General features: G+C 38.7%; 1 protein-coding gene and 1 long non-coding RNA gene across 4 annotated transcripts; both read right to left on the bottom strand.

Annotated features, from left to right (window-relative positions):
* Positions 1-49,933: 49,933 nt before the first annotated feature.
* LOC129732660 (uncharacterized) lies at positions 49,934-50,893 on the bottom strand. The gene is made up of 5 exons (XR_008729311.1): positions 50,751-50,893; positions 50,630-50,695; positions 50,447-50,564; positions 50,270-50,387; positions 49,934-50,208 (listed from the first exon to the last, which is right to left on the bottom strand). It is a non-coding gene; the product is annotated as an uncharacterized LOC129732660 (long non-coding RNA).
* A 15,650-nt stretch (positions 50,894-66,543) lies between these two features.
* Positions 66,544-141,433, bottom strand: LOC129732659 (putative uncharacterized protein DDB_G0290989). 3 transcript variants are annotated; one of them, XM_055693726.1, is made up of 8 exons: positions 141,009-141,250; positions 105,869-106,035; positions 89,528-89,672; positions 78,062-78,249; positions 77,752-77,995; positions 77,589-77,686; positions 73,129-73,612; positions 66,544-69,758 (listed from the first exon to the last, which is right to left on the bottom strand). In XM_055693726.1, exons 1-8 carry the CDS (start codon positions 141,112-141,114, stop codon positions 68,518-68,520), a joined length of 2,673 nt encoding a protein of 890 aa, XP_055549701.1. In that variant the 5' UTR covers positions 141,115-141,250; the 3' UTR covers positions 66,544-68,517. The 3 variants fall into 3 exon arrangements, with proteins under 3 accessions (XP_055549701.1, XP_055549700.1, XP_055549699.1); XM_055693725.1 differs by lacking the exon at positions 66,544-69,758 and having other exon boundaries at positions 71,003-73,612; positions 141,009-141,433; XM_055693724.1 differs by lacking the exon at positions 66,544-69,758 and having other exon boundaries at positions 71,003-73,612; positions 77,589-77,683.
* Between the last annotated feature and the right edge of the window lie 2,746 nt (positions 141,434-144,179).

The following is a 144,179-nucleotide window of genomic DNA, read 5'->3' as shown; positions in this document are numbered from 1 at the left end:
ATAGTAGGCCATTTGATTCGACCCAGTGGTCTAAACGACGGAGTATCATTTTTTCCATCAATTTCCGGATACAGGATAGCATTGCAATCGGCCTATAAGAGTTGTGATCAGCGGCTGGTTTCCCCGGTTTTCGGACGGCGATCACCTTCAATTGCTTCTATTTCTGTGATACAATGATTCTTCAACAAGTTAAATTTGATTCTACCTAACCCAGGCGCGTTATTGTTACAGGACAGGAGGGCAACTAAAAATTCTGTCATCGTTAAAGGTGATTCTATCGCGTCGTGGCCCGAAGACGCATCGCGAACAAAGTGCGCAGGGACGGAGTCCGGACATACTTTTCTGGCAAAATCAAATATCCACCGACCTGAAGACTCCTCGCTTTCGTTGACCGTTATACGATTTCGCATTCTCCGGGCTGTGTTCCAAAGAGTGCTCATCGATGTCACCCTCGATGTTTCGTTTACAAACCGACACCAATAACTGCGTTTCTTTGCTTTAGCCAAGCATTTAAACTTGGTATCAAGCTGCGAATAACGTTTAAAGTCGTCGGCCTTGTCAGAAACGCGTCGGATCTTTGCGTGTAAACATCGGAACATTCTTTGTCCCACCACGGAGTAGGAGGCCTTTCTTCGATTGTTACGCAGGGATATTTTTTAGTTTGGGCTTGTAACGCGGCATCGAGAACCAAGCCCGCGAGGAGGTTGTATTCTTTAAGTGGTGGAAGATGTTGAATCGCCTCAACAGCTTCTGAAATCATTTCCTCGTATAACTTTCAATTGATATTCCGTGTGAGGTTATACGGAATATCAATTGGTCGCGTGCGAGTTGACCCGTTAGTAACTGAAATTAAATTGGCAAATGGTCGCTACCGTGAGGATCAAGGATTACCTTCCATGTGCAATCCAACCGTAACTACGTCGAACAGAGGGATAGATCCAAAGCACTTAGGCGTGCTGGAGGTTTCGGAACACGTGTCATTTCACCGTTGTTCAAAATTGTCATGTTGGAGTAATCGCAAAGGTTATAGATCAAAGAGGAGCGGTTATCATTATAAGGGGAACCCCAAGCCACGCCATGAGAGTTAAAGTCTCCCAAAATCAAACGTGGCGAGGGAAGAAGTTCTATCAAATCAAAGAGAAGCCGTTACCCAATCTGTGCTCTGGGGGAATATACAATATTGAGACAATACAAAGCTCTTTACCTTGTATTGTCATTTGACAGGCGACATCTTCGATGCCTGGAATCGAGGGGAGGTTACGATAGAAAGAATAGCACTTCTGAATCCATAGAAGTACTCCTTCGTAAGGGGTATCTCGATCAACGCAAAAAATATTCAAATCATGGAAGTTGAGATCGATACTCGAAGAGAGCCAAGTTTTACAAAGGGAAAATGCATCGCATTTGTTTTTATTTATCAAAACTTTAAATGAATCAATTTTTTGTAAGATTTTTCTACAATTCCACTGTAAGACAGAGATAGAATCCTTCAGATTAGCAGATGATTTAGCCATTGAAGGATACTACGATCGCTGCAAGGAGGGGCCATTGAGCAGTCAACTGCTTCAAAAATGATTTAACTGTTGGGAGGAATGCTGTAAGAGAAACTTTAATTGGATCGAGTACATTAAAAGTTTCAAAAATGCCAGTCCACAATGTCTGAGAATTTCATTAATCCACCCTTTGATTTATCAACTGGATGTGCAAAAGGAACAACTGAGGTTTTAGATGTTCCATGATTTGCTGGGAACTCCTTCTGGGACTTTATATATGCAAGCCCAGGTGGAGTTTGCTTCGGTTTTTCCGCAGTACGTTTTGCTTTGGTTGTACCATTCATTTCTCTTAGGGAAATCTTAGAATCTTATCTGGAAAGTTTAGGGAGGAAATATTTTTCCTCTTTCTAGACTCCCCAGGATTGGCGTAGGACGCTCCCGCTGGTAAATCGTCAGAACGGGTTTCATCAGAGGTCAAAAAATCAAAGAGGGTTCGCTGTTATGATAGAAGTGATCATGGTCTTCTTCAGCATCTCAGTGTAAGAACGCTCCTTAAGTGACCGCTTGATTTTATCTCTGCGCTGCATGTACGACGGGCATCAACTTCTGTATATAAAGTTGCACGGTTATAGGGAAGGAAGTTTTCACGTTCATAAACTAAAAATTCGCCCCTCCCCCCCTCACCTACACTAACGAGATAAAATGAAACTAATACATCAATGTTACTCCCCGTACTCGGTAACCCCTATGTACAAATTTTCACCATAACACTTGTCGGCAAAATGAAAAAAAACGCATTCCAAAAATTCAAACCGGAAAAAAATGAAAGATCATAGCTATTTTTACATCCCTTTGAATTTTGGTGCCCCTAGCCCCTAACCATTACCAAAACGCGTCAACTTACGTGAGAATTTGCATAGTAATTACTCGCCGTTATGTTTACGAGATAACTCATTTTAGTCTCTGGTAAAAAAGTTAGAGCTAGGGACATTTTTTAAATGACTTAGTAGTAGTATTCTATAGGAAACAGACAGACGGACATTCGCATTTATAGATATAGATAATTTGCAGTATTAATTGGACTGCATTTTCTCTGATATCGTATGAAGCACGTTGCATGCTCATGATTCTGCTATCGCTTAAGCAACGCTGCGAGTTCGCAATAGATCTTTGCACGGTGACGTCACGAAGAAAGTGGTTTGACATTGGTCGCGGGTTTGTTCACGTGGACTTGTAAAATTTTCGGCTCGAGTGAAAATGCGAAAGTGTGTTGTTAAAAATTGCTTTACTGCCTGGTAGTAACAAATTCGCATAGGCAGAGAGTTGTCCGATCTTTTTCGTACTCGTATCAATCATTTTCACTCCTACCACCGAACGGTGAATGGAAAAAAAATTCTAACACCTTGTAAACAAACCCGGCGGAAATGTCAAAAAAGTGAGGTTATTTTTTGTATGCAATGATCAATGCTATTCTTCGTGAATGACATTTTTCATAGCGTACACGCAAAAGTTGGATGGTGCGGAACCACATCAATATTGTGTCAATTTTAAACATCTCTTGTAGTGTTTTGAAACCAGCACAACGGATGTGTGTTGTTCATAACGAATTTGGTGCTCTAGCGAATGTTCAATGTTTTGGACGGCTTCAAATCATTACACTTTTGAACTATTTACAGTGTATATTTTTCCCGAATTTTCCAATTTTATTACCTACAATTTTGCTGAAGACGTCATTTCAATCAAACAAGCTGTTTTTCTGATATAGAAATTTTTATCTATCAGTCACCAATTTGAATAGGCCCTTCCAAAGCAGCAGTCGCGAGTCAAGATGAACAGCGAATATCATAAAATGACCTTATTATCAAAAAGGAAAAACTGTGAAAAGTTTCAGCGAAATCGGAAATGATATGCCAATTTTCTATGGAATGCCTGTGTATGTCAAATGACAATTTGACTAGGCGAGTCGAATCTATCGTGGCTACAACCACTTCCTATACTAAATATACACGAGACGAAAAGAGGATAAGCTCCGGCGAAACCCGAATGGTTTTTTAAGATTTTTTTAATTCGAAACGTAAAATGAATGGCCTTTCAACTTCCATGCACCGAGGAGATGTTCAGACCTTTTCTACTGAAACTAAATGTGATTTTTTTTCTCAGAAAGGCGCAGGCGTGTTTGAAAACCAGGTGCCCACTATGGAGGAAATGAACATTGCTGCCAGTTTGGTGCCGAGAGACGTGGTAGATCTCTTTTTGTTCAATATTCCTGCTACGATGAAAGTGTATCACAGAAATTAATACAGGCCCCGATGGTATTCCTTCTTGCGTGCAGCACCTCTTTGCTTGCACCTCTACAGGAGGTCATTTCAACACTTCAACACCAAATGTTTTCCTCTGCATGGAAGATCTCTCACATGCTGCCGCTGAAAAATATGACATCTATAACTATCGTGGAATAACTTCTTTGTCAGCTAGATCGAAATTCTTCGAAATCATCATCAAGGATATACTGTTTAGCTCGTGTAGAAATTGTATTAGCATCTCCCAACATGGATTCTATCCTAAGTGTTCTGTGGATACTAACCTGTGCGAATGCACATCATTTTAAATCGGCACAATGGACAGTGGAGCCTAGGTTTACGCCATATACACCATAAGGCTGCGACGCCGTTAATCATGACCTACTTCTTGCTAAGCTACACCGTCTAGGAATTTCCGATAGAATTTGCTATTTGCTTCGTTCTTACTTGAGCAACAGACAGCTGTGCGTAGAAGTCGCATCAACAGTATCTGACATTTTTATCCCATCCTCTGGCGTACCTCAAGGAAGCAAGTTGGGCCCACTACTGTTTGTGCGGATGGTGAAATACTGATTTATGCTGACGACTCCCATATTATACGAAATAAAGCCGATTGCAGGGAACACCAAAGGCTACTGGATAACCTCGTTCATTGATGCAAGTCGAACTTCCTGAAATTAAGCGTGTCGAAGTGTGGCTTGCTCTCATATCGGCGACTCAAAAGACCAATTCCCTACAACTACATCATAGATGATCAGGTGCGTGAACGATGTGATGAAGTCAGAGATCTTGGCGTGTTGCTGGACTACCAACCCTCATTCAAGTTACATTGTTCTGCTATCATCGACATAGCCAATCGTCAGCTAGGATTTGTTTTGATAATGGTAAACGACTTCAGTGATTCAACCTGCTTACGTGCTCTTTATGGCTCCCTAGTTTGGCAATACATTTGGATGGTCACCATATAAAACTGTGTGGAAATCCAGAATTGAATCCATCCAATTCATAGTTTTCTTTTAATATTATTTGTAATAAATAAAAACAAGTTCTCAGGAGAAAAATAGTAAAAGTGTTCACAGATTTCTCCATTATGAAAATCAACCTGTTCCTACACTAAGACTCGAACATAACTGACTTTCGGAATCTCGGTAAGAGCTTCTTTGTTCGACGAGATCTCAGTTTTATGATATCAGGAGACCGAAATTCGATATTTTAGTTTAATGAACTCGAAAATTCGCTGTTTTACCGATTTTAATCGACAAAGAAATTCACGGTATTCCAGTAAACATGTTCGGGCTCTGATTTCTCAGTAAACAACGGTAAATGAAAGTATTTCCAAGAGCAATTCTCGCTGAAACTAGGCCACTAGGTGCACAAGGTCTTTCAAATTTGATATAAATGCACATAGGTATTAGAAATAGAGAAAAAATGATGATGCCGTTTTTGTTTGATCGAATTTGTTGACCCCTTGGTCACCAAGGGGCGAAACAGTTTTCAGAAAAGTTGAAATTCAGCAATTCTTGATGTGTTATTTGAGCTATATCTCTAGAATTCGTAATGTAAAGTACTACAAGTAGCACTTTTTTGTAAAGAGGAATGATAGGGCTTTCATTTGAAGTGATCAGAATTTAGGTCGCCATCTTGGATTATATCAGAAAAATGCAATTTTGACCGTGTTCGCAACTACCGATTTTCAATCTGAGACATTGGAAAGCTGAGAAAAAATGCTATAAGATGCAAGAAAAAAATGTGGTGAGCATCAGTGTTAACCCATCAATTGAAGCTATTTTCCAAGTTGAGTTTCAAAATATTCATCGTACATCGCGCGATCAACGTAGTAACCTGTCTACTGAGACCAAGTGGATGCACATGTTATGTCCATATATGTCCATATATCATAATCGATTGATGCTACAACTAGTACGCCACTACTGTTTTTTTTTAAGTTTAGTGAGAATAATGAGTACAACACTAGCATGTGTGATACTAAGCGATAGGTTTTTGAATACTGAGCAGTTCCACACAAAATGTCCCAGTTTTAATATTTCATTTAAATTGTAATTTTTAATTTGGCTGAAACTTTGCATAGACGTTTCTATAGGCAAAAAATGTCATTTTATGCTATTGGTTTAATTTTTTGGAGCACGACTCATTTTTGAGAAGCTACTGAAAATGCCATTTTGGGAAGGTATTTATGATTACAAATATTTTTAGGGCCATAACGGTTTGTTTGATCAGCATGACGTCTTCAATGAAGTTGTAGATAATACTTTTGTCTTTCCAAAAAAAATATACACTATAACTTTTTTTTGGTTGCTTTGTTTCAGTAATTTTTTGTAGTTCTTATAAAAAAAAAACAGATTTAAAATACTACAAGGTATACAGCCCTAGGGTTGTATGAAATGGTGACGTGGGACTAAACACTGTAATTAGAGGATTTTTTGTTGCGAAATATACAGAATCTGCAGATAGAATCAATTTTTTTTCAGCCTCCCCTGGAAATCAATTTTTGAAACTTGAATTTTTATTCAACAACACTCGAAAGAATATCGTTTATATTTGGCGATATTATGCCTGTAGTATTTTTTTGTGCAAACAACATGTATTAGACAAGGCACAAGCATATCGTGCTTGTTAAAGAAGCACCAAGAATTTCTCGTAATGCGTCAAAGTCATAATTAACTCTATACCCTCAAAAACCAAATCCAATAATACTTACGTTATCATAATGAATGGTTTTGTCTTATTTAACTCTGATTAAATCAAATCTATAATATGGATCTTACTTTCAAAATAATATGGAAGCCCTTACAAAGGTTTATCAATTGGCAAACATAAGAAGATATGTTAAACAAAATTATTAACAAGTTCCAGCAAAAAATCGTAGCAATCCACAATTCCATTTGTGTTTTTTGTTTGACAATTTTTTTCATTTGACTACAACTACATTCGCTGCATTACGAAGACAGCTAATATACGTTTATTATGATAAAGCTTAGAATAATGAAATATTATCTAACAATTTTGAAATGTAAAAAGAGATTCTGAATTAATCTTAGTAAGTAAACAAAAAATTCACAAGCATTCGCAGGCTCTTGTTCTTCTATAAATGTACATATTTAGGAATTTACTCTTTCGATACTATCCGGTCACGACTATTTAGTGAATATCGAAGATTAAATAAAATGAATATCCGTTGCAAAAATTTACAATTCTTGTTGAGTAATTTATAGTAATCATATTTATGAGATAAACTTTCAATCACCATCAGCAGCAGCATTGCAGTTTTTCCTCGATGGCACACGAATAGAAATGCATGTACGAACAAAAGTGTACTACTGCAATACGAATAATACCGCTGCAGTACGAATAGAAGAATACCGTTGAAATGTACGAATAGAAGATTACCGCTGCAATCATGGACGACGAGAGACCTGCGGTTCTTTACTCCACTGGTACTGTTGCTTTTACCGGCATATTTATTTCAAGACATCAGTTTTTATTAGGTTCTGCGGGCAGGTTTAGCAATTGTTCAAGAATGGGGATTGTTTCAAACTTTTCGGCAAACTTTTACCTTCGAGACATCATTTTAGTCTAAGCTCATGGAAGCAAAAATAAATTGACCTATTGGGACGGGGAGACTCTGTCAATTTTTATTTCGATACTGATTCAGAGAATATCACAGGGAACGGATGGTATCCATTCACGTCGTCTGTGCTAGGAATGCTCGCATGTAATTGGTTCATTGTTCGCGTAAAATTGTCATTGAAACTTTTTATCAATTTTACCGCTTGGCAATCAAATTAGAGTGATAACTAGCATATTACAAAATTGTTATACATTTTATCTATCCAACAACATATTGGTTGTTGTTATCCACCATGTGGTTATGGTGTTATTAACGTTTGAAATTTGACGCAACATTTGCCAGTTTCATTTCCAATTTTACAAAATGCATCCCAGTATACTAAACAAAGACGTAGACCCACGTCAAAAAATGAGCTTTTTAGACAGATATCGGCTCTATTATCGTCAGATTTTACCTATGTTCGCCCGGAGAGTAAATGATGTCCGAGAGCGTTGAATTTTTGCATGATGGTTTTTCATAATGCAGATTATCTTCCTGCAAAAGATTAGTTCTCTATGTCTTCATTAGCCCCCCGGGCGATAATAGCTAAAACCTGACGATAAATTTACATTTTTCTCTTACTTTTTTTTCAATAAAAAAATCATTTAAAAGTGTATATTTTTTCGGAGAGACAAAAATATTAACTACAACTTAATCGAAGACGTCATACCGATCAAACAAACCGTTTTGGCCCTGAAAATATTTGTGATCATCAATACCTTCCCAAAATGGCATTTTTGATAGCTTCTCAAAAATAAGTCGTGTTGCAAAACATTGAACCATTAGCACAGAATGGCATCTTTTGCCTATAGAAACGTCTATACAGAGTTTCAGCCAAATTAAAAATGACAATTTAAATAACATATTAAAACTGGGACATTTTTCGTGGAACTGCTCAGTATTGAAAAACCTATCGCTTTGTTAGTATCACACATGCTAGTGTTGTACTCATTATTCTCACTAAACTTAAAAAAAACAGTAGTGGCGTACTAGTTGTAGCATCAATCGATTATGATATATGGACATATATGGACATAGCATGTGCATCCAATTGGCCTCAGTAGACAGGTTACTACGTTGATCGCGCGATGTACGAAGAATATTTTGAAACTCAACTTAAAAAATAGCTTCAATTGATGGGTTAACACTGATGCTCACCAAATTTTTTCTCAGCTTTCCAATGCTGGTCTCAGATCGAAAATCGGTAGTTGCAAACACGGTCAAAATTGCATTTTTCTGATATAATCCAAAATGGCGGCCAAATTCAAGATGGCGACCTAAATTCTAATCACTTCAAATGAAAGCCCTATCATTCCTCTTTACAAAAAAGTGCTATTTGTAGTACTTTACATTACGAATTCTAGAGATATAGCTCAAATAACACATCAAGAATTGCTAAAATTTCAACTTTTCTGAAAACTGTTTCGCCCCTTGGTGACCAAGGGGTCAACAAATTCGATCAAACAAAAATAGCATTATCATTTTTTCTCTATTTCTAATAAATATGTGCATTTATATCAAATTTGAAAGACCTTGTGCACCTAGTGGCCTAGTTTCAGCGAGAATTGCTCCAAGTATTTCTGTACTATACTTTATCGAGAAAACATTATGCATTTGTGTGATTTTCATTGCAAAATCATTGACATAAAAATGTTGCACAGTTGTAAAATCGACACCTTTGCACGGTATAAACGCAGAGTTGAAACCAGTACGTTTTAATTTGAAATATATAAAAAAATTTTCACAATTTTTACCTTGTTTCTCTAGAGACTAATATATATTATTAATTTATCACATTGAAACATTAGCATAAGCTAGTGATACTCTTTTTTTTTTCTTCGTTCTAGGGCCAGATGCAGTGACTAGGTATATGTCCTCTAGTAATGCTCGTGATTCCAATATACATATTTAATGTAGGATAACAATTTATGCGCGGGAAAACACTGTGATCTTTGCAATCAGGGATAAGAAACAGAATCACTTGAAGGCATTAGACAAATCTGCTTCAAATTTTAGGTTACGTTTGGAACCAATGAAATGATAGCAATCATTATGGCGCAGCATATTGCGCCATAAGATGTTCCTTTCTATTCGTTTATTGTATATGTATATGCAGGCACCGAAGCAAGTGTCGGAATAGTCGCGGTACATCCAAAGCGTAGCCGTTATACCTGTTACTGGTGCTGGGTTCTTGGTCAAATCGGCGCTGACATTTTAACAATTACGGCACGGTTTCGCCGTTTTGATAGATGCGCGCCCCTTGAGGGCGGGTTTGGCTCTATTTCACAACAGCGGGCACGTGCGTACGTACCGCTCCGAAGAAACCGGACTCGGGGCGCCGTTTGTAAACAACCAAGCGGCACGTAAACGGCCGTAACGATGAGCCCGATTGGCCACAGAGAACCCCGAGCTAGCAATCGAGTACCGGGCGGGCAGAGTTTCTCGCTTACGTGCTCCGAAACAGTGCACTTGGCGTGTTGTTTGTATGGCGGGAAGCAAATCTCGCTAGTGCTTCAACTGCTTACTGGCCGTCTCTGATGGTCTCTGGGTAGTTCGACTATTGCGGAGAAAAAAGAGGCGTTCGCTCGCTCGTCCGGTCGGTTTCAAGCGGGAATTCGAACTTTTCGAACCAACGGAACGCCATGCGTGCTTCCGAAACTGTCTGCAGTCCTATTTAAAATACAATCCAAATTATTCCGTTTCGGAATCTCATGAACGCGAATGCCGGTGCGAGTGCGCTGGAATTTCAAACAAAAAAATAGCTTAGGAGGAGTGCTCACTTAGTGGTTTGTTTATTGTTGGGTCTACAAAATTAGGAGAATAAGTTGTATTTAAACTGATAGCGCCTATTTGTCGGTCGGTCCATCACCTAAGGCAGTATTTGTGGAAGTTTCGTATAGAAATGTCTCACTTGATTTACTTATTGGGTGGATTTTTTTTCGTTTTTTGTGAATGCCCGTCTAAAATGGGTGGTTCGCTGGAGGAGTGGATTTTCTTTATCTGTTTGTCTAGAGCCACGAAACGAGCCGGCCTGTCTGTCGAGCAACTCGCGCGACATTGATGAACAGCGAAAATGTTTGGCGGTTGTGCCTGTTCCCGGTTCTCTGCCCCTGTTATCGATGGGGACAAATTTTCACTTTCCATTACAATGTATCATAATTATTCGTGATAGTAACGGAATGTTGTGTGTGGCCTATCAGACCGATAATGGGAACGACACTCTCTTTTTTCTATATCAAAACAGCAAACAGTTTACAATTTTGAATTCTGATAATCCTATCTGCTGTTTGTCCAAGATAATGGTTTTTGTTATTTTTGTGTTCTTATTTCAATTGTGTCCAATTGATTTCTTTGTTTAGTTTTTTCATCCAAACCATCATGAAATTCTAAGCAAATTTTTAGAAGAATTGATACAAAATCACACAGTGAAATTTATTTGCAGAAATTTACACTTCTGATTAAAGGAAGGAAGGAAACCAATTTTAAATCAAATTTTCCGAATCAGCACGAAAAGTGAATAATTTGTCTTTTGGTGATAGTAATTTTTTTAGTATTTGGTGTTATCATTTTTGACGCACATTATATATTACCAATTGAACAAGCTTCTGAATATCTTCTCCTTATCTGAATAAATGTAATATAATTACAATTGTGTGTAAGCAAATTATTCAAGAACAACACTTGAACTTATCTTTCATATATTATGTATTGGTTATATAGATTTCAGATTTAACAGATTGGACAGATTTTACCTGAAAACTTACATGAAAATTATGCGATTTATCACATATTTTATAATAAAATTGAATTCAATAATGGTCAACAATAATAGCGCCAATGATATAAACAGTTGTAAACTACAGATTAAATGGAACTCCACAAATAACTGTACCGGGGATACCTAACACATATTTAGGTCTTAAAATCTTGTTATAACTCAATAATAGATAAATGTATTACTATGCCATCTTCCACTTTTTGTTATAAAACCCAAACCTGGGTTTATACCAAACTGGTTTTTGCTCACCAAACTAGCCCCACTTCTATAATCGAAATCGAAACCTGCATCGGCATCCAAGAGCGTGAAGATTGTTTCGACCAGGCCTATGAAAAGACGCCATTTTTCTATGACCGAAAAATAACAAGCAAAATATTGGAACCACAGTGGGTTCGAAATGGAAATGGAGCCACAAAAAAAGTCACATACAACCCAGTGCAAAAGCATAGGCGCGTCTAAGGCCTGGTTTCGACTCCAACGATCGATCCGTTGTGTGGGGGCTATCAACCTTGTAGTATATTTACATACAAAGTCAACTTTTAACAGGGCCCCCAAGATGAATGCCAAATATAGAGCTGTGCTCCCAAAATTCATCAACGACAAGCTGCTCCCCTATTATAATATCACAGCCTGAACCTGACCCTCGTTTTATACGAAATCATTTCGGCTTTATTCCGTACGAAGCAGTGCCGAAATGACGTCGATTATGACGAGCATAATCAACCAGCTGAGTTTGTTTTTTTTTTTCACTTCGTTACGAACGAGATATATTGGAGCCGGAAATCTTCACGGAGTGTCGTTCTGCTGTGGTAAGGTTGCATCCATAAACCCTGCAACGGTTTTATAACGAGAGCAAACGTTCAATATGTCTACCATTTAATTTTTGATTTTGAATAGTATACTGAACGGGAAAAATCAGAGAGTCATCTGAGACCAACACTCCGGTGCCCAGCACTGCCGGGTTCTATGAACTCTCTCAGGGTGAACAAACTGTAAGTCGTTGATAATGACAAGTCCACAACCTTATTCATGTACATTCAACGGGGTACCATGAGAAGTGAGTAGGTAAAACAGTCTCGGCTTACTGCGTTCACGTCAATGAACTAGCGCAGGCAGCTCGTCATCATATCGAATCGAAATCCACCGACCAGGCAACAGCTCAGATGTAGGAGGCCTACAGCTACAAGATTTCATGCAGCATCGTCATCGTCATCAGCCTTTCCGTAACACTGTCAGTTCTGATGCGGTCGTATTGTTGTTTTATTAGCAAGTTCGAAAACTTCAAAACTTTGAAACTTTAAAACTTCAAAACTTTAAAACTTTAAAGCATGAGCATGAGCATGATTGACCGCCCGCGGTTGCTACTCCGTTATTGCCAGATCAGCTGTAATTACACAGAGAACCAAGGGGTGATGTTTGGGACTAACATTCATCCTCAATGTGTAAAAACTGGTGATCTTATCTTTATGTTAGGCAATACCAGCGCCGGCCGCATCCGAATGCAGGTCAAAGAAGGAGTGTGTATGGGAATATGTTGACGTGATACTCGCTTTATTGGAAGCCGAGAACACCTCTGCACTTCCACGAGAAATCACTGGGATGTTGGAGAAAAGGGTAGGGTTTGCAGCAGATTTCGTTTTGGTAAACGATGCGCTGAATTCGGGTACCGGGTTCATAGTAAATATCGCGCCTACAAGTTCATATTAACCTCCGCGAAAATTATTACGCGATTCGAACTCGTTCTGTTTGATATACCACCGAAAAAAGGGCACGCGAGAATACCGGAACTGCGATTAAATTAATACAGACTAAAATATTCGAACATTCCCTCAACAAATCATCATGCAACTACCGAAGAGAGTCTCCCATTGGTGTATCTCAGCCGACTACACAATGTTACGAGAGCTACGAAAGCTCTATCCACGTTAACGTCTCGACACTTCTATTGTTTCCTCCAAGAGGTTATACCGAAAACTACATCGCGTTGATAATCTATCTGTAGAAAACACGAACTCATGGAAGGTATCGACGTGACATTCGGACATCTGTTTATGAGGTCCTTATACAACTACCGAAACGTATCTCCCATTAATTTATCTCAGCTGACTACACGATTTTACGAAAACTACTGGAGTTGAGTCCACGTTAACGTCTCGCCACTTCTATCGTTTCTTCGTGAAGGACCCTCTTTATACCGAAAATTATAACGGTAGATATTCGGTCACCCGGAGATATGGCTTTCTGCTTAACAGGTCGACTAACGACATTCGTCTGTTCTTAAAAAGCGATTCACTACACTCTGTCAACCCTTAGATGTGCTTAACTAACCCGTGCCGAAGACGCGTTTACACCGGTGCGTTATGCACGGCAGCACTATTCCCTTCTACCGACGCAGACGCGCAGGGACACGGTGTTTCGCACCGGTTCTCTCTTATAATAAATAAACTAAGATACCTACTGGCAAAGTTTCATGCCTCCAAAGCCTAAAAACTAGGAAAAATGCAATTATGCATATCAAACCAAACAAAGTGCTAAGTTTATTAACAAAATGCCAAAACAATCGCAATCAAAATTTAGTTGTCGTGGACTATCGTCAGCCCGACCAAAACGGTTACAGTATAATTAAATAAAAATTGTTTATTTGTATTACAACTGTCCAAAAGCTAGAAAAGTCATAAAATAAAAGCATAGAACTAAGTGAAATGTCTGTAACCGACCAGTTAGGGCATGGTAGACGATGGGATCAAATACTTGTCGAGCGCGATATTGAATTTTCAAACTATTTTTAAACTATATTGTAAAACTGCCTATTTTGTTTTGTAAGAGTGTCATGCATTCACAGCTCATTTTTCAAAAGCCAAACTAATTATAAAACGAGCCCAACAAGAGTCATCAGATTGAATTTAAGTTCGTAGTCTTTTTATTATAGCTGGCAACCCCGGGTCACTGGTCTACACCAAATAAAAACAAAAAAAAAAGATTTTTGTTGCTATGTTTCTAGCCCCCGCGTGGCAAACGTCCATCGCGGATGAAACTTTAAACAGATTTTCAGTACTAAGGAAAAAATATACTTAGCTTATTAACAGAAATATGCATTAAGGAAATCCCATGATCCGGCAAAAGATTTATCCTGCTTTATCTGTGTCCAGTGAGCACTGTTCTCTTCTGATAGTTATTTTCCCGTTTCTTTTTACGCCGGTCAAAGTCCAACGAAGTCGTTTTTTTTTCTCCACAAAACGCACATTCGAGAATAATCAAGGCCAATTCACGTATTTAACACCAACTTTTCATGTTTTTTTCACTGTTTTCACACGCAATAATTAAGAAAACTTAGCGATTAGCAACGCGTTGCACGTACTCCCACGATATACTTTGCGTATCACTGACCAGAGAAACAAAAATGACCGCACCAAACTTTGTTTCTCTATTTCAAGATCTTGATTAACCACAACTCCGGGCAGGAATAAACTAAATAATCCACCAATGAAAATGGCATTTATACCACATTTTTCTAAAAAAATTTTAATATCCAAACTGACAGAAAAAAAACCCGTCCGTTCGCGTTCATGGTTTACTCCGATCTTCAAAACTTTAAAACTTTAAAACTTTAAAACTTAAAAACTTTAAAACTTTAAAACTTTAAAACTTTAAAACTTTAAAACTTTAAAACTTTGAAACTTTAAAACTTTAAAACTTTAAAACTTTAAAACTTTAAAACGTTAAAACTTTAAAACTTTAAAACTTTAAAACTTTAAAACTTTAAAACTTTAAAACTTTAAAACTTTAAAACTTCAAAACTTTAAAACTTTAAAACTTTAAAACTTTAAAACTTTAAAACTTTAAAACTTTAAAACTTTAAAACTTTAAAACTTTAAAACTTTAAAACTTTAAAACTTTAAAACTTTAAAACTTTAAAACGTTAAAACTTTAAAACTTTAAAACTTTAAAACTTTAAAACTTTAAAACTTAAAAAACTTCAAAACTTTAAAACTTTAAAACTTTAAAACTTTAAAACTTTAAAACTTTAAAACTTTAAAACTTTAAAACTTTAAAACTTTAAAACTTTAAAACTTTAAAACTTTAAAACTTTAAAACTTTAAAACTTTAAAACTTTAAAACTTTAAAACTTTAAAACTTTAAAACTTTAAAACTTTAAAACTTTAAAACTTTAAAACTTTAAAACTTTAAAACTTTAAAACTTTAAAACTTTAAAACTTTAAAACTTTAAAACTTTAAAACTTTAAAACTTTAAAACTTTAAAACTTTAAAACTTTAAAACTTTAAAACTTTAAAACTTTAAAACTTTAAAACTTTAAAACTTTAAAACTTTAAAACTTTAAAACTTTAAAACTTTAAAACTTTAAAACTTTAAAACTTTAAAACTTTAAAACTTTAAAACTTTAAAACTTTAAAACTTTAAAACTTTAAAACTTTAAAACTTTAAAACTTTAAAACTTTAAAACTTTAAAACTTTAAAACTTTAATACTTTAAAACTTTAAAACTTTAAAACTTTAAAACTTCAAAACTTTAAAACTTTAAAACTTTAAACTTTAAAACTTTAAAACTTTAAAACTTTAAAACTTTAAAACTTTAAAACTTTAAAACTTTAAAACTTTAAAACTTTAAAACTTTAAAACTTTAAAACTTTAAAACTTTAAAACTTTAAAACTTTAAAACTTTAAAACTTTAAAACTTTAAAACTTTAAAACTTTAAAACTTTAAAACTTTAAAACTTTAAAACTTTAAAACTTTAAAACTTTAAAACTTTAAAACTTTAAAACTTTAAAACTTTAAAACTTTAAAACTTTAAAACTTTAAAACTTTAAAACTTTAAAACTTTAAAACTTTAAAACTTTAAAACTTTAAAACTTTAAAACTTTAAAACTTTAAAACTTTAAAACTTTAAAACTTTAAAACTTTAAAACTTTAAAACTTTAAAACTTTAAAACTTTAAAACTTTAAAACTTTAAAACTTTAAAACTTTAAAACTTAAAAACTTAAAAACTTTAAAACTTTAAAACTTTAAAACTTTAAAACTTTAAAACTTTAAAACTTTAAAACTTTAAAACTTTAAAACTTTAAAACTTTAAAACTTTAAAACTTTAAAACTTTAAAACTTTAAAACTTTAAAACTTTAAAACTTTAAAACTTTAAAACTTTAAAACTTTAAAACTTTAAAACTTTAAAACTTTAAAACTTTAAAACTTTAAAACTTTAAAACTTTAGAACTTTTAAACTTTAAAGTTTTAAACTTTAAAACTTCAAAACTTTTAAATTTTTAAACTTCAAAACTTTAAAACCTTAAAACTTTAAAATTTTAAAATTTTGTACAATGTTTTTCTTGCTTTGCTATTACACTATAGCAAAAGTTTCCTCAAAACCATGTTTACTTGAACCGTGGCAAAGTCTCTTCGCTCATTCCAAGCAAGTATTCATGCAATGCTATTACACGATGCGAATTATTTTCAAAAAATGAATTTCTTTTGTGTTGTACTCGGTATTAGATTTTTTTTAAAGTGATGTGATGGCTTGAACTTTGAGTTTTATAATTTAAGGTCGCTTTGATCCACGGGTTACAACATTTTTTATCAATTTTTTCAACATCTTTTATAGATAATATTCGTCGTATTGAGTGAATAACCTGGTATGTATTCTAGTAAATTCCACCCTCAAAATAGATATCAAATAATAATAGACGGAGTATTTTTTGACGATTCAAGAAACTTTTACTAAGTAGAAATTACACTAAAGTCGCTTTTTACGCGGGGGATACGTGCCGCGTAAAAAGAAAAAAAACCTTAAAAAAACCGTAAAAAACGTAAAAAAACCGCGTAAAAAGCGACCTTAGTGTATATCAGTTTCACTTTAACTGAGACTACTAGTCTGCGTCGTGAAGAATCCAAATATTGGATTTGAAGTGACACACTAAAATCCATTTGCTGTAGTTTGAAGAAAGGGAACATTTTTAAATGACGTAGCATTTGAGGGGGAGGGAGGGGTTTGCAGTTTTGTGACGAAATGTGACGAGGGGGAGGGTGGCTTGCCAAATCATCAATTTGTGGGCGAATAAATCCTCGAAAAAGGATTATATACAAAAATACATTTGTTTTTAGCTGAATTATATTTCTTTTCGAAAGTTATAATAAAAGGACCAAAAAAATTAGCCTAAAATAAATTCTTTGGGTTTCTTGGGTGTGAATCGGAGAGCTTGTTGTAGCTAGTCTGACGACTGCCTTGCAGCGTCCGCGACGAACATGTCACCGGTTTTAACTTTGTTGAGACATCCCCGTGAATGTTCTTTTTTGAAGAAAGCCCTTCAATGTATGCCTGAACCTTATGTAGTATGTTATTGAAAATTATTGGTTTTTCGATATATTTGTACCATACAAACACAAACATACCTTGCAAAATGGCTGACAAAAATCCGTCGTATACGAAATTATTGCAAAAACAACAATTTTTACCTGAAATCTAATGGCCGATTTAACGCAAAACTAAAAACGAACGTGCGACTACTGGATTTGAACTAGGAAAATGATGATAGATTCAATTTTTAGTCAAAGCTAATATACACAGAAGACTGTTTTTCATGAGTAATTTGCGTAAAATGGATGTTCTTGACGTGAATAACAATGCAGCTGGTTAAAATTTTTGGCAGCATCTAGTAGACTGATTATTGTCAAGAAAATACACATGAAATAGAAAATATATGAGATCCGGTTTCGTTTTTGATTTAAGGTTATGTTTTTGCAGGAGTTGGTAGATACAGGGTGAGGAATAATTATCCGTGTTTTTTGTTTCAGTGTATAACTAAGATTTGACAGATGTTGAAATAAGCTTACCTATGCAATTTTTAACCCTGGATATGTGTAAATAAAACCACGATATCTACTTAGAAACAGTGTGCATTAAGTGTCATAATGAAGTCAAGTCCATTACGCAGTCAGTGATCGGAAGGAAAGCGTCCAGCAAGTATCGCTAGTATGTTGAAAATGCCTATACAAACCATTAGAAGCGCTATAAAACGATATAATGTGCTGGGAAATCTAGAGGAGCGTTCAGGAAGAGGCAGAAAAAACCGCTAGGAAACGGAAAATTATTCGTCACCGGATTAACGGTGATTCTAGAAGATCAATTCAAAAAATGGCAAAATCATTAAAAATTGACCCGAAATCTGTACGAACTATTTTTTACAAGGATTTAGGATTACGTTGTTACAATTTTTTAAAAAATCATTACCTAAATGACAGGATAAAAGAAAATCGAAGATTCTGTTGAAAGAGTTTATCGATGGACGCCATCGCACAATTTTATTCATCGATGAGAAAATTTTCACTGTGGAGTATTTTCATAACAACCAAAATGACCGTCAGCTTTTGCCTAAAGGCTCTTCTAAGCGTATGAACGTAGCTCGATCACATCATCCAGTTTCGGCAATGGTTTGGGTGGGAATTACGGCTACCGGTAAAACCCCCTTAATATTCATTGAAAAGGGTGTAAAAATCAATCAAAAAAATGTGATGAACTATCGTCCATCGTCGATAATTTCCCTAAACGATTGAAGGCGTGCATTGAAGTCAAGGGTGGACATTTCGAGTCCGTGATGTAAATATTGATGTAAACCATGCTAATGTATCTACATTTTGTATAAATATGTTGGTGTTTAATATTGAAAGAATAAAGTTATGACTAAAGCATTGAACACGGATAATTTTTTCTCATCCTGTACATAACATGTTGGAATAGCATTTTCTAAGTTTTTTTATCTACCGTCTAGTTAGTTTTTTTAATATTTAAAGTTTCCCGCTACGTAAACTCGTGATAACTCACTGCAAATAGAATCTTGATAGGTAAAATTCTACCTGCAAATCATCATCAACATTTTTACTGCAGCGCCAGCTGTCGGTCGCACAATCATTTTAATCGAGTTTAAAGCCTGTAGTACGCTCTTTGACCGAGCGTCAAAAATTTGTCACTTTTTGACAGATAAAAATTTGGTCAAAGATAATTATTTGTCACTCTCCAATTTTAACATGGGGCAAACACGGGCAAACAACAACCATGATGTCAAATAAATTTGACCATTATGTCAGAAGGTCAAATATTTGACCATTAGACAAAGAGTGTACTACAGGCTTAAAACTGATGGCTGCATATGAAAAAGAAATAGTCTTTTGATCAAATTATCGGCTTACCAACATTCATGGTCAGCAAACCATCGATTTTGAAATTAAAGTTTTTAGCAACTATAATTTACTTCCGCACGGCTTTTAGAGGTTAGTCTTGTTCTGATAAGCGCGGACGAGTGATTTTCGAGAACAGCTTATGTAGTTTGGTGCCAAATACATTGTTTTATCAACATGCATAAGTCTAAAATGCTCGACGGTCTCACAATTCGACCATGTAAATTGTTAAAAACTCCAGGGACGATCCGAGCTGCTTGGTTGATATAAAGTATATTCAAATTGGTCGGAATATCTAAACAGCTCAGTTGTCCTACGAAAAATATTGAGAATACCTCAACATTTTAAAGTAGATATTTGTCATGTTAAAAATATGTTTAATAGTTTTGTTGTCAAAACCCAACACTCAGACACACATTCGAGAGAAATAGGCAGTGAATTAAGAAAATGAATAAACATAATATTACAGAGTTATAATTCTAACCTCTGTGTTTTTATTGTTAACCAACAAGCGCTATTCCAAGTACGAAATAGGATTGTTTCCCGATTTTTACACTTAAAATCCGAACCTGCGACAATGACGAAGCCATCTGTTTCGGCCGGACACCAACCGAACATAACAGCACTGCATGTAATGCATTCCACCAGATTTAGCGCTACTGGCAGCGGTAAATTTTGCGCCGAGCGTAAGTGAACACGACGGCAGACATACAAACGGCAAGCAGCAAGCGTTATGACTCACAATATCGCGCCAGCATTGAAATCAACCAGCCTACAGTCATATTATGTTCTCCGGTTAACCGTTTCTTTTCTTTTACTAACAAATGTCAGCTGGAGCACTTGTGTAGTAGCAGTGAGTGCAGGGACTTCCAAGCTAGGTCCCGTTGGAATCGCTGAATGTAGGTCATCTAGTGTTTTATGTCCCCGAGATGTCCTTAAGCGAGCACTCGAAACCTACTTGCACCGTTACTGGGTTCGACTGCCAGCCGGTCACAAACACCCACAGCGATCGCTTTGATCAACAACCGAGCGCGACTGACATTGATATGCCCCGTGCCTTCCACAGTGACTTTGCGTCGGTTGCAAATCTAGGCCAGTGGCCTTGAGAAACGAATCGGTTGTGTGCGATGCCGTCACGTCAGGAATACATCAGCGGAACAGTGACTATAGCATACAGAGGCGACAAGCGACACCCTATCCGTTGATTTTGAACCAAACTGCCTGGTACATAACAATGGCAGTTAGCCGTTTTGGTTTGATTAACAATCTTGGCGGCGTCGAATTACATACAGTTCATAATCAGCTGCAGCACGACTCTTGTGTCGAGTTTTCCCGCTACTAATATTCTTTGTTAATTTAGTGTATTTGATTGTTTTTAATTTTAAAAGTAATTAATTTTTGAATAATTTTATTTTTGTTGTATACCTATTAAATATCTTATGAGATGAAGAAGAATCTCACTGGTAATATTCAAGAGATTTTTTTTTGTATTGTTCGTAATATTCCAGGGTAACTGAACATAATTTGGATTATGGTGACTTCAGCATTAATAAGCAAATTCTAAATAAAACTATTTCACAGTTTTTCAAAAATAAAACTTTTTAATTGATCGTCCGAAAAATCGTATTGTTTTTATTCATTATTTTGCAAAAGCTCTGACAGTTTCACTTATTAGGAAACAAACTTCTAGATGTTTAATGATTATACCTTGCCTGATCCTGGATTGCATCCAGATTACATTACCCACTCCATACGACATGAGGACATCCCACCAGAACAATAGCGTAACGACTCAACCCACTTTAACCCTTTCCCCGCGGGTGGCATCACCTGACATATAAATTTTGATAGCAGTTTAACAAGTACACTTGAAATTTTTAACAAAGAAAATATTCTAAGCAGTTAGAGAACAGATTGATCTTCAACATTCAATATAGTTTGTGCCAATTATGCATGCAGTTGCTGAGTAATGAGAGTTTGAATGTCATTTTTCGATGTAAAAACCGAATTCTCTCCTATAGGGATAACGTAACTTGTATATATTAAATTTTCAAGATTTTGTTGCGAGGATTATCTCTTTCGAACAATGGAGGTTAAATCTCAGGTATGACCGCAGGACTACACTAATTGTCATCGAACTCTTATGTCAGCGGTTCTCAACCTTTTTTTGTCCGCGTACCCCTTGGCAATATTTTTCATATCGATTGTACCCCCTAGCTTGGAATGCTCTCGCAAAGAGGAAAAGAGTAGTGGTAGATCATATTGTGGAAGTCTAGTTAAGGTTTCAAATTGAACTATGGTCAAACAATGATTCCTACAGTCTTGTTTTAAGAGCAAGATTGAACAACAAAGTATTATAAAGAAAAAATTCTTTGTCCGCCATTACTGATTTTTCGGAAACCGATTCAAAACGGATCAAAACAAAACGGACTTTGGAGGGCGTTGCACTTCTCGGCCGGAACGGACAGGTCCAGAAACTGGACCTCACCTTTCGTTTCAATGTCGACAATGTCTAATTATGACAATCAGAGAAATCTTGATTAAGAATTTGAAACTGTGCTCAAAGGCTTACAAGGCACATTTCATGCTTCAAGTTAAAATTTTAGGATTCATGAAAATCATAACACATACTTATGTCAATCATAAATCCATATTTTGAAAGATTATTATATCCCAAGTAACATACAAAACATGCTAGAAAAGAATTTACAATGACAGTTGTCATATAAGAGTACTATAAGCGCAATTGCAAACTTGTGTTGTTATATTCTTGTTCTCGAGATGTTCTTTCATAGCATAATTGTGTCTCATAGATTATTGAATATAAACTGCCGCTGCTAGTCCATAACTTGTGTTTATGATGTTATCAAAACTGCACAGAAAACAACTTGAAATACATCATTTGCGAGAAGTTGTTTTTCACCAGTGATTTAACCACATTTCGAAAACAAACTCTTTTTTTTCCTGGTTTTGGAGATGTTTTTCAATAGCATGCACGAACAATAACTATTACATGAATGGCACTTGTTTTCAAGTTGTCTTCCAGATGTTTGCACTATTAGAAAAACTGTGTATAAAATGCCGGGGCAGCCGCGCCTGTTCAATATTACACGCCTAATAATAATACTACGTACCTAAAAAGTGCTTTTTTATGATTGATCTTAGTATTCAGCAGCCAACGCGAAATTACTTGATCAAATTGTTATTAAAATATTTGAACGATTTCAATGAAACTATTCGAGGTGGGTAAAAATGTGCCATGAAAAGATAAACAAAACGCTTGCAGTGCAACCAATATATAGATTTGTTACCGTATATCTAACAATGTTTTGTAATTTTGTTATATTTTAAGTCTAGATAACGTTGAAACTATGCGAAAACAATTTTAATATTCAAGCTACATTTTAATATTCAAGCTACAGAAACAATCCGTTTAGAAAGGTTGTACATTGCTTTTTATAAGCAATTTAAAATTAATTGGAAATGCCATTGACGACACGATTGTCGATCTAGTCGCACTGCGCATAACACCACATTTGCGCATGCGCAGGGTAAATGTTGTCATAGCAACGCATTTGCGCATGCGCTTTGTTGTGGAGGACTCTGACCCACGAATTTCTTTATTCCACTGGGTCAGTGCAGATCTACCTGAGAAAAAAGAAACGACATTGCGATTTACTACGCTTGTAAGAAAGAGATGCCAGATAGTTGTTTACGAACTAAGCCCATGCGGTGGTGGGCTAAATTGACTCTTCGCAATTGAATAAATCAGCGAACATTCTGTAATGCATAAACTTTTTTTCACTGATTGACAAATAGAAAACGGTATCCAATGAATGGCGCATGATTTTTTCAGAAGTAAAACACGATGTTTCACCATGAAATTTGACGCGCACGTAGAACTTTGTATTATAAGCATCGAAACATTGATCTAGTAATGTTTCTTATTGTCCGGTGATTATTCGAAACGCCATAATCATGTTTTTATTGTTTTTAATATAAATCAGCGCCATTCTACAATATTTTTAGTTTGAAGTTTTATGCTTACGGCAACGATGTTTTGATTAGTTAGCAATTACAACTTGAAAATAACCTGTTTTGAACGTTTTCTTACCGTATTGGTACTCGAGATGTATTTTGCAGCTTCAGTCTAACAAGTTTGCTTGCTTTCATGAAGTTATATAATACTTCATGTAGCACCAGTACTTGTTATAGTAGCCTTCAATTTTTGCGCTTTTCTGGTGATAGAGATGTCATGGAAAAGGTAATGTCAACTGAAATCTATAACTGAAGGTTGTATTAGAGGAGTTCTCTCAACTGTTCTATGACAACGTGTGTTACTTGGGATGTTGCGTCCCTGCTTTTTCTTGTATAACTTGATGGAACCATTTTCCTATTATTCTAAGGCGACAGCAAAGTCTTTTTTTTTTCAACTTTTTTTAAGCGGTTTTACTTTACACGTTTCTTACGACGATTTCCAAATAACGCGGTTTTTACGTCGTTTTTTCTTCAAATAATGCGGTTTTTTGCCTTTCTCCTAGAAAGGTATAGCAATCACTTTCAAAACCGAAAGTACAAAAGTGCTCCAAAGGGCCGAATGGCATATATCACTCGACTCAGCTCGACGAGCTGAGCATTTTCTGTATGTGTGTGTGTATGTGTGTGTGTGTATGTGCAGATTTTTATTCTCACTCACTTTTCTCAGAGATGGCTGGACCGATTTACATGAAATTAATTGCAAATGAAAGGTCTCGCTGTTCCATAAGACCCTATTAACTTTCATTGTAATCGGATTTTTAGTTTGGAGGTTATGTATCAAAATGTAAAAATCAAGAAACATCATTATCTCGAAAACTACACAACCGATTTGAACAAATGAACAAACTACCTGAAATACTCTTAACTTTTGAATTTCATGAAGATTGAACTTGTGGTTCAAAAGTTATGACAAGAAACGTGTTTTGAAGACTACTTAATCTTACTCATGTTTCTCAGAGATGGCTGAACCGATTTTAATAAAATCAGTGTCAAATGGAAGGTCTAGTTGCCCCATAAGTCCCTATTGATTTGTTTTGCGATCAGACTATTACTTTGCCTGTTATGTTTAAAAATGTGAAATCCAGCTATGAAAAGGAACATATTCCGAAGACTACTTGAACTCACTCACTTTGCTCAAAAAGCCATCAGAGATGGCTGACCCGATTTCCACAAAATAAGTGTCAACTAATAAGTCTAGCTGCCTCGTAACACCCTATTGAATTCTGCTGTAATCGAACTGTAACTTCGTCTGTAAAGTACCAAAATGTGAAAATCACGAAACTTCATTATCTCAGTAGCTACACAACCGATTTGATCAATATTATTATGAGACGAGCGGGCTAGTTAAGGGTTCACTAATGAATTATGATTGAGCACGTGGTTTCAAAGTTTGGCTGCTTTATACGTTCCCATTTCATTTGATTGTAATCAAACTCAAGCAACCGTTATATATTAAATTGTTAATAAAACAACGAAAGTCTATTATCACAAAGATAACATGGCTTATTTATATATAACTAGTGTCATAAGAACGAGTCATCTCTCAAACTTACAAAAAACAAACTTCATAACAATTTGATATGTGGCTCAAAAGTTATGGAAAGAAAAAAAATTCGAAGGCTATTTAAAACTATACCTGCTTCGATTGATATATGTGGCCTCAACATAAATTAAATGTGGTATCGTACTATTTTAATGTTCCAAATTCATTGATTCCTTGCGATGTGTTTAAAGTCTGAAGATGCACGATAGGATATGATCAAAGTCTAATAACAAATCGTTTGAAATGATTGGTTTTATCGAAATGACAACATCCTCGACTTTTGGATTCTGTACATCACCTTAATTCTGAATATATTCATATTGGGTGGTATTCGGTCATTTTCAGCAGATTTTCTGGCATCAATCTGACACCGGAAATACTCATATTGGGAGGTATTTAGTTATTTTGGGTGTTTTCCAGAAACAAAAAGGGGTCGTCTTTAAATTCAAAATGGTGTCAAGGGTCAATGTTTGGCTTCTATGCATCATCTCGATTACGGAAATATCCATATTGAGTATTATTTGGTCATTTTCGACTGTTTCCTATAAGTTGCCATTCAAAATGGTGCCTGAGGTCAATTGTTAGCTCATTGCATCATTCTGGTTCCAGAGATACTCATATTGGATGGTATTTGTTTATTTTAAGTTGTTTTTCACAAACCGGTTGTCGCCATCTTGGATTTCAAAATGGTATTTAAGATAATTTCTGGCCTCTGTGCGTCATTCTGGTTGAAGAAACACCCATATTGGGTGTTATTCTATCATTTCCGGCTGTTTCCCAGGAACCGGAAGTCGTTAGCCTAGAATCCAAAATGGGGTTTTTGGTCGATTTCAGCTGCTGTGTATCATTCTAGATCCGGAGATACTCATGTTAAACGGGAATCGGCAATCTTTGGCTGTTTTCCAGAAACCAGAAGTTGCCATCCTACAATTCATAATGGTATTCATAATCATTACGATTCCAGAAATACCAATATTGGATGGTATTTGGTAGTTTGCCGCTGTTTTTCCGAAATCGGAAGTCGCCATCTTAGAATTCAAAATGGTATCTGTGGTCCGTTTTAGCTCCTGTATATCATTCTTTATCCGAATATTATTACATTGGGTGGAAATCGTACATTTTTGGCTTTTTTCCAGAAACCGGAAGTTGCCATCTTACAATCCAAAATGTTGGCTGAGGTCGATTATGGAACATATTTGTTAACACTAAAATCATTCACCTGCCAAATATGGTCCCATTTAGTTGACTAGTTCGCGAGATGTGCAGAAATTTGTGCAGAAACATGTGCTTCCAAAAGAGGAATGGGCGTCGAACCATTGTGGACATATTTGTTACCCTTTAAAACATCAACATGCCAAATTCGGTGTCATTTGCTTGGTTTGTCCTTGAGTTGTGCAGAAATTTATGTTTCATTTGTATTGGACCCCTCCTTTCCAGAAGAGGGGCCTCAAACTATTTACCTTAATCGGGACCAAAAATCCCTCCATACAAATTTTCACGTCGATCGGTTCGGTCGTTTTCGAGCCTATATGGATCAAACAGACAGACCGAACTACATTTTTTTATATGTATAGATTAAAACATCAATATTTTAGAACCTACACACTTGAAACTGGATCTCGAGCTCGGCAAAAAAACATCCGAGTTCACTCGGCAACTTTGGTTCGGCTGGATTTGCCGAGAGCACAGTCAACTGTGTACCGCGATTCTCGGCATAAAATGACATCTGTCAAATATTGGTTTTCCGAGATTCTCGGCAAAAGAGATTCAGCCGAGATGGTTGCCGAGCACTCGGCTGTCCAAATCTCGGCACAAACAATACCGAGATTCGGCGAAATTTTTTAAGTGTGTAAAGAGTGAATATACATTTATTGGATTGAAGCGTTCATGTAAATCTAGTTTTACAAATAAAAGTTTGAATGAGAAAGGCTGGGTCTGACCGCTAGGTGGATTAGTTTAGGTTTTTACATGATTTTTCGATAACGCGTAAAACAGTTACAGTAAGTAACCGTATCGGTCACAGACCATAGTAGGGGGTTTTTCACACAGTTTTTCCAAATCACGCGTTTTTTACACATTTTTTGCACGGTAAGTAGAATTCTGTAAAAAATACTTTACTGTGTATCATGCCGCAAGCTTGGGAAAACGTCAAAACGGTTTTAGTCACCAAGTCCTAGATTATAACTTATCGTAATGTATGAAAAATTTAATTTGCCTTTCTCGAAGATGAGACTATAATTCTGTTCAGCGATCCAGCAACCAGCGATCGATATTGGAAATATCGAAATGCTGATATTATATTATTGATACTATTGCGGCTCTTTTCCGTAAACAGAACTACGCATGAGGGAGCTTAACTCGGGTTTCAACAAGACACTTCTATCATGTAGGACTTCAAATGGCTCAATCTTCATCCAACAGTAGATCGATCTTCTCACGCAGAATGTTGCGGCTGCTGCTGACGTGCAGTTCATCTGAGGCTAGTTGTGCCTCCTACAAACATGAATTTCTGTTTACTTTCATCTGACATATTCACTGAACCGTGAAATGGATGCGCATCGCCTATGTTATGCGTTGGTTAATTACTTTTCTCACCCACCAGTTGGTATTATTCCGCCGTCCCAAAGGCAGAGCTAGAAAGATGAAAGCAAACAAATGCGGGTCTATGAAACAGTGCAACGCATCATTTTCAACTTTCTTTTTTGTCGGATGATTCGCATTTTGGAATCCATCTTCTGTTTCCTACCAGCCTGGCTGTATATTCGAAATCACTTTCATTCCGAGAGTTATTCTCGCACTTGCTTTAGACCTCGGTAGGCCCTTGTGGTGTCGATCGTGATGTTCGAGGAAACTGCGCGATCATGTCGACGATCGGCGGCTGTTGGTGTTTGTTGGTGTTTGTAGAAGACAGGATCCTTCGGGTAGAGCATATCATACCGAGCCGATAAACGGAAATGAGTGTGCTTCCTCTTCTGCGCATCTCAGCCTGCTACATTCGTTGACGAAAGTGTGATCGCTGGAGCATGTAAAACTCGTAGCCATTCTTCCTAATTGCTTGATCGCCAACCGAACGCTCGCGACTCGACTTCGAGATGCTGCGAAGCTCGATCGTATGAATGATGACGGACGGGGAAGATTCCATCGTGGATCGGATCAAGCGATCGTTTTATTTTCTTTCACCCGTTCAGAAAGCGGTGATCGTAGTAGGTAGGTACCCTGTGATCTTGCTTTTTCTTCGGCACTTTTCTTCATTTTGTGTGATATCAGCTTAAACATGACACCCTGCTACGGTGTTTGTCTTTTGCTCTGATCGATATTTTTTGTATATCTATCGAGACAGAATTTCGATCTTCTGTATTACTTTTATATAAACTTACAAGTAGCATATAATTTATTTTTCTAGTATTTTCTTAGTTGACTCATATTTTTCAAAAGGGTACTAAACTTCCTAATAGATTTTCATGTAACAATAATTATTTTTGTTGGAAATTCAATTTTTGTGGAGACATGCGCCTTCATCTATATTTATAGCTATAGTAAAACGCGCATAGGGGCTAGAGCGGCTGATCATTCCCGATGTATTAACTTGAAAGTGATAAAAACAAACAATCATCGCCACATCACAATTCTAAATAAATAAACCCTTCAGAACGACTTTTATCTGAAAAAGAATTCTTTACAATCGTCAGACAACCCAATGCAGAAATTAATTTGCAAGTTCTAATTGTCGGGAAAGTGTGGAAATCACAATTTTTCTCTACGCAAAATGGTTCAAGATTAGAATGTAATGGATCTATTTTCATTCTTATCAATTTAGTTTGTTGCTTAACTTCGAGATGGTGCACAACAAACTTCTCTGCACAAGCTGGAAAATTAAAAATGGAAAATTTCACATTAAACTTCACTAAATTTGTACGAAATGTAAAATTAATGTAAAGTTTAAATCATATTCTGTCTGACGAGCGAAAAGTTCGCAGAAAAAAAAGTTTTCACACTTGACAGCGATCTCTGAATTGCGATTATTTAGTGATCGCTGAGAATCATTTAATGAAAACCTCTTTCGAATTTTTGAAAGAGGTTTTTTATAAGATAATTGAATGACCGTCGACTGAAGAACACAAATTAGCAGAATAGTAGCAATAGTAGGTAGGATGTCGAGAAATGCCAAGCATCGCATATTGACCGATGAATGTCACAAACTAGTGTAATTTAGAAGTTCTTTTTCTAAATTTAAAGCGCAATCAGCAATTAATCAGCTAATTATCAAAGATTTGCTTAAGGTGACAATTTTGCATGCGTGCAAAATTGTCACCTTAGGCAAATCTTTGACAATTAGTCAGAAAATAATGTGACAACCAACGTTGTTCAGATTGATTTGGTAATATTCAATAATGTAAATACTTATTTTTTTGGCATATTGATATTTTTTCTGCTAAATTTAGAGTTGTTTCGAAAATCGATCATTTAAAACATGCGGATGGCACGGATAAGCAAACAGTATTTTAACAAATCCAATATCTGACGAAATTTTGTTTTTTATTGCTCTTAATAAACTCACAATTGTTAAAAAAAGGCACTAATAAACGAGCATTTTCTTCCACCGCTCACATCCACCGAATGCGAGGCCTTCCACGGAATGGACGGCCCCTTCCTGGTTCTCTGCAGAGCATAGTTTTGGCGACTCTCACGTCAGGTATTCTGGCCACATGACCAGCCCACTGAAGCCTGCCCCGCTGTATTCCCTTCACTATATCAGCATGTTTGTATACCTGGTACAACTTGTAATTCACGAGTCTGCGCCACACTCCATCTTCCAATTTACTACTACTACTACTGTCGACAACAATATTTGACACTAACTGCGTGGCTTGGTGGAGTCCGCATACAATTTCGTATTTAATCGCCACAAAGAAAGATGAATCAGAACATTTATACAACAGATACCCGGCATGTTTACTGAAACAACTTTAGCTAATCTGTACAGTCACTGTTGGCCAATCGTGACGCAATGGTCTCTATCACTAACGCTATTTTTTGTATAACAATATGCGTGAAGCCGGGTATTTAAACTTAACTTCTAACCGTGGCTTAGTTCACTATACCATTGATCTATTGTTGTGTCCTCTTATTTCCATTTACAATTGGGTATATTTATTTTGCCTCCTTTATTTATACCCGTTTTTTTATTCTCGCTTATTTTCCGTCGGTCTAGTTCCGCCACTGTTGTTGTGCCAATCACCGACGCCCAGGGAGGCGACTCCACCCAGGACCCTTACTTACGTCACGTTTATTAACGGACCGGCGCCAACGGCTTTACTTCCTCATGCGATAAAAGGCGTGATCCCAGAGATTCGAACCCAGGCGTCGAGCGTGGTTGGCGGAGACGTTACCAACCACACTAGGACCCCGCTCGAATTTCTAGCTGCTTTTTATTCCCAGCTTTGGGTCGTTACTTTGGTCTCCTGTAGAAATTCAATCGGGTGGACTTTCAACCCACCTATACCGTTGGTCACTGAGCGAAATTCATAGATTATACACTAACACTGAGCGGAAACAAGTCAAAAGGGCTCAGAATTCTTTTAACAAAGAACAGCTTGAAAATTACGAGACCATACAATAGTTTTATTATAATTACTTTTCGCGGGAAGGAAAGGTTAGTAGGGATAATATTACTTGCGCATATTTTTTTTCGCGATGAAACGTCCGTCGGGCACTCCGCTCGCTGGGGGTGTAGATGCTGATCGGGTGGCTGCTTCGTTGCCTTAGAGATGCGGTGGATTCTTTGGTCGGATCCGGTCTTCTGGCCAGCTGGGCGTTGTAGTATCGGACGCAGCGGCGTCGGTGGTCACCAGTGGGGCGTCACAAGCGTAGCACCGGCTTGTCGATCGCTGGATAATCGGCTGGCGGGTAACCCGGAGGGTGTCACTGTTGCACTCTGGATGGCTCCAACTGGCTTTAACTTGCCTTTCACCACAGCCGCGGTTTTCAACGACGCGCCAAAACTAAGCGTACAAAATGGCCTTCCAATTTGGCCACAAAAGGTCTCACTAAGGACTTTATTCCGCCAAAACTTCGACACTGGTTCTTTAACGCGCGACTACGCTCCTCCGGGTTATAATCAAAAATTCTCCCGCATATTCGCTTTCCGACCTTTTTATTTACAACCTGTCCGCTTTCCATCGTAGACCCTCCCTGCCGCGTAGCGCACCACCCCGTTGTTTGTACCCGACGACTCGAAGCTTTTATAAACTTATCGTTTAGTTTGGTGCCAGGGTTTTATTTATCATTATTTGATTTTTTAGAACAATTTATTGATTTTACCTAATTTACGACTTGTTTTCTCTTAAATTTAAATTTTATATACATGCAAAATACAACAAAATAGTTTAAATAAATATTTCATATAAACAAACAATAGAAATAATTTATATACAAAAACTAAGCAAAATGGCACCAAACCGAGGCTATTAAACAAAAATTAAACAAAACTCAAACATAACATTGGAGTATGTAAATGCATAATTTTTGCTTAGACATTTACTGACAATTATTCATACGTGTAAACAAACAACAGGCATCGTCAAACACAAATTGTGGACCTGGCACTGCGGTTTGCTGACACTAAAAAAAATACGAGTAAAGATCAAGCTGGCTCAGCGACCAATGGATTTTATTGTGACCGTCAAAGAGTTTGGTCACAACACGCAGATTCACCCACACACATACGCACCTACACCCTCACACGTACATAAACACTCCTAAAACCTCGCGCGTACACGCATTTTTGTTTCATTTCATCATATTCAGTGACAAAATATTATACAATTATGTTGTTGATATATTTAGTAGGTATGTTACTCTATAGATGTGGCACATTCACATACATATTTCGTCTGCGGACGTTTTATGACACTTACACGGAAAAGTTGGTAACCACCGGGAACTCCACTGCGGAAAAGGTAAAACAATACCTCAATGAGCTGCAGACTGCTGGATTTTGGAGAGGTGCCGAATCTATAAGCGTCCTGGAAAATAATTTTAAGCAGGTGTTCGTCGTGCACCAGGCTCATACCAAGATCAAGTTCGCTCCGGCGAATTCCGAAGATGGTTCGTTTCCTCGGCATAATTTGTTTTATCGTGGTTAAGGATCAGTTGAAAATCATTACGATAAGGTTCTCTGTATTCGGCTTACTGGGTCAACGGCGGAAGACAATGATTTGCAAACGTTTCAATTACCCAACCTTTCTTCTGAAATACAGGTAAACGTATTTAGTAGTGGACATACGGCACTCTTGTATTCGATTGCACATCAGTCGACGCGCACTGTTCCGATCGATTGATGCCAAAATCTCGATAATCTGATAAAAAATGATTAAAACATAAGCGCTCAAACCCTGGCCACTTTTTCCATGGCTGAATTCCTTGATTTTCGAATTCAGGCAACTACCTTCCAGATAGGCGTAGTTTTTCGTCAAAGATTTTTATTCTGGGTTAACCGTTCTGTACACCGACTTTGAAGAAAATGAAATAGAGATTTTCTTCCGTAATCTCCAACAATATCCAACCGGTGAGCAGATAAATCGAACTTTTCAGTATTTGAGAAGATTCAGTAAGAAAAAGATATCCTTTAAACATGTAGCCTCCAATATTCATCTGGCCGATTGGGTTATGTATGGCAGAGAACCTTTACTCATTACTTCTGGAGCTTTCAGAACAAGCTTTACCATCACCTCCCTCGCTAGGAGAAATAAAAGATATAGTAGCTAGCATGCAATATGGGAAGACACCAGGTACCGATTCACTTTACGCCGAGTTCTTAAAGTTGTTCCAATTTCTGAGAAAATGAATCCCAGATTAAAAGTAGGTTATTATCGGAGGACATGCTTGAGTTCCACTGCATATAAAATATACGCTAGTTGGATGCTAAAAAAGCTTCAAGGTCTGGTCCCCTCTATCGCCTGGAAGAACAACAATTGATCACCTCTTCGTGTTACAACGTATCCTCCAAGAGCGATGGAATGGACGGAAATCGACGCTATTGATGTCCTTAGATATCGAAAAGGTTTTTGATTATGTCTCCTTGGAATTACCGGCTATACTGAGAGGTAACAGTTTTCATTTTGACAACACATTATTTCATTTAATATTTTTCATTACTGTAGGTAAAAAGGTTTCAAAAACGTTTATCAACCGGATGTTGCATTGTCTAGGGGAAGAGGAGCAGCGAGACCTATGGAAGGGACAGCTGACTAAAGCATTTCGACGCCGTAGGGGAATCAAACAAGGCTGCCATTGTCTCCCATTGTTTTTAATTTGAAGATGGGGGCAGTGTTGGAATCTGTGGCAGATTAAGTGTCCACTCTAAAGCTGAACTATGACCTCAATATTACGCATCCGTTTGTTTTAGCCTTTGCTGACGACTTAATTGTAATCGCAGAGACTAAGGAAGATTTAAAGCTAATCCTTAGCAAAATAAGAGAGTATCGGTCGTATGTTGGACTCAATTCGAATGAAAGCAAGTGCGAGGTGCTGTGTCCTCTGACGGTAAGGACCCGCTGCCGAAATGCAGTACGGGTATCTAGAGCAGTGATCGACTTTCTGAGAAAATATTCTCCATCTTGACAACTGGGCCGAATAATTTCTGAGACTGTTATTGCCTCTGCCATGATCTATGGAACGCAGGTTGCAGTCTTAACACGGTACCGCAGAAAATCTATAGGGTAAAGGTATCAATACTTGTCGTATTTAGTCACCACAATCGAAGAAAACAATCAAGATTAAACTAAATTTATCTTACCAAAAGATAGGTTTTCGAATAACGAACAAATTGGCATGAAAAACTCATATTCCGAAAAATGGCGCATACGTCACTTTGTCATCTCACGGCAGTAACAGTAGTAGAACTAAAATTTATTCATTTATATCTATAACGGAACGGTGGAAAAATCAGTAATAAAGTAATCTAAATGTTTTCAAATACTCTCTATAAATTAAGAAAGGTAGTTTTCTTCATGAAACACATTTAAGTCATGAGATAATTTATTTTTACTACTTGAAAAACCATTGCGGAAAATTGATATTTACTTCAAAAATCATAAGAAATTCGAGAAACTTTTGCAACTATTTTTAAAAATAGGTTTTTTGAGTAACTTTACCATATAAAGATGCCATTTTCACCTCAAACTCATCGTAAATACCTAGTGAATATACTGTAATTATAACAGTACAACCACTATGGGTACTACCTCCATTATGGGAGCGCTTACCCTACGGGGTTATGAAAAGCCCTTGGTAAAAAGTATGGCAGCTCTTTGCCGGGGTAACGACGCGGCGTACCTTGTACCTTCCGTAAATCTCCTGCGCGGCAAACGTCGCATAACAAAGATCGCATTTATAAGATGCGCTGGTGGGGACATGTTCGGAGACGACATCGATCTCATCCATGTCTCTCTTACGAGCTTGCAGGTCCAGCTTTACCTGAAGGGACAGTATCTATCAGACGATGCATGGAAATTTGACTTACGATCAAAGGAGTGAGTTAGCACAAGATAAGGAAAGATCTCTTAAAAAGATGGATGAGATCTACGATATAGATGAATCTGACTGTAGCAATTAAGTATTTAAGTTCTCTATTTTATAATTCATAAAGCCAAAAAAAACATATTTCCACCTTATTCAGAAATGGACCCAAATGAACCTTGTCAACCTTGAGAGGGTTGCAGTGATGTGCTTACAACTATATGTATTTCGCTTCAGCATGTATTTTGACGTGAACTACGTCTTTATTTTTTAATACTGCGATGCATTCTGTAAAAAAGAAAATGAAACTGGCAAATGTTGCATCAGATTTCAAACGATAATAACAGCATAACCACATGAAGGATAACAATAACCAATATAATTTTTGATAGATAAAATGTTGGAGAATTTCGTAATACGCTAGTTATTACTTTTTTTTATTGCTCAGCGCTAAACATTGGTAAAAAGTTTTCAAGACGAATTTACGCGAACAAGAATCACTCACATGTAAGCATTCCTAGCACAGACAACATGAATAGACACCAACTATTCCCTGTGATATTATCTCCATCAATATAAAAAAGAAATTGACAGAGTCTTCCCGTTCTAATAGGTCAAATTATGTTTGCTTCCATGAACTTAGACTAATTTGATGTCTTTAAGCTAAAGGTTTTTTCGAAAAGTTTGAAACAACCTTCTTGCTTGAAAAATTTTTAGAACGATTAGAACGTAATAAAAACTAATGTCTTGAAAGAAAACATACTGGTGAAAGCAACAGTACCGCACTGTAATTGTGTAGTAGAGAACCGCAGGTCTCTCGTCGTCTATGATTGCAGTGGTACACTTCTATTTGTAGATTCCTATACGTGTGCAATCGAGGGTAAACTGCATTGCTGCATCTGATGGTGATTAAAAGTTTATCTCATAAATATGATTACTATAAATCACCCAACAAGAATTGGATATTTTTGAAACGCTTTTTTCCATTAACTAAGTTTTATTCAAAATCTTTTTAGAAATTTGAACTTTGTAACATTCCTTTTTTTCATTTGTAACTTGACAAATAACATACGTATATTAGCTGTCCCCGTAATACAGTGAATGTGAATGTTAGCAAAAAATTTGGCGAGCAAAAGAACAATTTTGTTTAACATATTTTCTTATGTTTGCCTATTAGTGAACCTATGTCAGGGCTTTAATATTATTTGAAAAGTAAGATCCATATAATAAATTTGATTTAATCAGGGTTAAGTAAGACAAAATTATTCATAATGATAACTTAAATACCTATTACTGGATTTGGTTTTTGAGAAAATAAAGTTAATTCTGATTTAGACACAGTATGGAAAATTCTTGGTGCTCCTTCAACAAGAACGATATGCTTGTGCCTTGTCAAAAAATGTTGTTTGAACAACAAAATACTACAGGCACAACATCACCTAAAGTAAACGAGATAGTTGCTGAATATATTTCTAACAATAGATTTCAAGGGAAGGCTAAGATTAAAGATAGCTGAGTCACTGAGCAAAAGAATCTATTCTGTCTGCGGACTTTTGTAACGAAAAATCCCTCTAATTACAGTATTTAGTAAGAGAAAATAATTAAAAAATATGAGTTTTTCAGTTTATACTTGAGTTTTTAATGTTCCGTTAATGGATGAATATAAGAAAAAAATCCTCTCCTTGTTTTTTTTTTTTACTTCTCCAAAACTGATAGAGATAACAGGTGACAACTAAGATTTTGGATTTTTTCTACAACTTTCAAAAAAGACAGATGTACCTCAAGAAACACGGATTTATGTCTCATGAAGATACATTCAATATCAAAATAGTAGGAGGGTGGTATCCAAGACACGACCGCATAGTTGACGTAGGACAAACGTGACGTGACAATTCAAACGGAAATTTGATTATGTTTCAGATCGCAAAACGACACCTACGCATTAAGCCAACACGCCTCACTGTGCGTCGATAGCGGCAAAGTAGTCTTCACTTGGCATCGCTGCACACAAATGAATATCGAGTTCTTCTGCACTGATAGTGACGAGTGACCAGCGCTCTATTCATACATTGCTCGATGCACTACTGTTGCCTGTGCCAGCATGTTTTTCTTCAAGACATCAGTTTTAATAACATTCTTACAGCAGAACGTAAAACTGTCTGATAGTGGAGGTGGTTACGAACTTTCCGAAGAAGCTTCACCTTCAAGACATCAAAATAGTCTAGGCTCTTAGAAGCAAACGTTAGTTGACCTATTGGGACGGGGAGATTCTGTCATTTTTTTTTGTCACTGCTATACAGTATATCATAGCAGGCAGTTGGTGTCTATGCATGAAGTCTGTGTCAGGCGTGCTTGCATGTGATTGGTACATTGTGCGTGAAAATTCGACCTTGAAACTTTTATGAAATTTTCACTGTTTAATAACGAAATGATAATGATAACTGAAGAATCACAAAATTGTCCATAATTTTATCAATCCAACGACATATTGATTATTGTGATCCATCGTATGGTTACATCAGTAGGGGAACAACGGGGAAGACGGTCACCCTAAGGAAATCATTCATTATTCTGCTCAAAACAGAACATTTCAACCAACGATGTTAATAATATTCGACATTGATTATTGCTTTTCATAAAATAATGCAAACTTTTCCTTTTTAGAGTGATTTTATATCAGTTTTCACTAAAATAAAAACAGTCTCGAAAAACCACTATTTCAAAACGTGCATATGAAACGGACCGGCTGTGCTGGTAAGACAGACCTATGAGAGACTATAGCAAATTTCTTTTCTATACGGGACGACGCGCTGCGCAAAAATGCACGTGTTTGAAGCTTACCGTCGGCTGCGCCGATGGAATCATTCACATCATTTACATGTAGTATATTTACAGCTTTTAACAATGTTCTTAATGATGATTTTTGTTTCAAATGAGAGTTAATGACTTTAGGTCTCATATCGCATGCTAAGAATACATCACAACATCCAACCGTCTTGCCCAAGAGGCAAACATTTTTTTGGATCGATGTGATTTCCAAAAAAAAAATATTTTCACTAAACTATCTTAACTCACGTGTCTCAAATATGCTCAATTATTCCAATGTCATTGAAAACTATATTGTTCTGAAGTTTTACCGAAGCAGAAGCTTAAATTCGACACGGCCAAAACTACATCACATTGCTTTTCTGTTGAGGGTGAGCTTATTTTGATTATTTCTCAAATAACTAGCTATTGTTTCAATCTACATAATATCTCGAAACTCTCAGGATCCTGTTGGTATGTAACTGGCATAACTGATTTGTGTTTATTTCAATGGTTTATATAGAAATGAGCAACGGTCCATCTTGCTCGCCCTGTCCGTGTTGCCCGTTATTCCCCTATTAACGTTAGTAATCTTTCATTCCGACGTTACACCTTGGTTTTAGTTTTCACAGAATGTATCTCGATATAGTGCGGTTAGACGTAGTCCTACGTCAAAAAATTAAAAACATTCAATAAAGGTCCGTAACCGGCAATTATCTTCCATCGGTATGGTGTTCTTGAAGAAATGGAATCAATATTTTCTTTGAACATTTGTTCAGGTACGCATCTTTATTGAAAACCAAACCAGTGGACTTGAACCATCATTTAAAAGAAAAGGACGAAGTCCTTCTTTGTACATTACTTTGGCCGGTCTTCCAATATCTTGCAAGTGAATTGTTGTTGAAGTTTGAAAGAAGTTAAACACAGTCTTTCGACTTTCGCTTCTAAAATGATTTACCGTGAACTTTTTACCAAAATTTTCGGGCAGTTCAGTTAGCGGGTTTGTTGTTGTTTAAGAGAAATTCAAAAATTTTATTTGTCACCCGTAATTTAATTCAAAACTCAATCTCTTCCTTTCTAGCAAACATAGCTAAAAAAAAGTACACATAAAAGAAGTACACTAGGGGTCTTCACATCGAGCTCGTATACGAATACCCAGCCGTAAACTGTGTATCTTCCATTACTCGTCAATGGAGGTGAGTATTTTCACGACTGGGTATTTGTTTACGAGCTCGACATGAATACCCATACTATGTTTTAAAAGTTTACACCATAGTTTACTCTCCCAGCTGGTCTCGAGGTACGATGCTGGCCTAACAAGCCAGTCGTCGTAGGTTCGAGTCTCGGCTCGGTAGAGACTGTTACTGTCAGTAGGATCGTAGCGCTAGCCCCGCAATTGTCCTGTACACTTAACAGTTGGCTGCGAAGTCTGTGTATAATAAACAGAAGGTCGAGTTTCGATACGGAATGTAGCACTAAGGCTTTGCTTTGCTTACACCATAGTGAAGTTCCCTGAAAGTCACAAATCAAACTGATTATACCTACCCATACCATACCCTAACAGTCATTTCTGCTAGGTTGAGACTTATCTGATGGCTGTTTTGATTCATGTTTAATGCAAAAATTAGATTACTAGGTATCAAAATTAAAATTCTGTTAGCATGAATAATTTGTTCGAATATCAATAGTTTCATGGAGAAACAAGTTACGATGCCTGCCTTGTTCGTCTGTTGTTTCCCTGTCTTTTTCTATGAAACCATTGTGTAAGTAGGAATATAATAATAAATCTTATTTTATCGGAGATACCCATAAAATTTCCGTTTGCTAAATGAGAATGATTCTCTTTAAATTCATCCTTAACAGCATCCCTACTGTCTGAGCCAGAGGGTACAAAAACGCGTGTCTACCCAACGCAAACCCACCTATGCCAGCGCCTGACTGCCTGTTGATTTTCGTGGCGATGCGGTAATACTCATAGGTCACGAGGAAAGTCGCTTTTTGTCTTTTCGACCGCCGTCTCGCACGGTCAGCAGCAGCCGCAGAGCGCGCTCGCATTGGAGTCGTCCTTGTTTTCCACTTTAACCAGGTGAATCTTCTTTCCCTATCTGATGGCACAGCCGTGTCCCACGCAACGAACTGCGCTCCTGATGGATTACACAAATTTTAGTCACAATTTTGTTCAAAAGTTTTTAGCGGTTCTCATGCAAGTTTATTGTAATTTTCTACTGCATGTGTCGTGTGACGGCCGCGTTTACCCGTCTGACATACTCCGAAACCGTTAAATAATGTTATGTCGCGAAGCAAATGCGCAGAGAAGGTCTTGTTTCAACCCTAGCGAGGGTTGCGCGCAAGTTGATTGTGTTTCGTGGGGAAACGTGTCTTCTTTTTGTTGTTGCAGAAAATACGGCGCATGTGTCTGAATGGGAGAACAGACCAGCCAGCAGGTAGGAATCACAATTGCTCTGAACTTGCGCCGTAGCGATGTTTTATAACCGAGATGACACAACATGACGATACACACAACTTGATAACTACAGTAACGATGCCACTAGGGTGGGTGCACAATAAAACAAAAGTAATTCCCAGCTTTGAAAATTATTAATATTTTCGAGTATCAATTTGCAACGCTACAAGGTCGCGTGTATTCGAAGTCATGCTATAAATAAATGCAAAATTAAATCGAACCACCCTGCATTGAACATTGAGTACTGCGTCTCGAGCTCGATACTTGAATACGACACAACATACTGCTATAGACGGTTTTCCTGCACTAAGACGTTCCAAGCTTGTGCTTCTCACCGGTCTGCTGGCCTGTTCAATTCGTGCAGTCGGCGTTGAAATAACCTAAATAACGCGCATCAGCCGGGTCACGACGACTCTCATCGTATTCCAAACTGTATTCAACCGGCAACGGCAGCGCGTGCGTTCGTTCGCGATGAGGTGAACCCGACAGGCGCAATCCTCAAACATCGCTAACGAACGTGACGACGGTCATTCAATTCAGCAGAGCACTTCGTCGAAATGAAGTCCACCAGACTGTCACGTACTGCGAGACGTTGTCGAATTGACAGAGATTCGAAATATTATCACAGCCGTACGGGTTCTCGCGACACTGGCGGAGATGCGAAACGATTTCGAGTCGCCTCGGAACGAACAAACTTGAAAAGCTAAATATTTTTCAACCAAGGCAACACATCCTACCAGGGTAGCAAACTGTGGAATAAATCTAGCGGTAGTCTCAGCCAATTGCAGCCACTCGTCGTTTGAAGCACTGGGTGCGAAATATTCCGACGAAACGAGACAAATCCGATTCCACCGGAGGAATCCGATACAGCCGGAGCAGTCCGAAACTGGCCGAACGCTAAACGATTGCAGCCGGAATTACTGCCGAGATTCTAGTAATTTGGAAGCAAATTTTGTTCGATTGAAAATTTCTTCCGAAAAATTTCAATCCTTGCACCAGGGCGGCAGGATTTCGGGAGGCGAACGATGAAACTTGCTTCACCATCAGTAAATTAATTCACGTTGTAGTGTTGACCGTTTTGTGACTTTATCAACTGAGTACGCAAGTAAGCAATATATCTAACTAATGGTAGCAGTGGTCATAAGCTTCTACAAGAGAAGCAATACATCTGGTAATGTAAGGTAACGTTGAAGGTTTTGAATATAATCATGTGATGAAATACTGCAACAAATTATGTGTTTGAAATAATTATCTAGCAAAATATGGAATAAGTTCGAAGTATGATTGATAGTTAAACCACAGACAAACAGACGTGCCTCTTCTAAGAGAAATCCTGAAAAATATTCGTCTTTATTCGAAACGTTACACTCGTGCGCCACCATGTGAGCTTACTAACTTATTTTCGTGAAACGGTTTTTTGTCTTCGCTAATGGGTGTGCGCGCTTACTTAAATTAACGCCAGTGGCATTACTGGCGGTTTTTGTCTTTTTTTTTGCACCTGATCACGTCGATTTCCAATGTGAGTGTGCAAAATTTTCTCACGTCTTTCACGTTTCATCTTCGAGAACTTTTGATCCACTGACTCGAATTTGATGAAACTTTCACCACTATGTAAACAAACCTTTCTCATCATTGCGCTGTCATTGGTTTCTCGTAACCGTCACTATAGGCGCCACAGTAAATAGAAAACTGCGAGAAGAAGTGCACGGTGAATTTTAACCCCGCTCTTTTCACATATCGAGGAGATTAACAAGCTTGTTGGTGGCTACACTGCTCGTCTATCATTATTAATTCTAAAACTGTTCTTGGTTCACTCTTAACCATCCTCTCAATTTACCGTCGGTTTATTAGGAGCAGATCGCCGTCCTTGTCATTTCCCATGGCCGGAGATGCGATTGCATTATATCCGATATGGAATTGAACAATTGTTCTTTTGAGGACAAATAAAACACTTAATTTGAAGAGTTGATAGCTTTGGGTACCAGTAGCAGCATGGTAACAGCCTTAGCAATAGGTGCAGCCGGTACTTCCCTGAGGCCGATGTTATAAGGAAAGTAAATGGAAGCGGCACGGCGAAACAGTTCGGGTGTGCTTAGACGCGCGTCATTTTTCGTTGTTGATACTATTCCCCACATGAAACGACGCGCTTTCGTACGATATTAGCGGTAAATGCATTTGCCAACACTTACTCCAGTAAAGCCGTGTCTAATTTTCAATGTGAAAACACCTTTCTATTGTGTTAGCCGTGCGCATTAGGCCTCTGCCAGGCTAAACGCGAAAAGCGGCGCGAACCGACTCGCCCGGCCGTAGGTTAATGTACAGCCGTAAGTAGAGCTGTGTAAAAGTATTCTACTTCATCCTTGCGGTCGTGGCTTTGCACACAACCCTCCTGTGATTTTTCTAAAGGTGGCGGGGAAATCTGCAAACAGACACCTAAGAAGAGAACTCAGGGTGTGGGGATGAGACTAGGGGAGAGATGCTGGGGTAGTTACACTCCCCCAGGCACCTACTGGTCCCTGTCCCGACCCACTAAAACCCCTCCAGTCTCCAGCCCTCGTCTTCCCGGAACGACGGTTAAGTATTACTTCGGTTTTTGTCTTTGATAATGAATGTGCACGCTTGCTTATAGCGACACTAAAGGCATTATTGCCCACTAAGCAAAATTTTGAAATAATCGTTATTTTTCTGGTCGATGAAATTGTCATCGAGTGGCACGTCTGTTTGTCTGTGGTTAAACTAACCTTTGCTGATACTAATATAAACACTTGAGGCAATATCATAATTGGAAAAATTCTTTTAGGAATAGTAGTTTTCGTCACAATGTACACTTGTGTACAACAGACATCAGAATTACCCATTATTTATATTTTGGGTACAATTGTGATATTGTCTCGCACTAGCTGACAAAACGATCACCAGTAGAATAGTAGTAAATGCTGTGCTCAAATAAAAACTAAGCAAGTTTTCAGTTTAGATACCTGTGAGCACGAACAGAAGACAATAGAAGACAATAGATTTGAGAAGGTATTCACACAGCAATAGTTTAAATGTAAATGTAAACCAAGGTAGAGTTATGTCACTAAATGCTTAAATCGCGTTCAGACAAAATACTATAAGGTTTGCAAAGTGGATATGTACATGAATCAAGGACGCTATAAATCTATGATTTCAACAAGTTGGTTTGAATCGACTTCTGTGAGGTTCTATTCAAAATATGCTCAGAAGAGTCTTCAGAAATGCCTAATTTAAGAAAATGTATTGTCTGTAACATTTTGTGTCCTGGAGGCACATAAGAGCAGACCAAGAAACTACTTAGCTACTATGTGAAGTTCATACCACTCGAAACTTTTCTTTGTTTATGTATCACAGTTGATCCTGAATTTTTGATAATTTTTTCGATTTATTATCTTTTAACCCTTTACTTTTCAACTAATTTCTTTTAACTCTTCAACTAATCGTTTCGATTTATAGATTTATAGTTAACCATAATGACAAAATGCGTAACAGTGGTAACGGCATACCACCATAAAAAGTTGGAATAAACCAAGAGCAGGTCTCTTTTATCTGGTTACCATCAGAACTGACGTTTCTTTGCTGCTCGAGATCACCGAAAGCTCCTGTCTGGTACGTTTCATCTCGGTGTACTTTAATTCGCTCGTTAATAGTCACGGTTCGGTCCCGGCACTGTTCTACACTTTTAAATTAATATAATACGGTCATATTTATAATAGTGGCGACGGAGATAAAGGAAAAAGTTAGTGCGCGTATAAGAAAAGTGTGCTTTAATAGCAAATTAATCCGTGAAAAAAACCATATCGTGAAAGTGAGATTTGCTACCGCAATGGTAGCGTCGGTGTCATCCGACATAATTTTTTTTGTCTTGACTTGGAAGATCTACGGCACAGAATTAGGCGCCGAATTAGAAATTTGTGATATACAAAAATACACCGCTGTAAAGTATTGTAGAAAGCTGGGCAAAGTGTTCGGTAATATGGAATTCGTCATAACTAGTGCAGGGTGCGCTGTAAAAGCATAAAGTCGCTAATTTCTGGCGGCATTGTTTCAATTGAATTACTTGGTGAGTCGTTTTTTATTCCTTTTCTATAGTTCCTTTGTTAATGATGGAAGCAAAGAATCTGAGCTGAATTTTTTTATTTGTTGCTTGCTCGTTTATTCTTCGGAGTCTTAAAATAAACTATCAATATCACCATATTTCAACGACGTCCTTTTTCAAATTTCAGCAGGAAACTAAAATTTTTGTAATGTATATTTCAATAAACCAATAAAAAAAGTTTGTGCCAATAAAATGCTATGACCATAAATTCGGCAATCCCTAAAGGGAACTAGTTCTGCCTAACTGCGCACTAGCATTTTAAGATGTGTTTTCTTGAGTTCCACCAAGCAAAGGAAACTTAAAGTTTGGATAAATATGTTTCAACAAAGCAGACGTTCAATCTTTTTTTGTTTGTGATTTACCAATGGTTTCATCGAACTGTTTTTAAAAAGATGATTTAGCAACATAAGGCGGGGCTATGCTTTCCGTTCCTCTTCCGTTGCAGCTTAATTTCACCTGGTCTTCAAACCTTGTTTTTTAAATCCAGGATCCAGGAAAATAACTACATCTCGTCTCCAAATTGTTTTACAATATCACTATGTTACTAATCAAATGATACACTTTAAGATAAGGTGACGAATTGTTCGGCAGATATTGCAACAGTAACTTCATTGAAATTACGAAGAATGCTTACGTTTGACTCTATGATTTCCCAGTTGCCACTTTCCAACGTACAGCGGTACAGCGTTTTGGATCTAGTGAATCCAATGTGGAAATTGCGGCCATTATCTCTCAACTATATTGCCTGAAGTGTGCGGTTAAAAAGTAAGGTGGAGCATTTACTTTCTTCGAAGAAATAACTTTTAAGATTCGTTCGACAGTGGTTTGTCAATTATTGGCATAGCCCCAGTTTTTATATTTCGTAGTGACTAAAAACGCCTAAAGTCACTCTTTTTTATATGTCAAACCAATTTATCCAAATTTATTAATTTTTTTTTTTTACTTGACAAGTACATTTTTTTCTACAATTACATTCAATTACTTGAGGAAGCTTTTGAAATCTATTAATGTAATAACATTCAAAATATATATAATAACGTTCATATCTCACCATTTATGGTATAACTCACAATTTAAATTTTGAATAAATGTTAGTTAATTAAAAAACCATTACAAACATCCCCCTATTAAAAAATATCAGCTTTTTAAATATAACACTAGAAAAAGAGTTGATCGCACGTACGTCTTTGAAATTTAATAGAAAATTCGTCAAAAATTTTTTGCTACTTGGCGTGAGCTCTGTGGATACTTTCTCGATAGCATTGAAAGTAGGCACGAAATGCCTACATTGAATCCGTCTATGACAAATTTCATTTTGGTATCATATACAGCCGAATTCATCCCCATTCTTCCGAGCGAACGGTTAAAAATGTTGCGATTACTGCAATCAGCCTGCTCAACTCCTGCCAGCCTGGTGAGGAAGCACCAAATCAGCAAAATGACGGGCTTTACTCGTATTTGACAGACAAGAAACGCCTCTGTTTTTTCAATTCAATCTTGCAGGACGGTTTGCACCAACCAATCCAATTCGATCGTTCGGTTCTCGCTTCGGAGGAAAGCAGCTTCCCCACGTTTTGTAGCATACACCCTCGCTGCATGTATAGAAATGGCGAACACGTGTTCGTAAAGACCGGCAGTTATATTCGAACGGATACAACATCGCTTCGTGCCGCATCGACCGAGCAGCGTGGTCATCAGGCCAGAACTACCTGCCAGTGTGCATGCTCTCCTAGTAAAATAGAGGGAAGCAAAAACTCTTTGGCGGGGCTGAATAAGCTTTGCGACCAAACGGCGGCTCTGTTTGCACGCCGTTAAAAGGAAATTGGAAATCGGATTCACCACCCGAGTCGACAGATGCCGAAACTCTCCTCCGCTAACAGGGGTTTCGGGAAGTATTCAGGTTGAATTCTTTGTTATTAGAATGGAAACGGTATGATAATCTATTTTTATTAATTTTAAAAATAATCAAAAATCATAATGGATATTTTTAAAATAGACTTAATCTGTGCTTGGCCGCACTGTAAAAACCCCAAACGTTGCAAATCCGAAATACGTTTCTACCACCCGCAAAAAAGTGGGGAAGGAGAACCCCTCCGTACTTCGTTACACTGTTGTCCGCTATACAAAACCTCCTCCCGTTAGAGGAGAAACGCTGCAGCACGCTAGTGCTTCCTAGCGCTGTCAAATGGCGACACGGTTGCCACGCGATCTGGCCCGGCTGCCATGAATTTGACTACCACCATTAGCTCGAGCGGCGATGGCGTCGTCACGTGCCGTCGTAATCCGTTCCGTAGCCGCCGGCAGCCGTGTCCACATGTTGCGCGAGTGGTGCTACCACACAAAGCCAAAATGGTCGTCCCAATCGGAAAGGGTTGACAGCGTGTTTCACTACACGGACGGCACGATGCACATTTCACACCAGGGCAGCAGACATCGCAGCAGGCACTACCGTCATGTTGGAGTGATAGTATAACGTCAGCTGGCTGTCTGAGATCACGCGCGTTGTCATGGTGGTGGTTGAAGCACGCGCAAAGAGAAGATGGAGGGTACGATGATTGTAGCCGTAATCGAACCGTTCGTAATTCATAGAGGGGATAGAAGTGCATTTTAAACAGCGAGCACTTTGCATGGTGGGTTCCGAAGATGGGAGTGGGAGTGGTTATTGATCGCTAACCGGTTAGGTAAATATGAGCAATCGGGCTAATCTGCCTAGCAGGAAAAAGTGCCTTTTACTGCAACTACTTGTTGTAGAAACACAGTTTAATAAGTCAGTTAGAGGTAAACTACTGTCTCTCTTAAGCAGTACTGTCAAGTGTTTAACATTATTAAAGTTTGGTTTCAATTGCCTAAGTCGATTGCTACAAATTACTTTTCGGGTTATCATCACGGTTCAATCTGAAAAGGTATCTTGAACAGACCTTTTCTTCATGTGCAAGATTACTGCATTGTTTCATAAAAAATACATTCAAATGTTTAACAACTTTTCTTGGTGATGTTCAGAAAGTTTCATTATGATTTTTCTATGGAATGTCAAGTAAATAGTAAATTGAGCAAATAAGTTTGAAAAATAAAACGATTCAATTGCTGTTGTGCCCCAAACAATTGTCCTCCAAACAGATGGCTACTATAGCCTATTTTCAAACAGGGTTAACAAGGTAATGTATCAGGTACCCAAATAACTATATTAAATAACGTTTCTAGAATGATTGTAAACTTGCAGATGAAAGAAAAAAAACCTCTGGTATGTTTTAGATATAAACATGAGAACCTTGCACCATCCTAATATTTGTAAAGCTATTTTGATTCGGCATTTAGCTTTTTTTTAAATCCAAAGTCAGTTGAAGTCTCATCAGCTTTCAAATGGAACTTAATCAAATTTGAATAATTTGATAAAGAGTGTTATTAATATTGGTTTGCACATTTCAAAGAACTAATTATCATTGATAAAGAAATGTGAACAAGCCATTAGCAGGGTGTGTGTCGAATATATGTTAAGGTTCGGTATCTGGAACATTTCACAAATATGGAGAAAACTAACTGACTTGACAAACTTTGTACCGTCCATTTTTTTCTCTTCATTTAATTAGTTTTGAACATTAAAGGCATGGAAATTATAAATTGAATATATCCATAAAAACTACTGATTTATTCATACAATCTGTTTGTTTCTTAAAATTTTTTTTTTTTTGATCGATAAAATTCAAATCGTCAAAAGTTTTGGTTTTCGCCATCAGGACTGTAAGTATAGGTCGATATGATTTCGCTTTGTGAAATATACTAATATGTCAAATCCATTTTCGTATAATCACCGTTTTGAGCTCAGTTTTTGTCCGATTTAAGATCTGTTTTTTTTTTTGAAGATGAGTAAGAAGATGCTAATATGTGGACAAATTCTTAGAATTTTGATAATGGCGTCGAAAAAACATCAAAAATTTCCGATTTCTCAAAAAACAAATTTGCGCCATTGTTGCCCCTTAAGGTGAAATGGTTCCAAACTCGGGGGAATTTGTTTTTGCATCAAACTACCAACATAAAAATTCATACTTAGAAGCCAAGGTAAAATACTACAAGGTATACAGCCCTAGGGTTGTATGAACTGGTGACGTGAGAATAAACACTGTAATTAAGGGATTTTTTGTTATAAAATATACAGAGTCCGCAGACAGAATCAATTTGTTTGTTTCAGCCTTCCCTTAAAATGTATTTTTAGAAATATATTTAACAACACTCGAAAGAATATCGTTTGTATTATTTTGGCGAAATTATGCCTGTAGTATTTTTTTGTGCAAACAACATCTATTTGACAAGGCATAAGCATATCGTTATTGTTGGAGAAGCACCAAACTTTTCTCGTAATGCGTCAAAATCAAAATTAACTCTGTATCCTCAAAAACCAAACTCAATAATACTCACGTTATCATAATGGATGGTTTTGTCTTATTTAACTCTGATTAAAGTAAATTTATAATATGGATCTTGCTTTCATAATAATATGGAAGCCCTTACATAGGCTCATTAATTGGCAAATATAAGAAGATATTTTAATTATAATTATCTATAAGTTCCAGCAAAAAATCGTAGCGATCATTTTGTTTTTTGCTTGACAATTTTTTTCATTTGCCTACAATTACATTCACTGTATTACGAAGACAGCTTATATGCGTATATTATGGTAAAGTTACCAATAATAATATATCATCTTGAAATTTTAAAATGTAAAAAAAGATCCTGAATGAATCTTAATAAATGGACCAAAAATTCACAAGCATTCGCCGGTTCTAACTTGTCTATAAATTTGTATATTCGGGATTTCAGGTTTTGATACTATCCGGTCACGATCATTTAGTGAATATCGACGATAAAATTAAATAAATGTAACTTATAACCGTTGCAAAAATGTACAATTCTTTTTGAGTAATTTATGGAAATCATATTTATGAGATAAACTTTCAATCAGCATTGCAGTTTTACGTCGATTGCACACAAATAGAAATGTACGAATAGAAATGTACCACTGCAATACGAATAGTACCGCTGCAGTACGAATATAAGTGTACCGCTGAAATGTACGAACGGAAGCGTACCACTGAAATGTACGAATGGAAGCGTACCGCTGCAATCATGGATGACGAGAGACCGGCGGCTCTCAGCTCCACTGGTACTGTTGCTTTTAGCAGCATATTTCTTTCAGGACATCAGTTTTTATTAGGTTCTAAAAGCAGTGTTAGGAATTGTTCAAGAATGGGGATTGTTTCAGAATGTTCGGAAAACATTTACCTCGAGACATCATATTAGTCTAAGCTCATGGAAGCAAAAATAAATTGACCTATTGGGACGGGAAGACTCGGTCAATTTTTTTATATTTATGCAGAAAATATCACATGGAACGGTTGGTCCATTCACGTCGTCTGTACTAGAAATGTCATTGAAACTTATCATCAATTTTACCGCATAGCAAGGAAATTAGAGTGATAACTAGCATATTACAAAATTGTTCTTCATTTTATCTATCCAACAACAATATTGGTTATTGTTATCCATCATGTGGCTATGCTGTTATTAACGTTTGATATCTGACGCAACATTTGCCAGTTTTATTTTCAATTTTACAGAATGCATTCCAGTATACACACTCAATTTTTTTTGCTGTAAACCAGCAAAATTTTGCTGGATTTTGCCGAGCTGTAAAACCAGCAATTCAACCAGCAAAATATTCTAATTCTGCTGTTTTTCAGCAAAACGAAACTGACAGAACTCAGCTGTATTTCAGCAATTTGTTTGCTGTAATATCAGCAAAACCATGAATAACTTATTTTGCTGTATTATCAGTAATTTAACGGTTTTGCTGGAAAACAGCATTAAATTTCTGGTTGCGTAAATTGTACGTGGAAATAAGAAAACATATGACTGAGAAAGATTTTTCGACCATGCATCGAAATCTCGAATTGAAGTATTGTACTTTCGATACATGACCGAAAAAAATCTCCCAAAATTTAGTTATCAATTAAAATGTTTGTCATTTTTATTTGAAAAATATCTTAAATTCTAATTCAACAAAACAATAGAATTATTTACGGCCTTTGATGGTTTGGATACATTCAAAATAGCTCCCGTAGAAAAAGGAAAAAAGTTGGCATGTGATGGCTCAAACTTACAGTTGAAAAAATAATGTGTCTCGATCATTGTGAAAAATGCGTACTCAATATCAAGCCCTACTGGAAAAAATGTCTGTCCTATGCGAATAAAACATTCTCCCTCGGAATATAAATGTCCTTAAATGATCATCACCGGATTTTGTGCGCCCTGGTTGCTCATGACGTAGTGATTAATGTCGTCTTCCGGCTGAAATCAAGAGAGGCATCCACTGAAATATTATAAATATTTATAGAGCAATTGTATTTACATTTATCCATTCGACAATGCCTTCCAACAGATTAGTTATTTTCTGCGATCCTTTATTAGTCCTTTTGGTTCCACGGGATGGATTTTTTCTTTAATAATTAGTATTGAATGAATGAACTCTATAAATAAGGTATTGTTGATCAAAGTGAATATATACAAAGCGCTGAATAACACTTACGATTGTTTAGAGATGGGTGCAAATATTTGATTTTTTAAATAATTTTGTCTTGAAACAAACTCCATTGGCTCATTTGTACGGAAGCTCCTGGAAACATGTCCATGAAATCGCAACAAATCTAAAATAAATTGAAAGAAATTGGCTAAGATATAAAGTTGTTGTAAGTTTAAAGGATATAAGTACCAAGAGTCCATTGAGTGCAAATTCAGTTCATGGTGTCTGTTGGAAAATACAATCAATATCGAAATCCTGCAAATAAAACTATGTTATTTTACTTCAACAAAAACATCTGCAAAAATGATACCTTTGAATAAGAATTGTTTTATTTTTTGTAAATTGGGGTTGGTTTAGATAGACCGTCAACGTAAAGTGACAAAAGGCACTACCCTCTGACGGTGACAGCCGGGGCGGACCGCTTCCCCCACGCTACGCCGGTGGCTGCATGATAATTTAATTTGCAAGTGCCAAAATAATTTGCATGCTTTGTGCCACCAGCGGCATATCGATAATTGTTAGCGCCAACAATATGATCGATATAAGACGATTATCGACATAACGTTAAAGATCGAAAATTTTCTCATCATTTGTTTGTTTATTTTTTAATCGACTCTTTTTTCTGCTAGCAATAGCAGGTGAATTAAATTCATTAAAGCAAAGACAACAGACATCCAAGCTAGTTTCGCTTCATGTGTAAAAAGATTCAACGGTTTTTTAGCATGTCGCAATACGCAGTATGGTGGCGCTAAGAACACTTAGTAGTCAACGGTTTAATAAAATCGATAGTTTTATAGCTTTTATCGATATTCTCGCAATAAGAAGGGTTGCGGTTTTTAATGTAGAAATTTCGAGCAGTCGTAATTTTTACACAATCGACAATTTTATTCCTTCCCAGCTTATATTTACGATAAATATGTTTGTTTTAATGTTGATTTGAAAAAAAAACACCCACCTTACAAAATCAGTGTTATATCATTGCGAAAACAGCGACTCTAAAACCTGTGATAATGTTCATGCGTCTGGCAGCTTTGACTGTAATCCAGCGCTGCCATCACTAAACTGGTTAGAGTCGCAAGTTGCAGAAAGATGTCGTTAGCATTCCAAATGAGTAAAAGTTTAAAATCTTACACACGATTTCTGGAGTTTTTTGTTCTAGCTTGGATGTCTGTTATCTGTGATTAAAGTAATATATATATATAGCAATTTTGTTTTTCTGTACTGTAAAACGGTGTGCACCGTGCTTCTAATTTGTTGTGTACTGAGCTAAACAAGCCAAAAAAACGTGAGGAACGCCGTGAATGTTGTCCAGATATTCGGAAGTAAAAAATCACAAGAAGGTTGTATGCAAAGCCACGACCGTAAGGTTGAAGTAGAATACTTTTACAAGAAAGATAACCTGGCTGCTTGCGTGTCAGTCATTTTTTCTAGTAAATAAACGTTGACCGTTCATTGGCAGTATTGTAATTTCTTTTTGTCTGATATTTTGAATGAAGTTCATTGGATATTTTTAAATTTTGTGCAAATGAGAAGTTGAAGTGCTGCTGAATTGTAATATGCACATTTAATACGACATCATTAAACGGGAACGGAACAAAGGCTACGGTTATGCAGAACGCGAATGCCGGCGCGATGCGATTCGCCTCACCGTGGTGAAATGTACAGCTCTTTTAAGGGGAAATAGAGCTATACATTTCAACAGATTTCGTCTTGCCGAATCGCATCGCGCCGTTATTTGCGTTCTGCATGACCGTAGCCAAACACTAAGCGATGCAAGCACGTAATAATAGTCAGAGTATGCATGTAAATGAAGATAATTAACTTTGGATTATAGCGCAAAACGAGAAAATATTAACTCTTCAAATAATCATTTGTGTTCTTCAAATTTCAGTTGTTCAATTTAATATCCGATGAAATGTTCGTTTATTATCTGATGAAGCTCTTATATAGGCCAAATGATGCATTCCCAATTTACTAGGTCCATAACTCTGCCGACCGTGCTTGGGAAAGCGCGGTATAGCGACCAATCAGAGGTCGAATTTTGTGTTTTGACAAGGCTTAAGAGTTTTCAATAGTACAATAGTTCGAATGATAAAATTGCAATTTCATGCATTTGGTAGGAATCTTAGAAGATTTTCTAACCTGCAAAAACGAAGGAAATCCATCGAAAACTAACCGATTTATTAGCATTTGAAAATTTCGGCCTCAGGGAAGTACCGGCTGCAGCTGCATCCACCGCTGAGGCTGTCACTATACTGCTATTGGTACCAAAAGCTATTAACTCTTCAAATAAGTGTGTTATTTGTTCTCAAAAGAACAATTGTTCAATTCAAAATCGGATTTACGCAATCGCATCTCTGTAATATGACCGACAATAATATTCTTCTGAACAAACTGATACAACTTTCCCATTAGGCCTCTGCCATAATAGACGCGAACCGATTCGCTCAGCTGTAGGTTAATGTACAGCCATCAGTAGAGCTGTACATCAACCTACGGCCGAGCGAATCGGTTCGCGCCGCTGGCCCAACTGTTGAGCAACTGCAACGCTATCCGTAGCCATGCCACAGTTGTGGCCGCCATTGGTATCCGCTGTACCTGCATCTGCTGGCCCTGCTGCTATCGATGGTGAGATCCGCTGAAACTGCTACGCTTATTCGCAGCCATGCCACAGTTGTGGCCGCTATCCGCTATCGATGGTACCCACTGCTCGCTCCCGCTGCTGCTAAGGGAGGACTGCTGTCGTCGCTGTTCAGAACTACTATGAGCGGCTTCGACTAAAACAGGCTCTTATATAGGGATGAAAATAGGAATGAATTATTTTACGTACGTGGTGGAATGATATAACTTGAAAAATATGTGTGACTTCATTCTGGTTCAGAGCGATCATTTGATAAGATCCACCTCTTTTTTCAGTTTCTAAAGTTTTTCCTCAGTTTCGTAGCACGGATGCACAAAAATGATTTCTTGTGAACATTCTGTCGAGCCGGACCGATAGCACTCTCATTGAAGCAACAAAATAACATGTTTTGTGTCGTGTTGTGCAGCTTGGTTGAAGAAAATGTTCCCGTCCCCATGTCGCATGTAAGCAGATTATTGCGTTCAGTAGACAGTAGATAGTGTATTCAGCGAATAAACACCGATGGTGCTCTCACACACGCAACGGTTTTAACCCGTATCTTATTGCGGTTTGTAACATCAAGCGATTTCGTTTGCTCGCTGTTGCGTGTTGCATCATGTTGCAACTTGGCAGCTGGGAGACGACGAAATTCTGTTTACGTTGATTGATTGAATCGTCTTCATATTAGCTCTGCATAGTCGAACTAACTGCTTTTGTGAATGCGTACTAACAGGGCAGTTTATTATTCAATGTCGGTTATGCTGATCGCGATCTTTGCGCTGCCCCTACAGTGGGGGGGTTCACTAAATAAAGTGAAAATTAGACAACTACAACAGAATTTGATTGCATCCCGCACAGAATGTCTGCTTGTGTTTATGCCAGAAAATTATTAACCTTCAATTATTTTTTTATTTGCCTTGAAAAAAGCATGTTGCTGTTCAAAATCGGTTGCTAATTACAACCTTTGAGCTGCCCTAACATTGGGGGAATTAAGATACACGGACAACATGCACTGTGGAAGCTATTTCACATTTAGTAAATTAGACGGGTGCGACAAATTTAAATTGTTAGGATGCAGCACAGAATGCTTGCTTGCGTTGACAAAAATTATTAACTTTCAATGACTTGTTTATTTGCCCTCAAAAAGGCATTTTGATTTCCAAAATTGGATTTCCTGATGGCAATCTTCATGCTGCCCCAACACGGGGGGAATAATGGCTGTCTGGCGACACACGCTGAGAAAAACCGCGCTGCTCCTGAGACGTGGTGACCAACCACAGGGCTAGTGCTGCTGCTAAGGAAGGACGACTGCTGTTGTCGCTGTCTAGAACTATTATGAGCGGCTCCGGCTGAAACAGGCTCTTATATAGGCCAAATAGCATGTTTTCAATTGCAAGGTATATGATCCTGTCGACCGTGCTTGGGAAGCAAGCATATAACGACCAATTAGAGGTCGAATTTTCAGTTTTGACAAGGCTTGACTATTATCAATAGTACAATAGTGTGAATAATAAAATTACAATTATCTTACTTTGGGAAGAATCTTAGAAGATTTTCCAATCTATTGCTGCAAGAACGAAGGAAATCCATCGAATACTAACCGATTAATTAGCATTTGAAATTGGACATATTTTTCACTTTTTTCGGTTTTAGATTTTCATTTCACATCCCTATGTAGCCGAACTTCCTGAGAGAAGTATTCTACTTCAAAACTGCTACTGCGATTACCTGTTGCGAGCGGAGATTCGATCTGCTACGGGGAACGGTCATCCACTGGACTAAATTAAACAAGTGCTTATGTTGTTGGATAAGCAGCAATCCGCCGCTGTCGATATTTGTATTCGAGTTGCAGGTAGTGGTCATGCCCTGTACCATTTCCAAGGCTCTGGTGTTATATTTGAAGACAAAGTTACCCATAAGGAACTGATGTGTCCCTTTTTTGAGCTTTTCTCAGCATCGCTGTGTTCGCGGCTGCCAACATATTTTGATAATACTTTAAGGATATGCTTGTAAAAGATTTATGTTTAAGTACAATACATGAGATTCAGGCGATATGCTAATAAATAAGCTAAATTCTAAGTAAGCTGTTTGTTTATTTTAGAGTTGATTGTCGTCGTTGCATGTGACTGATTTGAACCAATGATTTGATGTTATTGTGATAATTTCTTGAGTACTTCATTAAAATTATGTGTATTATGTATAATCATACTTTCCAATCAAATCATTAAATACAATAAACATTATTTTAGTCGAGATTATAATTCTTAAGTGCCTTCCTATATAAACAAAGAGAATAAATAGGCTCTCTTGCGAATTGTGATTGAAAGCAGTGTATGTACTTTCAAAGTTAGCGAGTCAGCTTAGTGATTGAGTGATTCATATTAAAAGGATTCGAAACTGCATAAATTTGAAGCATGTCGAAAGGTGGTGAAGCTTCTACAGAAAAGATAGCATTCAGCGAAGCGTTACACTGAGAGTGGCCAACATGTAAAATTGCGTTACGTGGGGGTGGGTGGGTATCAAACATTGCCGAGTTCCGCATTATGTAATATTTGAATGGTTTCTAAACCATTATGGTAACAATAAAAACACGGTATTTTTACTGTAAGCTTGTAAACGGTTGTTGTCATTACCATGTTTTAACAACGTTTTTCTGTTGTTGAATCTACCACCGACAATAATTTTACCATGAAAAACATTTTCAGTAACTTCTAAATGTATGGGAAAAATGTTTGGAAAAATGCTGTTAAGATACATAACGACCCCCTTTTTTCATGGTAAAAATGGCAAAAACGATGTTTTTATTGTCCTGGACAATGATATTTAATGTAAAATTGATGTATCTACAATGAAAAACATAGTTAAATTATGGTATAGCTATGTACAATTACAGCAATTTTTAAGGTTTTTTTAATGTTATTTTTTTTCGGGATAGCATCGATTAATTGATTTGATATTTATATTTCCGCATCATAATTTATTGCGTTGTAGTAACTACTTTACATAACCAATATGTAGGCGAAGATAAAGTTCATCCCTACAACAGACCATTTACGAGACGTTTCTAAACTCAACTAATGAAAGAAATTTTGACAGAAAGCTCGGAGCCGCTGACATACGGCAGGTAAAAACAACATCAATGTCAGCAGGATCCGCGACACCTGTAAGTTCGTAAAATGGTCTATTTAACGCTAGGTCACAAAACATTGTTTGTGATCTACTATGCACTGCCTCGCTGAGTAGTGAAAGCTAACCAAACAATGCACAAGAGATTTTTTTCTTCTCTTATAATAATAAAGGAAAGTGAACCACATAACATGGTGATTTTGCTTCATTGAATAAAAGTGGAAATCTATAATCTCCCATCTAGATTGAAGAGACAACAAGTAAACGAAATCGAAAAAAAATCTAGAGGAATGTTCTGTGAGGATGTGCGCTTTCATGCATGTAAAATGCACAAGATTCTTATCGAAATCTTTTCTATCAGCGTGATATTTCAGATGCCGTCTCAACCCATCAACATAATCTTCCACAAGTGTATTGCAGAAGAAACACTTTAATATGTCTGCCATTTTTTCTTCCTGCCAAAAGAAAGTTTGTATTAAACATTAGTTTTCACTTACCAAAAAGTTCGGCAATATCGAAACCCTCTAGTTTAAGCGCTTCAACAATAGATTGAAGGTCTGAGTTCATTATTGTTTTTTCAGTTGAACGAACATTCAATTTAAAAATTTTGCCGCTGTCGAGAACTTTTGCTGGATTTCAGTAAACAGGCGGATTGCTGGTTAACAACCAGCAAACCGTTTTGCTGGATCGAAAATTAAAATTTTGGTGTGTAGTAAACAAAGACGTAGTCCCACGTCAAAATGTTGCACTGTGTAATTGATTTAATCTCATTCAAGTTAGTTTCAATTACTCTTTCAGGTAATAAATTCTGGGAAGAAATTAAATCAAATTGTCGTGTGACATCATTTTCAATTGGTTCACAAAATTCAAATTTGAATTATGAACACTCTCAAAGCTTTTTGTTGATTGGATAGAAGACAACGTTCACCATCTTTTAAAACTGGAATAGGCGTTGAAGATTTCTTAAGAATCTTCGACAGCTTTCAGAAGGGTTTTCAATATGGTTCAATGTTGCAACTTTAGTCGCAAAAATTTTGATTTTTCAGAATAGTAAATCTTTGTTTAATCTCTTTCTGTAAATCTTTGTCTTTGACGTCAGCGGACATTTTTCAAACATGAGCCTTTGGAAAAGAATAATTCCTGGCATCAATAATTGCTCATTTTAAGGCTTCCAAAGCAGTATCAATATTTGTTTCGTTTTGCAAATCTAGCTCAAGATTGAAATGAATCTCAATATGAGTTTTATATCTTTCCCAATTAGCCTTGTGATAATTAAAACCAAAGCTCATAGAGTCTAAAACTGATTCATGTGATATGGAAAAAGTTATTGGAAGATGGTCAGAGTTAAAATCAGCATGTGTGATCGATTCACTACATACATGACTTTGATCTGTAAGGACCAAATCGATCGTTGGTGGATTTCTTACAGCAGAAAAATATGTAGGGCCATTCGGAGACCAAATAGAATAGTATCCCGAGGAACAATCATTGAATAAAATTTTGCCATTGAAATTACTTTGAGGATTATTCCATGATCGATGTTCAAAATTAAAATCGCCGATTATAAAAAAATGAACGATTTTTGCTGAGATATTGGCATTTTAATATGTGTGATGGAAAACTATGCATTTTAACAAATATGTTAAATAACTATTTTATTTTGGGAGATAAAAAAATACAGTGTTCAGAAAAGAAATGCATCTTTGGATGGCTGATAACTTAGTAGACGGTTTAAAAATTTGGAAAAATCTGCGAAAAAAGTTAGAACGAAAATTGTGATTTTTAGTGCCTTTTAATAGAAAACTTAATGTTGCTCGTAACATGTAAGAGATAGAAACCAAGCCCCAACCATGACAAGCAACTTACTATATTATTGAAAATGGTCAATCCTTGTTGAAGCGCAAAATTCGATTGATCTGATTAGTCAACGTTTATTTACTAGAAAAAATGACTGACACGCAAGCAGCCGGGCTATCTTTCTTGTAAAAGTATTCCACTTCAACCTTGCGGTCGTGGCTTTGCACACAACCCTCCTGTTTTTTTACTAATATCAATAAAATATGTTGAGTTATTTGAGTTTAAATCTAATTCGTCTATTTTTGTAAGAAACATACCATAAATATATTATAATTTTGAAGGTATATTCAATTCCGAATCAAACGTAAGCAGTTTTGTGGAAATCGGTTGATATTTGGCTAATTTATATATTTTTTAAGAAAACCAGAATTTTTGGCTTCTATCGCACAATTATTTCACGGTGCTACAAATGATGAAAAAATGCAAGAACTTTTGCTGTGACTTAGTGTGGGTTGTAGCTTTAGTCAAGTGTTACTTGCGCGTTTACTTGAAGTTTTTTCAAATACCCCGAAAATTATTAGTTATGGTCAAAACCCTGTTTTTTACCTTAGCTCACATTGTTATGTTTAATTCGGTTATTTTTCAACCGAACTAACGATCATGAATGAATAGAATTCTATTCAGCTCGATTTTTAAGTAACTAACCGAACTTTCAAGTTCGCATTTGTTATTTTGTTATTTTTTATTTGTAAAATCATCTGACACTGGTGGTGGTCTTAATGATAAAATATCTTTAGGCAAATACAAATATTAACAAATATTAACAAACAGCACTTAGGATTGTCGTCGACGGAGGAGTCGCCTGAACATTGTTATCGACATGTTGGTCAAATAGTGCTGCTACGTTGTTGAAGCTGGCTGACATAGAGCGTATGGGATCGTGTTTCCCATATAATGCATTGCAATGTGGTAGAGAGAGAGTTCCTTTGTCTTAGTGGCCTTTCCGGAACATACACATTTAACTGCTGCAAAATTCTCGGGGGGGGCATCAGTTTCACTTTAAAAGTAAAATTTTGAAAATAAATACAGTCTGTGCTTCGAACCGTATTTGCTGCAGTGTTTCCATACCTAGAAGTTGGCAGCGATCAGCATTCGCCGGTAACTGTTACGGATCTCGCCACGGGAGAAAACGTAAGGCATAGCGTACAAATTTCCGCTGCACGGATTCTATTCTTGCAATCCAGTTTGCGTTGTAAGGACACCATACTACACAATTAGTTTCCAGAACTGATCGTACCAGAGAGTAGAAAAACGAACGAAGACACAGTGGGTCACGAAATTCCGATGCTATCTTGAAGATAAATCCAAGTTGCCGATTTGCCTTCAATATAATTTCATTATAGTTCGGGTTAAACGATAGCGCTGCTCTAGTGTAACACCCAAATCTCGAACCTGATTAACTCTAGTCAAAGTTTGACCAGACATGCTATAACTGTACAGTATCGGGTCATTTTTTCTATTGAATGAGATCACACAACACTTCTGGATACTAACTGTTAATAACTTGTTAGAACACCAGTCTTGAAAAATGTCGACTAGTCGCTGGAGCTCTTCACAGTCTGTGATATTCCGTATAATCTTTAACAGTTTAACATCATCCGCGAAAAACATGCGGCAATTTTCTGGTAGTACTAACGATGCGTCATTTATATATAACGAAAAAAGCAGTGGTCCCAAATTACAGCCTTGCGGGACACCCGATAAATTCGAGAAACATGCAGATTGCTGTGATCCAATCCTGACGCATAACGTTCTATCTACTAAATAGGACCTTAACCATTGTACGATAACTGAAGCTGCTCCTAATTTTTCCATCTTAGCAAGCAAGATTTTGTGGTCAACGCGATCAAATGCTGCTTTCAAGTCTGTATAAACCGCATCGATTTGTGCACCTCCGGACATATTTTGCAGGCATGTAGCGGTAGATTGAAAAAGGTTGGTAGCAGTAGAGCGTTTTGGATAGAAACCGTGTTGATCTATCGAGATGTACTGTTTGCAGCTAGCGAAGAGAGTATCATAAATGATTATCTCAAACACTTTCGAACAAGCGCAAAGAGAAGTTATACCTCTGTAGTTTTGTACATCGCGTTTGTTACCTTTTTTGTGCACGGGGAACATCACTGACAACTTCTGGTGGGGAAAACACATCGTCTAAACGACAAGTTAAACAATAATCTTAGCGGGTGTATAAATTCAGCTTTACATTTTTTCAGAACGCAGCAAGGAATGCCATCGGGCCCAGGAGTAAACGAAGAACACATTTTATCAATTGCAGCTTCCACTAGCTGGTTGGTTATCAAAAATGAGCTGAAGTCAATGACATCACTGGGGATATTATTTAGAGCTAAGTTTATCTCTGCAGTTGTGGCAGTGTAGTTACGGAAAATCTGCCGAAAGTGTTGAGCAAATAATTCGCACTTCTCAACTGTCGTGTTACCGTGACGATCACCCAAAAACATGTTTTAGGTAGTCCTTTTTCTTTCCTTCTGCTGTTAACAAACGACCAAAAGAGTTGAGGGTTTCGTCTAAGAGAACTCTGCATCCGAAGAGTATACCTTTTGTACAAAAAGCGATTATAGATCCGGTAGGAATTACTAGCATGATTGAATGCTTGTTTCGTCAATTTGATGAATAACCTTCGAGTTGCATGCAAAGCAGCTTCTAAACCGAACTAGAAAGTTCACATTAAGTTCGGTTAGGGCGCTGCATAGAACGCTATTCAGCTCGAAAACAAAACTTCAAAAAATTCAAAATTTTTTTTTTCAATTTCTCGTTTCCCTAAGCTCACCTAACGTATCATTAATTATGTTGGTATAATCCCATGATAAGCATATGTACTGGAGAAATTCTAGATCAGAAGAATAATGCCTGGTTCATTTATTATTCAATTTTAAGATATTTTTGCAACTTACCACTCACCACACACAAGCTTCGAACTCAAGTACTCCCTCTTTGAAGCCTAGATCCATACCACTGCTCCGTTCCTGCTATATGAGGTCAGCATCGATTTTACTCGATGTGCTTATTTCTCGTCATTACCTACATGGTCATTGCTAGGAACATACCGGGTCTCTCTTTTAGCTTGGAAGTTCAGATAAAGTACACGCGGAACTTTATGTGAACTCGGAAGTTCAGAAAAGGCTGACGCGGAACTTTTTTCGAACTTTCACACTCAGTATTTATCAATGTTAAAGAGAATAGTTTTTTCTTGTAAAATAGATTGCTGCAAATATATATGTTACAGATCCTGTTCGACTTTGGTAACACGCCAGAAATTTTTCTGCAGCCAAAATCGAACCACGCCAAAAATGACTTTTTATTACTTTTTTATTGACCTACGAGGTCGTCGTAGGAAGTTAGTAGTAGAAAGTTTCAAGCCGTTCGAGGTGTCGCTTAAAGCATTTAGGTTCAATAATCTGGTAGTATCAGAGGCATAGTACGGTTCCTAGTACTGCTTTGATCATGATCATTATATTGTCGGAACATGCTCCGACCATATCTCGGGAACCGTTTTACCGATTTCATAGAAATCCAATTTTCGGGTTTGGGTTTGATCGAAAAAAAAGTTTAGGATTCGGGTTTCAACTGAAAAAAACAACGGGTTCGGGTCGGGTACGGGTTTGAAAAACATCAAACCCGACCATCTCTACCGCACATTTCGTAGTTGCTCCTTCATGCTGGATCTGAGCCAGTGAAGTTGCACAAAGAACCAGCATTGTAAGATGGCTAATTCGGGATAGTTTTACATTTTCAATGTACAACAATTCAGTAGCTTCCGCTTTGTATAAGATCAATAACGGCACCGGTTACGTCCTCACGGCTAGTTAAGAAAAGAAGAACGGAGGTGTTACAATCGTTGTTGCCAGGGACTGAGTTTACCTCTCCTACTCTAACTATTGACATGGAAGGGAAGGGTACTTTTGTCACCGTGGTAAAAGACGGATTTCTATACTTTTACCCTTATATTTAAAACGCTTTATATATATACTCTACTCATCTTCTTTACCGAACCTCGTTAGTTGCTTATGCCAAGTAGCGGCATTTATAATCCCTGGGTTTACGAGCTCCCCTAGGTATTCCCATTCATTTTACAAGTCTAATTTGACTTGTTTACACACTTAGAATTTACAACCGCATCTCGATAATTTACTGCCAAGAACTGAGAACTAAGTGCTTGGTTTAAATAAATGGAAGCAGCTATCAAATTTTTTTTCGTAAGAAGCATTTTAACTTGAATGAAATGTTGGCTTAAAATATCCGAAACCTCGGAAGTATTGCTGAATTTTTAAAATGTGGTTAAATCGTGATATATCAGTAATATGTAAAACCGAGCTCGGTAATCTTTTTTAAGTGTGTACGAACTACTTAATACTTACCTCGCGTACAAACATGCTTCGAACCGATTGGAAGTGTGATATGTTTTAGTTAATTGTAGCTATCGTACTTGTCAAATTGTTTATTACGAAGAGCAATTATGGTCTATGCTTTATTAGATAGCCCTAATTTGAAAAAAATCAGGTTTAATTCGAAAATGCTTCGCAATGTTGCATCCTCGTGAATCACTAATATACCATTGCATTGCTGCATTGAAACACAGGCAAATTGTGATGCAAAAATTATGCCATGAGTCAAAAATAGGTTGTATAAAATTTGAGCACAACAAAGAAGAGCAAAACCAAATATGTGAAAACGACATAATTAATGCATCACCATAAATGGTGGGAAATCGTTGAGGTATTATGGGAACCTAAAACGCAAAGCAGGAGATCAGCTTGATTGTAACTTGGCTTGCAAAATTTATCGGTATACCGATTATGTGAATGCGGCTAGTGCAAGAGTTCGAGATTTGTACTGTACTTGAAAGATTCGACCGATATTTTCTTCTTCAAGTTTCGACACAATTCGGGTTTAAACTTTAATGTAAAGCTTTGTGGTATGCTACGATGAACTAAAAGGTTTATCATTATACAACGATTGAACACATAATCCAGACTTATTGACTAAAGTGTATAAAATAATCGGTGCGGGTTCTTCTGTCAAATGTTTAAAAGGAAAAACATAGCCTTGTTTAAGCGAAAATAATCACGACTGTTCAACAGGGGGGTTCTACACTGGAGCTGATAGACATAGCGAACTAATCGTAAATTACACAGCCTTTTAACGATTTTCATGTACCAAAAAAATAATTGCTAATATGGATCGCAGACAGATATTTGCAAGCATGCACAATTGCATTGTCCAAAAAAACTAAAAATAAAAACTTATGACTACTGTTATAGGAAGTAGATTTTAAAGCCTCACTGGCATTATCGGCAGATTTGTTCACTGATAACCCTAATTATGAAATCACTAATACAAAATGTAAGAAATCGAACATTACTTATAATTTTTCAGGAAAATGGTTATGGTACCAACCGAATTTTTTTTTCAATTTCCAATCAATACCAACCTTCGCGTGATAGAGTATTTTTGAATCGTAAAAGATCGTCAAGTGAAGTTTTTGTGACAATTTGCGACAATGGATGGAGCATGGCTTCATCATTTTCTTCCGAAGTCCAACCCGTAGTTGACTGCAGGGGACAGAACGTCCGAAAAAGTTATGTCGTCTGTATTCTGGGATGCACACGGATGAATATTTTTCGACTATCTTGCGAAAGTTGAAGCATGATTAAAAGTACGTTTTCTTACATTTTCCATCGGTGATCTTGTATGTTCACAATCTTCTTAAAGTAATGACAATCATATTTACACAAATACGAGCACTAAGTGAAACCTTGTTTGATTAAATATGACACGCAATAACACATTGTTAAAGCAAATTTGCACGATAGGGTGTGGGGATGAAGAATGTCAGTGTGCAGAATATCGGAACCTCTGTAAAGCTTTGTGTCTAATTGACCAAATAAGCTTTATTTTTGCATGGATTTGTGTGTATTATTTACAAGCAATCGGTGATTCAGCTGGTCATTAGTGAGCGTTCCTCTATGGATGAACAATCCCCGTATGGCGAATGATTTGGTTATCTTGTTCAATAGATACATACAGTGATGAATTTGATGCCAATTGTTGTTGCTGCTTGTTTCTTGTGTTGCACAGCTTTTGTGATTTGATCCTAAGCTTCAGAGTCGGGTGATCTGTACATAATGATCTGTTGAATGTATTGGTGTTTTACCGGTATATACATTAGGACACATGCACATATAATTGAACAATTATTCAATAGGTAATTGTTAGATAACAGTATTGAATTGAATCAAATCAAACCGACGCAAAATCATACATATAAAACATAATGAACAAACGTGTGTGCAAATACTGTGTGAAGAAGTAGCAGTGTCCTACGAGTGCTGTGCAATAGTCTGCGATCAGTGCTTGTACGTAAACTAGTAACAACTGCCGAGGTGTACACTAAAACACGCACACATCTACAAAGTAAACATAAAGTAACAAAATCTATCTAACCGAGATCTAGTCAAAGATACGTTGATTCACCTGCAATTATAAAATTGAAGTTACAAAACAGAATGACAAGATATACACAAACACAATGCGAGAATCAATACTGTTTGAAGGAGAAAGTGAACTAATAAAAACGAAATAGAAACGGAATATTAACATAAAAGGCTAGACCGTCACCACACACAAATGCAAAACCAACGGAGCAAAAAGAAACAATTATTTTTATAAATTTCTCATAAAAAAATTTGTCTCATCAATTCAGTTTTCTCGAGTATATTAGAATCAATTTTTTCTTCATTGATACACTTCTGAACCAAAAGCACGTGCACGTGTTTGAAACGTACAGCTAGGACCTTCTATCAGAATTATAATTCGGGGGTCTATATGTTGTTGTTGTGGCGAAAAACTTTAACCCTGCTAGTCACAGACGGTGTTACACTTGATTTTTTTTCGACTTAGTTCACTTTCTCTATCAGGTTGTTATGCTGATACAAAATACGAAACACTTCTCTGAATTGTTAGCCAATGTTAGTCGGGCGTGTGTTTTTTAAAAAGTTTGAATAGAGCCACGTCCATTTCTAAATGCTCTCAGTAAGTAGATAAATCTAATATTAGTAATAAATATAAATATATGTATATAAATGTCTACAAATGGTACCGGATGCTGTGTTGTGTTAATGATCATTACCCTCAATGCGTTTATATCTAATTTGTTTTAGCGCTTCTAATAGTGTTTTTTTACTTGTTTTTGGCTTGAATGAACGGAATTCCTTTGTAGTAAGTGTATGTGTGTTAATTGGTTAGTTGCATAGAGAATGAATTAAATGGCGAGGGCCGTCTACTGCTGGTGCCTTAACGAGGCAAGTGTTAAATATTATTGAAACAGGTGAATAGCGTTTGGATTAACGGATCGTTTAGATTCCGCGTATGCGTTGCTGGTGTGGCCCCCTGGTTTCCATTACGTCTGCACTAGGCTATTTGTGGCAGTGTTGGTATCTGGTGGCGTTACTTCGGGTTCGATCGAATCTCGATCCGGTGCTCGTTCGTGATAACCGTTGTGATCCAGCGGAAATGAAGACTTCGCCGGCGGAGAACCTTCTTCGTCGTATCGCTTCGGCACCGGGGTTCCGTTCGCGGCCAGCAGGGTAACTATTTCCGGTTCTGAGAGCAGCCGATAGCGAACAAGACTTTCCGGTGAATTGACTGGATGTTAGTAGGAAAGGCGTGGACGTGTTAGTGCAGCATGTGAACAGAATAGAAGGAAAATAGCAATCGGTATGTTAATGCATTCAATTGATTTGAGTGTCATACGTTAACGGTTCCAGATTTTATATATTAATGGTCTGTGATGGAGTGCAATCGGACAAGATAAAAATGTTCCTAGTGTGATGGATGAAACTCAAATACTTAATAACATAATAAATTTCACCTGTTTTCAGACGAATAGTCACATCATTCAAATTTTGGATTGAAGTCCTACAATCACCTGTAAATCCTGGAACAAATGCTTACTACAGCTACCAACACTGAACTGGTACTCTTTCGACTGATATGCCTTGCTACTATTTTCCTGTTGTTCCAAAATCTATATTTCATCGAATTCCAAAACCACGGAGTCGAAAACGATTTTCGAATACTTTATCACAGTGATTCATGATGATGAATTGAAAAAAAATAATTCTTTACAGAGTATTTGAAAATCTGTTCACTAAACCCAATTAAAACATTGATAAACAAGAATGTATGTATTCATTTCTTATAATTAAATCAACTGTTAACAAATATGAATCCTAGGCTGCTATTTAATATGAATAAATGACGAACGATTTGCATTTCGAAATCTGCAAACACAATTTTCAAGAATAAGTTACCCAACTGCCAAACAGATAGAACTCTTGCAATCAGAACACAAAAAATAATGTTATTCACTGCCTGACAAACTTGTTCAAACTTTTACCCCAATGATTGCAGAAAATGTTCCGACATAAACATAAGATTGGACCACTGTAAACTGAAGGAAACATAATGAAGTGAAACTAAATTTTCTAATAGATCACTTAACATTTATTTGTACTTTTTATTTTTCTTCTCTCTTAATGTGTTTCGTTCGTTTCACGGAAATTCGCCATTCGCGTGGGGTGGACAATAAATGTTTAGTTTCCAAATGTTCTTACGGATTGAATTGGTTGATTTTGATGGAGAGGAAGGAGAGGAGAGTTTACCTATATACAAACTTTGAATTCCTCATCCTTTTGTTTGCTGCTTATGTAGCTTCGTCGCTCGTCCACTGATAGTACGATAAAATAGTTTGATTTCAAATGCTACACTTAAACATTCAAGAACTGACGGTCATTTTAGTTGATTTCCATGGGTTGTTTTAAATGTGGGATTAATTAATGTTCATTACTATCCTCGATTACAATAGTTACCATTGTCTATGCCGAAAAAAGCGTAATCCTAGAATATATGTGTAGTTTGTTTTTCCTGTCAACATTTTATCGTTCATCGCAAAATTGATAAATTTGATGATAAATTTTTATTATACGATTAATGCAAATATTTTGATTTTTCTTCGTTCAAATGATTTAGTTCTACAAAATGCCAATAGATTATGGTTATCCGACCGTCACTCTAACAGCAAAAGCAGGTTTTAAGTATAAACAATGTGTTCCGGTTATTTTAGTATTGTTATAACTATTTCTGTTTGTTTGCTTGTTTTTGATGACGGCTTCTTCTTTCATGGAGAGTAGCACGCAAATGGCAAGCTAATACCTAATGAAATTGCATTCCAAAGCTCTATCAAAAGTCCACCCAAATGCGGACATAACTTTAAACCCCTAGCTACTCTGAAGTTGTAAGTAACCGACGATAAAAATCGCTTTGCAAACATTCGTTAGACACGCAAAAGTTCAATGGTACATCAGACAATTCAAACCTTGTTACGGTGTTGAAATCCATTCAATTTGAATGCACGTTTTTTATTCCACCAAATTAATGTCACGCACAACGCAACCTGTGTTGCATCTTTGAACTTTTGCATGCAAAATCCAGCATCGGAACAAGCTGATGCAGAAAAACAAGCACGACTCGAATAATTTCGCAAATATGTACTAAAATTAGTTTTGCGTTTAAAATCTAGCTTAACGTACAAACCTATCGACTAACGCTTCTTGCTTTCGCAAAGTTCACTTCTCGTACTTTTCGGTTATCACAAATCGCATTTCTTTTTTTTAATTTTTTGTTTTTGTTTTATTTTTGCCAGTTTCCGTTCAAAGCGTTTTGCTAGCGAAATCCGTATAATGAACAACCGCGAAAGCGGTTTAATTTTTCGTTTAAGAACATATGAAACTTTCCATTTTGTATTCGTTCCAGGAAAACTTTTATTTGCAGTAGTGCAATAAAAATTCACATTCGTCATATTGTTATTGTTACTAATGAGAACGAACTACGCAGCAAACAAACTTGAAATTATTGTAAAATATTTTCCTGTCTGAAACTTTTTACCTACATTTGTGTGACAACGTGTATCACGTTTGTAGACATTTTTCCTTTTCGTTTTGTAACTAACAAACGTAGCAAATGCAAGTGCTTTTCAAGTTCGTAAATAGAAAACTCTGTTTTAATATCTTCTCTTATATTTTAAGAAAGTGAGCTAGCAAAGATATAACAATCAACATGATTCATTTTACAAGTAGTATTGTTGAAGAATACTAAACCAATAAATAGATGCTGATTTCATACCAAAGATTCTTTTTAAAATTCATACATTTTCTTGCAACGTACAAACAATTTTCCTTTGGCAATCAGCAAAACACAAAATGATGCGCACCCAAAAAAATCACTCTGTAAGGTGATATTTCTATCAGTCAGATTATCTACAAATACTGCTTAGAGCGATCTGGGGCAATATTCTGTCCGTTAATACAAATCAACATTTCCGTCAGTCATTGCAGCGTAGTTCATTCTCATTGAAAAAAACTGCCAAAAATAATTTCCTGTTCGTACTCGATCATTCTTAAACCATATTTTCAGAGCCGGACCCAGCGACGTGGTCAGTAGTGCCGTTTGCCTCGGGCACAATTTCGGTACTGCTTCGACCGCTGTCGCTGTTACTGGTGCCACCGCAGCCACCAACCTTGCGCCGTTCGCTACCTTCGCCAACGACTTTGATGTCACGTCCATCGTCATCGTCAGCATCATCATCATCATCATCATCACCAACGCCGCTGCCTCTGCCGCCGCCACCGCCTTTACCTTTACGACAACCATCGTTGTCAGCATCGTCGTTGTCGTCAGGATCCCTACCGGAGGACCCATTATAACAGGAACTAACAGAAAATAACGCATGAAGTTTATGGTGTTTGTGGTTCCCGGTTAGGGTGCTGAGCGCGGGCGGTCCATGATTGACGCTACCCGTTCCGAACGTAGATGAGGAAAGCGAGGATGAGTTCGAAGATGATACCGACGAGGACGAGAACGACGACAGGAGACCGCCGATGATGGGGAGCGAATCGCGTCTTGGTTGATCAGCTGTGGTTTTGTTAGCAACAGGTCCAGGGTCGTTACTCATGCTACGACCTACCACTTTAACGGGACTTGTTACCGGACTTGATGGATTTGATCCTTGACCATTGATTGGGTGCTCTTGCTGATGCTGCTGATGCTGTTGTTGCTGATACTGGGCATTCACTGCAGACCGCGACATCAGATTGAAAATATCACATTTATTGGTACTACTGTTAACGCCGCTGCTTTTGCTGCTGTTACCGTTATCATTCGCACCAGTTTTATTGTTAGATTTACAATTATTGCTACCGCTAGTATGAACACTAAAACTAAGGATCGCGTTGGTTGACATTCGTCGTAGTTTACTGTTGAGTTTGTGGGCGGCACTGGTGACCACTGTTTCAACTGCCGAGGCCGATTTTTTAATAGGCGATTTCATCGTACTAGTCGATAACGGCGAAGACACTGACGACGACATTTCATGAGAGGAAGTAGCCGAAACGATCGACGACGCCAGTTGATTCGTGCTCGGAACTTTACCATGCAGGTCGTCATCGCCATCGTGGGTATGATTTTGTTGATGATGGGGTGGATGATACAACTGTTGCTGCCGTTGGACGGTAGCAGGAATTTTATTACGACTATCGTTATTGTTGTTGCTGTTGCTGGGCACGGTGGAGGTGGTGGTGGTGGTAGAAGTGGCTGTGGTGATGGGTTGATGGTGGTGACGTATGCTGTTGATAACGGACCCTGTTGGTGGGGTGGTAAGTTAGGCGTTAGTACCGTGGTCGGTTGAGCAGTACTGGTGAATTTTGTAATACTATTTAAATTTGGGTTTTTGACATGTAGGATAGCAATGGCAGATTGCGAATACTACTGGAAAGATGCACATCGAATGAAAATGAGTTATACAGGAAACATGATTTCAACGTCACCTATAAAGCAGACAACATTATTGAAAATAAAATGAATGATCGCTTCATGAGTGAATGTAACTTTACAATTGATCGATCATGACCTGCACCTTATACAGTAACATTACTATTTAATGCAAGTTTTACAGTTTGATAATGCACCTCCATGAAACGTAACGCAAAATAGGTTATAATTATTAAATATTCGATTTCCAAACGGAAGAAAGTAGTCTGCAATGCTAGTATATAATGTCATATTAGTCAGAGACAGCATAAGTACTCAGTCAATTGTTTTCTACTTTAGACTGGATAGTTTTTAAAATATACATCGTATTAAATTTTCCAGATAGCGGTAACAAATAAAAAAGGGCACTTAAAAAAATTAAGATTCACGAAAATAACATAAAGTATTCTCGATAGTTCAAATACAGAACAATATTTAACAAATTTATTCTTGATGTGGCTCTCTACATGCAAGCCATAAAATTATGCTTCACAAAGTGATTCATCACTTTTTTTATTTCGTCTATTAAAAACATTCTTTGATTGTAACGATATTTACTCAAGTGACGATAAGCAATTATTTTTCTATATATTCTGTGGTTTTATTTCATTCTCAATGTCAGCGTTCATCTACGACGTTCAAAGTCTAGATAGAGAACAAGCACCGACGAGAAGCGACCAAATATTAACCTACCGTGTGAAACTTTAGAATACAATTATAAGTTTGTAATTAAAAATAGCTAAATCCAGCATACACCAAATTTTTCTAGTGTACGACATTTAATGTCGCGAAAAAAGCGCACAAAAATGAACAATTTTTCATTTCTAATATTCTACCTTTTGTGTAGCTTTAAAACAGAATCCTGCAAAGAAAAAATGTTGACATAGATCATATACCTAGGTATAATTTCAACGAAGAAAAATAACGAAAAAACCCTGAGAAGCCAGTTAACCAAAAACGCGTCATATGGGGAATCCACACTAGAAACGGATTGTGAGTACCTATTGTCAAAAACAAACAAAAATCGTCTGCATCTATAGTAAATTTCTCAACAGTAAAATAAACAAGACACGGGATTTCCAATGTAAAGCAACATAGTATTTCGACAAAATAATCGTTCTTATTAAACTTTATCCTTCATTCGCGGAGTTTATTCTCGCTCTTTCCTTCTGTATAATAATTGGCGCATAAAAGAGTACTGCTAATACAACAAAATAAAATAATCCATTAAAAAATCTCTTAACGCTATTGTACAGAACCTTCACTTAAGTAGTTCTCTATATCTCAAGCATTCGACAAAATTTTGTTCTTCAGGTTGAAACGCGCCCTATACGGAGGCATAGCACATACGAAAAAAAAACAAATCAACGAAAAACAAAACGCAATGGATGCGGGAAGAAACAAAGGTATAAAACAAGCGAGACTTCCGAAATTTCTTCCCTTGAACGGGTATCGATGTACTCTATCTACAATATATAAGATATAATCTCCCAAAGTTTTTAAGAGCACGAATACAACTAGACACGGAACACGCACCCAAACGTAAACAGCACAGCCGCAGAGGTATTGACAGAGGGGCAAAAAGACGGGAAATGTGGAATTGTGCATGGGCACCATAGTCAATCGGCTCTTTTGGCCGTCGTCGTCATTGTAGCAGTGGGGGATGCATCTGTTGCGGGTTTGGTTTGGCTGTTGCCAATAGAAGTGGGCATCATGGCGGCTTTCAGTTCCTGCCCGAGTTCCCGAAAAGAGAAGGGTGAGCAACGATTCACTCGGGGTGCAATCGGACTGTTACCTTCGCTAGTGCTAGTCGAGGGAACCTGTAGCTCGTTGTCTAGGGATTTTCTCGAGGAACTCCCACGCGCCACAATGGATTGTAGGATTCTGTCGCAGAAGCTGGCGTTTTCAGACTTAGGGATTAAGCTATAAGATCGGGGTATTGGTTTGGTGTCCACTTGTTGCTGCTCTTGCAAATAAGGAAGTGTTTTATCACAAGTGCTTTTTCCATCAGCAGAATTAGGGGCCAGTTGATTATTCGGATTGGTTTTACTAATTGGAGATTGAGATGGACTAACGTCGAAGCCAATCTTTAACCGCTGCTCACTAGGCTTCGCTATCACGATGGCGCATTCGCTATCTGGAATGACCTGCAAAGGCCGAGATACTGTAGACGCAAGGTTCTGCTTCATCAACTGGCCCGGACTCTTACAGGGTGATTCGAAACTGAGCTGTTTATCACAAATCGATGAGTAATAATCGATTGACAGAAAGTTTTCTTTCGAGGCAGTAAGGGGTGGGGTTTTGGAGCCAGTTGTAACCGTTGGAATTGAACCAGATAATGAATTTCCAACAGGTGAGTTGGTGAATGTAACGATGTTACTATTTTTCGCCAGAACTTCCTTCAAAGTGGAATCACTACGCATGGTTTTTAACCAGTGAAGCTTGTGGAAACGACTTTTACCACTCTTTACCTTGCTTTGCTTACTGCTGACCGAAGAGATTGATGCAGTGCTGGCACAAGATCCAAAATCCCTACTAACCAAACTAGATTTGAAAGATTTTTTCTTTTTCCGCTTCAATCCAACGATAGTCATTGGCCAAATTGCGTGGTTAGTAGTGGAGAAAGCAACTTTTGTTAATGGTTCAGCAGAAGAAAAAGGAAAAGGAAGAAGCTTGCCATTTTTGCCAATACTATTACGAAGAGTATTATTACTAGAACTACTACTAAAGCGATTGCTCTCATGCTGAAGCTTGGCCAGCGTACGAAGTGATGCTACGTTATTCACTTCATCTAATGAAAAAGACGCAGAATCCACGGCCGATGTACTAACTAATGATTGGTTTAATTTTGCACTACCGTTACTAAGTCTACCACTATTGTTTTTACGACTAAAACTATCGCTATTGTTAGATTCCGATGGCTTTGAATCACTGCTGTAGTTGTTGCTGCTGTTGTTGTTGGAAGTACCGGCTTTGCCAGAACTATTGTGGACAACCAATGGGGACATAGTTGGGGATGTAGTGGTGGCAATGAGAACAGTAGGAAGAGGCGTAGGAGAAGCAGGTTGTGATGATGATGCATTGCTACCAGCGGCACTGACACCCGCGGCACAACTACCGTAGTAATAATTATCGTTTCGATAGTACAAATTTGCTACACTATCGCTAGGCTGCGCAAGTAGTAGCGGGGGACAACACTCACCGGAATCCCAGCCTTCCTCCTCGGTGGACGACTCTGAGCTGGACGTTTCCGAGTACTCCAAGCAGTGATTGTTTTCGTATTCTTCACACGTGTCACACCGTCGGTTTTGAAGCATTGTCTGGGAAACTTGCTGCTGTTGCGGGGAAAGTTGCGCTTGATGGTTGCATTGCGCTCCATGCACTCCCGCTTTGATGTTCCCATCGATACAGTTCATGTTCTGATAGTTAGTTACTGATGGCCAGTACGGTTCACTGTTCAGCTGTCGGTGGTGAGCAACATGGTTTTGTCCCTGGGATTGTTGGAGCAGTCTCTGCTGGTGTTGCGATTGCTGCTGGGGATGCACTAGGAGCTGCTGCGTACTGTTATCCAGGTTGCACTTGATGATAGGAGAATTCGTCACAGGACTGACGGGATATTGACACTTTTTTAGGCTGACGGTGTCTGAATATTTACCGGGCGGTACCCTTCGTAGGATCATCGTAACCTGGAACGATAAAATGACCAAAAATAATTTTTTTATTGACTTATGGTTCGCTAGAGCTATTTTAATCCATTTCTCATGGGAAGAAATCATCATGACTTCAAAAAGGGATATTGAAATTCTCAACTCTTGTTATCGTTAAGCACAATTTATACTGTGTTTCTTATTGAAGATCAATCAATTCTTTAACCATACTCTGAATTTTTATAGGGTTCAATGATGTCTAATTGGTCATTAATTCATGTTGTTTAGTTCTGCTTACAACAGTCCTTTAAACAAAAATAAAAAGATCAAATCATTAAATGATTTCATTGTAAAATTTCTTTGGTAAAGCATTGGTAAGGCATTGTCCGTAACTAGAGCTGATGACGATGATTTCCTGTCAATGTGTAGGCTTTAAGCAATGCGTTTTAGCTTTTACTTTTCTGGCATTAAAAGTTTTTAAGATGCCGATCAAAAATATTCACAACAAACAGTACCTATTTTTCCATTTATCTAGACGTTCCGTATAATGATAATCTACATTTGCCGAACGAAAAAATGAATGAAAGCAATTTTTTGTGCACACAAATTTTGTTAAGCTTTAAAGCTACCCCGAGACAAAAACGATTAAGATTTTTATACGTTATGATTAATGATCACGCATGATTTTTATTTTATTAACCGTACCTTACCAATCAGACGAGAGTCGTGGATGCTCGTGCTGTATCAAGGAGTTGTCGCCATGTTGTAGTGCGTGCAGCTCGTGTTCCATGCACCGTCGCCATTCTCCGTTGTTCGTCTGTACTCCACCGTAGATAGTCCGCAGCACCTTTCTTTTGAAAACTCTAAGAATATTAAGGTCCTCCGCGAGGAGCGTTGCATAGAGGACCACCGGTCTTATCAGGGTTTTGTACAGCGTCAACTTCGTACGTCTTCGCACTTGACTCGATCGAAGTGTCTTCCGGAATGAAAAGTACGCGCGATTTCCAGCCTGGATGCCTCTTTGGATCTCTTTGCTAGTGTTATTGTCGACGGTCAACAGGGACCCCAAATACACGAGCACGTCGACTACCTCAAACGCCGTCTACAGAGACTTGAGTTGGGAGAATGATGTTTTTCTCCGTGGAGGCTCTCGCTTGCATGTATTTCGTTTTCGCGCATTTACTCGCAGTCCGCTTCATCCGGCTTCGGCTTTCAGTCGCGCGTAAGTTTCCTTTGCCGTCGCAAAGTTTCTTGTCATGATGTCAAAGTCATCCGCGAAGTCCAGAAGCTGAACAGACCTTGTGAAAATCGTGCCCCTAGTGTCGATGCCCGCCCTCCGGATCACACCCGCAAGGGCGATCAGTGATGGAAACGAAGCGAATATGATGCAATCATCGTTTAATCTCCACATGTACACATCATGAAGTGTACAGACCGCGACTAAACTTGAATCCTCTCAACACATAATGAAATGATGATTAGGTAGGTTCCAGGGAGAAAACAAACACATGACTAGACTACATCTGCTCTGAGAAGCGATTCGCTCTTTGCGTTTGTCTCTCCATATGGCGGTCGTTAGGGGAACAAAGAAAAGCAGCAGAAGAATATCATGTCACCTGAGCAGCAGCAGAGGTGTGCTGCGGTGAGAGGGAAAGTGTGGGGGAAGGAACTACTTCGGCAGCGGTTTACTTGAGCGAGAGTATGAGAGCATACATTGTCTTTTTCTTTTCTTTTTCTGACAGAAAAATCTTATTCATGAGTCAAATGAGTAAGAACATAACATGAGTAAGAACATAAGATCTGATCGCTCTGTGTAACAGAGACGAATAACTTCATATACCGAGTTGTGCACATTGAGAACCATATGTTGTGGTGTACACTAACGACAAGCAATATATCGTAAAAAGGAAAGCAAAGAGAGTGAACCAACACCGATACTTTGTTATTCGCATATTGACGACGATGTCAACGCATCTTAGGCTTGCTTTATATGTATTCAAAATCGCTAGAGGTGATTTTTTCCATCGCTGAAGGCGATGTTAAACAGCAAACAGGAAAGTTCATCACCTTGTCTTAACCATCTGCGCGATTCAAAGGGGCTCGAGAGTATCCTCGAAAAACGCACGTAGCATATCACTAGCGCCATGGTGGCCTTGATCAGTCGAGTCAGTTTATCCGGAAATCCGTTGTCGTGCATGATCTGCCATAGCTGTTCTCGATCGACTGTATCATAGGCCGCCGTGGAGTCAATGAAGATGTGATGTGTAGGCACGTTGTACTCGCATCATTTCTGTGAGATCTGTCGGATTGAGAAGATCTGGTTCCGGGTGGCACGTGCTTCATGAAACCCGCTTGGTACTGGCCCACGAACCTCTTGGTTAAAAGTGATAGACGACGGAACAGGATCTGTGAGAGTATTTTGTAGCGGCATTGATAAGCGAGATACCGGGGTAGCTGCGGCACTCTAGCTTGTCGCATTTCTTGTAGATAGGGCAGATGACTCCCTCCATCCACTCGTCTGGCACTTTTTCCTCCTCCCAAATCTTGGAAATGACCCATTGCAGCGCTCTAGCCAACGCTCTTTCCCATGTATATCGCCCAAGTCCGGTTTTTCCCATTCACCGCTGCCTCGCACTCCTCGTTGCGGTCTCCCCGATAACTGTGCGAATGCTGCCCCTGCCGTCCTCGAGAGGCGATGCGCCAAACCTCTTCACTGTGGGTAGTACCACTATTGCACGTATTACTCCGCAGCCTGGGGGTCCTGGAGCTGCTTGATGTTGAGTCGCGGGTTTCGGCGATGTCGCGCGTGGTATACGGTCGACAGTTTTGAGCGTAAAGATAACGCAACAAGGTAGTGGTCCGAGCCAATATCCGCACCGCGATTGGTGCGTACGTTTGTAATGTCTGAGAAGAACCGGCCGTCGATGAGAACATGGTCAATTTGGTTGGCTGTAAGTTGGTCAGGTGATCTCCAAGTGGTTTTGTGGATGTCCTTTCGGGGAAAGAAGGTACTTCGGACTGCCAGTCTTCGGGAAGCTACGAAGTTGACGCATCGCTGGCCGTTGTCGTTCGTCACGGTGTGCGGTATATGTATATGCATATGTCTTCCCGATCTGAGCGTTCTCATCCTCGATGACGATCTTGATGTCTCTACGCGAGCAGTTATCGTAGAGTTTCTCTAGCCGTGCGTAGAACGCTTCTTCCTATACATCGGGTCTTCCTTCGTGAAGGCAGTGCACATTGAGGATAGTGCAGTTGTAGAACCGGCCTTTTATTCTCAACTAACACAATCTGTCGCTGATCGCCTGTCACTTGATCACACGTCTCTGCATTCTGCCCAGCATTTTTTTTGCATATACATGACTTTGTGGTTCTTATGGTATTCATTAGTCATTTTGTCTCGTTGTATCACTCAATCTTTCCATCATAAATTTTCCGTAGATCTACGACTTTGTTCCACTTCTACGGTTGAACATGTATACGAAGAAATCCGTAGAATCTACGAAATTACATGAAATTGCTCTGGCATCTTCAAGTGTCGGTTTCAGTGAAATACTGCCGTGTAAAGCGTGTAGACGCATGGCCTTTTTACTAGACATCAGTAATACATCAGTAAGTAGAACGTTTGAACAGCATTGTTTCTTTTCAAAAATGTAAACAATTTGAAGCCCAAAAAATCGCAGGTTTCATAACAGAAAATCGAGAGGTGGGGGAGTGTGATAGCGTCGAAGGATAACTTTTGAAACGAGTATGTACAAAGATGGTGACTTTGACGCACCATTAGCGCAAGAATAGCAGATGCAAGTTTAGATCAATAAAAATGCTTCACTCCTAAGTTTTATAGAATTCGGGTAAAAAGATATCCACCCTCATTAGTATCAACATAGCATAGTTTCATTCACAAGAAACTTTTCAGAAAGAAACGTTATTAAGATTATCAGAGTTTTCATTCTTTATATAATTTATCCAGATAATCAAAGACAGTGTTAATTGAAATTGTCATTTCAATACTCACCGTAAAGTTATTAGGGTACTCCTTATGCTGCTTATCCTTGTGAGCGTCATCAATTTCCGATTTGCCAAACGTTAACAGTAGGTTGCTCTCGGCATCTTCTAAAATGGGCAATATGTTATTAGCTGCGTAAAACTTATCGAAACAATCAGAACTAGAAACTCACTCATCGCCAACTTTTCCACAAAGTACGTATTAAACCAGAAATGGCATCGTTTTTCTTTGCGCAAAACCAAACTCTTGGCAAATTCGATTTTTACATCACCGGCCAGGGGCATGCAGTAGTCGAGCTTTGCCACTAAGCTGTCATCGACACGCTTGAACTCCGGCAAAGGCACTGGGTTTTGTCCCTTAACGGTGATTGTGCCTTCCTTAACGTTAATCGGGTGCGATAGTCGTATTTCGCAGATCTACAAAACAAAAAGAGTTCAAGCGAGTTAGCGTTAATCATGACCGCAGAAGTTACAGATGCTTACGTATAACGTCACCGGGCGGTAAGTTTCGCTGCTTCTAAGAAGCGTCGCGTAGTACTCGACGTATCGTCGTTGGGACGGAATCGTAACGCCCTTGCTGTCCCTGGTGCGTCTCTGACCATAGTAGTGCAGCGCCTCAGCGGCCGTATTGAACTGCCGACTGTACAAAAGGTAGCAGCATATCATTGTACCTGTTGGAGACATAGAAAAAATAAGAGCACGATTAGTCATTTCAACACTATTTTTCCAAAATATAATATTTATATCTTAAAGGTAGGTTAATTGGTATATTGAAATAGATCGAGTAGCACCACGTAATACAAGAGTAAATATACAACACAATACGTGACGTAAGTTATGTAACTTCAAAGCAAATCGAAAAAAAATATATTAAAACCACAAAATCTACACACATTTCAGTTGCGGGTGGCATGTGTCATAAAAACAGTCGCACAACATCCGCGCGAGACGAGATAACCTTTCAAGTGAATAATACAACAAGTACACAGCCGTTTACCCCTCAGACTAGTTGGCTAGCTGCGGAGCTTACATAATGTCAAGTGAAGATTGCAGCTTTAGTAAATAAAATTATCTCTACAAGAAAGTTTATGATCAACTTCCTCAACCGCGAATGTCGTTGGAAACTTGTTGCCTGTCACCCTCAGAAACACTTTGCTTTTTCTGTATGAAATGATTTTATAGCAGGCCACAATTAAACTCAAGCGATTCGTTTTAATGCCTTAGGCAACCAATTCTACTCTATCAACTGGAATTATGCATATCAATTGCTTCGATAATTTTGAACTAAAAACTGACAAAGAATTGTATTTCCTGCCATATAATTTTTCACCACCAAATTCCGGCAGAAGCCATGAACCCCTCTCGGACTTTCCTGCTCCTATCCTCCTGCTTTCGGGTTTTCATGTCAAAAGTAAAAATGGAATACGTGAAAAACACCATGGAAAGGAAGCAACTCTTCTGCATGTCATTAAACTTTCTGGTCGTACTCTTGTCTAAGGATTATGTTTATAAATCCGTCCTCATTGCAGTAGGATATGTTCGAGCCGGGAGTAGGCGCTTTCGAGCTGCTTTCATTGGTTTTCTGCTGGTATACTTAACAGCAGACATTGAAAAGCACCAGTTCGAGGGAGCGAAAATGTAAACTGCTAGGCAAACCTGAAGGGAATTCGTAGAATTATATAGACGCGCGGTAATCCGAGCGAAACATGTTTTGTTTCCTCCGACAATGTCTTCACCTCCTGAAAAAAACGGGCTAATTGGAGAGGCCTGCACAAAGAAATATGTCACTGATAATACAATAGTTCGCTGCCTTTTACTGTTATTTTAATTGTTTTTTTCTCTTTTTTTAATCATAGTACAAATGAGTTCTATTCCCCTCTATTTTCAAAAACTAGAAAATTTTGCTAAAATATCATTGCTACAAAAATTGGTTTTTCGAGGGTTGACATCATTTTGGTCGATTGAGGTTTCTAAGCATCCATTGGATAATTGAAATCAACTGAATTATTCACACAAACGATTGATTTTTAAGAATTAAAATTCAAAGCATCTTTGTTTTTCGTCACCAGGATTGCACGTGCGCTCAATTCTGGACAGTGAACTGGATTCTAGACGATAAAAACATTCATTTTTCTATCGTCGATATCACCGGCAGAAATACTGGGGGAGGAAATCTCAAACCTCAACTGGTACTCCTTCATTACCAATCGCTAACAATTGTTTGGAGAAAATGTCTGTAGTTCTTCAAAAAAAAAAACAAAAAAGCAGAAGGGTTGTGTGCAAGGCCACGACCCCAAATTTGACGTAGAGCTACATAAGGCTGCTTGTTATATAACATACATTGTTGAATTCGAAATTCTTCGCAAGTTATAACTTTTACATACAAACACCGACCTCTACGATAGGTGAAGTTAATGTAAAAAAGGTGATCAAAAGTTATTTTCTCGTAAACGTTACATTTTAGAGCAATACTGTCTTCTGGAAAGTTTTAGAGTACAAATGACCCTTCTTTGGACATTAACAGATCCGTAATGAATCCCCATACAAGTGAGATAAATGGAATATTTTCTCTAAAAATCAAATTTTTTTATCGCCGTCTTTGGCAAAGTTTTCCAAAATAACATAACAAAAAACTTTGCTGAAGACACTAGGTAACCATTTCTCAATCTTACTCAGCTATCTGATTATGTTCAATGATGGTAACGGTATATTTAAACAGTTCGATCACCAGCCATACAGGAGCGTATCACCGGGGGACTCTTTCCACGCCACGGGCCAAGTCCTTGGCCTCCGGCAGTCGAGTCTCCGACGTTCCAGTATCTCAAATATAGACCAATCCGTGAGCCAGGACAGTCGTGTCGAGATCGAGGGAGAGGTAAGGGTTACGAATGAGGAACTCATCGTGATCGCAAATTCCCTAAAGGTGAGCAAGGCACCGTGACCGGATGGAATACCTAACCTGGCAATCAGGCTGGCGATAAAACGGCCCCCGGGCTGCCTGGATTATTGCCTCTTCCCAGAAAGGTGGAAGCGGCAGAGATTGGTCTTACTGCCGAAGGCTGGGAAACCGCCACGGGACCCCCCATCGGCATACAGGCCGATCTGCCTGCGAGACACTGCGGGCAAGGTGCTTGAGAGGATTATCCTCAACAGACTGGTGAGGTACACGGAGGGTGTAGACGGTCGGGCAAGTAAACAGTTCAGCTTCCGGAAGAGCAGGTCCACGCTAGATAATAGCGCCTGTGCTCAGGAGCATCCACGTACCGGTGTCGCTGTACAAGACTCTGGAAAATTACTCTCAAAATCGAGTACTTGTTTACAACACGGAGGAGAGTCAGAAGTGCATCTCAATTACTGCAGGAGTTCCGCAAGGTTCAATCCTGGGCCCGGTGTTGTGAAATGTCATGTATGACGGGGTGGTGAAACTCAGGTTCCCTGTAGGAGTTGTGATCGTCGGTTTTGCAGACGACATAACGCGAGTCGATCGAGGAGGTCGAGTTGACGGCCGCGCACTGTATACTCAAGTTTGAAGACTGGATGCATTCCAGGAAACTGGAATTAGCGCACCATGAGACAGAGGTCACGGTTGTGAATAACCGCAAATCAAAGCAACAGGCGGTAGTCAGACTCGGAGACTGCTCTGTTACCTCAAAGCGATCTTTGAAGCTCTTGGGGGTTATGGTTGACGATAAGCTCACATTTAAGTGTCACGTCAACTATGCCTGCAGAAGGGCTTCAACGGCTAACGGCATACGGCAGCAAGCGTAAACATGCCAGCGTGGTTTCGTCGATACTTAGGTATGGGGCCCAGCGTGGTCCAAAGCGCAGAGTACTAACAGTTATTGTGGTAACTGGAAAGTACCTACAGGCCTATGTGCCTGAGGATTGCGAGTGCGTATCGTACAGTGTCATACGACGCAATCTGCGTCCTGGCCGGCATGATGCCTATCAGTATAGCCATTGAGGAGGACGAAGAATGCTACGTGACGCAAGAGGCATACGAGGTACGCAGGCGAGGTCCCCAATGTGGCCCGAGAGCGTGGATGCGGAAGAGACTGCTGAGCATGTCTTCTCCGTATGCCCTCGTTTTGCGCGTGCGCGGAGCGACATGATGTTAGTGAGCGGGCCAGACACTACTACTGGTCCGGAGGATGTGTGAAAACCCGAACATCTGGAGGGCGGTTTTTGCAGCCGCCTATCAAATAGTCCTAGAGCTTCAAAGCAGACGCCAAGTGACCACCGATACGCCATTGTTAGCTAACTGCCAGTCTCCAGGTTAGTCAGCTAATTAGCTAGGAGACTTGATAGAGCCAGAAGGTTGCACAGAGCATAACAGCCGCTCCCTGAAAGCAATACCTAGCGGTTGTCTCGGGGAGTATTATGGGCTGGAGACTGGAGGGTTTTTAGTGGGTCAAACTCCACACTCCCTGAGAATGGTCTGTCAGGTGTTTGGCCGCAAACTCTCCTTTTCCTGAAAAAAGGCTACATTGGCCACTCCCGGAATAACCTAGATGCCCGAAGACACCGGTAGTTGGTACATTTGCATTTTTGCCTCAAAATATACCGTAAGACACCTGTATCTTCAGCAAAAGTTTCCCAGTTAAATAGAGTTCGAATTATAAAAATCGAACAATATTTGGAAAAGTTACAGCATTTCAAATAAAAATTTCAAAAAAATGCCTATCCCAGTAATTTTGCTTTCCCCTGTATGTTATAGAGTTTCAAATTCTTCTAATTGCACATTAGGCCAAGAATGAAATCTATTTGGAAAAAAAAATCGCTTCATTGTCCATCCCATCAGTTTCCGGTCTTCTTCAAATACAATCGGAATTTTCGATCTCCAATCTTTCGCAAAGTTTCTTGATTTTCGATAAAGATATGAATCATGGAATTTTATGAAACAATGTAGAAAATCCGAAACTTACATCTATTGAAACATTGGATACATATGACTCTCTTCACGTTTTTACGTTTTTCATAAATTTGTGTGATTTGAAACATGCGCATAGAATGCGCAATTTCCTGAATCAGTAAACGAGTAACTGACTTGCTGAACACTACGCTAAGAGGCCATCCACATTCTACGGGGAAAGCTTAGGGAGGGTTTGTAAAATGCCCACGATACATATAAGATTTTTAGATTGTATAAGGGTGGTTGTGAAGGAAACGGGCGGGTCCATGTGGAATGTGCATGGCCCAGAGTTTCCAAAATATTTTGACCAAAAAATCGATTTTTGAACCGTATTGTCTTCATCAAGGCAGTTCCATTATTTATTCTCCATTTCACAAAAGTCGCAATTTTATGATTTATCCATCCAAAAGCGAAAAACGATTCTGTGCCGAACACGCATCAGTATCGGACGTGTGATCGGTGATCGCTCCGATAGAATATAAAACAAAAGACGTGTGAACAAGTGTTGGCATTGTTTGCCTGGTCGAGTGAAATAAATCCGGGTTCAAGGTCGCGCCTTTGTGCAACTGTTTCGCATCGTGACTACCAGCTGGTGCGTAAGCCGATTTGGCTGCTGGCTGAATTGTGCTACAGCAGTGGACGAGACACAAAAGAGGAAAAAGAAGAAGCCATTAGTTGACAGTGAGTTGTATCGCTGTGTGGAGTGATCTCACACCTGGCTCGCTGCTGGTGGCTGTTTGGTGCTGCTGTATTGGTGCTGCTGGCTGTAACGGCTGCAACTTCGAACGATCGGACAACCAACCTTACTGGAAGGGAGAAGTAAAAAGGTACGTGCTCTTGTCGGCGCTAGTGCGCTAGACTTAGCGGGATGGATGTAGACCCTCGCCTCCCGCGCCACCATCCCCGAACCCCTCTGACCCTGACCCTTCTGTTACCCCCTCCCCTGTTCATTCTTCAGTCCCCCCTCGCCCCAGGCTTTACCCAGACGGAGCCCAGGGCAGCTATACTGTCTATTTTCGGCCAAAGGCGGGACCGAAATCGAAACAGTTGAACCTCTTGCAGATTTCTAAAGACCTGACGAAGGAGTACAAGGGCGTGACCGAAATTTCCAAGGTCCGGCCTAACAAGCTCCGTGTCGTGGTCAGTAACCTGAAAGAGGCCAACGATATAGCTTGCTCTGAGCTCTTCACACGCGAGTATCGCGTTTACATACCCGCACGAGACGTGGAGATCGACGGTGTCATAACCGATTCGAGTCTGTCCGTTGAGTGTATACTGGCAAGTGCCAAAGGGTGCTTTAAAAACAAAACCTGTCCCGATGTAAAGGTGCTCGACTGCAAGCAATTGCGGTCAGCATCGATCATCGGTGGCAAAACAGTATACACCCCGTCAGACTCGTTTCGAGTTACGTTCGCCGGGTCAGCGCTACCAAGCCACGTCTCGATCCACCGGGTTCGTCTCCCTGTGCGATTATATGTGCCTCGCGTCATGAACTGCCTGAATTGTAAGCAGTTAGGCCACACCGCCGCCTACTGCTGCAATAAGGCACGTTGTGGCAAGTGTGGGGAGAATCATGCGGATGATTCCTGCAGTAAAAATGCTAAAAAATGCATTCACTGTGGGGAGAGTCAGCATGAGCTCTCGACATGTGCGGTGTACATGCAGCGCAGGGATAAAATAAAGAGGTCTCTCAAGGAGCGTTCGAAGCGTTCTTACGCTGAGATGCTGAAGAAGACCGTTACCACTTCTCCCATTACATCAAACCCTTATGATCTGTTGTCCTCTGATGAAACCGATTCTGACGATTCACCAGCGGGAACATCTTACGCCAATCCTGGGGAGTCTAGAAAGAGGAAAAATATTTCCTCTCCTAAACTTCCCAGAAAAGGTCCTAAGATTTCTCAAAGTGAAATGAAAGTTACAAGCAAACCAAACAGTGCTGCGAAAAAACCGAAGCAAACTCCTCCTGGGCTTGCAAATTTAAAGTCCCAGAAGGAGTTCCCAGCACTGCCAGGAACATCTAAAACCCCAGTTGTTCCTTTTGCACATCCAGTTGATGAAACAAACTCTGGATTAGTGAAATTTTCTGACATTGTGGACTGGATTTTTGAAACTTTCAATGTACCCGATCCAATTAAAATTTTTCTTACAGCATTTCTCCCAACAGTTAGATCGTTTTTGAAGCAGTTGATTGCCCAATGGCCCCTCCTTGCAGCGATTGTATCCTTCGATGCCTAATTCAACTGCGTATATGAAGGATTCTATCTCTGTCTTACAGTGGAATTGTAGAAGTATTTTACCAAAAATTGATTCGTTTAAAGTTTTGATAAATAAAAACAAATGCGATGCATTTTCCCTTTGTGAAACTTGGCTTACTTCAAATATTGATCTCAACTTCCATGATTTTAATATTATTCGCCTTGATCGAGACACCCCATATGGAGGAGTACTTTTAGGGATTGAATAGTGCTATTCTTTCTATCGTATTAACCTCCCCTCGATTCCAGGCATCGAAGTTGTCGCATATCAAATGACAATACAAGGTAAAGAGCTTTGTATTGCCTCAATATATATTCCTCCCAGAGCACAGGTTGGGCAACGGCTGCTCTTTGATTTAATAGAACTTCTTCCCTCGCCACGTTTGATTTTGGGAGACTTCAACTCTCATGGCGTGGCCCGGGGTTCCCCTTACAATGATAACCGCTCCTCTTTAATCTATAACCTTTGCGATGACTTCGACATGACTATTTAAAACAACGGTGAAATGACACGTATCCCGAAACCTCCAGCGCGCCCAAGCGCTTTGGATCTATCCTTATGTTCGACGTCGCTACGGTTGGATTGCACATGGAAGGTAATCCTTGATCCTCACGGTAGCGACCATTTGCCTATTCTTATTTCAATTAATAACGGGTCGACTCGCATGCAACCAATTGACATTCCGTATGACCTCACACGGAATGTCGATTGGAAGTTATACGAGGAAATGATTTCAAAAGCACTTGAAGAATACAACCTCCTCGCGGGCTTGATTCTCGAGGCCGCGTTGCAGGCCCAAACGAAGAAATATCCCGGCGTAACGATCAAAGAACGGCCTCCCACTCCGTGGTGGGACCAAGAGTGCTCCGATGTCTACACGCAAAGATCCGACGCGTTTAAGGCCTACCAGAAGGGAGGTATACCTGGCGACTATTTACGGTATTCGGAGCTTAATACCAAGCTTAAAAGCTTGGCTAAAGCAAAGAAACGCGGATATTGGCGTCGGTTCGTGAACGAGACGTCGAGGGAGACATCGATGAGCACTCTTTGGAACACAGCCCGAAGAATGCGGAATCGCGTAACGGTCAACGAAAGCGAGGAGTCTTCAAGTCGGTGGATATTTGATTTTTCCAGGAAAGTATGTCCGGACTCTGTTCCTGAGCAAAACATTGTTCGCGATGCGTCTCCGGGCCACGACGCGATAGAATCACCTTTTACGATGGCAGAATTTTCAGTTGCCCTCCTGTCCTGTAACAATAACACGCCTGGGTTAGATAGAATCAAATTCAACTTGTTGAAGAATCTACCCGGCAATGCCAAGAGGCGCTTGTTAAACTTGTTCAATAAGTTCCTGGAGCAAAACATTGTACCGCAGGATTGGAGGCAAGTGAAGGTGATCGCCATCCAAAAACCAGGGAAACCAGCTTCTGATCACAACTCTTATAGGCCGATTGCAATGCTATCCTGTATCCGGAAATTGATGGAAAAAATTATACTCCGTCGTTTAGACCATTGGGTCGAATCAAATGGTCTACTATCAGATACTCAATTTGGCTTCCGCCGTGCCAAAGGGACGAATGATTGTCTTGCGTTGCTTTCAACAGATATTCAGCTGGCGTATGCTCGCAAAGAACAAATGGCGTCTGCGTTCTTGGACATTAAGGGGGCTTTTGATTCCGTTTCTATTGACATTCTTTCGGGTAAACTTCACCGACAAGGATTTTCCCCAATTTTGAACAATTTTTTGCACAATTTGTTGTCCGAAAAGCACATGCATTTTACGCACGGCGATTTGGCAACTTTTCGCATTAGCTACATGGGTCTTCCCCAGGGCTCATGTTTAAGCCCCCTTCTTTACAACTTTTATGTAAATGACATCGACGAATGTCTGGCAAATTCATGCACGATAAGACAACTTGCAGACGACAGTGTAATCTCTGTTACAGGAGCCAAAGCTGCCGATTTGCAAGGACCATTGCAAGATACCTTGGACAATTTGTCTGCTTGGGCTTTACAGCTAGGTATCGAATTCTCTCCGGAGAAGACTGAGATAGTAGTTTTTTCTAGGAAGCATGAACCTGCTCAGCTTCAAACACAATTAATGGGTAAAACGATTTCTCAGGTTTTGGTACACAAATATCTTGGTGTCTGGTTCGACTCTAAAAGCACCTGGGGTTGTCACGTGAGGTATCTGATGAAAAAATGTCAACAAAGAGTGAATTTTCTTCGTACAATAACCGGACAATGGTGGGGAGCCCACCCAGGAGACCTTATAAGGCTTTACCAAACAACGATATTGTCTGTCATTGAGTACGGGTGTTTCTGCTTCCGCTCCGCAGCAAACACACATTTGATCAAACTGGAGCGAATACAATATCGTTGTTTGCGTATCGCCTTGGGTTGCATGCAATCGACCCATACGATGAGTTTGGAGATCTTAGCTGGAGTACTACCATTGAAAACCCGCTTCTGGAGCCTGTCTTCTCGTATTCTAATCAAATGTGAGGTCTTGAACCGTCCCGTGATTGAAAATTTTGAAAGGTTAATCGAACTTAATTTTCAAACCCGTTTTATGACATTGTATTTCAATCACATGTCCTAAAATATTAACCCTTCTTCGAATATTCCAAATCGTGTCGACTTATCAAATACTTCTAATTCTACTGTGTTTTTCGATACATCCATGATAGAAGAAACTCGTGGAATCCCGGATCATTTACGCGTGCAGCAGATCCCCAAAATTTTTTCCAATAAATATCGAAACATCAACTGCGACAATATGTACTACACTGACGGATCACTTCTTGATGGGTCCACTGGCTTCGGTATCTTCAATAACAATTTAACCGTCTCCCATAAGCTCGATAATCCTGCTTCTGTTTACGTCGCAGAATTAGCTGCAATTCAGTACACCCTAGGGATTATCGAAAAAATGCCCACGGACCATTATTTCATCTTTACGGACAGTCTCAGTTCCATTGAGGCTCTCCGATCGATGAAAGATGTTAAGCACTCTCCGTATTTCCTGGGGAAAATACGGGAACATCTGAGTGCTTTATCCGAAAAATCTACTCAGATTACCTTAGCGTGGGTCCCTTCTCACTGCTCGATACCGGGTAATGAGAAAGCGGACTCTTTGGCTAAGGTGGGCGCAACAAACGGTGATATTTATGTAAGACCAATTGCCTTTAATGAATTTTTCGCATTTGTACGTCAGAATACGATCATCAGTTGGAAAAATTCTTGGACCAAGGGGGAACTGGGAAGGTGGTTACATTCCATAATCCCCAAGGTATCGACGAACCCGTGGTTCAAGGGGTTGGATGTAGGTCGGGATTTCATTTGCGTGATGTCCCGGCTTATGTCCAATCACTATAGATTTGACGCGCATCTCCGTCGTGTTGGGCTCGGGGAGAGTGGTATCTGTGCCTGTGGTGAAGGTTATCACGACATAGAGCACGTGGTTTGGTCATGCCCTGTACACCGTGACGCCAGGTCTAGATTAATAGCTTCCCTGCAGGCCGAAGGTAGGCAGCCGGCTGTTCCTGTTCGTGATGTCTTGGCGAGCCGTGACCTATCCTACATGTCCCTTATATACGTTTTCCTTAAATCCATCCACGCCCCAGTTTAGTCCTATCCCCTTCCGCCTACATCCAACCAAACGACAAGAACACGTTAAGACCCCGGATCCGGAAACAGCAATCAGACCCGCACGATACTTTCAACGCCCGATGGAAACAACCCAATATGCCAGTCCGTAATATCTTGGCCCAGCAGCGGAACAAATTTAATATGCTGCTTACCTATGGCAATGAAAACCATCAAACAGCAAACCTGTGCTTTTAATGCAAAATATTCTAGCTTTAATTTAGATTTAGTTTCAGCTCGTAGTCGGCAGCGAGGATAAAAAATTTGCTTTTAGTTATTAAGATACTTTAGAAAGTAAGCTACCAGATATAATTGGCGCCGTTAAACATTGAATTGTATTTGTGCCGTGTCAAATAAACTATAGATGAAGAAAAAAAAAAACAAATTATATTCTTATTGTTTGATTCTACAATCTTCATTTTTTTATGAATAATTGAAATGTTCCGCATCACCATCAACTCATCTCCGGAAAAATCCGCTGTGAATGCAGGAAAATAATTTCCTATTAGTTCAACAGAGCAGTGCATTCTCAATGTGCATTCCAATGTTCACCAATGCAGATGAAATGACTGTCAGATACTGCCCCAACCGGAGGCTGTCGAACGGTTAAATGCTTTGAATACCGTATTTAGACTTCTAAGTTGTCATTTCAGGGACTTCACTCGATTACAGTGAAACGTTAATAATACTGCAAGTAAGATTAGACAGCACAGTTCAGTGTATCGTTACGACTCGCTGTTGTGTGAAAATGACACCTAACTAGTTTGTTACGATCTCCTTTGTTTGAAATCTAATTGGCTAGTTCAAGGATGCTCAGTAGTCACCTCAGGTGAACACAGGTAACTCGTGAATCCATTTTTCCTGCAGGCTAAAAACCCTTTTCCGGATAGTAGCTAGCGTACCGTCAAATCGCTATATCAAGTGTCGATTGCTTACTGATTTATAGCTTTAGTAACAGCAGAACCTTACGCAAGAGTGATTATCGGTACGGCATGAAACAAATTAATGTGAGTTTCGTGAAACACTCAACTGGAACTGACAATTAATCTTTATCGGTTTCATTCGTAGGAATATGCGCTTGATTCAGAACCGGCAAGGCACAGATCGAGAAACGAATATGCACCACTAACCTGTTCGTCCTTTGCCGGCTTTGCAGTGTACGGCTACCACATTTTTGCTGTCCGCTCGAAGGTGCTTATCAACGTCTTCGCAAAACGAGTTGATCAGCTCGATGTCCGGTGGGTTGTGGTCCTTGAAGGGATATCCGGAGTAGTTCTGTAATTGGAAGAGAAAAATGGTGGTTAAATCTTTGATTTGCATGTTTGAGATTAATATTGAATGTTGAACAAAATAAGTGTGATCACATAAAACTCGAACAACAGATTTAACCTATTAATTTAAACTAGTCGCATCTAGTATAAGGTGCCTTAAAAAACTCTACGATATTTTGTTACTTGAATAAGGAGATTTCAATAAATTTAATCCAACTCGTAGATCTCTTCTCTGAAGACCCTTCGATTCTTTTTTTGACGGACATCATTCAGTATGTGAAATATTATCACATGATATTGATGAAAAATAAAAATCGTTCTATGTGACAGAAAAACAGCTTTTTCAATTAATATATGAAAGCCAACGAACTCTTAGCGTACGTAATTTTTAATAACTAATTTTCGAAAATGGCGGAATGAAAATTTTGCCTATCTTTTCACATAAAACAGCTTTTATTAAAAAGCAGTCAAACTTCTGACATTTCCCTTGAAATGATTTGTTTGACATTACCTTTATGCAAAAAACTAGTGGATGTGCAAAAAAATAATTCTGTATGTTGAAAAAGTTATGAACTTATTCTGTAATGCTACAACACAACCCAACCAGAATTGCTTAATTTTTTAACACAAACATTCTGACAGCTTCTGCTCGGCAGCAGCAGTAGGTTTAATATTTAACGTTCATAAATTATGCAAACAACATTCCGTTCATTGTTCCCGAATAACCCCATCCGTGGGCTGTCCAAGTGACCGGCTAGAAATCCTCTATGTATTGAAAGTATGTAATATATCCAGGCCGACTATCAAAATGTCAAAATCAGCTGACAGAGCACCACCCAAGAGGCGACTACTCGCTCGCCCCGATGTGGTGGGGCTGTGCGCATGTGCACTGGCCAAAATGCTGCGGACGGACTGTTGTTACCGAGTTGTGTTTCCAGGCGCAATTTTTCCTCTCATAGCATTATTTATGTCTACCCCTGACGATTCCTTCTTCCTCACTTGTGACGACTATCTACGGAAATTGCCAGCGAATAGAAATTATACCACCTCATCGTCGGTCACCAACAGCTGTGCTTGCGGACAGACAAAAAGAATTGTGGATGCACAGTTTGCCAAGTTTGTTATATATAATAAAACTATATTAGTAATGTGGGTGAGGAGAAAAGAAAATATTTATGTAAGACCATCATGAAGTTTCAACAGACTGTCGAGGAAGTGTCATTGCAGTTCGTTGCCATTCGCGGATTTATAATAGTTGGCTCATTGATTATTCCGCAGCTGAATGGAGGTGGATATTATCGGTTGACTTTGGGTCACATAGATCGATAGGGACGGTTACCAAAGTAACATGCAAAATTTGAGATAGTCAATGATAGTCGCATGGTCCAAATTTCGGTCAATTTAATTTAATTGCTATTTTTTTATTCCCGCTTATTTTCCGTCGGTATAACTTCGTCACTACTGTGTCAATCATTAACGCCTGTCTCCACCCAGGACCCTAATTAACGACCGGTTGACTAACAGATCGCCGCCAATGATTTATTTCCTTATGTGATACAAGGTTTGATGCAACAGATTTCACGCCCTAAATAATCTCGCAGTGTCGGGATTAGGATTAAGCCCCTGCCTGTTGGCCAATCCTCGACGTTTCGAACCTAGGCCACCAGCGTGGTTGTCGGAGACGTTACCAACTACGCTAGGCCGACGCCCGAACAATTGCTATGAGCGCACACGCCAAGCAGGTCGCAATAAAAATTATCATCCAGCTTTCAAAGTTAACGACCTCTGAGTACCTTACACAAAGTAGCACAATTACCCGGGCAGCCCATTTGAGACAATTGATTCAAGTATACGCAGATGGGACACAAGTTGGCATGAAGCGCGTGGGTCAACTACAATCCAGGTCTAACTGCGTTATGTTTTCAATTCAATTATCATAGTCTTATGCTGTACCATTTATCATCGTTTTGATGTGCAATACCCATCACTCAGGTCACTAGGTCGGGTTTACTCTTTCATACTTTTGCATACGAACTAGCGCCTTTAGCACTCGTAGCGAGAAACAAATGATCCGGAAGAATTGGTAATTCTGTAGTGGAAATTTCACATATGCAAAAGTACAACGGTCTTACTCAGCGGTACGTTTTTTGCAGTGTAAAGTTTAAAATAATGAAATAAAATCTAAGCTGACATTATTGTATGTTATTTCTTCACGAAATTAATGCGGCCAAATTTTATCTGGAGCAGACTCGAATAAAACTTTGTTCCTGAAAAATTTAATGTGAGACTTCACGGTAAGCTTGAATCATTATCGATTTTCATACTAACTCGAACCGCATGAGCGAATTGCTGTTGCTAATCTGCTAATAACGGCAGCACTACTAAAATGATACATATCACGAAAACGATGTTAATGATTCTAGCCCGGAACAGTGCATGTATTATAAATGTACAGGCCACTTAACTACCGGCTAAGCAGCGAGAATGCCATTGTAAGTCAGCGCGATGAGAGACTGAGTGAGTGCACTGTGCTGACCCGACCCCGGGCACAACTATCCTTTATCTTAATCTGTTATCAACTAAACTGTCTAAAAACCTATTGTTATAATCTGCTTCGCGTTCCAGACTCGTCGAATACTTCGCGAGTGGCACGTGGTTCACACATACACAGTGCATCTAAGTGATGTTCAGTCGACACACCTTGCGAAATTGCACGTCTCAGCTTGACAGCTGGTTGTTACACGTCATCTAGGTAGTATCGAGGAATTTGAATCGCATGCCATCATTGGAAACAGCTGTGCACTGCTCATTTGTATTGGAAAAGCTAGCGGAGGCAACCAAGGAAATACATATAGTTGCAGCACAGTTGCTAACCGCTCAGCCCGGCAATTCAGCGGATGACAAATTGGAGAAGTGTGTTCTGTCAATTGGCGCAGAATTGAAAAGGAATAAGGAATCTTGAGGAAGAAGTGCAGAGCGGTTGTTCTGAAGCTAAGTGACTTTGAATTTTTGATATTGAATATTTTTCGTTAGTCACAATGACATCGATTTTAGGCGGAATTTATACAGTAGTGAATTTTTCCTAATGTTGACCGATAGTTAGTACCATTATTCAAGTTGTGTCAATGTAGTCAATGAATTTCTCTCTTTCCACGAACACAGTTGAGATTGCACAATTTTTATCAATATTTAACAAGCAAACAAGCTACTTGCATAAGAAATGCAAAGGTTTGAGCGCTAACCACATCCCTATCATCAACTGTAATTGGTGCTGTCGCAATGTTATTATCATCACACTTTTTGTTGGATCATGAGTTTAGGTATAACAGGATAAGCCAATCCCATACTTTCGTTACTGCTTCTTTTAGCATTCCATTGGCTAAAATTGTAAGTGAGCAGTGTGGTATTATTCTAGTAAAAAAAAAACATTTAACAGTTACTAAAAACTTAAAACAAAAAAGTGGCCCAAAAAAACTGGTCGCCTCGCGAAATTTTTTTGAATGTAAACGACAGTAGCAAGTAAAGTTTCGCCTTCATAAGGCGTCGTACAAAAATTGCGTAACGCATGAAGGGGGGAGGGGGGTTAAGTCTGCGTTACTTATTGTTACCTAGGGGAGAGGGGGAGTAGTTGAGACCGTTACGTAACTGTGATGTTTGCTCAAAATTGCAAATTTGGAGAGGGGACAGGTTGTCCAGCGTTACGGAATTTTAGGGGGGGAGGAGCCATATCGAACGTTACTTATCGTTACATAGGGGGGGACGGGATCTGAAGTCTAAGTTTTTAGCATTACGTAATTTGTGTACGACGCCCAACTCTTTGTACATGCTGAAACCTAAATAGGGTATTGAAGGTCTCAGTCTTTAAACAGCGAATAATTAGTATATGCATCAAGACACTAGAGGGGAGAACACTAGTGGCCGTTATATATACGGAACTGAAAACAGCATCCAATAAGATCGTCCACAAAATTCTTCTATGCTTGCTTTAACTACTTGGAGTGTCCGAGCAGGTAATAAAATGGATGATTTCATCCATAACTGGAAGAACCCTTCGGATGCGACTTGGCTCGTGTATCTCTTAAGCACTCATCAGCACTTCCGAGGTACCGCAGGGAACTAATATTGGCCCACTTCTGTTCACGTCATTCTTTAACGGCCTAAGCCCAATGGATACGTTGCGGCAATTTGACAGTTAGCCCATACATTTTCTGTCAAATTAGCGTCAACGCAATGCAAACGTATCCATTATGTTTGGGCCTTAACGATGTGGCAGCTCTGCTAGGAGTTAGATGTAAGCTCATTTACACAGATGATCTACACCAACGGTTTTCAACCGGTGGGAAATTCCCTCAGAGAGGGAAATTGAGGAAAGAATCGCGAGTAAGAGTATTTCACATGTATTTCGCTTTTCAGATTGACAATTCTAGCAAATATTGAGGGATTTTTTCCAGTGTGCAATAAGTTAGTTTACTAACAACCCATGCTGAGATCAAATTATATATGAAATCTGTTGTAAATAAAAGTTTTAAAACGTTTGTATATTTCCATTTCCTACAGATTTTTCTTTATGGTGCCTATAGGGGGTGGAAACGCTCGTGTGAATTACCGTGTGTTTTTAGCTTTACCGCTAAACGAAATCTGAAATTCTATTGACCTTTTTTTGCAAGGTGGCAGTAAAATCTGCTAACAGACACCTGAGAGATAGCCTTAGTGGTGGGGTTGAATTTAACCGAATTCACTAAAACCTCTCCAGACTCCAGCCCTGATCTTCCGAGAGCAACGATGAAAAATTACGTCGGGAAGTGGCTTTTTGTGATACATGCACCGTGTTTACTCTTATACCTTTTAGCTAACCCCCTGGAGACAGACAGCTAGCTACCACTAGCGTGTTAGTGTTCGACAAACCGCACTCCAGATGTCCTGATCTTTTTCCGAACTAAGTTGTTCGGAGTACTGTCTGGCCCACTCATTATCATGATGCCGCTCTTCGAGCGCGCAAAACAAGGGCATACGAAGAAAACATGCTCGAATTTGGGAGGAAACTTGGTAGATCCAGCTCGGTACCACTATTCTAGAGGAAGACTTTCTTTTACAAAGTTGTTAAATGTGGTGAAGCGCTTATTTTAAAAAATATTGGAAATTAAGATGGCCCAAATTTTTTATGAAATCAGGTATCTAACTCTTTTATCTTTATAGATAGAAAAAAAAACATTTTCTACAAGGGTGACCATTAAAACAGCCGGTATGCTTTAGTTTAAAAATTTCTTAACTTTTGAACCAGTTGATCAATTTTTGTTCTTTTGGATTAAAGGCAATTATTTCAAGTTTCAAAAAAAAAGTAGGAGAGTGGTATCCAAGACACGACCGCATGACGTTGGACTACAGTATTTTTTATTTTTTATATTTCATTAAAATAAATAGTAGACGGAATCGTAACTCTAGTATTATCTGCAGTTCTATCTAACAGTGCATTTCTAAATGCTGAGACGTTAGAGCGTTAAAAATAATAATATATAGGTAATAAAAGAATGATGTCCCTTAAGCTGGAAGTACAAAGTCAGCAGAACAAAGACTTAATAGCATGAAAATTTAGTGCTCATTCGATGCTCATTTAATGCCATATCGCCGAATTTAATGCTCCATCATTTCTTTGAGAAATGCTCTTGTTTGCTAGATTAAGAAAATAGCTAGCAGACAATATACGAAAATAGCATTTTTAGTCACAAAACAGTTCTATAACGGTCAAAAACATTTAATGCTCATTTAATGCTCTTGAAAAAAAACCTGGTTTTCATGATAATTTTATTGATCAATATCATTAATTTATAAATAAATTTTTCAATGATATGATAATACATGAATAGCTTAATTTTTTCAAACATTTTCCTCTTAAAACAATCAGAATCCTTTTGATACGATTAGATACCAATTAAATGCTCCTATACGCAAGCAGTTTCAATAACTTGAGTGCATTTTTCAATAAATTTTTTTTTTTTTTCAAAAATATTGTTCTGCTAGCTTAAGAAAAAAGTTAGCAGAACATTGACCAGAAACAGCATTTTCAAGCAATGAACTGTTGTAGAATGGTCATAATAATTAAATGCTCTTGACATAACCTGATTTTCATGATAATTTCATTGATTTTGTATGAATTTTTCAATAATATGATAATACATGAGTATCTTCAATTTTTTCAAACAGTTTCCTCTGCAAACAATCAGAATCCTTTTGATACGATTAGATACCAATTAAATGCTTCCATATGCGAGCAGTTTCAATAACTTAGGTGCATTTTTCATTAAATAAATCTTTTTCAAAAATATTGTTCTGCTAGCTTAAGAAAAAAGTTAGCAGAACATTGGCCAGAAACAGCATTTTTAAGCAATAAACTGTTGTAGAATGGTCATAATAATTTAATGCTCATTAAATACTCTTGAAAAAACCTGATTTTCATGATAATTTTATTGATTTTGTATGAATTTCTCAATAGTCAATATTAACAATAATAATATGATAATACATGAATAGCTTCAATTTTTTCAAATATTTTTCTCTGAAAACAATCAGAATCTTTTTTATACAATTAGATACCAATTGAATGCTTCCATATGCGACCAGTTTCAATAAATCAAATGCATTTTCCATCAAATATATAGCACATCAAATTCAGTAGGGTAAATATGTATAAAACGTCCCCCCGGGGCATAACGCCCCAGTCCATTTATCCGGAAACACACAAAAAATAAGACATGAGACTATTGGGTATCCGTAGCGGGTCATAGGACCAACCTTCTGTGCAAGTTTGATAATTGTCACTAGCAGCAAAAAATAAACAAAAATCACTTTTGAATTGAGCTGCTTCAGATCTAATTTCTTGCAGCGTTTTCGTAACATTTTTTCACTAATGTATAAAGTTTATTACCTGGTTTTTGTACTTATAAATTTCAAATGAACCTCTAAGCAGCTGTATCTAGTGAAGAAACGATAAAAATTGTATAATTTGCTTAAGTATTCAATGCTTTCTGCTACATTACAGCTCCCGGGTAATATGCCCCACCGCTAGCCCGGCTGATTTGTTCATTGATTTAGCGTTTGCTTCTGAGACTTCAAGCGCTGTTTCACTTCGCATGCTGAGCTGGCATATGAAGCTACTGCATGGGGTATATTATACTGCATCTGGGGCGTTTTGCTACGGTAGATTGAAAAGCTCGCAATTTTGTCATATTTTTTAACAAAATTATGGCGTTTTCGTGTAATAGTAATTACAAAACAAAATAATAGCAGTGCATTACCACCAAAAAGTGTATCCAACTGCATGAAAGATTTTTTGTTTGTGATAAACAAAGCTACAATATTGACGATGTTCCTTAGGGGGGGCGTATTATACCTGTTTACCCTACCCAGCGAATCACGGGTTGAAACCCTTATTTCGTACCCTTTTCTATAACAATAGCTCCTCTGGCAACTGTCACGCGACGCCTCTGGTGACGCGACAAGGCTCGTAGGCCGAAAACATACTGGCGCGTCCTGCCGCGGGTTGATGTACAGCTCTACTTAGGGCTGTTCACTGGCCCATTGCAGGGCGAGCCGTCTCCGCGGCGTGAGTCGCGCCGGTGTGTTTTCGGCCTACGAGCCTTGTCGCGTCACCAGAGGCGTCGCGTGACTGATTTTGCTACATGTACACAAACATTAACTTAAGTTTTTTTTTCCTTGAATTAAAGAAGAAAATCAAACAAAAGTGAAACACGTGAGCATGCTAGCGAGGCCTTTCAATTCAAAGTATGGAACACTTTTGTTTGATTTTCTTCTTTAATTTAAGGAAAAAAAAACTTAAGTTAATGTTTGTGTACATGTAGCAAAATCAGTCACGCGACGCCTCTGGTGACGCGACAAGGCTCGTAGGCCGAAAACACACCGGCGCGACTCACGCCGCGGAGACGGCTCGCCCTGCAATGGGCCAGTGAACAGCCCTAAGTAGAGCTGTACATCAACCCGCGGCAGGACGCGCCAGTATGTTTTCGGCCTACGAGCCTTGTCGCGTCACCAGAGGCGTCGCGTGACAGTTGCCAGAGGAGCTATTGTTATAGAAAAGGGTACGAAATAAGGGTTTCAACCCGTGATTCGCTGGGTACTGCATTTGATGTGCTATATATTTGATGGAAAATGCATTTGATTTATCGCATATGAAAGCTTTCAATTAGTATCTAATCGTATCAATAGGATTCTGATTGTTTTCAGAGAAAAATGTTTGAAAAAATTGAAGCTATTCATGTATTATCATATTATTATCATATTATTGAAAAATTTATACAAAATCAATGAAATTATCATGAAAATCAGGTTTTTTCAAGAGCATCTAATGAGCATTAAATTACTATGACCATTCTACAACAGTTTATTGCTTGAAATTGCTGTTTCTGGCCAATGTTCTGCTGACTTTTTTCTTAAGCTAGCAGAACAATATTTTTGAAAGAAATTTATTTAATGAAAAATGCACCTAAGTTATTAAAACTGCTCGCATATGGAAGCATTTTATTGGTATCTAAACGTATCAAAAGGATTCTGATTGTTTTCAGAGGAAAATGTTTGAAAAAATTGAAGCTATTCATGTATTATCATAGTATTGAAAAATTTATACAAAATCAATAAAATTATCATGAAAATCAGGTTTTTTCAAGAGCATTTAACGAGCATTAAATTATGATGACCATTCTACAACAGTTCATTGCTTAAAAATTCTGTTTCTGGCCATTGTTCTGCTAACTTTTTTCTTAAGCTAGCAGAACAATATTTTTGAAAAAAACCTAAATTAATCCACCTAGCGGTCAGACCCAGCCTTTCTCATTCAAACTTTCATTTGTAAAAATAGATTTACATGAACGCTTCAATCCAATAAATAAAACTACCGAACCGATCGACGTGAAAATTTGTATGTAGGGGTTTTTGGTCCCGATAATGGTTCCTATGATAGTTTGAGACCCCTCCCTCTTCTGGAAAGGAGGGGTCCAATACAAATGAAACATACATTTCTGCACAACTCAAGAACAAACCAAGCAAATGAAACCGAATTTGGCATGTGGATGTTTTAAAGGGTAATAAATATGTCCATAATGGTTCGACGCCCCTCCCTCTTATGGAAGCACATGTTTCTGCACAAATTTCTGCACATCTCACGAACTAATCTACTAAATGGAACCATATTTGGCAGGTGAATGTTTTTAGTGGTAACAAATACCTCAGACTTCAGGCAACATTTTGGATATTGTTTTTGGCACATTTTGCATGTGTAGGATAAGTACAACGATACACCGTGCCCTAGTGCTGAGTCGAGAAAATTTCCAGTTCAAAAAGATCCTCGACATAAATATATCAATCAAAGCAGGTATAGTTTTAAATAGTCTCTGAATTTCTTTTCTTTCCATAACTTTTGAGCCACATATCAAATTGTTATGAAGTTTGTTATTTGTAAGTTTGAGACATGACTCGTTCGTATGACACTAGTTATGTTCAAATAAGTCATGTGAAATAATAGACTTTCATTGTTTTATTAACAATTTAATACATAACGGTGGCTTAAGTTCAATTATAATCAAATGAAATGGGAACGTATAGGGCAGCCAACATTTGAAACCACGTGTTCAATCATAATTCATCAGTTAACCCTTAACTAGCCCGTTCATCTTATATCAATATTGTTCAAATCGGTTGTGTAGTTTCTAAGATAATGAAATTTCGTGATTTTCACATTTCGATACATTACAGACGAAGTTACAGTCCGATTACAGCAAAATTCAATAGGGTGTTATGAGGCAGCTAGACCTTTCATTTGACATTAATTTTGTGGAAATCGGTTCAACCATCTCTGAGAAAAGTAAGTGAGTTCATGTAGTCTTTGGAATATTTTTCTTTTCATATTTTTAAACATAACAGGCAAAGTAATAGTCCGATTACAAAAAAAAAATCAGCAAGGCAGCAAGACCTTCCATATGACACTGATTTTATGAAAATCGGTCTAGCCATCTCTGAGAAACATGAGTGAGATTAAATAGTCTCCAGAACACGTTTATTTCCATAAATTCTGCACCACAGGTTCAATCTTCATAAAATTCAAAAGTTAAGGGTTTTTTAGGTAGCCCGTTCTTTTGAAATTAATTTTGTTCAAATCGTTTGTGTAGTTTCTGAGATATTGATGTTTCGTGATTTTCACATTTTGATACATAACCTCGAAACTAAAAATCCGATAACAATAAAATTCAATAGGGTCTTATGGGACAACTAGACCTTTCATTTGCAATTAGTTTCATTGAAATCGGTCCAGCCATCTCTAAGAAAATCGAGTGAGATTGGGAGAGCGTTACATACACACACACATACACACACATACATACACACACACACATACAGAAAATGCTCAGCTCGTCGAACTGAGTCAAGTGATATACGACATCCGGCCCTTTTGAGCACTTTTATACCTTTAGTTTTTGCAGTGATTGCTATACCTTTCTAGGAGAAAGGCAAAATATATTTCATGGAAAATGCACCTAAGCTATTGGAACTCCTCGCATATGTTTTATTAAATTGTATATGTTTTCAGAGGAAATGTTTGAAAAAATTTAAGCTATTCATGTATTACCATATTTTTGAAAAATTCAGAAAAAAATATAAAAATTATCATGAAAATCAGGTTTTTTAGGAGCATTAAATGAGCATTAAATGTTTTTGACCGTTTTAGAACTGTCTTGTAGCTAACAATGCTATTTTCGTATATTGTCTGCTAGCTATTTTCTTAAGCTAGCAAACAAGAGCACTTTTCAAAGAAATGATGGAGCATTAAATTCGGCGATATGGCATTAAATGAGCACTAAATTTTCATGCTATTAACTCTTTGTTCTGCTGACTTTGTACTTCCAGCTTAAGGGACATAAAAGAATGAATCTTTTATATCAGCGCTGTCACTTCAAAAAAAAAACCTTAGCTCCTGCCCAGCATACAACTTCATGTATTTGAAGAGATTACGTTTTTTTTCAATAACTTAAAAAGTAGGATCTCAATTACACGATTTTTGCGTAGTTGTTTCAAGGTTTTGGCGAGTGACAGAAAAATACATTACTTCTTTAATTATGATTTAAAGAATTTTTAAATGTTTTGTTATTTTACACGGTTTATATCTAGGTTGATGCCAAAACCTAGATATTCTGGAAAGAAATGATTGATATAGAAACGCTCAAAACCTGACCACTTTTCCCTGGTTTTCCCTGGTTGAATTACTAGATTTTCAAATTCAGGCGCCTAACTTCGATATAGACGTTAGTCCAACGTCAAAAAATTACCAACAAATCAAATCCGTGTGCTTTTAAATGCGAAACATTTAAAATAATTATGATTGTTCTCATGTTTTTAAATTAAATTAGCTCAAATACATAAAATAACATATTTAAAAAAATACATGCATTGTCAAATGTGTCCTTCAAATTAAAAAAAAAGTAAAATTCTCTACAGTCGGACAATAAAACGAAATACAAAACAATGATCAAACACGAACTGTAGGACGATTGAATCCGAATGTGATTCAACCGGTGTGATTTATGTTAGAACAACACCCGAGAACCAATGGTAACAAAACTCCATGTCCGTAATTTAATATGTATCTTTATAACAATATTGATAGGCTTTTAGTTTCTGGTACGATAATAATAATGGTGTAAGAAAATTTATTTATTTAACTTCAACTGACAAAGTCTCAATGAAGTGTACAATGGGAAAAGCCGACTTGAGCTGATAACATCATAACCATTCTCGAATCGGCATAGAAACCCATTTTTGAATGAGGTGTACAGAGTTTACAATTACAAATCACATTGTTGCCATTGTTGCCGCATAAGTTGAAATATGTTCAAACTCGGGGAAATTTAGTTTTGCATAAAAATACACAAAAAAATTATATATAGAAGCCAAGGCAGAAAAAAAGTCAATTTTTGTTGCACTGTGTTATCATCCGTTTATGGTTATTGATTATGCGGGAAAGCACGGCTACCTTTACTTGGCCTCAGTGTTGCGAAGTTTCGACACAAAAAAATGAAAATGATACAATAGTAGTTTCACTCTCACTCTTTTCAAACTGATATTGAGTGTCGCCCGAGTTAATTATCAGTCAATAATCATGTCAGTGAAATAAATGATATATCTTAATTAATATCAAAATTATTTGATCTGAGCCAATCCATTGCATGAAGTCAATAAAGTAGGTAATTATAAGCGCCTCCATCCTACACCGCATAAACATCGCTAGAGCAACATAGTGTGTGCGAAATCACAGTAATGCTGCCAGTCAGCATTATCACTGTCAACTGATTGGAGCTGAAAGCAATTATCTCTTTCAGCTCGATCGTGTTGATGCTGATATTCGCAGTTTTCAGTTTTAACTGAGAAACTATCACTGACAGTGAAAATTTGCAACCCTGCTTGGCCTGCGCCGAGACGACGAAACACTTGTGTGGTGGAGAAAACCATCCCAGATATGACTCCATCCCAGTGGGAACAACTGCGTGTTTACAACACGGATGGCCTGCCAGAAGCTATCCTGTTCCCAGGTTATTTTTCTAATAGTGTGGACTCTTCAAACGAGAAGATACTGCCATTCATCCAGAATCACAACGACGGTATCTCTGCACTGGAGTGGCGCGTAAGTAACCGCAAGGTTGCAGGAAAAACCGTCGAACTGTTTCTAAAGAAGGGTTCTTGGCCTTACGGACTCAAAAGGTAGGTTAATCAACTTTAACAATCAGCCCAAAACTTAGTACTGCAATTCTGTTAAGCAAAGTAATCAAATTCACTCCAATTACAGAATTTATTCAATATGACGTCGTTTCCATAATAGCGGAAGTCCCGACGTCCATCGGGAAGCAGGACATAGTCATCGCATACGCTTACTTCCTTGGGAACCTGGACGATATTCCGCTTCCCGAGGTCTGCGCTCTAGTGAGGTACTGGAAAGCAAGTAATAAGCCGATCGTCCTCGGTTGCGATGCGAACGCTCACCACATGATTCGGATACCCATAATTGGAATGAGTACTTTTTTGAATATCTTACTTCCAACGAGGTCAATATATGCATTGTAAGGAACAGCCCCACCTTCACAAACGCCATAAAAGACGAGGTCCTTGACTTGGAAACACGTCCTGTCTCTTCCATCACTGAATAAGTTCTTACTGAACTTGTGTAAAGAGTGAAATACCTGGGGATTATTCTGGATGGTCAGCTGAATTGGACGGCTCAAAATGCTTATGTCAGAAAAGCTACAGGGCCTGTAGCACACTATCCAGTAAAACCTATTCGAAGGCGATCAGGAATTAGTTTGGGAGTGCAGCGCAGAACTACGAGAGCTACCTCGACAGAATCAATTGCTACTGTACTGGGTACCTGGATACTGTGGTATCGAGGACAATGAAAACGCTGACAAGGGTTGCAGATAAGCTAAACAGCTAATCTCTCCAAACCCTGCTATAACCAAGAGGCTTCTCGGTCTCAAGCGTGGTTAGCTAAGTCTCTACACGGGAGTTATTGCCAGACACTGTCCTGCTCTTTACCACCTGAAGAACATCGGAATCGTCGGATTTGATAACTGTCGCTTCTGCAACCTTGCAGTTGAAACGTCCACTCGCCTGCTTTGTCTTTGTGAAGCTCTTGCTTTTGCAAGGTACTACTTCTTCGGACGTTACCTTTTAACTTTATTATCAGGTATAAAACTCTAATCCTCAAAAGGTTGTTAGTCTTTTTGACTATGCGATACTAAATTGAGGCACAGCATCACTACCAATCAACCCTACTCTATCAATAATTACGGTAACCTCGTACTCTGTGTACAGCAATCAGGGCCTGCCACAAAAGACAATCAATATGATGGTCGCAGTGGCTCTCTTAGTCCCAATGCCCTTCAGGCATACAAAAAACTTCTATATGCTAAATTTGGTTCCATTTATTTGATTAGTTCTCGAGTTATGCAGAACCTTGTATTTTATTTGTATGGAAGCCCTCACTTCCAGAAGCGTCTTAACTATCCTCATTACCTATCTTAGTCTCGAAAACCATTACATATAAATGTTCAGTAATTTTTAAATCTATAAGGATTAGATTAGGGGACGGGACACGACAATGCTGGGTATACAGACGCGAGGCATAATAGATGTGAGGCATAATGGATACGAGGTATAATGCCACAAGGCATAACAGACGCGAGGCCGAATGGACGCAAGGCGGTGTTGTATGATCGCATGAGATCCAATTATCGTGACTATGTGTCCCGGGTTTGCAACATCCATTTTGCATCAAAATGTCTATTGAAAAATATGTTGCACGTTTGATGATTGACAAAAAGCGTCATTCAGTGAATTATATACTAAACTCAGATTTATTCAGTAAGACTGTCGCAGTGGCATTTTCAGTACCCAGTGCCCTTCAGGCATACATTAGTTAAAAAAAAACTCAGATATTTTTTACTCTGCGTATGTAGATCAAATGTAAATATATCATGCGGCGAAGACGTTTAATCGAGAGCAAGGTAACAAGGCGGCACTAAGCCGCCGTGGTGTCCGCACTCCGAAACGACCGCAACCCGCCGTCGGAAGCAGCGGCCTCTCGCACACAAACGACTTATCTACTGGTTTACTAGGTCTGCTCTTTCGCTTATTTAAGTCCGAACGAGCGGTAGTGAGTACGGACAGTATTCACTCGAACAGTGAGTCGGGGTGTCATCCTATTTTTATATGTTCGGAAAAAATCCACTTTATATCACATTTTTCGTCAGTGTTGCTATCAGAATCAATCGAAACAGAATAGATTGCATAATCAAGTACATGAACACGCTTCCTTACGGTAACAGATACCCTAGTTGAAATAAAAATATGCTTTACTGTGCTTTAAGGATTGTTTGGATCAGTAAAACAAACTAACTCACCGCGGTTACTATCAAGCAATAAAAAGATCAGTTGGACCCACGGAGGATAGAAGCAAAGCGCGATAAGGTTATCTAAATTCAATGCTACTCTTAAAAAGATTATGTGAGCTGCTTGTGAACTATGAATTCACCTACATCCACATAATTTCAAAGAGTTTTCATTGTCATTTTTAAAATTGCCTTAATACGCTATGCAAGAGTATGGTACTCGGTTTCAAAATAATCTTATAGCGGTTTCATCAGGCGGTTCAGATGATTTATATGGCTTAAATAGTAACATTGAGAAATAGGCTATGCAAACTTTTAAAAGAGTAAAACTTGAATTTTATTTGGGTACCACTATCGGTATTTTCAAATTATTTCTAAAATTTTGTTTAAACATCAAGCTTGCTCGCAATCATTTCTGAAAGACTGATCTGAATTGTTTGAGTAATTGCTAACAAAAAATTCGACCACACTGCTAGTTGACTTTGAAAAGGTTTCACCACCATCGAATAAAGGCTAACATATATGCATATTAAAGCCTAAATCCGCACCTCTATCGGTTGTTTCCAGACCACCGTTCTACCCCTCATCAGTGCATCATCCTCATCAACATTCACAGCGCAGCGGCAACAGTCACTCATCAACGGCACTACCAGAAGCTGCCGCCAGCCTCACCAACAATTATGACGCAGCAGATCGTTCGGGGCGATCAATTATCGCAATTACGATTATTTAACAATCAAATTATTTCACCGGGAATCCTCGCACAGTCGCAACGGTTGCCGGGTGCAGCTGACTGTCGAACACGCTAGCGAAGAGCTTCGCTGCTATACTTTATATGTCTACTAGTAGAGAGGAACGCCACGTGCCGCTAGAAGCGACGATGGAAGATTTTGCGAATCAGAGAATTGTCATCGGTGACGAACAGTATTGTACGCAATGTTCATACAAAAATTATTATTGTTTTCGAGTAGATTCTCAGTATGTTAGCTCTATTGTTAATAATACGCGGGATTCGCGATTCACTGTGAACATTCAACATATTTGCATCTTTGGACCAGAGTCTCACGCAAGTAAACACCAATCATTACTAGCGGTGTATCAATGTTTGTTCTTTAGCGTTCAAATATGCAAATAGTAAAATTCCAAGCAGCCTCTAGCGACGGTAAACAACCGGTGCTAAACTGGACCAAGGTTAATGCTATGTGCGGGTATGTGTGCGTGTTCGGGTAACGCACGCTACACTCGAAGCAGGACTTACCGGAAAGCGCTCATGGTTGTAGTTCCGCTCCGAGCAAAGGTTGTAGATCTTATAGCATCCAGCGTGATTCTTCTCTAGCATCTTTTGCACGTCCTCGATCTTGTTACGGTACAGTGATTCCAGCTGCTCAGCCGGATAGCCCATGGCGATGATTCGATCGTTAATATCTGAAAAAAATGGAGCGGGCGAAAAAAAACACGGTGGGTTAGTTAACGTTCATCATGATGTTGTTTCCTAGTCTGGAAAGATATCGTTCAAGTTTTTTTTTTTTGAGATTGTAATCAGAGATATTAAATTTAAATAATTAAACCAAAACTAAGGCGCTGACTGCTGGTAATTATGGATGCACGAGCGGCGGTGAGCAACAGCCCAAAACAGGTGAGAGTATTTAGATTCGCTACGCCGCACCGCCCGCCCGCCCGAACTTGGCGTAGGTTCAACGACGAACATGCACAAAGGGAACTGTGCGTTCGATGCAAATGTGCGCAATATGAATAACAATATGATCCCTTAAAGCGGCTGCAATAGCAGTAGCGGACTCACAGTTCAATGGGTTTCTCAATCAAGCGGGATCGAAATTTAGTTTTATTTTGCAGAAATACCGGATGATTTGCATTTTGAAGGTTTATTTAATAGTGGTATTTATATCATTAATTACCATCAATTTATGACTAAACGTGTTAATATGCTTATGCGACGAAAGAGAATTTTGTCTCGGTTAAAAGTCGTGGTTCATGGTAGCAATTTACACGATTCTCTATTTCGGAATCACCAATTTATAATTATCGACCTATTTTAAAACTTCTTCACTCATAAATCGTGTATCTTGGAATCAAGATTTTCAATGAGTTTTCCAAATTTAACTTCGCGAAAACAACTGGATTCGATACAGTAAAAAAACTAGAGCTGATTGAAGCCTAGCCTAAACGTTGAAGCCCCGTTAACAGTAATTTGGGAACTGTAAACTGTGAATTAAACAGTTTTGCTTACTAATTATATTGCAACATTGAAATGTGATCAATACAAGTAGAATATTCACCATAAAACGGTCGTTAGAGCTTTTTTTTTATTACATTTTTTGCACATTTTACGTCATTCGCGCAAATCTTCTGTTTACCAGAACGAAGCGACAAATGTACACACTCGTCAAACAGTGAACCCGACAGAAGTGTAGCTAGGGTTTAAAATGCAATTGTGTTGTGCTCTGATAATAGAAACTTTCGCAGTCCTGAAGTGTTGTATCAAGAGGATTCTGAACTGGAAAGATGACGATCACAGCTCCTCTTTTGTGGTACCCTGCTTACACAACCAAGGCTGTACCAGATAACCACAACCAACACCACCGTCGCCGCCAGCAGCGGCAGCGTGATCATTTCACTGATTGACACACATCTGTCTGCAGCCGGTTGGTGCGGTGGGTGCGTCCGGGCAACGACTTGGTGAAGTGAAAGATTTTTTTTTAAGTATCGTTCAGCGAATATGTATGTACATAGTAGCCGAATCATTACCGCGGTGAACGAGTTGAGCCTGCCTCGTGAAATGAGGAGTGTAGCAGATCGGAATCGAGCAGGTTTCTGTTGTTACGAGTCGCAGTTGCGTTTTCATTGATAATATGATTTGATAATTTCAATCCCTAATCATAATTTTGGGATATGGGCTGTATTAATGAAAAATAAATATTGGCGCACATCGCTAATAATGAAGATAACCGCTAATTCTAAAATAGTAGAACTAAATAGGAAAAGGTATTTCCGTTTTTCATCATCTCTAGCATAAGCAATCGACTAGTAGTAAAATCGGGAATGATCGGTACAGATTGATTTACGAAATAGAGTAGAATTTCTTTTACAATGAAATAAAATTCGAAAAAAATGGTTTTATAGCAGTGATTCCCAACCTTTTTTGCTCTGCGGCCCCTTTTGATAAACACAAAGAGCTCTGCAGCCCCTTTGCGAAGCACAGGGAGTAAAAAATATTTCAAGTTTATCTTGCTCGCAATATAAATAAAAAACTCGTGCGAAACAATAGCAGAACAACCGAACAGTACCAAGCCTTTCGAACATCTTGGCATTTTTAAACTCGCAAACGAGGCGAATGCCAAATTAGGCAAAGCCTCTTTAAAACAAAACAAAAAAAAACTCGCAAACCTATTTATAACAGCAACTCATTCAACTTATGAATTAAGGGGCCGTCTACATCTAATATGGAATCTAAAAATGTCATTTTAGACTCCCTCCCGCCGTCATCCCAGCGGACATTGACCAAACCCCTAACCCCTCTCTTTGTACATGTGGCCATCCACATTTCACGGGGAGCTTACGGACTTTGGTTTGTAAAATACCCACGGTTCATAGCAAATTTACAAAATTTCTATGGGCGGTCTTCCACGAAGGGGGAAGATTTCACAAGCCGTCAAGAATCTGTCCACATGAAATGTGAATGGCCCCAATGAAAAGTTAAAAATCTTTGCTTCTGTGGTTTATTTAGTAATTAAACATAGAATTATCAGCAAATCAATAACAAAATTAACTTTAAATTCAGTCCAAAGCCGTCTACTAGACCAGAAAAACCATTAATGAAAAGAATCCTATCAAAATTTAGTCTAGCAGGGCTGGAAAACGCACCAAAAGAACAGCGAAGGGCAAACCAAAAATTGATTCCAAATTTTGCTGTAAATGATTCCGGAGTTGGAAGACACTAAAAACAAAAACGATTTCAAGTGACGCTGGGAATTTTGTTTAAAAAAGAGCTGAAATGTTAATCATATATTAGTTCTAACTCCTCTTCAAACCAGTAAATAATTTCATAGTCCCAGACAACTGAAAGGAATATATATATATATATATATATATATATATATATATATATATATATATATATATATATATATATATATATATATATATATATATATATATATATATATACGTTATGAAAAGACGAGCCCATCCGACCATGCCAACACGCCGCATCGATCGACCACAGCAACCGATGCGCCAGGGAATTGATGAGCCAGGAGAAACCAGCGTAGCAACAGCCAGGGTAACTACATCGAGACGACCAACGCCAACTTGCCCCATCGATCGGACGCAACGATCGATGCACCGTAGAAATGATGAGCCAGGAAGAATCCAGCGTAGCAACAACCCAGGAAGGCAACGTAGACACGACCAACGAGTACCAACGTGGAGGACCCATCGAACGATATTGGTTGTGCTGACTAGGTAGATTTAGTTAATAAAAGGTTTAGCGATAGGAATATCGAGTTAGTCTTAAGCGTGCGTTCTATTGTAATCGGTCTTAAACGTGAATAAATATTTTTTTATAATACTCGTAACCATTCGAGCATTACTTATATATATATATATATATATATATATATATATATATATATATATATATATATATATATATATATATATATATATATATATATATATATATATATATATATATATATATATATATATATATATATATATATATATATATATATATATACAAATAATGTATAAAAACACTTTAAAATTCCCAAGAATAACACAATAGACTTCAAAATATACACTAAATTGAATTCTGATAAAACAAAATTGGAGGCCAAAGTTTACTTCTCATAAAGTTGTAAACCGCTCGAACTAACCGAATAAGAGACCAAAAATAAAATGGTTTCAATAGTTAGTTAAATATCGCTGGAAGCTCCTGTAGAAGTTGAAGAAAATTTTTTTTCTAAAAACTAGAAAAGGATAAAACAACATAAATGCACCAAGTTTAATTGCATGAGACCAACATTCCGAGAAAAAAACTAGCTAAAAACATTTCCAACAGAAACTAACAATAAAAAAAGCTAAACCAATTTCAATTCAACAAGTTCTAAGGATCATTCCGCGTCGAACACTCGACAGAAACGGACGTGCAAAGTGGTCGTTCTATTACAATCCGGTCCGTGTGTACGAATAGCCAAACAAAAGAGTGTAGTATTCGCGCTAAAGGCCAACTAGATTGTGAGTTGTGTCGCTACGTTCTGTACCCGGCTCGCAACTTTGGCTGTATTGGTGCAAAATACCAGCTGCAGTTTTGATCTGTGCACAGTGAATAGATCTTTCGAGTTCAAGGCCATCAGTTGACAGTCGAGTCGTGCCGCTGTGCTGAGTGATCTCACACCCGGCTCACTGCTGGTGGCTGTATTGGTGCTGCTGTACTGGTGCTGCTGGCTGCTCTGGGTGCAGCTTCGAATGATCGAACAACCACTGCTGGAAGGAAGAAGTAAAGAGGTACGTGTTCTTGTCGGCGCTAGTGCGCTACATTTAGCGCGATGGATATAGATCCCTCGCCTCCCGTGCCACCATCCCCGAACCCCCCTGACCCTGAGCCTTCTGTTACCCCCTCCCCTGTTCATTCTCCAGTCCCCCCTCGCCCCAGGCTTTACCCGGACGGATCTCAACAGGGCAGCTATACTGTTTATTTTCGTCCAAAGGCAGGAGTGAATTCAAAGCGATTAAACATACTGCAAATTTCTAAAGACCTGACGAAGGGGTACAAAGCCGTGAACGAAATTTCCAAGGTCCGACCTAACAAGCTCCGTGTCGTGGTCAGTGATCTGGCACAGGCCAATGCTATCGCTTGCTCTGAGCTCTTCACACGCGAGTATCGCGTTTACATACCCGCACGAGACGTGGAGATCGACGGTGTCATAACCCATTCGAGTCTGTCTGTCGAGTGTATCCTAAAAAGCGCAACCGGTTGCTTCAAAAATACCGAAACACAGGCGAAGATTTTGGATTGTAAGCAATTGCGGTCCATGTCTCTCGTCGGCGGTAAAAAAGTTTACACTCCGTCAGACTCGTTTCGCGTTACGTTTGCCGGATCTGCACTCCCTAGCCACGTCTCGATCGACCGGGTTCGTCTGCCTGTACGATTGTATGTACCCCGCGTTATGAATTGCACCAATTGCAAGCAGTTAGGCCACACAGCCGCCTACTGCTGCAATAAGGCACGATGTAGCAAGTGTGGGGAGACTCATGCGGAAGATTCTTGCAGTGTTAATGCTGAAAAATGTATTCACTGTGGGGAAAACCAGCATGAGCTCTCCACATGCCCGGTGTACATGCAGCGCAGAGATAAAATCAAGCGGTCACTTAAGGGGCGTTCAAAGCGTTCTTACGCTGAGATGCTGAAGAAGACCGTGACCACTTCTACCATAACATCGAACCCCTTTGATCTGTTGTCCTCTGATGAAACCGATTCTGACGATTAATTAGCGGGAACATCTTATGCCAATCCTGGGGAGTCTAGGAAGAGGAAAAATGTTTCTTCTCCTAAACTTCCCCGTAAAGGTCCTAAGATTTCCCAAAGTGAAATGAAAAGTACAAACAAACCAAACAGTGCTGAGGAAAAACCGAAGCAAACTCCTCCTGGGCTTGCAAATTTAAAGTCCCAGAAGGAGTTCCCAGCACTGCCAGGAACATCTAAAACCCCAGTTGTTCCTTTTGCACATCCAGTTGATGAAACAAACTCTGGATTAGTGAAATTTTCTGACATTGTGGACTGGATTTTTGAAAATTTCAATGTACCCGATCCAATTAAAATTTTTCTTACAGCATTTCTCCCAACAGTTAGGTCATTTTTGAAGCAGTTGACTGCCCAATGGCCCCTCCTTGCAGCGATTGTATCCTTCGATGCCTAATTAAACTGCGTATATGAAGGATTCTATCTCTGTCTTACAGTGGAATTGTAGAAGTATTTTACCAAAAATTGATTCGTTTAAAGTTTTGATAAATAAAAACAAATGCGTTGCATTTATATTGATCTCAACATATTGATCTCAACTTCCATGATTTTAATATTATTCGCCTTGATCGAGACACCCCATATGGAGGAGTACTTTTAGGGATTAAAAAGTGCTATTCTTTCTATCTTATTAACCTCCCCTCGATTCCAGGCATCGAAGTTGTCGCATGTCAAATGACAATAGAAGGTAAAGAGCTTTGTATTACCTCAATATATATTCCTCCCAGAGCACAGGTTGGGCAACGGCTGCTCTTTGATTTAATAGAACTTCTTCCCTCGCCACGTTTGATTTTGGGAGACTTCAACTCTCATGGTGTGGCTTGGGGTTCCCCTTACAATGATAACCGCTCCTTTTTAATCTATAACCTTTGCGATGACTTCGACATGACTATTTTAAACAACGGTGAAATGACACGTATCCCGAAACCTCCAGCGCGCCCAAGCGCTTTGGATCTATCCTTATGTTCGACGTCGCTACGGTTGGATTGCACATGGAAGGTAATCCTCGATCCGACCATTTGCCTATTCTTATTTCAATCAGAGGCGACGCGTGGCCAAGTGGGCTACCTGTTCAATCAATTTTCGCAACATTGAAACAATAGTATTGTGAAAAAAGATTTGACCAGTTTTATTTACCTATATAGCAAAGGAGTCCTACTGTCTATTATGAGCGCTAATTTTTGATAATTTCTACGTAGAATAATGATATCTGCTTCATTTTATAGAGGAAATCTGTTTTCCACAGCTATTATCATGATTCTCAATAACTATGACCGATTTTGGCCCTACAGAACTGATAAAGTTCGTTCAACGGATGCCGTTGTGTTAGGCAATGCCAGATCATTCTGCCAGCTAAAGCGTTTCAGAATAAACTTTTTGCAGGCTTTTTCTAACGAAAGTCGAAATTATGTTTATTATCTTTTTGCCTTTAAACTCTTCACGTGAGTAAAGAACCTAGCTTTATTTATTGAATTTTTGTTCGATGCTAAATCGTTTCCTTAGACGATGATAAAATTTAAAACTAGAAAGTGAGCAGCGCGTAAAAAGACAAATGTGTACTATACGGGCTATACGACGTTCAAGTTTTCGAATGAACAAAATGGATGAAAAGGCTTGAATGAAAACCAAAGAACACCACCACATCCAGAAAAATAATGAATCTGCTACGAAAGCTCTGAAAATTGAAATCCGCGTACTCTCGCGGCCACATGGACTCTCTCAAATTTTAATGATGTCGTGTCGTGAGAAGAAACAGAAAGGCAAAACGAAACAAGTGAAAAGACACTGAAGAGAGGGTGTATAAAGAATGTCTTCTCTCGTTGCTATCGGCTTTTCGTTCAACAATGAGTTTGAACCAAAAATGTCATTTTTACGCAAGGCGTTGCATTAGTAGTGGTGAACATAACAGACTGCGTTTGCCCTGTCGCAGAGAAGTGTGAACGACGCTCGGTTTAAATGAAAGGCCTGAACAAACGGTAGTCATTACTGAGTGTGGGTTGCGTTGCGTGTGAGGTGTATGGCGTAGTTTGAAGTGTAGCTCATCAGGTTACATTCTTCACGGCGCATAAGATTACACTGTTGACAACACAGTTGACAACAGAATAAGCATGTTCGGGATAACATTACAATTACAAATAAATTACTATCGATGACTTTTCATCCACTCCAAAAATGTGAAATGGTTAACTTTTTGTCTGAGATTGTCTACCTGTCCTATGAACAGTTTGAACAGGTGGACAAGACGTCTCTGATTTCAATAACGGGTCAACTCGCATGCGACCAATTGGCATTCCGTATGACCTCACACGGAATGTCGATTGGAAGTTATACGAGGAAATGATTTCAAAAGCGGTCGAGTCGATTCAACATCATCCACCACTTGAAGAATACAACCTCCTCGCGGGCTTGATTCTCGAGGCCGCGTTGCAAGCCCAAACGAAGAAATATCCCGGCGTAACGATCAAAGAACGGCCTCCCACTCCGTGGTGGGACCAAGAGTGCTCCGATGTCTACACGCAAAGATCCGACGCGTTTTTGGCCTTCCAGAATGGAGGTATACCTGGCGACTATTTACGGTATTCGGAGCTTGATACCAAGCTTAAAAGTTTGGCTAAAGCAAAGAAACGCGGATATTGGCGTCGGTTCGTGAACGAGACGTCGAGGGAGACATCGATGAGCACTCTTTGGAACACAGCCCGAAGAATGCGGAATCGCGTAACGGTCAACGAAAGCGAGGAGTCTTCAAGTCGGTGGATATTTGATTTTGCCAGGAAAGTATGTCCGGACTCTGTTCCTAAGCAAAATATTGTTCGCGATGCGTCTCCGGGCCACGACGCGATAGAATCACCTTTTACGATGGCAGAATTTTCAGTTGCCCTCCTGTCCTGTAACAATAACGCGCCTGGGTTAGATAGAATCAAATTCAACTTGTTCAAGAATCTACCCGGCAATGCCAAGAGGCGCTTGTTGAACTCGTTCAATAAGTTCCTGGAGCAAAACATTGTACCGCAGGATTGGAGGCAAGTGAAGGTGATCGCCATCCAAAAACCAGGGAAACCAGCTTCTGATCACAACTCTTATAGGCCGATTTGCAATACTATCCTGTATCCGGAAATTGATGGAAAAAATGATACTCCGTCGTTTGGACCATTGGGTCGAATCAAATGGCCTACTATCGGATACTCAATTTGGCTTCCGCCTTGCCAAAGGGACGAATGATTGTCTTGCGCTGCTTTTAACAGATGTTCAGCTGGCGTATGCTCGCAAAGAACAATTGGCGTCTGCGTTCTTGGACATTAAGGGGGCTTTTGATTCCGTTTCTATTGACATTCTATCGGGTAAACTTCCCCGACAAGGATTTTCTCCAATTTTGAACAATTTTTTGTACAATTTGTTGTCTGAAAAGCACATGCATTTCACGCACGGCGATTTGGCAACTTTTCGCATTAGCTACATGGGTCTTCCCCAGGGCTCATGTTTAAGCCCCCTTCTTCACAACTTTTATGTAAATGACATCGACGAATGTCTGGCAAACTCATGCACGATAAGACAACTTGCAGACGACAGTGTAATCTCTGTTACAGGAGCCAAAGCTGCCGATTTGCAAGGACCATTGCAAGATACCTTGGACAATTTGTCTGCTTGGGCTTTACAGCTAGGTATCGAATTCTCTCCGGAGAAGACTGAGATAGTAGTTTTTTCTAAGAAGCATGAACCTGCTCAGCTTCAAACACAATTAATGGGTAAAACGATTTCTCAGGTTTTGGTACACAAATATCTTGGTGTCTGGTTCGACTCTAAAGGCACCTGGGGTTGTCACGTGAGGTATCTGATGAAAAAATGCCAACAAAGAGTGAATTTTTTTCGTACAATAACCGGACAATGGTGGATAGCCCACCCAGGAGACCTTATAAGGCTTAACCAAACAACGATACTGTCTGTTATTGAGTACGGGTGTTTCTGCTTCCGCTCCGCAGCAAACACACATTTGATCAAACTGGAGCGAATACAATATCGTTGTTTGCGTATCGCCTTGGGTTGCATGCAATCGACCCATACGATGAGTTTGGAGATCTTAGCTGGAGTACTTCCATTGAAAAACCGCTTCTGGAGCCTGTCTTCTCGTATTCTAATCAAATGTGAGGTCTTGAACCGTCCCGTGGTTGAAAATTTTGAAAGGTTAATCGAACTTAATTCTCAAACCCGTTTTATGACATTGTATTTCAATCACATGTCCCAAAATATTAACCCTTCTTCGAATATTCCAAATCGTGTCGACTTATCAAATACTTCTAATTCTACTGTGTTTTTCGATACATCCATGATAGAAGAAACTCGTGGAATCCCGGATCATTTACGCGTGCAGCAGATCCCCAAAATTTTTTCCAATAAATATCGAAACATCAACTGCGACAATATGTACTACACTGACGGATCACTTCTTGATGGGTCCACTGGCTTCGGTATCTTCAATAACAATTTAACCGTCTCCCATAAGCTCGATAATCCTGCTTCTGTTTACGTCGCAGAATTAGCTGCAATTCATATCGAAAAAATGCCCACGGACCATTATTTCATCTTTACGGACAGTCTCAGTTCCATTGAGGCTCTCCGATCGATGAAAGATGTTAAGCACTCTCCGTATTTCCTGGGGAAAATACGGGAACATCTGAGTGCTTTATCCGAAAAATCTACTCAGATTACCTTAGCGTGGGTCCCTTCTCACTGCTCGATACCGGGTAATGAGAAAGCGGACTCTTTGGCTAAGGTGGGCGCAACAAACGGTGATATTTATGAAAGACCAATTGCCTTTAATGAATTTTTCGCATTTGTACGTCAGAATACGATCATCAGTTGGCAAAATTCTTGGACCAAGGGGGAACTGGGAAGGTGGTTACATTCCATAATCCCCAAGGTATCGACGAACCCGTGGTTCAAGGGGTTGGATGTAAGTCGGGATTTCATTTGCGTGATGTCACGGCTTATGTCCAATCACTATAGATTTGACGCGCATCTCCGTCGTGTTGGGCTCGGGGAGAGTGGTATCTGTGCCTGTGGTGAAGGTTATCACGACATAGAGCACGTGGTTTGGTCATGCCCTGTACACCGTGACGCCAGGTCTAGATTAATAGCTTTCCTGCAGGTCGAAGGTAGGCAGCCGGCTGTTCCTGTTCGTGATGTCTTGGCGAGCCGTGACCTATCCTACATGTCCCTTATATACGTTTTCCTGAAATCCATCCACGCCCCAGTTTAGTCCTATCCCCTTCCGCCTACATCCGACCAAACGACAAGAACACGTTAAGACCCCGGATCCGGAAACAGCAATCAGACCCGCACGATACTCTCAAGGCCCGATAGAAACAACCCAATATGCCAGTCCGTAATATCTTGGCCCAGCAGCGGAACAAATTTAATATGCTGCTTACCTATGGCAATGAAAACAATCAAACAGCAAACCTGTGCTTTTAATGCAAAATATTCTAGCTTTAAGTTAGATTTAGTTTCAGCTCGTAGTCGGCAGCGAGGATAAAACATTTGCTTTTAGTTATTAAGATACTTTAGAAAGTAAGCTACCAGATATAATTGGCGCCGTTAAACATTGAATTGTATTTGTGCCGTGTCAAATAAACTATAGATGAAGAAAAAAAAAAAGTTCTAAGGAAAACAGGAAAATAAAAAAAAGGAGCTTAAATTTACCTTACGTTAGAAAAATGCCGAAACCTACTATCAAAAACGTGTCTCAAATTAAACTCAAAATTCATTAAAACAACAACATAAAAATAATCCTAATTAAGTCCGAAAAATAAAAACTATTTTATAGACACAGTGGAGAACAAAATAGAAAATAAAAACGATAATAACATTCATATAATTTACAAAGACTAATGACTAGAAATGGGCTAAACGTGCTTAAAGTGGTATCAAAAACAGAATTAACCAGAAAAGCGGTAGAAATGGTTGATAAGTGGACAAGAGTAAGCTAAAAATCGATTTTCAATCATAATACCTATAATAGGGTGACAATGACTATGGAAAAAAAATCATCATCGAATTTCAAAAATTGACCATGTATATTTTTGTTTATTGACCCAAAAAAATGACCTGTTCGAAATTTCAGCTGAATCGGACAAGGGCGACTACATGAAATTGGGAAAATCACATTTTTTTTTTCGACATCGAGATCTGATGTTATCTCGAAAAATTTTTTTTTACAAAAATTAACTTTCTGGGATTTAGCCGTTTTCTGTGCAAGTCTAATATGGATAATTTTAGAATTGGCCTCTAAAATAACTCACAACTCGCTCCAAATTACATGCAAGTTATTTTAATGTTTATCAAGCATCTTCAACTTGATTTCAAAAAGTTTTACCCCCCGAAGATTCTGTAGGAATCTGAAAGAAAAGATGTCTCAACTTCTAACATACAAGACGATATTTCCACGTCGACCAGAGTGGAAAATACTGTGAGATCTATCAAGTCGGCGTTACTTCAAAAAGGTGAGGCAACATTGATACCGTTACTAACGAAGATTTTAAAGGCTAGTATAAGATTTAACTTCATTCCGTTGAAAAGTAGGGCAGTGCGGGTTATCTTTATAGCAAAAACGGGCAATAGAGATAGAAATAACCCCAAAACTGAGCTTGTCTTCGACCCTGCTGAAGACAATGGAAAGAGTACTAAAGGAATATCTAAATACAACTTACATGCATGGATACCCTTTATCTGAAATTCAATTTGCATATCAAACAGGTACCTCTACAGTAACAGCCTTCATATGCTGGTAACAAAAATTGAAAGATCTCTTTCAGTGAAAAAAAAAAAAAATTGCACTATGCTGCTTTCGATAACACGACCTACTCTTCCATATGGCGATTGCGATGAAGAAGAGTATGCTTCGGGTGCATAGTTAACTGGATTCATACCATGCTTGCACAAAGAATAATCTCTTCGGAGCTCCTATAACTGTGAAAGCTAAGAAAGCACCCTGAAGGGGTCTTACTTGGTGATATTGTTGGTCATCTGAGTACTCTGCAATACTTTAAAAGAGGGCCAGGGTTGAGTATGTGCGAGGACTGGATGAAACTTTTGGACAACTGCGACATTCTCTACAAGGTGCGAGAAACATTGCGCTCCAACTAATTTTTGCGGAGATTTTAATTTTTGGAATAAATATCGTGTCCACGTGTCACTGATACAGAACCGCTTCTCACAATTCTTATTTTCAAAGTTGTTTTCTGCACTGTGTTCTATCATAAACACAAGTTACGTACAAGCTACCACTGTTAATATTTAATGATTCACGAAATACACTTATGCAATTATAAAACATTGCGACAGCAAGAAAACAACGACACATATTTTTCCGTTGCATTTGTAGTACTCTTTCATGACCACTGTAATTGTAAATTATATTATATTGTGGCCTCTAAAGAAACAAAACATCATTAGAGTTGCGAAAACCGGGTGAGGTTCGAAAGCGCAAAGCTTGGGGGCTCACTAGATATAATGTTTATTTTAAGTAACATGACAAAAAACCTGTTTAGAATCGTTTTCACATTCCAAATTTACATGGAGTCGCGATTGGGAGGAAGATGACACAAGAAACGATCGCGCATCTTGCTGACGACGCCGGTTCACTTTCTCTGAACTTATGAAGCTTTGCCGATCGTGCGTGGTTCGCCTAGAGCAATCTGTGGCGCCATCAGTCGGGTGCTGGAACTGGTCCTGCACCTTCGTCGACTAAATCAATCAATCTTTTTTTTAACTTGACGTGTTAAATTAGCACTAATTAGAGCCTGGCTTGTTTCTACTACCTAACGAATTGACGCTATTGCCCATTGCTGGTAATAAGAGTAACTATAACCGACCGGGCGCTCGAAAGATCCATTCCAGTTATGTTTCCATATGGGTCATTCCATGTCAAGTGTCCGAGGAAATGCATCGACCATCTCCGATTTCGACGATTTCGAAAATTTGTGAGTTGATGTATTTCGAGCCGGAACTTATAAGTACAAAGTGCTGTACCGATTGGTGGACCCCTCGGCCAATGGGACTGCCTCCACTTTTTGAGAATTTAGCAAAACACCTTTTTTATTTTGTGAATATCTCGGAATCCTGAAGAGCTACAGGTGATATTGACATGTCATTTTGAAGGGTTTCAGATGCAGAATCGAACTACATGATCAATTTTTTTCTGCAGTGTTGCCAACAGTGCATTTTTTTCCGATTCAAAACTTAATTTGCAATCTCCTCAAAATACCTCCCCTTCGATTTTGATTTTGAACACGCCAACATGTTTAGCAGACGATTTTACATAGGAATCACTTATCAGCAAAAACAAAATGTAGCGTTCCAGAGATACAGCCATTTTCAAAATTGCAAGATGTTGGATTTTGTCTACGCACGAAAGCGCTTCTACATAAACTGCTGCAATCTTAATGGTATCCTAGCAGGTGTTTGCGAAATAGAATAGTTGTTTCTTAGAGGAGCATCCTTTAATGATGTAACGCAAAAAAATCCGTTCTAGAATCATTTTCACGAAAAGTTACAAGAGAGTTTTGGTTACACTTTCCACATGAATCTCCATTTTATTGGTTTATCACATTGTAGAAATAATCCTCCCTCAATTTAAAACCGTTTCCTAACAGGCGAATCGTCATGTTTTTTCCCTGATTTAAGGTTTGCTATGATTTCAAAATTGTAAACAATATGTCTCATCAGGGGTGCAGTCATTTCATTCTCGAAGATGGTGTGTTTAATTGGATTGTATTTAAAACGAATTTGTGTCGCTGGAAAATGGTATTGGTTATCACAGCAGCTTACGTAATGAGGTTTACTAGCTACTAAGGGAGCATGCATAAATGACGTAGTTTTTTTCTGAATTTTGTTTTACCCCTTTCCCCCTCTTCCACCGTAGCATTCCGTCACAAAGTCAGACCTCTATGCATAATTTCGTAGAATTATAACAAACTCCTCACCCCATAACCCCCCCTCCCCACCACCCTCACCTCACACCAATGACTTTTTTTTTGTAAATTTTACTATTAAAAACATACATTACATACAAACATACAAACATAAGTGAAAAAGACAAGACAAAGAAATGAAATGACCATAAACAAACGAAGCCGTGAAAAAAAAACAATTAGAATAAATCCAAATTTTTTAATTTCATATTTGCTACGTAGCTTGGCTTGACCCCGTAGCCTCCCCCTCGTCAAATTTCGTCACAAAACTGCTAGTCGTTGCATGTTCGAGTCCCGGCTCGGGAGAAGACTGTTATTATCAGAAGGAATCAGTGACTGCGAAGCCTGTGTCAAATAAACAGAACAGAAAAATCCACCTCTGCTCTAATCCTGGGTAAGAAGAAGAATGAGAAGAAGAACATAGGCGGATGAATGTTATGATAGGCTTACTTGCTCTATGACGTGCTATGATATGAGTAAATTAAGATATTCGGTTCGCAGATTTGTTTGAACATGTGGTCTTGAATGTAAATATGCAAAATTATGAAATGAAATCTGAAATCAGCATTTTTTTCACGTTATTAACAATGTCACAAGGTGGTTTAAAAATTCGAATCATGGACTAAAGTCTACATTTAACAAAAAACAGTTTGAATTTAAATACGAAAAGTGTAGCCAAAACTCTCCTGTAACCTTTCGTGAAAATGATTCTAGAGCGGGATTTTTTGCGTTACATCATTAAAGGATGCTCTTCTAAGGTACATCTCTTCGATTACACAAACGCCTACTAGGATACCATTAAGATTGCAGCAATTTATGTAGAAGTGCTTTCGTGCGTAGACAAAATCCAAAATCTTGCAATTTTGAAAATGCTGTATCTCTGGAACGCTACATTTTGTTTTTTGCTGATAAGTGATTCCTATGTAAAATCGTCTGCTAAACATATTGGCGTGGTCAAAATCAAAATCGAAGGGGGGGGGGGTGGTATTTTGAGGAAATTGCAAATTAAGTTTTGAATCGGAAAAAATGCAATATTGGCAACACTGCAGAAAAAAAATGATCACGTAGTTCGATTCTACATCTAAAACCCTTCAAAATGACATGTCAATATCACCTGTAGCTCTTCAGGGTCCCGAGATATTCACAAAATAAAAAAAGTGTTTTGCTAAATTCGCAAAAAGTGGAGGCAGTTCCATTGGCCGAGGAGTCCACCAATCGGTACAACACTTTTTACTTATAAGTTCCGGCCCAAAATACATCGACTCACAAATTTTGGTCGAAATCGGAGATGGTCGATGCATTTCCTCGGACACTTGACATGGAATGACCCATATATATGTTTCCCATGCTGTTAATTGCTTGTGAATTGTAATCATTACTAACAACAATTTTGACAAGTGATATGATCGTCAATCCTCACCGAAAATGAAAAGAAAAGTTTAAAATACCAATGTTTATTTTTTATTCGTAGCAGCAAGTTGCTTTTAGCTGAGATTTACGTTTAGAAGAGGATTTTATAATGAAATTAACTGATCTTTTGTATCAACTGTGTCTTTATTATCAATAAAATTAAACAATAATTGCAATTAGCAAACAATCCACATTTTCACTCCCTTATTTCCAAGGCAATCTTGTAATCGAATTCAGTTGCATTAACATATTCAATGATCAGATCCGAATTCCTTCGCAAAACACAATCAATCATAATGTTCTGACTGCGCAATTACGTTGCGTAACGAAGTTATAGCGATGTTTATTTTTCCCCTATTTTGTCTTATGAACCCGACATGTGTTGACATTTTTACACACATTCCGATAATGACGTGGACTCGAGTTGCTCAGTTTCACCAATATTGATTGCAAAAAAATGAAAAACCAGAGCGACTGATTTTGTGGAAGATTCCATTTCCCCTGTTTTTTGTTTGTTTGTTTTTTTTTTTTTATATATAGTATGTGAGCAGTTTCAAGTAACATCGGGGAATGGTTCTGATCCACTTTTCCCGATTTGGCTGAAATTTTGCACAGATGTTCCTATAGGCTGTCATTTTGTGCCACTAGTATTTTTTTATCACAACAATTTCTTGAAAAGGGTTTAACTAACAATGGTTTTGAATGATTAGAAATATTCAAAATTCAATATTAAAAATAATCATATTTCAAAGAAAGAAAGGTTTTTGCTCACGATATGATTACGCCGACCGACTAGGCGCTTCCGCCCTCAACTTCACTCGAATTTTGCTCTCTTGCAAAGTGCATTTTCGTCCGGAACCAGATTTTTTTTTTTGAAGGTATTTCCATTCTCGAAGAGTTTGTCAATGATGTATATGAATGTTTTTTTCTATATCCAAGATCTTTAGGATAGTGGAACTCTTCACTTTTATATTTTTCTTTATTTCGCTCACGAAAATTGCAAATCAATTTACGACGATCTTCTTCCGACCACGCCTTTTTCCCAACTAAGCGTCACTTGACAGAATCGACTGTTTGTGTTACCAGTTATATAAAAGTGGATCTTCATTTTGTCGAAAGGGATTTTTCGATTTGTGCAGCACTTCGAAATCGTAGACCAATTTGATTTTTTTCCTAACACGTTATAAGGAAATAAAAACTAAAAAAGTTACAATTTTCTAAAAAATATGCATGGATATACATTTTTTTTGAAGGAGAAAATTATTATCAAAATTATTATCTAATTTTGCCTAGGTCACTTTAAAAAACTTTTTGCTGTCGTGAATAAAATTATTGCCTAGGTTGAGTGTTTATTAAAAATAAATATTTTTAGAGGCAGAACGGTTTGTTTTTCCGATATAGTATATATTCGGCAAGATGTAGATTAAAATTTTGTTATTTAAAAAAACAACATAGGGTAGGGAACATATTCTAAGCAGCTTTAGGAATTGCCTGTGTATTCAGGTGAAATACTCGAAATGTGTTGGGTGAAATTCAAACAGTAGTATATCAATCTGTTCTTCATCGTCTTCTCTGTCAGAACTTGTTTCCAGATTGTAAAACTAAGTTAGCAAACTTTAACAATAATCCATTCGAGGGACACTATTCCAATCACCCAGAACCTATTGTAAGCAGTTTCCATCTATTTTGCAGGCGGTTTTTTTTGCAGCACCCGAAGTGGCTCTTGAATGACTGCAATATAGGTCGATTTGTTTCAAATGATGTTTGTTCACAGATTTCTTTGTGAATAACGGTATTTCTTATATTCGTAAGACAGCTAGACAATCAAAGTTTTCATTTCCATTATTGAAATTGTCGATATTGATCAAAAAGCAGGAGTTTGAGGCCTGTTTTCTACGACTGATTAAAATAGGCGCTACTGCTTAAGCCGTTCCTTACCCTATATTGTAGAAGTTTTTTTGGAAATGATTTTTCTATTTTTCCGTATTCAAACAACTATCAATGGTTGTAAAGTAGGCAATAATATATTTTTGTTTCGAGGATGCGAACAATGAACAAGGGCTGAGGGTGTGATTTAGGCTTAGACAAAATTTCCCTCGTCCAGACGGGACTCGAACCCGCAACCTCCGATGTCTTCGACATGGTGGTTTGACCAATTAAACTACTGGGAAAGTAGTTTCCTCTATGACTAATATCGATCACCCTTCACTATTGTGCCTTGTTTCAAGTACGCCTCGATCAACCACACACACTGCCTTGTGGAAGTTATTTTTGTAACTTGGAGATTGCCGCTCGCACAATTTGTGTAGCGACTTACTATATCTGATGGAGAGAGTCGACTAGACGATTCAGTTAATTGCGAACCTTCCCCGAAATCTAACGGAAAAGTTCCGTTATACTGGGATTACTTTATGAACTAATTACATTTTTCGTCTTATGACTAACATTTTAAGTTGTAAAGTAGACGATGTATGGAATTATTTTCGAGGATTCGTGAAAAATGAACAAGGGTTGAGGGTGTGATTTAGACTTAAAAAAACTATCAATGTTTGTTTTTTTTTTGGTTTTAGGTTCATATAAAAAAAACGTCAGAACAAGCCTTAGATAAACCAAGAGGATATTCCCTTGTTTTTCGATACAGACGACTGATTCCACATTTTTATAATGCTCATTGAGAACTATAGCAGAATAAATATTCAATGGTCCGGACTGATCATATACTGGAAGCGAAAATAGCGAGCAGGAAAACTATCGTTACGAAGCTTAAAAACTGATAGCTTGTTTTTTTTTTGAACACCAATCTTTACAATTTATGAGATGTGAAACATGAATAAATAATTTTTCAAAATTATTTTTCCAAATAAATAGCACTGCAGATCGCCTCGTGCTAGACTCGGCATCCTCTTGACCTTCCTCGTTTTCAGCTGGGGATGTTCGCATATGGACGCCACTTGGTTGTTGATAGGTTATTAATATAAGAATGCTAATTTATTCTGTACGCGTGAATTTCATATTCCACCGCTTGTTTATTTGGACACGTATGGGTACGCAGATGTACGAGTATTTGTCGAGACGCCCGCGATGCGGTAAGCGCTGGCGGCGATCTCTGCTCACAATTATTATCTCATCGGTAATAAATGAGTTGGAGGACTCGGAACGAAATGTGAGGACCGCGTAGCGAAATGATAATATCACTTCGGACTCCGTTGATATCAGTTTTATTGTTATTTACATAGACGCCTACTCGCTCCACCTCGTTTGCTGTAGCAGGAAAAAACTTCCATAAAGCTGAAGCCGGTTGTTTCCTAGTGGCTTCGTAACTGGTAAATCATTGGATAGTATATTTAGTTTTAATAAAAAACCAACTTTAATAATGCAAAAGTTCCAATCGGTACAACTGACGTTTGAAGATATTTTTTTATTCTAATTTTTTATATTAAGTATGACATAATTACCTTCCACAACACCTGGTTTATGAGTTATGATATTCTAAAAGTTTTTATCATTTTGGTTTTCCTATCCATCTTTTCAAAAACTGCGATTTCGAATCAATAATTTCCAAGATCGCAAATCTGAAATGCTTATTTACTTGTTTTACTACTGTTTTGTGTGACTTATCAGTTTATTCATAATTTAAACTCATCCATCCATTCTTGTTCCTGGTCAGCTTTGCTTTGCATCAGTAAAGCAATGTTGAAATATAAAAGTAGACTGAACAAATCTTAGTAAATGGACAAAAAATTAACCAGCATTTGCCGGCTCTTACTTCTCTATAAATTTGTATTTTCAGGAGTTTACTCTTTCGATATGCACACGAATAAAAATCGTGTACCGCTGCAATGATAGACCAGCGGCACTCTACCTCCATCCGTACTGTCCAGTACTGTTACTTCTACCAGCATGTTTTCTTTCAAGACATTAGTTTTAATTAGGTTCTAACAGCAGGTTAACCAATAGTTTAAGCCAAAGAATTGGTTTGAACTTTTCGATTTTTATTTGATACAGATATAAAGAATGTTTGATGTCTATTCATACCGTCTGTGTAAGGCATGCTCGCATGTAATTGGTTTATTGTTCGTGTACATTTGTCCATGAAAGTTTTTAGCAATTTTTACCACTGAGCAATAAAATACCTAGCGTGTACAAAACTGACCAATATTTTATCTATCGAACAACCTATTGGTTATTGTTATTCATCGTGTGTTTATGCTGTTATTATCATTTGAAATCTGACAGAACATTTGCCAGTTTCATTTCCAATTTCACAGAATGTACCCCAGTATAGAAAACAAAGACGTAGTTCCACGTTAAAAACCTAATAGTATATTGAATTGTTTTTCGCTACATTTGAGCCGTTGAGAGCAAAAGTGGTACATGTGCCATTAAGTAAATTTTTCAGGAGATGCGGTAAACGAAAATAGTCAAATAGTAAATTATTTCCAACAATTTTTTCAACACAACTACCATAAATCATTGCTGGAAAGGTTTCAAAAGACGGTACATGAAAGCATAACGAGTTCTGGTTGAGAAACTTACACAAACTTCAATGGAACAACATGTACCACTTTTGTTCTATGAGAAAAATAATGACAACCAGAAAACGTTGAGAGCAAAAGTGGTACATGTCCAGTGTTAGCATGAAGGATGCATTATAGCACTCTAGTCTTAGGACATAGAACATTTATATCTTCAGCAGAGTTGTCCAAGTGATTGAGTACTATAGAATGATGATCTGTTTGTTGAGGAATTCTGTCTCTTCGTGGCGCTAGTGTATATGTATTTGGTAACAGCATATGAGTTGATACTGAAATAGGTAAAATGATTCTGTTAGAAAATAGTTACGGATACACTAGCACCACGTAGTGAGAAAATTCCAAAGCAGACAGATCTTCATCTGAAAGTACTCAATCACTTGACCAACTTTGCTGAAGACATGATTGTTTTATATCCTAAGATCCTCGACTTACAATTCATCTAACATGTACAGATTGGACATGTACCACTTTTGCTTTCAACGAAATGGTGATTATGTTCATTGCCAAAAATTGTGTTGGCTATAATTTTGGTTTAGGTTATCAGATCTCGGTTTTTCTTGGATATTCTAGTACATTATTGCGTTCTGCATCAATTAATGCAAAAAACCCAAAAAGTGTAAAAATGGCACATGTACCACTTTTGCTCTCAACGGCTCATTTGCCACTGATTTAGTCCTACCTCATCTAAGCAATGGGCCTTTTTTTTAGATCTGGACTGCTTACTTGTCTCAGTTTTCTCTGCTCCTATTTTTTATATCTGTGAGCGGCCTTATATTTTTGTTCAAAAATGGTCGGTTACCTTCTTGTTGGTATCATTAATGTTTTTGCTGAACACTCAATTCACACAAAGGAACAATGAAAGCTTGGCGCTGTCAATTTATGTTTATGCTTCTCTCACTTTTTCTTTTCGATGATTGCCGAAAACCATAAAATGAACAGAAAACAGAGCTGGGGCAATGTTTAAATATTAGGAAAACCCTACAAAAACATTGAGAAGAACCAAGCCTTCTGTGGTTTACTTTTGTACTCCTTGTTCTGTAAAAAAAATGTTCATGGTTCATGTCAGCAATATGAACATTATTGTCAAAATAACTTATTGTATATATTGTTCAAAAAAATAACGCTCAAGCGTCATCCAAATTTTAACAAAGCAGTTTTTTTTTTCTAAATATGAAATTAAATCGAGATGCAATAAAAGATCTCGCGTCAAACTGCGGCTCCCACCTGCCTTCTTAGAAAATTCCATCGAAACATCTACTGACAGCTCGCGCTGCCGTACGCCCGTGTTTGCATAATTGATCCACTCATATGGCTGTGAGCTGCGACGGCTTCGCTTCGCGACTGTGACAGCAACGGCGTCGCCGCGGCAGCAACGTCTGCACGGATGGCGGCGACGACAGCAGGGCGGAAGAATATCGCTGGTAAATTAGGTCAATGCGCAAAAAAGTGTGCGAAAAATAAACCGGACTGTGAGACTATCAACAAAGGCGTGTCCTTCCTTTTCTTCGGTTACACAGCTCCGCTAGCATAGACTGCGACAAGTTAGAACGACGAAACGCACGCTCGCAAGGAACAGAGACAACGACGGAGCTAACGAGTAACGATTTGCTTGTGCAAACCGTTCGATAAGGAGCGATTTCATTCAATTGTGGCATTTTTGGGGTTAATTCAATGGAGACTGTTAAAAATTTAAAAATAATGCGCTGAGTTTTCAAACAGAAAATCCATCCCATTTTACTAAACCCGTTATCATCAAACACAGTTTCGCGACTACCAAGGTTCAGATATTACTGAAACTGCATTGCACATGCTTATCGCTTTGGCAAAAAAAAACAGATTCAAGGTTTAGTAATATACAATTAGATGAAATGTGGCATAGGTCGAAGCAAGTTAGCTTGCGCCGATAAGATTGCAAACGAGAAGCAGATTGGCGGAGCGGAACTTATCGTTCGTCAACCCACCGGGCTGGTATCCGGACAGTGGTTAATATCATTAGTGGTCTAAAAACGGGGCAAAAATTTCGTACCATAAATGATTGTCGGCCTTGTAAAGGTGCATGTTATAACTCCATATCCACGAAGCATTTTGAAAACAAGAAACCGATTAATAGTACGGTAATTACCGGCTACTGGAAGTCGTACGTAATATTAGCCAGTTTAGCTTTTGTGTTTCGCTTAGAAAATTATAGTAATTTTCCCCAAATCCATTGGCGACAAGAAAAATAGGGGTTTACACCTTTGAACCAATGTATTAGAGTAAAGTTTGGTTGATATCCCGGGCACTTCGATCACTCATTATTGAATACGGAACTACAAAATAAATCGTAAAGTGAAATTTAGAATCCCAACACCGACACAGGTATCGACAGTTGAAAGGTGGCGTGATTCACACATAACCAGTCCAGCCGACATCGGTAGATTTTCTACGGCGAAAAATTTTTGGGATCACACCTTTTATCGCACGAGGAACTAAAAACGTTGACACCGGTTTGTTAGCTACTGGATCGTTAGTTCTGGTCCTGGGTGGAGTCGCCTTTTCAAGATGTCAGGAATTGGCACAACTGTGGCGAAATTCCTCATATAAAGAGATGAAATTATAGTTTCACAAGCTCCTGCCTTGTATTTTTTTATTTTTTCAATTAAGTGAGAAAACCAAATATTGACTATTTCTACCCTCATACTACGTTACGTTTAGCTCCTAATTCTCCATCCTTTACTAATAAGTGTAGAGAAAGAAATATTTCGAGCCTCGATTATTTGGGAAAAAGCTATGATTTTCAGTTCAATCCCAAATAAATCTGATTGTACACATAGAGACCAAAAACTAGGACTATCCAGAAAACGCAACGACACCAGCAGACAGACAATCCGCAGTCTACCAGACTGAGCGTATGGCAGTGTACAAAATTAACACCGAAGCTCTAAATTGGAATGCGCAAATACAGCTGCACCAACAAACGTTGGTTGGGTACCTCGGAACATCGGCGTGTTTAGATGCCATATTGTGCCGTACTGTAAGGGACGAGGGTTCAACGAATAGTATAGATCATCAGATATAGGTCATTTACTGAACACGATTGATGAAGTGTACACTAATGATGGTCGGTCGGTTTTTCAAAGATCATTGCGCCAGGATGACACCGAGAACCAGGGAAGCTTGGCAGAGAGGAAGTGACGTCTATTGGACAGGCGGATGACTGATGCTGGCACAAAAGCGCGCAGAGTACAGCGAATAATAAACGAGTCGTTTTCAGTTTCGCAGGGATCAGGTTGTGGTTGTTGCCGGTTGCAGTCACGAAAAGTCGTGAAGCTATGAAAGTTGTAGGTAACACAATTGCATTTATGACCGTTACAAGGAGGGAGGTTTTTGCTGAGGAGAGAATTTCTTATTTACCTGGTTTATGAGGGATTGGAGAGACAGATGAGTTCAGCACATTTTTGCGTTATAGGATACTACAAGGAATTTATTTGAAAAATTTGAGCTTGTCGGAATCTGAACTTTCTATCTGATATTTGAGCGCTCTTAGTATCATTTACTGTTGAATTGAATTTTATGCATTCTTAGAAGCTTGTAATGTATCAAAATTTGAAATTCTAACGAATTTAGGCACAAATAAAATACTTACTTATATATTCCAATATTCAATTAGCACTCTAAGGAATATATCCATAGGCAAAGGGTGAAAGAGATGATTCATACTGTTTTGAGCCGAGTTTGCAATTGGTTACGCAATCTTGCTTAACATTGTCCAGAAGGGTACACAATTTCGAAAGGGTCTGAAATTTTTACTTTGATTTACCAATAATTGTTATTGCAAAAAAAAAATTTCCGGGATCCCGGGATATGAATAAAAAAAACCCGGGAATTGGGAATCCCGAAGAATTCCATCCCGGGTAGGATGTTCTACTTAGAGTGCTGGGATAATGTATGGGAATGTTTTAACATTTGACTCTATCGGATCTCGGTATGTGGAGCCTCTGACCAGTTATATTTTTTGATCGATTGAAACATTCATAGGAAGTATTCACAGGAAGAAATGTCAAAATCGAAACTTTGTTTTTTATGTCTCCCAGTCCTATATTAAAAAAAATTGAGTTAACACCGGATTTCGATATTCCATGCATTTCTAATACATTTGGCATAAAAAACACCTCTCCCCACCCTCTTTGCTCATTGAAAAACGTTAGTTCCTGTAGTTTAGTTCTGTGGTAGGAATTAAACCATCTAGACATGACATTAGGTCGTTGGATGTCGAAAATACTATGTTGTACATTAGTGTCCGATTTTCGCAAATTCCAGAAATCGGAAGTCGCCATATTGAATTTTGAAATGTTGTTGGGCAACGATTTCTGATTTCTAAGTGTCCGTCAACCTAGTTCCGAATATACCAATATTGGTGGGATTGCGAAAATGTTCCACAGCTCCATACAGCTTCCAAAAACCGGAAGCTACCATCTCGGATTTTGAAATGATGACGTTAATCATGTTCCGATCGCTGGACATAAACTTTCACCCCCTCCAGACTTGACCGACGAAGAACACTAATTTCTTTATCGATTGGGATAGGTGAATTACCCCTTTCTATTTGCAATACCTCTATGACCACTTCCTTTATAAAAGAAGCTCGGATGCCAAGTTTAATCGAAATCAGTTCAGGCATTTAAGAGTTATGCTGGAACATACAGTCAGTTTTTTGACGGGGTGTTTAACGCAGATTTTCAAATTAGGCGGTTGAAAACCGCGGGTAGAAACGCGGATTTTTTAATTACCGCTTTTTTTAAAAAAACTGGCTGTACATACATGTACTTGTACTTGTCTTTTATAGAAATAGATAAATTACACAGGGTGTCACCGTAAAAGTGATACACACATTTGAGTGCCTCTCTTTTTGCATCGTGAGGCCTTCCTTGTTATTCAGTTGGCCCCAAGAAGAAATCGGGTAAAAATCCAGCCTGGCTCGTGAAATGAACATGAGTCATAACACTATGTATAAAATAATCAAAAATGACCTTGGATATATAGAATGATCGTATACAGTCAGGGAGAAAAGAATAAATACAATTGCAGTTTTGGTACATTCTGCATATTTTGGGCACGGGTTTTAGTTGTTATATGATGTTATGTTACGTCATTACGATCTGCAGACATCCAAAGAATTAAACAGACTAACGGAACGTCGTACAGGCAGGGTGAATTACTAGTCCAGCTTCTACTCGGGCAAACCTGGTGGTGAATATACCACGAAGATTTAATATGGTTTTACAAAACAAAGAGCAAGCCACAAAATATTGAAAGTGAGTTTTGTAACGTGAATGATCACTTTGCTAACGATATGTAGAGAAATAAAACTTATTTGGGATGTTTTGTATATATACTTCAAACATGTATTTATTTTTTTCGGCACCTTAAAAACACTAACTAAAGCAAAAAATTTTCGGAATCACCGCCACAGAAAATTCTACTTATTTCTCCTCTTCGAAAGAGAGTGTCTGCAGATCGAAATGACGTAACATAACATCATATAACAACTAAAATCAGTGCCCAAAATATGGAAAATTAACCAAAACTGCAAGTGTATTTAGTATTTTCTTCATAACTGTATACAGAGCATGTCTTCGTTATATTCCAGCCGATAAAAGAGAAGAACGATTTCAGAATGCTTCAGCTGTGATGGTTTGGGGGGGCAGTATCCAACAATCTAAACAAATACTATCTACAACACGTCATTTGCTGCCTTGTGCCAAGGAATTATTTGGAAAAGAAAGTTTCTACCTGTAACAGAAATCAACGCCAGCGCATAAGACATTGATTGTTCAGAAGTGGTGAAACGAAAATTTACCGTGTTTAATCAGCACCTCTGGATGGCCCGCATCCTCTCCCGATTTGAATCCATTGATTTGGTGGAAATCTTAGAGAAAATGCCGTTCGAAGTCATGAGTGCAGCTTGTAATTATTTTGAGAAGCGTTTGCGGGTCGTAATCAAATGCAAAAGCTAAAGATTTAGATTGAACTGATTCAACTGTAACTTTCCTACTCTATCATGATAATAAAAAAGAACCAGAGAAGAAATATTCGCTGTTTTGATTTTTTAGCATAAATAAAGTGTATCGCTTTCATAGTGACTCCCTGCAGATTGTGATCAAAATAAAATCTTAGTTCCTGCTCGAAAATTTTTTACAGGAGCATTTTTTTATTATGCAATCACTGGAGTTTCCATAACTTTTTGCGTTTATTACAGTTCAGGTAAAAGATTGAGATCTGCCATTTGCTGCTACTGGAAATTGATGAACCAGGAAATATTCTCGGAATGTAAATGAGTCCAAATTGACACATCTTCTGGTTCATCTGGTTTGTAATAAGATATAGTCCCAAAAAAAGTTGTTCAGTAGTAACTGATTAGTGTTCTAAATAATCATATCAAATACACATTGAATGAAAAACTTTGCTGTTACTAAATTCATCAAATTATTTAATCAAAACACGTTATTTGTCATTTAATTTTAGTGAAATTGAATCAAATACTGGATTTTTTTTATTAAATTATTATATTTGAGTCAAGATATATTTCTTTAGGGTATCGGTTCTATTATCGTCAGGTTTTACCTATTACTGTCAGAGGGATGAATTATGTCCTAGAGCGTTAATTTCTTGCATGATGGTTCTTTATAATGCAGAGCATCTTCCTGAAAGATTAGTTCTCTATGACCTTATTACTACGACGACTTTATTATACTACAAAATTTATCCTCGGGGATAAAAATAACGGCCAATTCAAGCGAGTTTCAGTTATGCAGAATATTCCCACCGCAACGATGGTGGCGCTGATATTTTTTCCCCTTTGAACTCAGCTGACAGCACGTATTTCCAAAAACAGGAGAAAGGTTGAAAATTTTTCTTTTGCGTAGTATATCCCGTAGGTGTCGCACAAGTTAGTCGGAACCACCATTGCATTAAAATTCTCCATGGAGTGGTACGTCTGTTTGTCTGTGATAATAGATCCGATACCCTAGCAAATGTAAAACTAAAAGGTTATTGATATAAATCCTTCTATTTGTAACTATAGCAAATATATCACGAAAAAATATAAATCCCATTAATTGATGAAAGAGAAATCCATCCGATTACACATTTTCTGTCGTGATATCGATTTTGCCACCCATCACATATCTCATCTCTTTTATTGCTGATATTAATGATAATTGCTGAGTCGGCTGCAAAGACAATCAATAGACAGTCGCAGCTGCTATTCCCCCGATACGCTATTCCAGCATACAAAAAAGAATGAATTGCATAATTTTCAGCTACAAGAAAAGCAAATGGGAACAAGCTATTCGCTACTGGTGTAAACAAAGCTTGATATAGCGGCTGTTTAGTGTCAGAGCAGAAGAACTAGCTGAAACCGATTTCGACAGGTCCAAAATCGGGGGTTTTTTTTCCTCATCTATAGTTTATTTGACACGGCACAAATACAATTTAATGTTTAACGGCGCCAATTATATCTGGTAGCTTACTTTCTAAAGTATCCTAATAACTAAAAGCAAATTTTGTATCCTCGCTGCCGACTACGAGCTGAAACTAAATCCAACTTAAAGCTAGAATGTTTTGCATTAAAAGCACTGATTTGTTGTTTGATGGTTTTCCATCGCCATAGGTAAGCAGCATATTGAATATGTTCCGCTGCTGGGCCAAGATATTACGGACTGGCATATTGGGTTGTCTCCCTCGGGACCTGAGAGTATCGTGCGGGTCTAGTTGCTGTTTCCGGATCCGGGGTCTTAACGTGTTCTTGTCGTTTGGTTGGATGTAGGCGGAAGGGGGTAGGATTAAACTGGGGCGTGGATGGATTTCAGGAAAACGTATATAAGGAACATGTAGGATAGGTCACGGCTCGCCAAGACATCACGAACAGGAACAGCCGGCTGCCTACTTTCGGCCTGCAGGGAAGCTATTAATTTAGACCTGGCGTCACGGTGTACAGGGCATGACCAAACCGCATGCTCTATGTCGTGATAACCCTCACCACAGGCACAGATACCACTTTCCCCGAGCCCAACACGACGGAGATGCGCGTCAAATCTATAGTGATTGGACATAAGCCGGGACATCACGCAAATGAAATCCCGACCTACATCCAACCCCTTGAACCACGGGTTCGTCGACACCGTGGGGATTATGGAATGTAACCACCTTCCCAGTTCCCCTCTGGTCCAAGAATTTTGCCAACTGATGATCGTATTCTGACGTACAAGTGCGAAAAATCCATTAAAGGCAATTGGTCTTTCATAAATATCACCGTTTGTTGCGCCCACCTTAGCCAAAGAGTCCGCTTTCTCATTGCCCGGTATCGAGCAGTGAGAAGGGACCCACGCTAAGGTAATCTGAGTAGATTTTTCGGATAAAGCACTCAGATGTTCCCGTATTTTCCCCAGGAAATACGGAGAGTGCTTAACATCTTTCATCGATCGGAGAGCCTCAATGGAACTGAGACTGTCCGTAAAGATGAAATAATGGTCCTTGGGCATTTTTTCGATAATCCCTGGGGTGTACTGAATTGCAGCTAATTCTGCGACGTAAACAGAAGCAGGATTATCGAGTTTATGGGAGACGGTTAAATTGTTATTGAAAATACCGGAGCCAGTGGACCCATCAAGAAGTGATCCGTCAGTGTAGTACATATTGTCGCAGTTGATGTTTCGATATTTATTGGAAAAAATTTTGGGGATCTGCTGCACGCGTAAATGATCCGGGATTCCACGAGTATCTTCTATCATGGATGTATCGAAAAACACAGTAGAATCAGAAGTATTTGATAAGTCGACACGATTTGGAATATTCGAAGAAGGGTTAATATTTTGGGACATGTGATTGAAATACAATGTCATAAAACGGGTTTGAGAATTAAGTTCGATTAACCTTTCAAAATTTTCAATCACGGGACGGTTCAAGACCTCACATTTGATAAGAATACGAGAAGACAGGCTCCAGAAGCGGTTTTTCAATGGTAGTACTCCAGCTAAGACCTCCAAACTCATCGTATGGGTCGACTGCATGCAACCTAAGGCGATACGCAAACAACGATATTGTATTCGCTCCAGTTTGATCAGATGTGTGTTTGCTGCGGAGCGGAAGCAGAAACACCCGTATTCAATAACAGACAATATCGTTGTTTGGTAAAGCCTTATAAGGTCTCCTGGGTGGGCTCCCCACCATTGTCCGGTTATTGTACGAAGAAAATTCACTCTTTGTTGACATTTTTTCATCAGATACCTCACGTGACAACCCCAGGTGCCTTTAGAGTCGAACCAGATACCAAGATATTTGTGTACCAAAACCTGAGAAATCGTTTTACCCATTAATTGTGTTTGAAGCTGAGCAGGTTCATGCTTCCTAGAAAAAACTACTATCTCAGTCTTCTCCGGAGAGAATTCGATACCTAGCTGTAAAGCCCAAGCAGACAAATTGTCCAAGGTATCTTGCAATGGTCCTTGCAAATCGGCAGCTTGGGCTCCTGTAACAGAGATTACACTGTCGTCTGCAAGTTGTCTTATCGTGCATGAATTTGCCAGACATTCGTCGATGTCATTTACATAAAAGTTGTAAAGAAGGGGGCTTAAACATGAGCCCTGGGGAAGACCCATGTAGCTAATGCGAAAAGTTGCCAAATCGCCGTGCGTAAAATACATGTGCTTTTCGGACAACAAATTGTGCAAAAAATTGTTTAAAATTGGAGAAAATCCTTGTCGGTGAAGTTTACCCGATAGAATGTCAATAGAAACGGAATCAAAAGCCCCCTTAATGTCCAAGAACGCAGACGCCATTTGTTCTTTGCGAGCATACGCCAGCTGAACATCTGTTAAAAGCAGCGCAAGACAATCATTCGTCCCTTTGGCAAGGCGGAAGCCAAATTGAGTATCCGATAGTAGGCCATTTGATTCGACCCAATGGTCCAAACGACGGAGTATCATTTTTTCCATCAATTTCCGGATACAGGATAGTATTGCAAATCGGCCTATAAGAGTTGTGATCAGAAGCTGGTTTCCCTGGTTTTTGGATGGCGATCACCTTCACTTGCCTCCAATCCTGCGGTACAATGTTTTGCTCCAGGAACTTATTGTTACAGGACAGGAGGGCAACTGAAAATTCTGCCATCGTAAAAGGTGATTCTATCGCGTCGTGGCCCGGAGACGCATCGCGAACAATATTTTGCTCAGGAACAGAGTCCGGACATACTTTCCTGGCAAAATCAAATATCCACCTACTTGAAGACTCCTCGCTTTCGTTGACCGTTACGCGATTCCGCATTCTTCGGGCTGTGTTCCAAAGAGTGCTCATCAATGTCTCCCTCGACGTCTTGTTCACGAACCGACGCCAATATCCGCGTTTCTTTGCTTTAGCCAAACTTTTAAGCTTGGTATCAAGCTCCGAATACCGTAAATAGTCGCCAGGTATACCTCCCTTCTGGTAGGCCAAAAACGCGTCGGATCTTTGCGTGTAGACATCGGAGCACTCTTGGTCCCACCACGGAGTGGGAGGCCTTTCTTTAATCGTTACGCCGGAATATTTCTTCGTTTGGGCTTGCAACGCGGCGTCGAGAATCAAGCCCGCGAGGAGGTTGAGTTCTTCAAGTGGTGGATGATGTTGAATCGAATCGACCGCTTTTGAAATCATTTCCTCGTATAACTTCCAATCGACATTCCGTGTGAGGTCATACGGAATGTCAACTGGTCGCATGCGAGTTGACCCGTTATTAATTGGAGTAGGAATAGGCAAATGGTCGCTACTGTGAGGATCGAGGATTACCTTCCATGTGCAATCCAACCGCAGCGACGTCGAACATAAGGATAGATCCAAAGCGCTTGGGCGCGCGGGAGGATTTGGGATACGTGTCATTTCGCCGTTGTTTAAAATAGTCATGTCGAAGTCATCGCAAAGGTTATAGATTAAAGAGGAGCGGTTATCATTGTAAGGGGAACCCCAAGCCACGCCATGAGAGTTGAAGTCTCCCAAAATCAAACGTGGCGAGGGAAGAAGTTCTATTAAATCAAAGAGCAGCCGTTGCCCAACCTGTGCTCTGGGAGGAATATATATTGAGGCAATACAAAGCTCTTCACCTTGTATTGTCATTTGACATGCGACAACTTCGATGCCTGGAATCGAGGGGAGGTTAATACGATAGAAAGAATAGCACTTTTTAATCCCTAAAAGTACTCCTCCATATGGGCTGTCTCGATCAAGGCGAATAATATTAAAATCATGGAAGTTGAGATCAATATTTGAAGTAAGCCAAGTTTCACAAAGGGAAAATGCATCGCATTTGTTTTTATTTATCAAAACTTTAAACGAATCAATTTTTGGTAAAATACTTCTACAATTCCACTGTAAGACAGAGATAGAATCCTTCATATACGCAGTTGAATTAGGCATCGAAGGATACAATCGCTGCAAGGAGGGGCCATTGGGCAGTCAACCGCTTCAAAAATGATCTAACTGTTGGGAGGAATGCTGTAAGAAAAATTTTAATTGGATCGGGTACATTGAAAGTTTCAAAAATCCAGTCCACAATGTCAGCAAATTTCACTGATCCAGAGTTTGTTTCATCAACTGGGAGTGCGAAAGGAACAACTGGGGTTTTAGATGTTCCTGGCAGTGCTGGGAACTCCTTCTGGGACTTTAAATTTGCAAGCCCAGGAGGAGTTTGCTTCGGTTTTTCCGCAGCACTGTTTGGTTTGTTTGTAACTTTCATTTCACTTTGAGAAATCTTAGGACCTTTTCTGGGAAGTTTAGGAGAGGAAATATTTTTCCTCTTTCTAGACTCCCCAGGATTGGCGTAAGATGTTCCCGCTGGTGAATCGTCAGAATCGGTTTCATCAGAGGACAACAGATCAAAAGGGTTTGATGTAATGGGAGAAGTGGTAACGGTCTTCTTCAGCATCTCAGCGTAAGAACGCTTCGAACGCTCTTTGAGACCCCTCTTTATTTTATACCTGCGCTGCATGTACACCGCACAGCTCAGCTGACTCTCCCCACAGTGAATGCATTTTTTAGCATTTTTACTGCAGCAATCATCCGCATGATTCTCCCCACACTTGCCACAACGTGCCTTATTGCAGCAGTAGGCGGCGGTGTGGCCTAACTGCCTACAATTCAGGCAGTTCATGACGCGAGGCACATATAATCGCACAGGGAGACGAACCCGGTGGATCGAGACGTGGCTTGGTAGCGCTGACCCGGCGAACGTAACTCGAAACGAGTCTGGCGGAGTGTATACTGTTTTGCCACCGATGATCGATGCTGACCGCAATTGCTTGTTCACACTTGTTCACACGTCTTTTGTTTTATATTCTATCGGAGCGATCACCGATCACACGTCCGATACTGATGCGTGTTCGGCACAGAATGAAAAATCGGGTTTTGGTTAGTATAATGTTTTATGAATTATTCATTATCATAAACTGATAGTGAATTTGAGGCGCGTTCTGCGGAAATCTGGAATTTCGCAATTAAAAAGTACAACATAAACAATATTCAGCTCGGTTGACAAAAATTTTAACTTGGTACTTTTCTTATGGTTCATAAAAAATACCAGAATCAACAAGCGGCGATTACCACACAGATTAGTGTTTTGAATGTTGTTGACGATAACATTTTGAGTTTGTTTTAGTGGATACCCGACAGAATTTTTGAAGTCCATTCAGATGTTATTCTGACTGTGACAAAAACATCATCGAGAACCTATGTCCTTTGATTGCGTGTTTGCGGAATTTAGCGCATTGCAAACCCACCGCGTCACATACATTTCACCGCTCCCGGGTAATTACATCACGAGCGACATATTACGAACCGAGCGAAACGTCGCTCTCATAAGTAACAAATTGGCATCCCCAACGTGGCATTTAGATCCCACAGACGACGCTGCTGGTGCGCTGTCTCATCACACCGAATGGCGGACAGCGACTTCCTTGGATCGGTCGGAAAATTTGTGCAATAAATCAGCGCAACCTCCGGTCCGACGAAGACGAAACTGCGATGAAGCGAATACATTCTTAATTAGGATTATCCCGCAGAAAACCGATTTGTTGCGATGAGCACTCGGGCACCAGTGAGATTGATTGGTCTGTAGGTTGCTTCCCTTGCCACAAAGTACGGTACACAGCAATATTGTGGAACATTGTATCCGTCATTGTGGCGAGCAACGCGCAGACAGTTTGTGGTTTCTACTATTTCGAGCAGTCGATGGCGCCTTGATGTGTGCCAAGAACCTTTTCATAGGCGCACATTGATGAAAGACATGGCCCGTAAGACATTCTGCGATAGTAAAGTGCAACTGATAGTGGTGCTACCTCGTCTGGTTCTGGTTGACGTTTCGAGTCTGGACGTCACAACCACGCGCGCAAGCAGCTAGAGCACGTTTCAGGAAAATTTGATAGCGTTAGCACTTTTTTTCTCTGCAGATAAGCCAAAGTACGTGTCGGAATAGATTTTTTTCGAAAAATTCGCAAGGGCATTCATTAAATTATGATGAAATTTTCTAGCAATTTGCATGATTCTTTTACTGATACAAATTCTGCAAAATGTGTAGAAAAATAGATAAGCAGGAAACCCTGAAAAATTTATATTTTATTATTTTCGCACCATGTTAGTTTATTACCTTTGTTATACTAAACAGAAAAATGCAAAATAGATCCGAAAATGTATCAATCGAGTCAGCTCGACGATTTGAGCAATATCTGTAGATGTGTGTATGTATGTTACGCTACAATTTGACACCTTTCTTAGGGGCCGTTCAATAATTACATAAGCAGATTTTTCCACTTTTTCAAACCCCCCTCCCTCCCTTGTAAGATATCGTAAGATTTTTTGATAGCCCCCCACCACCCTAGTAAGATCTTACTGCCAGCATATATAGATTTTTATTTTAGTTCTATCATTATGAAGCAAGCACAGTACTTCGTTTCGTCTTCTGTCCTTTATTCGAGTAATTCCGTAATTTCCTTTTCATGAATTTTACCGTCCACGCTGTCATGAACATGGTTATGAAGAAAATTGCACACCCCCTCCCCCTCTATTTGCTTACGTAATTATTAAACGGCCCCTTACTGAAACGAACCTCAGCGCTCGCATCAAACGAATTTCTGATTGTTTTTGTTTTTCTGATTTTAGATATTTTTAATTTTATTTTGAAGACCTATCAACGTTCTAGATATTTATCAAAGAATATTTTTTTGACATAGGTAGTTTTGAAGAGATAATCGAATTTAGTTGCTTAAGTACTGAATAAACCGATGATTGAAATAATTACTGTTGAGAATGTTATGTAGAAGTTATTACTGATGACATTATCAATTGTTGTTTTATTCTGTGTAAAACTTTCCTTAGAGGCTGTTTAGGGATAGTGGCTTGTATGGGGGCAATATGCATGTCATGATGCTTTTATTTAGGTGTACATAAATATGGTTCTAGAGCGGTTTACAATACGTAACATTATGTTCATAAATTTTGGCAGTAACTAAAAGCAGTGAATGGCCGGCTGTTTAAATCGCAGCTAATTTTGCGAAATAGCTCAAATAATTCATACTTAATCTTATACTACTTCCTACATCTTCTGGTTAAAACAAAGAGCACAGAACAAATTTAACGAAAATTTAAATCGAGTACCAGCATGAGGCATCCTGCATCCCTTCCTTCCAGAAACCGGCACATTTACTTTTGTGTTTTTCTTTTCATTTCTCTTTACCCACAACTTATTTACCTTTCACAGGCCTTTTATTTGTTTCAACTGAATCAAGAAATGGCTGAGAAGACGCTGATCAGAACAAAATTACCCACACTCAATAGGAGGATGTAATTAAAATTATCAAAAAAGGTGAATAATTGGTCATTCCCGTGTAATTGAACAAAATTGATAGCATAATATTTTTGGGTAATGAGATTTATTCTACTCACATGTGAGATCCAGATCGAACCCATCTTGAATGTAGCGTATCCGCCGCTTGCTGACAAGGCCGCGAATCGGGTTGGTCATTTTTGTCGTCGACAAAGGGTTGGCCATAAACTTTTGCCACTTGGACAAACGCTGCTTGATGCTCCCCCCTATTTCCCCCCCTAGCCTGTCGTTCGCTGTTTCCGCACGTTTCGGTGCGCACCCGGTTGGCACAAAACACTTCGCTGCTTTTTCTGTTTGGCCACCGGTCGTGACACTATGGGCCTGCACACTTCTCGGGGCAATCACCCGCACTGATGGTGTCACCAGAACAACACTTGACACCTTCACCTTCGGCTTCCTCGTTGAGGGCACTAAATAAGACGGACTGCGTATTTGCAACCGGTTCGTACGATGGAGTAGCACGCTTGGTCCTTGCAACACTTCTAGCTGCTTCCATTAGGGACAAATTTCGATTGCACGGTTTGGTACATTGGCACTAAGAACAGATTAATCGTCCGAAGGTAGTCGATTATCTACCTTTTTTTTTCTTCCCTTACATTTATTCCGAGAGCACAATTTCTAACAGAAGATGCAAATTTCGTTCGGAGAAAATCCGAGAACCCCAAACTCCACTTCAAAAAAAACGGCAACTTCGATGAGCTGCTTTTCACCAATTGCTCAAACTTTTACCAACCCGGGCCGGAACAAATTAATAATTGCAATCACTATGTACCTTCACACTGCGCCGGAGAACACCGAACTGAACAGAGCCTCCGATTTTTTTTATTCCCATTCCACTCGCGGCACTCGTCAGCTCTCCACGCTGCACTGCTTCACCACAACTCACTTCGCAACCCAACGTGCCGTACCTTGCCGATGTGATACCTATGTAGCGGCAGGCTCGACTAACAATTTCTCACTGCACTGACACACATGCGCCTGGCTGGACGCGAACGCGACTCCTGCAACCAGACACTTGTAGTGTGTAGCGGATGAAGGTGCAATCGCTTACTTACACCGATTCAAAACTCGGCTCAGCGTCTTAACACATCTGCATCGAGGCTGCCATACCACTTCTCACAATCATATTTGTTCTCCTCCTCTACACGGTAATTCCTGATTTACTCTATACTTGAAGTGTGTTGTCGGGTTGGATATGGTTCGGGCCGGTTAGGAACTTTGTTCCAGGTTCTGTGTGCCGTCGTTGCTGCTGCTCAACGCCAGAATGACTACGATTTAAGCACTACTAGCCCCTACTACTATATTAGTATCACCAAAGTGGTCTGAGACCCAGTTCGCGACGACTCACTTCTCTTGTTTGGAAAACTCGTTTCGTTGATATTGATGTTGGTTGGCTTGGAAGCAGAAACCGGGTTGGGATGAAGCTACTACTGCTGCTGCTGCTTTTGAAGCTGATGATCGAAACTCCTCATGTCAACTGAATATTGACATTTTAATTATAACATACTGGTTCTGTAGTGAAGTAGCTGTAAGAAACGATAGAAAGAGAGGTAGATGGATGAGACACGGAAAATTAATTACGAAATCAGCTGACAAATGTGCTTTGCGTTGGAAGATCTGTTTTATTGTTTTTTTTTCTACTTAACTTGCAAATTGCTGCTTTTTTGAGAGGACTGCTATATATAGTAAACCTGATTAGACAGAAAATGTTTCTGGTGAATTTCTGTGTATTGGACAATTTTCTAGAAGCAAAGCTGTAACTATAGAATTCAATGCTTAATAGCAAGAGAATGACTGACCATACCCAACAATATTCAATTCTACTATAATGTTGGTAAGTGTAGCGAAGGAGGCTATAGCCTAGGTTTTTACCATAAACGTGAAATAGAATGTTTTTATTGTTTGAATATTTGCTATAATTTGAGAACAGACTTGCATATAGGAAAACATAGTTTGAATATGCACATTTGTTGAAAATAATTTGTAGAATTTAAGTTTAGTGTTACTTTACAACATGAAAAATTCTGGCATTGTTTGATAACATTAATTAGTATGTATTAGGAAGTAATTGAATGTAAGGCTAATGATTACTCGTTTTGTTGCAATTTTTGCTAGTTTGCTATGAGACCATTCAACAAATAACCCACAGTCGTTGCATCATACATGAACCAATATGTGCGAAAATGATGGCAATTTTGCCGAGAAATGTCAAATTAAAACTTCACATTGCGGAGAAGCACACCACTTGTTTGCTTGTGGAATGTCATCATTTGACAAAAGACGTGATAATTCCAGAAACTACTGATACGAAAATGTTACGAATTCGTTTAATCTGATGAAGCACCAGTTTGGAATTTGTCATCACAAGCCAGCACATAATGGAGTAACTAGCTGCTGTGCACGAAATGTCAAGTGCGCTGTAATTGGTGAAAGTATTCTCAGTTTGGCGTGGGCATTTCAAATTTCATTGAAGGGGTTACATACCTTTTAAATTTTTCAAAAAATCGAAAAAAATATTGCATTATCTTTAAGTACAATTTCTTGAGACCATTCTCATAAATTTTATAAAGATCTGAGCAATAGGGAGAAAGTTAGAGCGTCTTGGAGCACGTCACGGCCGCATAAGCTAAACTTGAAACTTTATACGCGTTCATCTCGGAATAATGTTTCTGAAAAAATGACTTTGCCGTGTTTACGATTGGGGTCAAACTATTGAACCGATTTTCTTTACCTTTCGTTATTTAATTCCCCGGTCGTTGAACGATCGTTTTTTGATACATGAAGTTTAACTTTGCCGAAAAAACTTTTTAATGCAATTTTAAACGCTCAAAACATGTTTTTTTCGAAAAAAAAAAACGTTCCCGTTTGCACTGAAAACAAAATACTTATGGAGATGATCGCTACCCGGCACACTTCTAAACTAATGAAATAATATGACTGTAATCAGAGGAATTTTTAATAACAATGGTTGCACAGTCCGCAGACAGAATTAATTCGTTTGTTCAGTGACTGATGTTTATTTATTCTCAGCCTTCCGCTAAAATATTTTTGTAGAAATACCTATATTTAACAATATTCGGAAAAATTTCGTTTACACTTGGCGTTATTGTGCCTGTGCAGCTTTTTCTTGTGCAAAGAACATTCATTTGACAAGGCACAAGCGTTCTCGTAATGCGTTTAAATCAAAATTAATTCTATATTCTGAAAGACCAAATCCAATCATACTTACG

This window comes from Wyeomyia smithii, chromosome 3 (genome assembly GCF_029784165.1).
Source record: "Wyeomyia smithii strain HCP4-BCI-WySm-NY-G18 chromosome 3, ASM2978416v1, whole genome shotgun sequence".
In the NCBI taxonomy this organism is placed as follows: domain Eukaryota; kingdom Metazoa; phylum Arthropoda; class Insecta; order Diptera; family Culicidae; genus Wyeomyia; species Wyeomyia smithii.
The sequence above is the reverse complement of the archived record's forward strand: the minus strand, read 5'-3'. Positions and strand labels throughout refer to the sequence as shown.

What these genes read in the sequence shown, in the direction of transcription:
- LOC129732659 (XM_055693725.1), bottom strand. Translation starts at nt 141,114, where the DNA reads ATGGCCAACCCTTTGTCGACGACAAAAATGACCAACCCGATTCGCGGC. An exon ending in ACAACCATGAGCGCTTTCCG is followed by an intron (nt 89,673 to 105,868) that starts GTAAGTCCTGCT and finishes TTCCAATTACAG; the next exon opens with AACTACTCCGGATATCCCTT. An exon ending in TGTGGAAAAGTTGGCGATGA is followed by an intron (nt 77,687 to 77,751) that starts GTGAGTTTCTAG and finishes TGCCCATTTTAG; the next exon opens with AAGATGCCGAGAGCAACCTA.